The sequence below is a fragment of the Podarcis vaucheri genome (assembly GCF_965113315.1).
Source record: "Podarcis vaucheri genome assembly, chromosome: 10".
NCBI classification, from domain to species: Eukaryota; Metazoa; Chordata; class Lepidosauria; order Squamata; family Lacertidae; genus Podarcis; species Podarcis vaucheri.
This window is the reverse complement of record NC_138748.1, coordinates 3,169,450-3,284,831: the sequence shown is the minus strand read 5'-3', so window position 1 is coordinate 3,284,831 and position 115,382 is coordinate 3,169,450. Positions and strand designations below refer to the sequence as shown.

The 115,382-nt window shown below is 44.3% G+C and overlaps 4 protein-coding genes across 6 annotated transcripts; all 4 read left to right on the top strand.

Annotated features, from left to right (window-relative positions):
- The first annotated feature begins 1,946 nt into the window (after window positions 1-1,946).
- Window positions 1,947-32,119, top strand: SEPHS1 (selenophosphate synthetase 1). 2 transcript variants are annotated; one of them, XM_082240144.1, is made up of 9 exons: window positions 1,947-2,028; window positions 4,801-5,069; window positions 11,385-11,488; window positions 17,216-17,323; window positions 18,610-18,764; window positions 20,225-20,315; window positions 21,954-22,053; window positions 25,619-25,831; window positions 30,843-32,119. In XM_082240144.1, the coding sequence occupies exons 2-9, from the start codon at window positions 4,877-4,879 to the stop codon at window positions 31,055-31,057; spliced, it is 1,179 nt and encodes a 392-aa protein (XP_082096270.1). In that variant the 5' UTR covers window positions 1,947-2,028; window positions 4,801-4,876; the 3' UTR covers window positions 31,058-32,119. The 2 variants fall into 2 exon arrangements, with proteins under 2 accessions (XP_082096270.1, XP_082096271.1); XM_082240145.1 differs by lacking the exon at window positions 1,947-2,028 and adding an exon at window positions 2,857-3,118.
- Window positions 32,120-36,516: 4,397 nt separating this feature from the next.
- Window positions 36,517-58,123, top strand: LOC309541898 (phytanoyl-CoA dioxygenase, peroxisomal-like). The gene is made up of 9 exons (XM_082240155.1): window positions 36,517-36,661; window positions 47,342-47,397; window positions 48,168-48,278; window positions 49,212-49,380; window positions 50,541-50,622; window positions 54,160-54,341; window positions 55,330-55,479; window positions 55,713-55,847; window positions 56,931-58,123. The coding sequence occupies exons 1-9, from the start codon at window positions 36,560-36,562 to the stop codon at window positions 56,982-56,984; spliced, it is 1,041 nt and encodes a 346-aa protein (XP_082096281.1). The 5' UTR covers window positions 36,517-36,559; the 3' UTR covers window positions 56,985-58,123.
- Window positions 58,124-68,943: 10,820 nt separating this feature from the next.
- On the top strand, window positions 68,944-94,167 carry PHYH (phytanoyl-CoA 2-hydroxylase). 2 transcript variants are annotated; one of them, XM_082240159.1, is made up of 9 exons: window positions 68,944-69,068; window positions 73,161-73,271; window positions 73,891-74,059; window positions 76,577-76,658; window positions 78,654-78,835; window positions 80,570-80,719; window positions 80,963-81,097; window positions 91,923-92,148; window positions 93,108-94,167. In XM_082240159.1, the coding sequence occupies exons 1-8, from the start codon at window positions 68,947-68,949 to the stop codon at window positions 91,974-91,976; spliced, it is 1,005 nt and encodes a 334-aa protein (XP_082096285.1). In that variant the 5' UTR covers window positions 68,944-68,946; the 3' UTR covers window positions 91,977-92,148; window positions 93,108-94,167. The 2 variants fall into 2 exon arrangements, with proteins under 2 accessions (XP_082096285.1, XP_082096286.1); XM_082240160.1 differs by lacking the exon at window positions 68,944-69,068 and adding an exon at window positions 72,199-72,240.
- Window positions 94,168-97,680: 3,513 nt separating this feature from the next.
- Window positions 97,681-113,022, top strand: UCMA (upper zone of growth plate and cartilage matrix associated). The gene is made up of 5 exons (XM_082240190.1): window positions 97,681-99,211; window positions 99,577-99,645; window positions 99,801-99,896; window positions 108,313-108,411; window positions 111,688-113,022. The coding sequence occupies exons 1-5, from the start codon at window positions 99,154-99,156 to the stop codon at window positions 111,783-111,785; spliced, it is 420 nt and encodes a 139-aa protein (XP_082096316.1). The 5' UTR covers window positions 97,681-99,153; the 3' UTR covers window positions 111,786-113,022.
- Window positions 113,023-115,382: the final 2,360 nt, after the last annotated feature.

The following is a 115,382-nucleotide window of genomic DNA, read 5'->3' as shown; positions in this document are numbered from 1 at the left end:
TTGGAGATGGGCCTCTGATGATGAACTAAGCAAGCACAGGCTGCTTTGGAGGCAGGCATTCCTTCAGGCATTCTGATCCCAAGCTAAGAACATGTTCAAAAAGAGAATAGCAACTAGTGCCACTACAGTGGTACCTCTGGTTACGTACTTAATTCGTTCCGGAGGTCCGTTCTCAACCTGAAACTGCACAATTTCTCTTCTCATCCTGAAGCAAAGTTCTTAACCCGAGGTACTACTTCTGGGCTAGTGGAGTCTGTAACCCGAGATACCACTGTACTTAAGATTCAGTGAGATGTGTTCCCACCTATTGATCCCAATCAACAGCTGAAGCTTCTGAGCAGCATTCAAAGGAAAACCCATAGTCTAACCTGGAGCATTTAGGCAGCCGGAACATAAGCCTTAGCCAAGGGAGACCCTGTCACCACTTGCACCTCGAGGGCCAAAGGTGGATCTAAATGCACCTTGATCCCTCAAGGCCAGTGCCATCTCATCCACAACAGATTGAACTCCACCTTCTTGTCTAGACCAGCCACCTGCCCACAGTGGCGTAGCGTGGGTTGTCAGCACCCGGGGCAAGGCAAGTAATTTGCGCCCCCTAACCCGTGGATTTGCGCCCCCTAACCCGTGGATTTGCGCCCCCTAACCCGTGGATTTGCCCTAACCCCAGATGTTGCGCCCGGTGCGGCCGGCCCCCCCTGCACCCCCCACGCTACGCCACTGCCTGCCCACAGTTCTTACAAAGTAATACTTCAGTTTGTGTTGACAAGACTAAAGTTTCCCTTATATAAAAGTTAAAGGGCAAATTTGGACTTTCATTAAATAAAAAAACCAACAGCCTAAGGAAAGAGACAAAGTAAAATATGTCTTTAGACCTTTTCCAACATTTCCATAATTTTATTTTATATAAACTGGTTTCTCTTGTGAGTAAAATATCTTAAATTAAGTTTCTTGTTGTTATGCAACTGGGATAAAACATTGTAAAAGGAATTTTGAAGCAGTTTGTGAGGAAAGTAAAACAGTAGTCACTCCAAGTTATTGCTCAATAAATCCACAACTGAAAGGGGGAAAAAATCAGTCCCACTAGCAGCAACTCATCTTAAGTGGCGTCCATGCTTTGCGGGTCCTCATGCAAAATACATTTTACATGCACACACCCCATACATTTGCATCTAATGGAGATGAAACATTATTTCAATATCTTCTAGTAATACAAAGAACATCTCTTCAGAATGGATAAAAATTATACATGCATTTTTTTTAGAGATTGTAGTATATATTGTATATTATACACTTTGCCCATGTTCAGAGGCGATTTAAAAGCTTTGCCCACATTCCAAGACACACCTGGTCTGCAGTGCTAAAAGAGAACAAATGGCATCCCTACCTCTCCAGACACACCTCACAGACGAACAGCCCTTGCTCTCTGGGGGTCTCTGGAGAATAGACAGGACTGTGAGGCTGGAGAGAGGCATCCTGGGGGGGAAGACAGGGGCAAAGACGCCCCCGGCCCCCAAAGCCCTTCCTCCCCACAGCCCCTCGCCCTCTTGGCGCACTTTGGGGGGGAACTCGGGGGGGGGGCAGCCCCTCCAGTTCCCCTCAGCCACGGGGGGGGGCTCCGAGGGGCGGGGCCTGCCTCCGGCTTCTCCCCGCCCCCTTCCCCCCTCCCCCCGGCGCAGGCGGAGCGCCCGGCTCCCTCCTCCCCTTAAAGGCAGGTAGCGGCGCGGGCTGCGGGCCCCTCCCTCCCGGGTCCCTGGCGGGCGGGGCCGGAGCGGCCGTTGCAGGAGCCGAGAGGAAACGCGGGAAAAGGGGGGTGGCTTAACCCTCTCGCTGCCGCGGCCGAGTCGCCTGCCCTGCCAGAGAGAGAGAGCGAGCGAGCGCGCGAGCCGGGCCGGCCAGACGCCCGGTGCATTGTGGGAGTGGCTGGCTGGGCTGGGGGGCCAGGAGGCGGCGGCGGCGGCGGCGGCGGAGGGGAGTCCCGTTCGCGGGCGGCGGGCGGGCGGGCGAGCGAGGAGCAGCCGGGGAGACGCGGTAAGAGGGCGGCCTGGGCGGGCTTAAAGGGGAACGCGGCCCTGCCCTCAGCCGCCGCTGCTGCTGCTGCAGGGGCTGCGCAGGAAGGAGAGGCCGCTCCGCCGGCCGGAGGGGCGCGGCGGCGGCCGAGGCAGAGAGGGCCGGGCGGGCGGGCGGCGGCGGAGGCTGGCTTGGGGCCGCCGCTGTGGGCCAGAGCGGAGTCTGCGGCGGCGGAGGGGAGCTGCGCGAGGGCGGCGAAGGGGTTAAACTTTCCACCCGCCGACATTTTTCCCTGAGAGGAGAAAGAGGGGGCCGCGTGGAGCCCGCGTCGCCTCCCTTCCCTTCGGAGAAGCCCCCCCGGCGCCCCCCCCGCCCGCGGCCTCCCCCGCCTCCGAAATGCCTTTAAAGCCGCCCGCGAAAGGGTTAAGGCTCCTCTTCCTCGAGGTGCCCCCTCTCGAGGCGCGGCGCAGGGCGGGGGGGGGCCTCCCAGAGGACCCCCGGTTCTGCTCGCCCAGGGGCCGCTTCGGGCAGAGAGGGAGGCGGGAAGCGGGCGAGAGCCCGGGGGGGGGGGCAGAGTCGCCCTCTGGGCTCCCCGGGCCAGGCAGGGTTGCCAGCCCTTTCCGCACGTGGCCGGGTTTCCTTCCGGATAGGCGTGTCGGCCTACAATGTCTGTCCCCGCGCGGAACCTCGAAAGGGGGGAGAGTCCCCTGGCCCGAGCCCTGGCGGGGAAGGAGTCTCTTGCTCCACGTGGGGCTTGAACCCGCGACCCTCAGACTGAGTCCCGTGCTTTACCAGCTGCGCTCGTGTGCCAGATCCACGGTGAAGCAAAGGTTAAATTCGTGGAGCAGTCTTGATATTTGAACTAATGGAAACTGGGAGCTTGGTCTTTTCCGGTGCAACTCTGGACAGACTTCACGCAGCACTTTAATTCTAACTCGTGTGTTCTCAAAGTTACAAAACAAACTTGCAAGAAATGGTTCTAAAGTGGATAAATTATGGTGTTGTGAACACGGTAGTTGTTTGGGACAGCTCTGCAGTCTTCTTTCCTCATTTCAGAAAACAGAAAAAAGTTCAGTCAAGATTCAGAATGTGGCAGCTTTTAATTATATAGGTAGCTGCATTAAGTACTCCCGACTCTTTGTATGGCTTATAAGGCTTAGTTTTCCATGGGGAAAATAGGTGTCTGTCATTCAAACAATGGTTTATAGGATGGGTGGGAGCTCCCTATGCCTTCTCCCCCAGCATTGTTGGACTCCCAGCAACCCCAACTAGCGTAGCCAGGGATTGTGGAAGTTTGTTGTCCAACAACATCTGGAGGGCCACAGGCTCCCCAGCCCTGCTTCAGGAGATTGACACCTGTTTGGGGGAACAGCATGAGGAGGAAGCTATTGTTTTGTGTGTTAAAGTTCAATTGTTAATAGGAAATGTAGAGGAATCCGTAACTTTTTACTGCCTATTAAATACCGTGGGCACAGTTCCCACTGAAACTGATTTGTTGTTGTTACAGATAGGTAGCCGTGTTGGTCTGCCATAGTCAAAATAAAAAAATTCCTTCCAGTAGCACCTTAAAGACCAACTAAGTTAGTTCTTGGTATGAGCTTTCGTGTGCATGCACTGTGTATCTGAAGAAGTGTGCATGTGCATGAAAGCTCATACCAAGAACTAACTTAGTTGGTCTTTAAGGTGCTACTGGAAGGAATTTTTTTATTTTGATTTGTTGTTGTTACTGTTTCAGTTTCGTAGTGTCATAGGTGCTTAACTTTGCTTGGACTGTACTTCAGACATAATGAACTCAGCTACATTAGTAAAGAAAAAATGCTTTACATGCATTATAACACTATGACACTGTGGAGTCCCATCTTTCACTAGCACACTTTCCCTTTATGAAGTTTACAGCAGGTTTAACTGAATCACTTTTTGGATGTGTCTAGATCCAGCCAATGTTTATCTCCTCCATACCGCACAAATGTCCCATTTTTTTCCTGGGTGACCCAAAGAGCGCAGAATCAAAATATGTGTGTCTTTTTGTTTCATGCTCTCTTGGTTCCGCACCTTCGCTGGCCACCACTTGCCACACACATACGAGGTGGGCCACAGCTTCTGGAAGAATGGTGCCACTTCTGGAAGTATTGTCAGTGGCCCTTCTCTGTGTGGCAGCAGGTGGACGCTTAGGCAACAGTGGGGAGAGTGAGCAGGCAGCAGCAGCAGGATGGTGTGTGGGGATGTCCCAATTTCTTCTTGGGAAATGTTGGAGCGTATGCACCTAAGGGTGGAGCAAAGTGGGACATCTTGGGCTGCGTACACAGGTCAATTTGCTATAAACATAGCCGACCTTTAAAGACCTGGTTTTCTGTAAGCCTGTAGCAAGATCACATATATGCTACTATTATGCACTGAATTCAGTCCAGTTGGCTCAGCACAGCACTTCCAAACTCATGTTTGGCATGTCATTAGAGACATAAATTGAATTCAACCATGGTGGATGTTCCCTTGCTACTTGTCAAAGTGACCTAAGGGGGGGTGGGTAGTTTTAGATCCATCCCCTGCTACAGAACTTGCAAGAAAGTAATTGTGCAGGGGCTGTATATGCAAAAATGAATGTTGCCTATTTTTAAAAAAATGTCAAGAGCTGGTAGCCTTAGTGAAGGAGGCGTCTGTTCTTGCAATGTATGGTTGCAGCTCAGATTTTTAGATAGAAGGGAAAAGATAGATAGATAGATATAGATATACAACTATTCTGCATAACAAGCCTGGAAAGTCTATATTGTATTAATACTTCTTTCTGCAAACTAGGATAATTACCACGAAAGCATACCAACAAATATCCTGAAGAAGAGAAAAAGCTTCTGGTACTTACTGTGTGAGAATCATGTCTGTCCGGGAGTCCTTTAACCCAGAAAGTTATGAACTTGACAAGAGCTTTCGGCTAACAAGATTCACTGAACTTAAAGGCACTGGCTGTAAAGTGCCTCAGGACATTTTACAGAAATTGCTTGAATCTCTACAAGAAAATCACTTCCAGGAAGATGAACAGTTTTTGGGAGCTGTTATGCCTAGATTGGGTAAGCAGTAGTTCTTCAATGATATTTAATGGTTGTATCATGTGTTGGAGAATAAGGAAAAATATTGTACTCTGTGTGTGTGTGTGTGTGTGTGTGTGTGTACAAGGTTGTTTATTTCACCAACAACAAGGTTGGTTATTTCACCAATCAAAAATGTTGGGTCAATTCTGACCAGTCAGATATTAGTTAATGGTGTATTTACTTACTGCATCTGTATAGTCACCCCATCACAGTTGCCCCATGACAATTTTTCTGAGCTGCTCCCAATGCAAAACAACAGCAGCAACATTAAGATATAGTACAAAAGAATGAAAATTATAACACATTAATTAAAAAAACAGAAACACAAGTAAAACTTGAAGCAGAGATGCTCAAACTGTGAAATACAAGTTGTTTAAAGGGTTTTTACATTTATTCTTATTGTTTAAGTTTTGTATATAACTTCCCTTAGAGGTATGTGAGTGAAGGCAGAGCATAATTTTAAAAATAAAATCAAGACTATTACTGATTCTTATCCTGTAACTCCAGAATAATTATGGTGTTGTACCATTTATTTATTTAAAAAATATTTATTGAAAGTTCAAAAAGTACATAAATATGTGCACCAGACATGGTGAGACACAAACAAGAAAGAGAAACAACCTGTGTAGAAGGGAAAACAAAGGGGGGAAGGGGGACCCAAAACTATATACAGTGGTACCTCAGTTTCCGAACATCTCCATTGACGAACATTTCGGGAACTCGAATGCTGTAAACCCGGAAGTAAATGCTTTGGTTTTCAAATTCATCTCAGAAGTTGAACCGGAAATGTGGCTTCCATATTGAGTTTTCCATTTTGAGGCTTCTGTTTTTAGTTTTCGAATGTTTTGGAACTCATATGGCCTTCCAGAACGGATTATGTTCGAAAACCAAGGTACCACCACTGTATTTTACATAGGTTGTTATTGTACTTCACCAGATCTTAACCTATTACAGTACATTGGTACCTCTGGTTACGTACTTAATTCGTTCTGGAGGTCTGTTCTTAACCTGAAACTGTTCTTAACCTGAAGCACCACTTTAGCTAATGGGGCCTCCTGCTGCCGCTGCGCCACCGGAGCATGATTTCTGTTCTCATCCTGAAGCAAAGTTCTTAACCTGAAGCACTATTTCTGGGTTAGTGGAATCTGTAACCTGAAGCGTTTCAGGGCTGTCTTCCTGTGCTGCTTCAGACATGTGGTTTGTACATTTTTCTTGGTACATTTATGAACATTTATTACATATATAAGACCTTAAAATTCTTATTACAGTGGCAAGTCTGCGTTTATATGTTGCGAGTTTGTACAAGTCTTCAATCCACTCGTAGAAGGGAGCCACATTTCCCCCCATCAGTCTTTTTCTGTGGTAAGGGCATGGAGAGTCCACTCAAATAGTCCTTTTGTAAGGTTCCATGTGCTGGGTATATAATTCAATAGGATATTTTGCTCTGTTAATGTAAGGTTGTTCCATACATTTCTGTTGATGGTTTGTTACCTTCTGCTAAAAACTTTCAATGTAGGACAGTGAAAAAACATATGTTTTAGAGAAGCATTATCCCTATTGCATCTCTAACAGCCCTTCTTTTAAACAAATGTAATGGGCTCCAGTGTATTCTAAATATTATTTTTTGTTGTGTGAGCCTCAATTTAAGATCCAGAGACACCCTTGTTATACCAGTTAAAACAGTTTCCCACTGTGTGGTTGAAATGGATATCTCTAATTCTTTATTCCAACCCTCCCTCAATACCTGTATATCAAAATGGTTTGCTGATAACAAATATTTATATATGCTGATGGCCGTTTTTGTTGTTGTGTAAGAATTAATCAGCTGCTTCAATATTTCTGGGGTCTCTGAGGCTGTAAAAGCTCCTGGTCTGTAGATGGTGGTTAGCAAGTGTTTTGTCTGGAGATATTGCCAGTGAGAATTTGTAGGTAATCTGTATTTTTCTCTTAAGATGGAATATGTATAAAATTCATCCTCTTTGTTTATCAACTGGTCTAACGTTAATGTACCCAAATTCACCCACCTCTTCCACATGACCATTTCTTTCTTGATTTTTAAAGACTGGTTTCCCCACAAAGTCGACAAATGTGTTGTGCCATAATTACAAGCCTCAGACTACTACTACAGCTCCAGGATGAAAGGAAGCGGGTTGGCGGCTTATCAGCTTGGCTCACCATTTCTGAGGTGCTCAGAGTGCTTTGGAACTGCATGGCCAAAACAAGCCCTAGCCCCATTTTGCAGCTCAGATCTAGAGAGGGCCCTGTGACTTGTGTTTCATGCTTCACTTCCATGTAGCATGATCCCCTTCTGCAGCTCCTCATAATGCTTCTAAGTTGGTGAAAAAAGGATGTGTGCTTTTTCTGCCAAAGAGTACGTTTTATATTCTTTTTAATCTTTGGTTCCTGAGTATTTCACTTTTTAATTTTCAGAACATGGTCATGTTATGTGATAAATTCCAGAATGGGAGCACCAACATTTTCATTGTCTGAGATTTAAGTATACATGCAAAAGCAAATTTGGAAAGCTAATGATTTGAATCAACAAATATCACCATTGTCCTTTGGGTTAACTGGACTATAGCCATAATCCTGTTGTAGCAATGGCCAACTGGCAGCGTCTGGGGCACAACTGGCCCCTGCTCACTTCTTGATTCCCCCCCCCCGAACCCACCCTATCTGAGTGATGCTGAAAGGAAGGCCTACAAATAGTTCCATGTTGTACCAAGCCTGTACTATTCTTTCCTACTTCGCTGGTGCACTTACTACTGCTACCACCCCACAGAATGCTCAGAGGCCAGTTGTTGTTATTTATTAAATTTTTATAACACACTTCATCTGTAGATCTCAGGGTTGTTCACAGCATAAAATATAAGATTTTGTGTTTTTACACAAAATACATAATAAAAACAAAGCAAACCCCTTACCCCACCCCTCCCAAATAGGTTGGGGGGGCATTCAATACTTTACATGGCTGGATCACTCAGGCATTCCAAGCCTTGCTTCTTACTAAGAAAGCACTCATGTTTTAGAGTTCTTTGAGAGTGTCAACAGGTATGTGGATAAGAGTGATCCAGTAATCTATGTATACTTGAATGTTTGAAAAGCTATTGATAAAAGCCTTTGTTGAGGGAATGTAAGTAAATTTGGCACAATGGGATTAGAGGGCCGGCATCTTACGAATTTGTAGCTGGCTAAAAAAGAGAAAGTAGACCACAGGAATGAATATAGCTTTCACAAGGGGGGCACATAACTTGGTTCCCCAAGGATCTATATTGAAACTGATTCTTTTTCGCGTGTTCATAAATGATCTGGGGTTAGGCATGAGCAGTGAGGTGACCAAGGATGGACGAAATCAAAAGAGTGTCTCCAAATTGGGTGAAGGAGCAGCAAAATGGCAAATGCAGTTCAGTATAAATAACTGTAAAGTCTTGCACATTGGAACAAAAACTCCTAAATTCACATGCACACTGATGGGATATGAACTAGTAGTAACCAATCAGGAAAGAGATATTTGTATTGAGGTGGACAGCTCACTGAAAACCCTGACATAAAAATAGAATTTGGGGCCATTCGGTGAAACTGATCTTTAGGAGATTCAGGATAGAACAGGATAGAAGATACTTTACACAGTGCACAATTAATTTATGAAATTTGATGCTGCAAGATGTGATGATTACTAGAATAGTTAACTCTGAAAGGGGATAAGATAAACTCATGATTTTTAGTCATGGGTTATATAGTAATATATTAAAAAATAAAAAATTGTCCAGTAGCACCTTAGAGACCAACTAAGTTTGCTCTTGGTATGAGCGTTCGTGTGCATGCACACTTCTTCAGATACTATGAAGAAGTGTGCATGCACATGAAAACTCATACCAAGAACAAACTTAGTTGGTCTCTAAGGTGCTACTGGACAATTTTTTATTTTTTAATATATTACTATATAACCCATGACTAAAAATCATGATGCTGCATCAGACAAACACGGCTACCTACCTGAATCTATAGCAAGCATATATTGCATACCTTGGATTCCAAAGTATTGTACTTGTACATTACATTTTTGACATGAAGAAGAGTAACAAGAACCTGTTAACCCTCCCTAAACATATCAGGTAATCAACACAGACATATTGTTGTTTGTTGTTTTACTTTTTTGGTATCGTATCATTTCTTTTTCCAGTTCATAGGTAATGTTAGAAGGCCGTCCATGTGTGGCTGGTGGATTATTTGGATGGTCATGGTTTATGTGCTGAATAAAGGAATACCAAGTACAGTGGAACCTCGGGTTATGTACCGTACTCCTTATGAACGCTTCAGTTAACGAGCTCCGTTAGCCCGGAAGTAGATGCTCCTGCTTGCAAACTTTGCGAGCTGAAGTCACATGGCGGCAGCGGGAGGCTCCATTAGCGAAAGTGTGCCTCATGTTAAGAACAGTTTCAGGTTAAGAACGGACCTCCAGAACGCATTAAGTACGTAACCAGAGGTACCAATGTACTGTAATAGGTTAAGATCTGGTGAAGTACAGAGGTACCACTATATTCCTAAGGATTATGTTGCTTAATCTCAGTTTCAACAGCAGGAGAGAGTTATTACCTTCATGCTTGTGGGTTTTCTTCGAACGCCTGATTTCACTATTGCAGAAGCAGAATGCTTGGCTTGATGCACTTTGTTCTGTTACTCTGCTGCAAGCAGGGCATGATGAGGCAAGCCCAAGCGTGGTACTGGCCAGAAAAAAATAGCATAGTTCACAAATTTCCCTCCTAGCTATGAACTGGAATGGCCATAAGTCATTAGTAGAGATTCCTGCATTGCAGGGAGTCAGGCTTGATTACCCTGGGGACCCTTCCAACTCCTACAGTTCTATGTTTCTATGACTTGGGTGAGGAGTCAGGCATAATTCAACAAATTATAAATATAGTATAACAAAAATTACCCTGTTTTCCTTCTTCCCAGAACAGATGATCTCTTATCAAATCTTGCCATAAACTTATTCGTGAGCCCAGTGGATGGCAATCTGAAAAGACTCTTGCTCAGAACACTGCAAAAGTATCTCTAAGCTTTAAGAAAGATCAAGGGGGAAATGGAACATAGGGGTTAGAAAGAGGTCCCAAGTCCTGGTATCATTTGGTCTTTAAAGCTGAGAGATGTATGGAAAACCTTTCTGAACAGTGCAGGAGACTTGGTCTACTACCTCCCATTTCCGTTGCTTCAAAGTGGTCTTCTTATAAAACTATTTGCTAATCAAGGGTCTAATAAATGTATATTGAGAGTGCTTTATCTTGGAGGTCATGGGGGAATCTATAAGTTCTGTGGGAGATTCACCCTAAATTATATGGTTGAAGCCAAGGAAGTACCAGAGCACCCATGTCATTTGTTCCTGACTACAAGTTCAACTACAAGTTTCTATGAAAGCTCTTAATGTCTAAATTCAAAGGGCCAATCTCATGCAGCGCACATTGCTCTCTCGCTCTCTCCCTCCCTCCCTCCCTTTGTTAAATCAAAAGTATAGATGGCAGCTTTTCGTCTACCAGGTTCTTATCCGTCAGAGAAGGCCGCTGTATTTTTGCAAGAGAGATGGTAAAAAGCTCTTAGGTTCTGCAGCAATTGGATGGTCAGGCAGTTTTCATAAGGCTGCACACTACAGGAGGAGACTGAACCTCATGAATGGCTGCTGGCTAATGTGCAGATCTGCTGTCATTATTTTGTCCTAATCAGCTTGTGTGTCTGTCAGTTGTTTTCTGTAGGCAGACATGTTTTAAAGCAGAGTTCAGCAACCTAAGGCCCATGGGCTGGTTCTAGCCCATGAGCTTCCTGGAACCGGCCCACGGCTGTTCTGTGGATCGGCATGGGGATTCTATGCTTTTCCCCCCGCAGCACCATTTTTTTTCTCGCCACGGTGACCGACTTCCGGGTCGGAAGCGTGCTGGAAATAGCATATGCACACGGCCACTCCTCCACCCCAGAAGTGCACTGGAAATAGCTTGAGCGCACGCACGGGCGTGCATGCTCCGGCCCACCCGAGAGGTCTGCCAGTGAGTGGACTGGACCGGACCGGCCTCAAAAAACATTGCTGACCCCTGTTTTAAAGACTAGGGTTGTCGGACTGATGTTTAATGAGGAGAAACAGACTGATGTATCTCCCCAAACCTCGCTAGCTGTTGCTTCCTTTTGAATTTCATTGGTGTGTAAGGAGTCTTTGGGTGAGTGGGGTGGGCAAGGATAGAATATACTTTGAGAAATCCTAGGAAATGACTTTTATTAGTTGGTAATTAACTACCACTGTCTTTACAGGAATTGGAATGGACACTTGTGTTATTCCTTTAAGACATGGAGGCCTATCTTTGGTCCAGACAACAGATTACATTTATCCTATTGTGGATGATCCTTATATGATGGTGAGTTGCCTAAACATATGTATGGGGCGGGGGAAAGGTGCCTGTTAGCTACCTAAATTGTGATTGGCGAGCATTGTTTTGGGCTGTTCTAGACTTTCTCTGTTGTGATTGGACAGTTGACCTGCCAGTTTTGTGAAGTTTTTCTCCTGTTAGAGGCAGAGCTCTAGATCTGAGCTTTGTACTCCAGTTGTCTTGGGATACTTTGAATCAGAACTGTACTGTATTAGGATCACTCTTGGACTCTTAACTAAATACCTGCTCTCCATGAAATTTATTGCCCAAGGTACTCCAACCTACTGTATTGATACAAACACATTCAGAATAGCAAGTATGAAGTCTGCAACTGGGTGCTGCAATCCAAAGAATCAGTATATACATATGGAATATAACTGCAGGTACAATCACAAGCGTGTATGGTGTTTGTGCTACAGCTGTTCCTATTACTGAAAAGACGAGTTGCTTTTTAATTGAATATCATTATATGTCCTGTCTAGTCAAATTGCGTGGGATCAATTCCAATCTGTTACCTCCGAGGATATGGACAGGCTGCTTGGACGAGTGAAACCAACCACCTGTCTCCTTGATCCTTGCCCATCCTGGCTTATAAAAGCTAGCCGGGAAGGGCTGGGTGATGGGCTTCGTGGGGTAGTGAATGCTTCTGTCCGTGAGGGAGACTTCCCAGACCCGCTGAAAGAGGCAGTTATTAAACCGCTTCTTAAAAAACCATCTTTAGATGCGGCCACAATGGCCAACTATCGCCCAGTCTCAAATCTTTCATTCTTGGGCAAGGTGATTGAGCGAGTGGTTGCTGAACAACTCCAGGCACGCCTGGAAGAAGTGGACCATTTGGATCCCTTCCGGTCGGGATTCAGGCCTCATCACGGGACTGAAACTGCCTTGGTCGCACTGGTTGATGATCTCTGGCAGGCTAGGGACAAAGGTGAGAGCTGTTTCCTAGTTCTGCTGGATCTCTCAGCAGCGTTTGATACCATCGACCATAACATCCTTCTGGACCGTCTAGAGGGGCTGGGAGCTGGGGGCACTGTTATACAGTGGTTCCGCTCCTTCCTCCTGGGCCGTGTTCAGAAAGTGGTGGTGGGGGGAAGAGTGTTCAGACCCCTGGGCTCTCACTTGTGGGGTGCCTCAGGGTTCTGTCCTCTCCCCCATGCTTTTCAACATCTACATGCAGCCGCTGGGAGAGATCATCAGGGGGTTTGGGCTGGGTGTTCATCAGTATGCGGATGATACTCAGCTCTACCTCTCTTTCAAATCAGAACCAGTGAAGGCGGTGATGGTCCTGTGTGAGTGTCTGGAGGCGGTTGGAGGATGGATGGCGGCTAACAGATTGAGATTGAATCCTGACAAGACAGAAGTACTGTTTCTGGGGGACAGGAGGCAGGCAGGTGTGGAAGATTCCCTGGTCCTGAATGGGGTAACTGTGCCCCTGAAGGACCAGGTGCACAGCCTGGGAGTCACATTTTGGACTCACAGCTGTCCATGGAGGCACAGGTTAAATCCGTGTCCAGGGCAGCTATGTACCAGCTCCATCTGGTACGCAGGCTGAGACCCTATCTGCCTGCGGACTGCCTCGCCAGAGTGGTGCATGCTCTGGTTATCTCCCGCTTGGACTACTGCAATGCGCTCTACATGGGGCTACCTTTGAAGGTGACCCGGAAACTACAACTAATCCAGAACGCAGCAGCCAGACTGGTGACTGGGAGCGGCCGCTGAGACCATATACATTGGCTCCCAGTACGTTTCCGAGCACAATTCAAAGTGTTGGTGCTGACCTTTAAAGCCCTAAACGGCCTCGGTCCAGTATACCTGAAGGAGCGTCTCCACCCCCATCGTTCTACCCGGACACTGAGGTCCAGCACCGAGGGCCTTCTGGCGGTTCCCTCACTGCAAGAAGCCAAGTTACAGGGAACCAGGCAGAGGGCCTTCTCGGTAGTGGCGCCCTCCCTGTGGAACGCCCTCCCACCAGATGTCAAAGAGAACAACATCTACCAGACTTTTAGAAGACATCTGAAGGCAGTCCTGTTTAGGGATGCTTTTAATGTTTGATGTATCACAGTATTTTAATATTCTTTTGGAAGCCGCCCAGAGTGGCTGGGGAGGCCTAGCCAGATGGGCGGGGTATGAATAATAAATAATAATAATAATATTAATAATAATAATAATAATAATAATAATAATAATAATAACTATTATTATTATTATTATTATATCTTGCTGATAATGGAAACTGCTGGATGCTGACAAATGAAACTCCAGCTGTATGTGCAGTTATGTGTTACACATGCCTGTTGTTTCGTTATATTGCAGACAAGGTTTCATGTGTTCTGTTCTGCTTTGTGGGGGCTAGGTTTTTTGCAGATGTGTGTAACTTGAAAATTACCAGTAACAAGCAATTTGTGTCCAGCTATGCCTGGGACAATTTAAAATTCCTGGTTTGTGAGCAATTGCCATATTCTTTTAAAAGGGAGGAGGAGGGGACCACTGGACCACTGGCCACTTTCACTTAACTCTGATACATTGACAATTTTTTTTTAAAAAAAATAATATTTATTAAATTTCCAACAAATTAAACACAACACTACAAAAAAGCCAAAAAAGAAAAAAAAAACCATACAATACAATACAAAATAAAAAAAGCAAGAAAACAAACATAACAAAAGAAACAAACAAGACAAAATAAAAACCATTTAAAATTTCAATTTCAACATCTTATCTTTCTTTCCCTTATTTCCTCGACCTCCTCACACCTCCCTTTTTGTATTCCATTTCTGTTAATTGTTTCAGCAATTCCTTTCCATCTTCCTCTGTTTTCTATCCTATAATTGTCTTAACACATTCTAACCATATTTTCCCTTTAAAGCTCAATTAATCTATTTATACTTAATTCCAATTCCTATCCATCTTCCCCTGTTTTCTATCTTATAATTATCTTAACACATTTTAACCTTATTTTCCTTTGATACTCTATTAATCTATTTATACTTAATTCCTTATAACATTTCTACTGAAGCCATATAACTTCATTCCAACGTTCTTCTAACATTCATTAATTTTACAATATTTCTATAAATAATCTTTAAACTTTTCCCAGTCTTCTTCCACCGACTCTTCTCCCTGGTCTCGGATCTTGCCAGTCTTTTCCACCAATTCTATCTAGTCCATCAACTTCATCTGCCATTATCCAACACTTCTGTGCTTCCAGGAGACAACCATTCTCTCAGCCAGCAAAGAGCAGATGATTCACAACAAAGTTTAGGGGTCTGGCAGGGCAGGTCCACCTCCTTCTTTAGCATCTGTCAATATCTTACGTTTTACTCGAGGCTTCCTGCCCTGCCAAACAACTCCAAAAACATCCCTCTGCCACCTCCTGATACAATCCATCCCATCCAAAACTTGCACTATTTGAAACAAAAGCAACATCCCCGGCATCACAGCAACCTTCATCCCCACCACAACGACTCGGCCCAACAATAGCAACTTCAGATTTGTCCATATTTCCCAATCCCCCTTCTCTTCAATCCAACGTCCTTCACAGTTACCCTTAAATAGATTCACATTTTTGGAGGTCATAAAGGTAAAGGTAAAGGTACCCCTGCCCGAACGGGCCAGTCTTGACAGACTCTGGGGTTTGTGCGCCCATCTCACATCTATTGGCCGGGGGCCAGCGCTGTCCGAAGACACTTCCGGGTCACGTGGCCAGCGTGACAACGCTGCTCTGGCGAGCCAGAGCCGCACACGGAACGCCGTTTACCTTCCCGCTGGTAAGCGGTACCTATTTATCTACTTGCCCCCGGGGGTGCTTTCGAACTGCTAGGTTGGCAGGCGCTGGGACCGAGCAGCGGGAGCGCACCCCGCCGCGGGGATTTGAACCGCCGACCTTTCGATCGGCAAGCCCTAGGCGCTGAGGCTTTAGCCCACAGCGCCACCCGCGTCCCTACTTTGGAGGTCATACTGGCCCCCAAAAACCTCTCTTTCTCAACTGATGTTAGTCCTGTCTCCTCCTGAAGCTCTGTCAGGCTTTCCTTTCCCAATTCAGATAGGGCTCTTGTCCTCAAATTCTTCTGTTTTCCTTTAAGTTCCATCATAACAGATGTCACATCAAATTGCCTTTGAATGGATGGGGCTCTTTCACACTCCAGTTGTATTGTTTTACATTCAGCAGCAAGGGTTTTCTCCCTGACTTCATCCGCAGTTTGCCGTATCGATGTAAATTCCTGTATCGATCTCTGAATGGTTTATGTGTTGGTGTTCACCTTTTGTCCCAGATTGTCTATTTTCCTGTGAAGCTGTTCCAACGAATCGTTTATTTTCACTAAAGCGACCACTAAGGCCTCTTTCACCTGTTTTTTTCCTTTCCATTTACCATAACACTTGAGAAATTCAAGGTCAATTTCAGAGTCTCACAGTTCTTATCTTGCAGCTGGAAGTCCCCCTAGCCCAGCTCTTATAAAGTAACCAATTTCAGAGATTTCCACTAGAGGGAAACAATGTCCCCTTTAAACACAACTCATACAATCCAAAGTTAATTTCAGATTTCAGTTACTTTTTACTCCTTTTTAGAAGCAGCCAGAAACTATAGAAACAATGTATTTCTCTTCCTTTGCTAGCTGTCAAGGAACGTTCTAAGTGCTGTCAATGAACATTCCACAACGTCAGTCCACTAGCAGCCCATTTCCAGGGTCTATTTATTTTATCTCCCTTCACTCTCTCCTGCAGGCATACTCAGTCCACAACTCCCCCCCCTCTTCTCCTGCATCCAAGGGGGGTTTTGTGCTCTTTACCGATGGAAATTTAGGCTTTTACAAAAGGCTTTCCAAGACTTCAGCCTACAACCTCCTTGCCTCAGTCTGTTTACAAGTAGGGAAGGCGGACTTCCTGTTTTGAACCTCACCGTTTCGATGCCAAATTAAACTTTTAAAATCCGATTCTCCCGTCTCAGCTCTACTCACGGGTAATTACTTTGGAGTCAAATTGTCCACAGGAAAAAGTCAATGCTCTCCGGCAACAGCTATGCGGCTTTGCTCCATGGAAGAAGCAGACGATTCGAAGCACCGCGCCGCTCACCGCACATCGGTCCGGATCCCCGAAACCGGGTTTCCCCGCGAGTAGGGGAGGCGCAAAAGGTGCCCGCCAAATTCCACGTTCACAGGCTTCTCCCGCCTGTGATTTTTACGGGTCTCCGCCTTCGCTGCGGCGGTACAGACCCAAATTCCCACGGGGCAAGTTCCTCCCGATCAGAGGAACTCCGCCATTGCCGGAGGCACCATTGACAATTTGCCACTTCAGCCTAACTCTGAAATGTTGACACTGGTTAAATATCTTCCAGAGCTGTCTGCTGTGTCTCTTAAAGGAAGAAATAGATAATCATTCACCAATGCAATATTAAAATGCTTATTAAAACAAAGGAATTCTAATTGTAGTAGACCTGCCTGCAAATGTCTATTTCTGCCTGGAGGTGGTGCCACATATATTACAGAATTCTGGACATTATTGGCAATACAGTACACTAGAAGCATGTTTTAATATAGTTGTAAAAAAAAGTTCCCTTTGAAACAGAGTATAAAAATCATTAGTTCATTATCTCTGCCTTTCCATTGTTGAAAAGTTTGGGAGAAGGGTGTATCTTTTTCCCCTATCTTATTTTGTAAAGCAGCACATGAATTGATGATGCTTTGTAAATTCAATAAATTTTTTTGTGTGTGTTTTTAGGGACGTATAGCCTGTGCCAATGTTCTTAGTGATCTTTATGCTATGGGAGTCACTGAGTGTGACAACATGTTGATGCTGCTTGGAATAAGTAATAAAATGACAGATAGGGTAAGTACTGTAAATACTGCTATAGGAATGCCTCATGCTAACATATTGCCTTGTGTCCCTGAAAATGAACACCAGCTTTCATAGAGAACAATGCAACCTTTATTCCAAGCATCCACAAGAGAATCCCATGTTTGTTGTTGAACATCTATCAGTTATCCTAGGATAACAAAAACATTTTTTCCAGCTTCCGTTATGATTCATGCTCAAAGAAAAAAGAATTACATTTATATACCACCTTTTCCTCCAAGGAGTTCAAGGCAGGACACACGGTTCTCCCCTTCCCATTTTAAAATAGTTGTAAAAAGAGTAAGCAAGCCTAGGGGAGATCAGAGGTTGGCTGAGTGTTGTGTGAACTGGGCCAGTCTGCAATTACCAGGGCCAGGTGAGACCAGACTATTTTTGTAGTCAGACTAAAACATGCACACAGGCTTTTGCGGTTCATACCACTATTGGGGTACAGCAAGGTGCTTGAAGGTAGTTGGAATGTTTTTTCTCACACTTTAGCAAGTGCATAATATCAAGCAGCATATGACTTCTGTTTAATCTGGAACTCACAAATATGGGATATCTACTTGCCCCATCTTTGTTTTGCATTTTCATCTCATTATTGAATGGCACAATGTGTGAAAGGGGTGCTTTTTTGCTTGGCATGACTTGTACCATGCAGAAAAGTGTTCTGCTTTTCACAATGTACATTTGTATTGTTTTGTGTTCTCCTATACATACCTTGCTGTATGCTTTTTATTAAAAGTTTTGGATTCAGTGGTACAGAGAGGGGCTTCAGTTGAGTGGGGGCTTCCACAAACAAAAGGAGGAGGAGGAGGAGGAGCTTTTTTTGGTCATTTCCCCATATTCCCCTGTACCACCTCCCAAGCTGTCCTGAAAGGTCAAGCAGCTCCCAAGTGCAAACATTTTAGAGGTGGGGTAGAATGAGGGGAAAGAGAAAAGTTGCCGAAATCTCTTCCCCTCTCCATTAATGGCAGTTGAAAGCACCCACTTTCACGAGTTGAGTACTCACATCTCTACATCCAACCCATTTAAGCATAGGTTTTGAATCCAAGAAATTGTTCTTAATTGTACTTGTACTTTAAGTTTTTGGAAAATGTGTCTCAAAGACTTTCAAAGAAACTGTGAAACATTCTGCTCTGGTTTTGGTTTGACCAGTAGCTCCTATGGATGGTTTGCAAGTTAAAAATGGATTCAGCAGGTGCTGGTTTGCACCTCCAGACTGGATTTTTTTTCATTGATTATAGAGTTTATCTGCTTGTGTTGTTTCTGATCTCTAGGAAAGGGACAAAGTAATGCCTCTAATTATCCAAGGTTTCAAAGATGCCGCAGAAGAGGCAGGAACATCAGTGACTGGTGGTCAGACAGTATTAAACCCTTGGATTGTTCTAGGAGGAGTGGCCACAACAGTCTGCCAGCCTAATGAGTTTATAATGTGAGTTGAAGCATTTAATCCTATGCAAAAGGGGTTGTAAAATATTAAAAGGGGTAGGTACTGTTAAAATTCTGGATATTTCCTTTCTGTAATGTTATCTGTAAGAAAACTGATGATATTTTGGCCTTTGGGTTCTTGGATATTAATCATACATGTCTAACTGCAGAATCCTATAAATATTTTCTTGGACATAAGTCTTGCTGTGTTCAATGAGGCTTACTCTCTAGTAAGTGTGTTTAGAATGGCAGCCTCAGAAACCTTTAAAATGAGTTACCCTTTTCATTTGGAGAAGCATGTATCAAGAATGAAAGTTAAGCTTCTGTTCTTCTGGTGTCACATTCTAGGTTAGAATGTTAATTGAATGTGACCATTACCAATTTTTTTAAAGGTCCTTGAATAACATGTATAAACATACCCAGGAAATCATATTAATAGTTGCCACTGTATTCAGCATACAGCGGAACCTCGGGTTGTGAACATGATCCATGAATGAGGCACCCACAGCGCCGCGTCTGTGCATGCGCGTGACGCAATTCGGCAGTTATGCGCAAAGCGTGATTTAGCACTTATGCGCGAGCGCTGAAACCCGGAAGTAACACATTCTAGTACTTCTGGGTTCAGTGTGTCCGTAACCTGAAAACGTGCAACCTGCAGCGATCGCAACCCGACGTATGCCTGTACTAGCTACCTGTTACATTGTACCCTACAATGTAGAATGAACATCCTTGGCGCACTATGTGGCTGTAAATCCTTCCATGATTGCAGTTGGCTTTGAAGTCTGCTTACTTTGTTTCTCCTTGATACAATAACTTATGCTGAAATCCTAAGCTTTTGAAGTAGGAGGAATGAGATTTCCATCTACATACAGAACTGAGACCAGAATCCTGCTATGGAAGCTTGACATAAATAAGATCTATTATTATAGGTAGCGTGAGTGGCTATTTCTCATCATTAAGCACTTTAAAAACAATCCTCTGAAACACGAATAAACGTCAAACGAATTATTTAAGCCACCTAAACAAGCACATTTCATGGGATTTCAAAAAGTATTTTTGTTATTTAAAAATAAAATCTTTGACCTTTTCTTTTACTTTGTCTTTGTGATTATATTCTTTTTTTAAAAAAAAAACCCACACATGCACCAAAGGTCTAGTATCTGTGACTGATTCACAGTATAGTTCTGAAGATGTTGTTTTTTCATTGGTTACCTGTAGTATCTTTCCATAGCCTTCTGTAGCTGGACAGAAGCCTTCCATAGCCTTCTGTAGCTGGCTACTGTTACTCAGTTTGAGATGCAAAGTTCATAAAATTGTCCTCTGGCATTTCACTTCTCATAGTCCTCAGTTTTAGAGTAAGCTCTTTTGGTGGTTGAGCATTGTTGTATATATTCTGTGGAATGATGACTGGGAAATAGTCACATCATATGTGTCTTTTTACATATATGGGTGTCTTGTTTGCAGGCCAGACAATGCAGTGCCAGGAGACGTGCTTGTGTTAACTAAACCCTTGGGAACGCAGGTTGCTGTAGCTGTCCACCAGTGGCTAGATATTGTAAGTAAATGCGTCTGAATGGGGTCGGAGTAAAGGATCAGAGAAATAATCTGTGTAGCTCTTTATCTGAGGCAGTTATCTTAACCTTGAAAATATACACCTGTTTAATCAGTATTTGAACCAGTGAATAGGCATAGGCTTAAACCTATTTACATAAACTGCTAGCAATTTGCTATTGAAATCTTTGAAACTGGGGTTTTGCTCTGCAAGTATAGATCAGTTAATTATCTAGAAATTAAAAAAAATATATCTCTGAAATTCAGTATTAGTGGTAGTATTGAAACTTTTCACTGTAAAAGCACATCTCTATGTATGTTGATATAGGGCATCTATTTTGATAATATGCTTTTCATTGTGCTTGATGAATACTCAGATGGTGATGATGATGATGATGATGATTTTATGAATTTAAATTCATGCAAAGATTGCAGGGCAGTTCACAACATAAAAATACAAAATGAGAAGACAGAATACACAATAAACCAAAAAGAAACCAATAACCCCCTCCCACAAACACATTTAAAGGCCGTAGACTGTTCAGTCAGTCAATGGTTTAAAGATACATGATGAAGGCACTAGGTGAGCTTTCCTGGGGTGACCGTTCCACAATGGGGAGCCACTGCAGAAAGGCCCCATTCTCATGTTGTTGCCTCTTGTGGAGGTGCCACACAAAGAAGGGCCTTAGGTGGTAGTTGCAGGGTTAGTAAACCACTAGTAAACAGTATATATTGACAGTTTTTTAAAGCGTGTCATCATTTTAAGAAAGGTAAAGTATAAATAAAAGCAAGTTGGGCTATCATGTATGTTACATGCAAAGGCCAGGAGCTTTCTCGGCACACTTCCTACCATCTTAGGATGAGGAGACATGAAAGAACAATTCAGGAGATTCATAGTTTTTTGAATGTGGGATATTCCTTTTCAGATCTTGCAGTCCCATTTGAGTATTCAAGTACTCACAACCTAATTGAAAATGAATACTGATTGTTTAGATACCCTTTGCTTTGAGGTGGATTGGGGCATTCATCAGACAGATTTACTGTCCTCTGCCCCACACTGTTAGGCAGACTTGAAATGCTTCTTGATTCATTGTTGCACCTGGTTTCCCAGGTTGCGTCCGTAATTAAGTGTGAGTTCTGTGTGAATTATGTATTGTGTGTTCATATTTTTGACATTAAGGCTGCAACCCTACACACTTACCTGATAGTAAGCCCCATTGAATACAGCAGAACTTTCTTCTAAGTTAATATACACACTAGACCATTATTGAGGATGGTAGAAAGCCAAGCAAACTGTAAAGAGTTCCAAAAGCAGCTCTTTAATGTGGGTGAATGGATAACATTATTGCAAATGCAGTTCAGTGAAAGTAAATATAAAGTGATGCACATTGGGAGAAAAAATCCCATCTTCATCATCTCTACTAGCTTAGGTGACTTTAGAAAGGAATTTGCCTTGAGATATGTTTGGAAGGCAACAAATAAATGACAATAGTAATAATACTTGACTCCTGTTGGAAGCAAGATGCTGGACTATATAAGACCTTTAGTTTACTGCACTTTAAACAAAGTAATTGCATCACATGCAGAATTTATGTAGTTAAAACACAGATAGTTTGATCTTGTTTCTTCTTCAACATACTAGCCAGAAAAATGGAACAAAATCAAGTTGGTGGTTACACAAGAAGATGTGGAGCTAGCCTATCAAGAAGCAATGATGAATATGGCAAGACTCAACAGAACAGGTATGAGAATGGGGTATACATGCTTCATGATGAAACTTTTTGGAGTTAAATATGGCTAAATAAGTCACTAAGAGGCAAACAGTTTTTGAAAAGCATGTACACCGTTTGTATTAGAGCTGGAAAAATATTAGTGTTGCAATAAATCAGAAATAAATCAGATTTCCAAAGCCCTCAGAATATAGAGGCCTTTGCAATGTTCTGAAAATCAAAATGGAGGGTCTTGGCTTCCTTTTTAAAAGTAGGATCAGAGGACATCAGAACATTTTCTCTGCCTTTGATTGAAATGACAAGAATGGTTACTCTTGCTATCCTTGCCATGGCTTCATACCTAGTACTCCCTTTCTCTCTGGGCAGATAGTTTTTTAAATCAAACTTTGGTCGTAGAATTTCTGCATTCTTTGCAAATACAGTGGTACATCGGGTTACATACGCTTCAGGTTACAGACTCCGCTAACCCAGAAATATTTCTTCAGGTTAAGAACTTTGCTTCAGGATGAGAACAGAAATTGTGCTCCGGCAGCGTGGCAGCAGCAGGAGGCCCCATTAGCTAAAGTTCGTAAACCGAGGTACCACTGTATTTGGTCCTACAGAAGGGCTTTTCAAACATGTTAAAACTTTCTGCAATTGTGGGTGGCCCCAGGTCCATACAGACACTTTTTAGTATATCCTATAAAAACTGCTGCTAGTCAGTGATTAATGTTTCTTTCAATGTTTGTGGAAATAACCTATGATGCTCGTTTATTTTGTATGGTGCACAAATTGAGAAACTGCTTACCTGATAGTTTATAAAGCTGTTCTAACTATCTTTCCGCAGGAGCATCATCTAAATATAATTCCCCTAAAAGGAAAATATATTTTAAGTGGAGTGTGTGCGCGCGCATGTGTTTCAGGTCTGAATATCCCAAATCTATTCTACATAGAGAATGAAAGAAGCTTAGACTTCAGTTCATTTGAAATTAGGTTTTCCTACTCACTGGTCATGTAATTAAACTTATTAGTATGTAGGGAGTATATGTAGCCACTCAAATAAAACAAAGTTGAACTTAACCTGGAACTGTTCTTTCAAAGTTGTAAAATATATTTACATGACACTTCCTTCTTCTAACTAAGAACAATACTTCCCAAACTCCTCATGCTTTGAAAGCTACATTGAACAGCACCCTAGAATGTGTCATCTGTAATGTATACTAATCATTACTGCATTTGATGACTACCTGCTCACATTCTCTTACCTGCTTACCGCTTCTATTGCATCTGCAGAAAATAGCAGGAGACATTTTCAGGTGGTTCACAATTTAATGGAACCACCATTGGGGTTCCGCTAACCCCAAGATCTCCTGCAATGATTTTGCAAAGTTTTTTGCAGATAAAGTCACTCAGATTCGGGAAGAGGTAGACTCCACCGTGGGAGCAGGGCCGGAGCGGGAGAGTGCTAGAGTCCTGTCTAGTAGAGTTGCATGGAATCAATTCCAATCTGTTACCTCCGAGGATGTGGACAGGCTGCTTGGACGAGTGAAACCAACCACCTGTCTCCTTGATCCTTGCCCATCCTGGCTCATACATGCGAGCAAGGAAGGGCTGGGCGATGGGCTCTGCGGGGTGGTGAATGCTTCCCTCTGTGAGGGAGCATTCCCAGACCCATTGAAAGAGGCAGTCATTAAACCGCTTCTTAAAAAAACATCTTTGGACCTGGCCAATATGGCCAACTATCACCCAGCCTCAAATCTTCCATTTTTGTCAAGGTGATTGAGCAGGTGGTTGCTGAACAACTCCAGGCACTCCAGGAGGATGCGGACCATTTGGATCCCTTCCAGTCAGGATTCAGACCGCCCCATGGGACTGAAACTTTCTTGGTCATGCTGGTTGATGATCTCCAGCAGGCTAGGAACAAAGGTGAAAACTGTTTCCTAGTTCTGCTGGATTTCTGAGGCCTTTGATACCATCAATCATGACCGTCTAGAGGAGCTGGGGGCACTGTTATACAGTGGTTCCATTCCTCCCTCCTGGGTCGTGTCCAGAAAATGGTGGTGGAGGATGAGTGTTCAGACCCATGGGCTCTCACTTGTGTGGCCTCAGGGTTCTGTCATCTCCCCCATGCTTTTTAACATCTATACAAAGCTGCTGGGAGAGATTATCAGGGGGGTTGGGCTGGGTGTTCATCAGTATGCGGATACCCAGCTCTACCTCTCTTTCAAATCAGAACCAGTGAAGGCAGTGAGTGCCTGGAGGTGGTTAGAGGATGGATGGCGGCTAACAGATTGAGGCTGAATCCTGATAAGGCAGAAGTACTATTTTGGGGGGAAAGGGGGCAGGTGGGTGTGGAGGACCCCCTGGTCCTGAATGGGGTAACTGTGCCCCTGAAGGACCAGGAGCGCAGCCTGGAAGTCATTTTGGACTCACAGCTGTCCATGGAGGCGCAAGTCAATTCTGTGTCTGGGGCAGATGTCTACCAGCTTCATCTGGTACGCAGGCTGAGACCCTGTCTGCCCATGGACTGTCTCACTAGAGTGGTGCGTGCTCTAGTTATCTCCCGCTTGGACTACTGCAATGCACTCTACATGGGGCTACTTTTGAAGGTGACTCAGAAACTACAACTAATCCAGAATGTGACAGCTAGACTGGTGACTGGGAGCGGCCGTTGAGACCACATAACACTGGTCTTGAAAGACCTACATTGGCTCCCCGCACGTTTCCGAGCACAATTCAAAGTGTTGGTGCTGCCTTGAAAGCCCTAAATGGCCTCGTCCAGTATACCTGAAGGAGTGTCTCCACCCCCATCGCTCAGCCCAGACACTGAGGTCCAGCGCCAAGGGCCTTCTGGCAGTTCCCTCCCTGTGAGAAGCAAAGTTACAGGGAACCAGGCAGAGGGCCTTCTCGGTAGTGGCGCCCGCCCTGTGGAACACCCTCCCACCAGATGTCAAAGCGATAAACAACTACCTGACATTCAGAAGACATCTTAAGGCAGCCCTGTTCAGGGAAGTTTTTAATGGGTGACATTTTAGTGTATTTTTGGTCTCTATGGAAGCCGCCCAGAGTGGTTGGGGAAACCCAGCCAGATGGGCGGGGTACAAATAATAAATTATTATTATTATTATTATTATTATTATTATTATTATTATTATTAATGACTGATGTTTCAATGTATTTTTAGTCTCCTTCTGGAAGCAGCCTAGAGTGGCTGGGGAAACCCAGCTGGGTGGACAGTGTATAAGTAATAAATGATGGTGGTGATGATGCAACTTCATTTTTACTCTTTCTGCAACATTTCTGAGTATTTTAATAAAACCTAGTTCAGAATTACTGCTACTGCTACTGGTACTTATTCAGTTCACTATGTGGTCCATGGGTGAATTACAACAGTTTCAAATTCAATATGGAAAACAGTTCATATAAATTACAGTCACAGGAATAGGGTGGGTCCTGAAACCACATCTCTTGTGTTAAAGTTCAGAGTAAAGTGATGGGTCTTGAAACTTCACAGTACATAACTTAAACTGGTTCACAAAGTGGTGGAAAAGAAACTCCAGAATTCATCGTAATGTTTTCTCCTGTTTTCCATTTCCAGCTGCAGGACTGATGCACACATTCAATGCACATGCAGCCACAGACATCACAGGCTTTGGAATCCTGGGGCATGCACAAAATTTAGCCAAGCAGCAGCGCAATGAGGTTTCTTTTGTTATACACAATCTTCCTGTTCTTGCCAAAATGGCTGCAGTCAGCAAGGCGTGTGGCAACATGTTTGGCCTTATGCATGGGACGTGTCCTGAGACTTCAGGTAAATCTCCCTTTTTAAAATAAGGTTTTTCTCCTAAGAATATCATAACATACCATATCTATAGCAGGAAATTTAATATGAATCTGTGTCAGCAGTGTCTTGGCCAGGCAAATGCTTACTTCATGTGACTGGGCAAATTTCCAAACTTTGTGCACTGCATTTTTAACAATATTTGAATCATTTCATGGAGAGCAGGATGCATATTGCTGAGATTTATCTTTATAGAATTAAATGGCATTTGTATATTTGTGAAGTGCAGCCTGCATTAAAATTGGGACTGGGAATCAATTCTAGGTAGGTTGCAGTGCGTGAGATGTTGCATTTATGCAATTGCAAATAGCCTTCAGTGAGACAAGTAAAAAGGAAGGCTTGCCATATTGACTGGACAAAGCAGTAAGAACTTATTTGGGCAGACCAGTAAATTTAAGTAAATATTATGAACACTTCCTACATTGAAGGATGCACCACACATTCAAAAAGCAAATTATAAAGATGTCAACTCTTTTGCTAGCATGTAGCTTTCAAGAAACTCCCTTGGTTAGTCTAATGGACTAATAGCTAGAGAAGGCCAGTTAAGTGTTTGAGCTTGCTAATTCTCTTGGCCTACATAAGATACCATTGATCATGGCATCCTTCTGGAGAGGTTGGTTGGGTTGGTAGTAGGAGGCTTGGCTTTTGGTGGTTCTCTTCTTTGGAGCACTGATTCAGAAGGTGGACTACCTGAGGGATTACTACTTTGCCCGATAACCTTTATGTTGAGGTGTTCCACTATATTATTATCATCATCAATTGCTTTCCATGAGGCATCCTGAAGAGGTTTACAATATCATAACCTATATATAAAACATTTTTTAAAAATAAGAATTTTAAAACAGCAGCACATATGTAAAATTAATTCAAAACAAAGACAAATATCAATTGGGATAAAGATTCTGGATGGCTTGTTGACAGAGGAATGTTTTCCCCTGTTGTTGAAAGACAATGGAGAAGGTGCCTGTCTGATATGCAGTAGGGGGGAGTTCCAAAGAGACTTTAAGTAAAGAGAAAGGTAACCCTGACTGTTAGGTCCAGTCGCGAACGCCTCTGGGGTTGTGGCACTCATCTCGCTCTATAGGCTGAGGGAGCCGGTGTTCGTCCGCAGACAGTTTTTCCGGGTCATGTGGCTAGCATGACTAAGCCACTTCTGGCAAACCAGAACAGCACACAGAAAAGCCGTTTACCTTCCCGCTGGAGCGGTACCTATTTATCTCCTTGCAATTTGATGTGCTTTCGAACTGCTAGGTGGGCAGGAGCAGGGACCGAGCAACGGGAGCTCACCCCAACCTTCTGATCAGGAAGACGTAGGCTCTGTGGTTTAGATCACAGCACCACCCACGTCCTATAAAGAGACTTTAGTGCTACACTTCTGGTATGATTCTGACAGTGTGTGGAATGGTCCACCTGATAAAATGGTGCCTGCAAGATACCCTGTCCTGCATAGTTGGGTATATAGAATCATAGAGTTGGAAGAGACCACAAGGGCCATCGAGTCCAACCAAGCAGGAAACACCATCAGAGCACTCCTGACATTGTCAAGCCTCTGCTTAAAGACCTCCAAAGAAGGAGACTCCACCACACTCCTTGGCAGCAAATTCCACTATAAAGGAGGGAAAGACAGGATCCTGATCCCAAGCTTTTTAGGGTACACCAAGTCAAATCATTTTCTTATGATCAATGACCAGTATCAGGACAGACACCAATTATAAAATATCACCACCCTAATATGCAGCTGCTGAAAAATTGCATTAGCTGCCGCTTTGCTACTGATTACTGGTAATGTACACCAATACCAGCAATCAGTAGCAAACCAGCAACAAGTGCCATTCTTTCAGTGGCATATTAGGATGGTAATATTCTGCCTCATGGAGCTGTCCAGCTGTTGCATTTTGCACCAGCTTGCAGCTTCTGGGTCAGCCTTGAACAGTCGCACACAGTGCATTGCAGTCATCCAAACTTGTCTCCTGTGCATCTTGCCACCTGCAGAAAAATGCTGAGAGAAGTCACCTGGGAATTTAGAGTGGGTGCCATGAATACGGTGATTACACTCAGCGCTCTTGTGCTCTCTCTCTCTCTGTGGGTTGAGGTAGTGGAAGTGCAGAACCATTTTCCAGAATGCAGGCCAATAAACTGAATCAAACTCCTGACAAATGAGGTTCTATCACTACTTTAGTTGCTCAAGGACATGATGTTCAGTCTGCTCTAGACTGAGTTACACTCTCCCAAAGGATCGTGTTTGCAGTTTAGCGATACTGTTGTGCCAGAGGTGGGTCAAACTTGGCCTGCGAGGCTGTTTTCTTCAAACCCTGCCCACCTGCCATCATATGTGACATCAGGTGGAGCCTTGGGCACAGTGGGGCACTCCTGGTCATGCACTGGCAAGTGAAAGCAGCTATGGCTCTATTGCCCATAAGCTGATGGGCAATAGAGCCGAGACATGCTAGATTGGGTGTGGGAGCAGCTTCCCTGTGGAGAACACCCCTGCATGCCGCATGGATGGTGCTTGGAAGTCCAGACTTCAGAGCGCAAGATGCCCAGTCCCCCAAGGCTTAATTCTGCAGCAAAGAACCGTTGAGAAGAGCACGCCTGGCAGTACTGGGCAGCACAAGATGGCGCTACCCCGTTGGCATACAAACACTGCATTTTGCGCAAGCATTGCTTAAAGAACTTCTTCCAGAGGTCAGCAGATGGTGCTCTTTTCCCAGAGAGCCCAATTAGCCACTGCTGCTGTGTGTCTTTAGTGCAAGTTCTAGTCTGGAGTAGTCTCCCAATGTCCACAACATTGTGGCTCTAGACCAGATGTGTGTTTGGTAAATTACACAGAAGGGCAAGAAAGCAGTATTAAGTAGGGAGAAAAAAATCTTAATGGAGTAACACTTCTGAGTACGCACTCCTAAGGCTTGGTTTCTCATGTTGGCCTGGGTCACATGGTCACATTAAAGTAACGCTAATGCGAACACTCTTGTGAACAAGCAGCGTGTTGGTTTGCACTGCCGAAATTGTGCCTCACTGTTCCCCTGCTGCTGTTGCGCTTCCAGGAAAGAAGCCGTACTCAGGCTTGTTGTGCGGGCTGAACATGGTTTCTTTCCTCGTCAGGCTGGGCCGTTCAGACAACACAACAAGCCAGACTTGCCTTCTTGGCAGCCGGGGAGAAGCAAAGTGGCCAGAATTTCAGCAGTCTGCAAAGGTACACTGGGCATTCACATTAAACCATAGTTTATTTTAAGTATGGTTTGATGTAATATAATTCACGCATCAGAATAAGTTAAAGAGGGTAGCATGCACAATTAGGTACTATTTGTGTACATATTCATCAATATTAAACTTAGCCATTTACCTGGAATTCTTTTAGCTCATCTCTCTGTAGTGTGCAAATAACCTGCACAAATTAGCCTCCAATTTCCATGTTCAAAAGCAGCCGAGTTACTCAGATTAGGTTTTATTCAGAGACAGACTCCCAGCTTTGTAGTTCACATTTGAAAAGTTGGTACAAAAAACTGCAGTCTACTTTTCAAACACCGTCTAAGGAACTTTCTGAAGATCCTTTTGGAAACCGAACTGGATACCAGTTTGATACCATCAACCTTCTGGAGCGCCTGTCTGAGTTAGGGGTGGGTGGCATCACTTTGCGGTGGTTGCAGTCCTACCTGGATAGACATTGCTGGATGGGTGGTGCTTGGGGAGTGCCCTTCAATGTTGGGTTCCTCAGGGTTTAACAGCTACATGAAACTGCTCAGTGGGGTTATCTGGAGGTTGAGGGCGTTGTCAGCAATGCCCTTATGGCACACAGCTCTACTCCTTTACATCTGCACACAGTGAATGGCTTGACGGTTGTTATGCTTCACTAGTAGACTGGATTGTGGTTCTCTCCTCTCCATTTTCCTGGAATGGTGGGGGCAGAAGGGCAGGCAGGTGACCAAATAAAATATGATTACATGCTTGCAGTACATGTAGGCAAGAAAACCTGCATGTGGATGAATCCCCACGGAAAGCATCCTTGTAGAAATTTTAAGGCGTGCTCTGTCTCCAAGCACCATATTTGTTAGATCTTTATTTTCTTCACCAAAGAAGTTCATGCTAAGTCTTGGTAGGAAGAATGCTGATAAATATAAATAATTTTTAGTTCAAAAGGCTTTGCTGACTGATAACCATGTATTATATAGCAATGTCTGTTGATTTTGCATGCTACTCCAAAGAAGCTGTTTTTCATTCTGGAGTTAATGATACAGTATAAGGACCAGCATCTTTTGATGCCATTGTGTGTCCTTTATTCATTTATGTATTTTTAAAAATACATAATGTCACTGGTGGATATATATAACTATGTCTGATGAGAACTTGGTTGAAAAACTGTTACAGGAGTTCTCAAATGGTTTGCATGGTTATTGTTAGTCATTTAGTCGTGTCCGACTCTTCGTGAGCCCCTGGACCAGAGCATGCCAGGCACTCGCTTCTTCCACTGCCTCCCGCAGTTTGGTCAAACTCATGCTGGTAGCTTCGAGAACACTGTCCAACCATTTCGTCCTGTCGTCCCCTTCTCCTTGTACCCTCAATCTTTCCCAGCATCAGGGTCTTTTCCAGGGAGTCTTCTCATGAGGTGGCCAAAGTTTGCATGGTGAGCCTCCCCAAATAAAAATAAGATAAAATGCTGAGCTTCTCCTAACTTGATCCAGAGAAAAATTGCTGGTGGCTTAGGTCTGTTAGAAAGAATACTGAAATAAAAAGAAACAATCAGAATTACACGGAAGAGTGTTTAAAGATCCACAAGACATAGATGGAGGGAAGCAAAATCTCATGGAAAATGCAAGCCTATTCAATTGTACCTTAGCATCATCAGTCAACAAGGATGCCCAGACTTTGTAGCTGAAATAACTTTTACCAACTTCCATTTTAAGAATGGTGGGGTTTAGATTGGAGTAATTGAGAAGGTTTGTAGTGACTTCTGATCTGAACTGTCAACTCTTCTTCCTTTCAGGAGGACTCCTTATTTGTTTACCACGTGAACAGGCAGCACGTTTCTGTGCTGAAATCAAGTCTCCGAAATATGGTGAAGGTCACCAAGCATGGATTATTGGGATTGTAGAAAAGGGCAACCGCACTGCCAGAATTATAGACAAACCTCGAATCATTGAGGTAGCACCACAAGTGGCTACTCAGAACGTGAACCCAACGCCTGGAGCAACTTCTTAATCTAGATGAAATAGCTTTTTTTAAAATAGATCTATTCCTTTATCATTTTACAGCCTAAAGAACTGTAAAAAGAGAAAAAGAAACACGTTGTGTCTGCAAATCTGGTGGCCTTAGGTCAGTTTGAGTGGATGCGTTTAATAAAATAAAACCCATTGCCTTTTTTCCTGTTACATTAACTGAAGATGCACCTAATCTTGAGGCAGCTTCTGAGTTGAGAATTATATTGTTATCCAATACTGTTGATTCATTTTGAATCTTTAGACACTTATCTCTTGCCGCATAGGCTCTTTTTTAAAAGGGTGCTTTCACGTAGCACAGACATTACCAATAGTGGTGTCAAATAGCAGTTTATGTCCTTTTTCACTATGTGTATATTTATCATTAGGTCTAATTTCAGATGCCTTGAATGAAATTCCAGGAAGGCAATAAATTTGATAAAGTGATGCACAGTGCTTTTATCCATTAGCCAAGAGGGTTGCATGTCTACAGTCAATCTTTGATTTGTAAAAGTCTTATCTGTGAGCATCTAAAACCCTGGACATTGCTTGGTAATACATTCTGCTAAAAACAAGCAAGTGCTGACTTTGCATGGAAGCACTTCAGAGTTGAAGGGGAAAAATAATTTTCTTCTTTGTAGATCAGACAATATTTACTTGTATTATCAATAATTGTTTCTTTTATTGATAGCATAAATGATGATGCTCAGTTTTGCAATGTGATTGGGTGTGCTATAGAGCAACAAGGTATTGCCAGCCAAACAGGTTATTGTATAATCATTTACAATTCACTATATGATTAACTACACAAATAATTTTTAAATATAACCAATTTAAAAAACTGTTTTGTGGATGGTAGTGTTTAATACATTTTATATTTTGTATAGTGATTATTATAAATCTTTTTTGTTTTCTTAAATCAGCTGTCTAGTATAATGCCTAGTATTTTTGTTCTCTGCTCAAAATTCATTTTTGTGCACGCTTTTGTGATGTGTTTAATATCTGCATTGCCAACATTTCAGCCTGAACTTAAGCTTATTATTTGAATAAATATTTAATTTTTGTATTGCTCTTGTACAAATGGATGACTTTTTTAATTTTCTGCCTAAGCTTACTGTGGGTGAAAGGTGGCAAGTAGGTTACTATGCCATTTAGAATTATGGTATGGACATTTATAAACCGTGAAAAATGAAAGCAGTTATATCCAATGGCTATTTTGGGGTTAAATTACCTGTAAAAGTGCAATCCTATACTCGTTTACCTGGGAGCTCCAGTGAGCTCAATGGGACTTGCTGTATATTCAGAAATAGACATGCATTGGGTTATAAATTCTAGAATGCAGGCATCTAAGGGGGATTTGTTTCTTTTCAAGAGAATGAATGTGGAAGCCATAGGGCTGCATACAGTTATGGGTGAGTTGGCTAAATTGCATCTTGCCATTATAAAGAGGGAGGGTGGACAGTAAGTTCTATAGTTGGAAAAATGAACTGATTTCAAAGGAGAGATAAGTCTGAGGGTGATTTGTGCCTATGTGAAAATGCATGTGAGTGTAGTTTATCCCACTCACTACTGGCATGCAGCTCTTGTGCAAAGACAGGTAAGTAACCAATGTTTTAAAAATATTCTATATTAAATACCATATACAGAACAGCTAAAAGAAAAGCCACAAAATGGTGTTGGAAAGTATTTCCTAAGACCCAAGTCCCAGTGGAGGCTTTAATTTTATTGTTTTTCCTGTACTCTAGCACCCTCCCCCATTATATAGTTGCATGATTTTTATTTCCAAGATAGCCTATCCAAAGGTCACTCATGTATTGCAGCTGGCTTTAGTGAATTAGGTTGCAAAGGTCCTAGTTTGTTAGCCACATCAGCTTCTCATAAAAACATTTGCAAAATGCAAAACTTAATTCTGCTCCCCTTTCCTAACCACAGCCACCAAAGTGTTACAGTACTTACCTCATTGAGGAAAATTAAACATAAGTTCATTTACCATAACTGCAGCATGTTGGGCAACTGTTCATATGTGCATAACCATTGAGATGGAGAAACCTTGTATATTGCACGAACATGGGGTGGGAGTGCACCCCTTTTCAGGATCCCTGTCACTGAAGTTTGGGCCCACCCGTATCAGATATTTGTCTCAAAGTCTGGAGGTTCTTAACCTTTCTACCCCCAGCGCCCACTGGGAATGGCCAAAACTCACTGAGGCCTGTTGGGTTGAAAATGAATGACAGACGAGTAGATAGGTGTCATACGGGAGGCGTCTCTCGAGCAAGCCTCGGAGACTCCCTTTTATTGAATATTACTACGTTTGCCACGTGTGCTTGTTGCTGATTGGTTAACATAAGTTCAAAACAAGGGTTGCATACAAGATATTAATTATTGCATATAAGACATTAGTCATAGACAGGTTAAAGGTTGGGAAAAGGAACACGGAGTTTACACAGGCATGGGTTCGGACTGCCCGTACCAGAGTGGTACGAAAAAGGAATGTACAAGGAGGGGTAAGTACAGATTGAGATGGTGTGAACTCAAGGTGAACAGAACGTACCAGGGTGATGATGGAATGTCTTAGCATCAGCACAGTTTGTGCAGCGTGAGCAAAACAAAGCTTAGAAGCAAGACTTCCCAGAATGCAAGAGAAAAGAAGCAATACTTTCCCATAATGCGACAGTTATGTGCAGAGAGAGAACTTCCCTTTAGAGGCCCACCAGTCACAAAATGGCAGCAGATAGTGGCAGGGAGCTGGCAAATACTGACATTATTTTCTACTTGTATCTAATCCCAATTCTGGAAATGGTTCAGTGATTTGCTACAGTGTGGTAAAGCGTTCTGTTACCTAGCTTTTTTCAAGACAAGTGCAGTCATTTGCCCTGGAGGTATTGTGACTGCCTGCCCTGTGGCAGAGGCTCTAAGTCGGGTGCCCAAACATTGTTCAAAGAGGGCCAGATTTGATGAAGCGAACGTGCATGAGGGCTGACCAGAGTTCTTGACCTTTTCTTACGATTGAAGTTCTTGAGCTTTGGACATGCCTGCTCTAATTTTCTAGTTCCCACTCCTTTGTGCCCCCCAAAAGTATGTTTACCCATCTCCTGTAGCTTCTTCAATGCCCAACCTGTAGCTTATCCTCCCCAACTGACAGTTTCTTGCCCCTTGGGTTCCTTTAAGCTCACTTCCTCCTCTACCAGCTTTCCACTCTTACTCCTTCCAATTCCCAGTTTTCATTTGTTTATTAATAATGACACTAACCTTTCACTTTCTTTTTTTTTTACCAACCCCTCTGTCTCCTGCAGGACTGGTTACTGGTGCTGGCATTGGTCTGTCTGTGCTATGGCTGGCTAAGGGGCAGGGCAGGCAAGTGAGGGGGCCTCTGGGCAAGCTGTAGTCTTGAGGGGGCCACTGGTTTGAGAAATGCTGCCTAAGTGTGTTGGTTTACTTTTCCCCATAGGAACGAATGGCATGTGCTCTTGTTGTTGTTTAGTCGTTTAGTCGTGTCCGACTCTTCGTGACCCCATGGACCAGAGCACGCCAGGCACTTCTGTCCTCCACTGCCTCCCGCAGTTTGATCAAACTCATGCTAGTAGCTTCAAGAACACCATCCAACCATCTCATTCTCTGTCGTCCCCTTCTCCTTGCGCCCTCCATCTTTCCCAACATCAGGGTCTTTTCCAGGGAGTCCTCTCTTCTCATGAGGTGGCCAAAGTATTGGAGCCTCAGCTTCACGATCTGTCCTTCCAGTGAGCACTCAGGGCTGATTTCCTTCAGAATGGAGAGGTTTGATCTTCTTGCAGTCCATGGGACTCTCAAGAGTCTCCTCCAGCACCATAATTCAAAAGCATCAATTCTTCGGCGATCAGCCTTCTTTATGGTCCAGCTCTCACTTCCATACATCACTACTGGGAAAACCATGGCTTTTACTATACGGACCTTTGTTGGCAAGGTGATGTCTCTGCTTTTTAAGATGTTGTCTAGGTTTGCCATCGCCTTTCTCCCAAGGAGCAGGCGTCTTTTAATTTCGTGACTGCTGTCACCATCTGCACTGATCATGGAGCCCAAGAAAGTAAAATCTCTCACTGCCTCCATTTCTTCCCCATCTATTTGCCAGGAGGTGATGGGCCCAGTGGCCATGATCTTCGTTTTTTTGATGTTGAGCTTCAGACCATATTTTGTGCTCTCTTTCACCCTCATTAAAAGGTTCTTTAATTCCTCTTCACTTTCTGCCATCAAGGTTGTGTCATCTGCATATCTGAGGTTGTTGATATTTCTTCCGGCAATCTTAATTCCGGCTTGGGATTCATCCAGCCCAGCCTTTCGCATGATGAATTCTGCATATAAGTTAAATAAGCAGGGAGACAATATACAGCCTTGCCGTACTCCTTTCCCAATTTGGAACCAATCAGTTGTTCCATATCCAGTTCTAACTGTAGCTTCTTGTCCCACATAGAGATTTCGCAGGAGACAGATGAGGTGGTCAGGCACTCCCATTTCTTTAAGAACTTGCCATAGTTTGCTGTGGTCAACACAGTCAAAGGCTTTTGCATAGTCAATGAAGCAGAAGTAGATGTCTTTCTGGAACTCTCTAGCTTTCTCCATAATCCAGCGCATGTTTGCAATTTGGGGCATGTGCTCTACCACTGCTCATTTTCTGGTTACGGAAAAAGGAAATCCCACTGAGTTCAAGGCGAGCTGGTCCCAAATCCGCGGACCAACTTCCTCTTTGGCTAAGAGGAAGGCTACAAAAAGGTTACCAGACGTCCCCATTTCCCGGGGACAGTCCCCAGATTTACAAATCAGTCCCGACAAAATCCATCCCCTTCAAGTTGAAAAGTCCCTGGATTCATTGGAAAAAATCTGGTAACCTTAGGCTAGAAATGTTCTAATGCCGGGGAGCCTGTGGCCCTCCCAAAATGGGCTGGGCTCTGGCCTAGCCCGTGGCCTGGGATGATGGGCGCTGCAGTTCCCCAACATCTGAAGGGTCCCCGGCTCCCCATCCCTCTTAGCCCGCAAGCAGAATCTGCCAGTGACCTCTGAGCAATGTCACTTTGTCCACTGGCTCCTTATTCCAGCATGTTGTGGTGCGTGTCTGTGTTTCAGGACCAGCCACCAGTACTGTGAGCAGGTTTGAAAGCAGGCTTGTTGTCACATGATATTAATACTCCAAATAATGAAATTAATGGCTGATGAAGCAATCGACGGCCTTTTGCGTGTGTCTGTGGTAGGGCGGTTACCCTGCGAGATCTCTTGGTGGCCAAGCCGGTTCCAGCCGTCATGCCAGCCCGGGCCCTGCGCCCCAGAGATGCTGGCCGGTCCCCCTCGAGAAGAGGCCGCCCCGAGCTTTTCACACGGGACGCCCTCGAAGCTCCGCGGCCTGCTTCCTCGCGGAGAGGAGGGCGGAGAGGAGGGCGGCCCCGGCAGGAGGAGCCCCGCAGGGCCCGGCCTCTTTCCGGCCCTCGGCGGCGCTGCCTCAGAGGCGCCGAGGCCGAGGAGGAGTCCGCACCGGGGCGCCATGGCCGAGGGACCCAGCCACGCCGACAGCGCCGCCTCGCTCCGGCTGCGCGCCCTGCTGCGCCACGTCCTGCCCGGCCGGGGACCGGGGGCCGGGCGCCCCGTATCCTTTGGACCGAGCTGGCGGGCGGCAGGAGAAGCTCCTCCTTGGGGACGAGGGAGGACGAGGAGGGGAGGCCCGGCCCGTGGGATTCAAGGGTGGCGTCGGAAGGGGCCCCGAGGGCCATCGAGCGAGGCAGGGCGGGAAGCCGCGGCCCTCGGAGCCAGAGACTCGTCCTCGCCCTCCTCTTTCTCGGACAAGCTCTCCAACCCCCTCGGACCCTCCTCCGGTCGGGGGAGTTGGAAGGGGCCCCCCCTCCAGGCCCAGGCACCTGCCCATCTCTCCTTCGCCTTTCTGGGCTCAGCCCCTTCCAGGCAGCTTCACCTGCATCATGAAGTGGGAGCAGACTTGTAAGGAAGTCTGCAGAGAAGCAGAGCCTTTGAAACTGGGGCTGGACACGGTCTCTGGAAGAGGTCTTGAGCATGTTGGACCTGCATGGCAGCAGAACTTTCAAAAAATGCATCTTTTCCTAACATTCAAATTGGCAATGGGAAAAAGCTTCACCTGTCGAATTGCTGCTTTTCTGAGGCTCGTTAGAAGTGCATAACCCTTCTATGGGGAGAGGGCAGAGAGGACCTTGGCAACTGCCTCTCCCAGACATGGGACCTAATTCTAATTCCCAGACCAGGTCCCTTCTCAGGCTTCACCACTTCTTGGGTTTGGTTTGTATACTGACTAGAGAGCTATGTAATTCTTATAGAACTGGATGGGCCACTTGAATGGCTGTGTGTCTATTATGCTGGCCTCTTTAGTTTAAATGCAAAGCAGCCCTTTTAATTATAAATCAAATTATCTTGTATCTAGTCAAGATTGCATATGTCTGAGCAAGGGTTGTACAGATTTTGGCCCCAGTGAAGCTGAAACTAAACGTTTGAAGCATTGCAGGGGGTTGGACTAGATGACCCTCAGGATTCCTTCCAACTGTACAATTCTGTGTTTATATAATTCTGTCAGTGGGTGGCAAATAACTGCAAGTGTGTTTAAGCAAAATTATGCACAGCACAAAGAATTCTACAGGGCAGTGGCGTAGCGTGGGGGGTGCAGGGGGGGCCGGCCGCACCCGGCGCAACGTCTGGGGGTTAGGGTTAGGGGGTGCAAATCCACGGGTTAGGGGGCGCAAATTACTTGCCTTGCCCCGGGTGCTGACAACCCACGCTACGCCACTGCTGCAGGGATAGGAAAATACCTGCAGTGGCCTTTGCGCCCCCCCCCCCAATATCCTGATGATTTGGACATGTATCAATCCAATTTCTCTTGTCTCTCCATTGTTATTCACAGCTTTGTAGGGATATATTTTGATGGAAGAAACATTTCTATATATTGCATATCAGATCTACAGCTCTGATTGCTGCTAACCTTTTTATTTATTATTATTTTTGAACTAGCAATCTTGCTTTTGACCTTTGTACTTGGTACAGTTACATAAGGTATATGTGATTATCTAATACTTTTTCTAATACTTTTTCCTTGATTCTCTTCCCCTCTCCCCCACTATTTATTACTAATGTGTTTCAAGATGAGGAACAATAGAGAAGTCTGAGCATTTTCAAGGTTTCCTGAAATTTCCTCTCTGTTGAATACAGATTTAGCAACTCCCTTTAGGTCTGTCACTAGTTATGTGTACAGTATTATGCATCCAGTGGTTGGACATGCAAAATGCCATCCTAGATATTTTATGCATTGGGGAGATAAGTTGGAGGTGGGTTTGCAAGCAAGATTGGCAGTGGGGGAGTGCAGGTTGTAGTTATCTCTCCTCCTGCTTCTCTTCTCTCCCTCCTACTGCCAGCTCAGCATATAATAATAATAACAATAATAATAATAATAATAATAATAATAAATTTTATTTATATCCCGCCCTCCCCAGCCGAAGCTGGGCTCAGGGCGGCTAACAACAATAAAATAATACAACATTCTAAAATAATTTCATTATAAAATCAGTTCAAATCAGATTAATGGCAACCATTGGGCTAGAGTTCTGTGAGAATTGCCAAAGGAGGGAGTCAGGCTGTGCCCTGGCCAAAGGCCTGGTGGAACAGCTCTGTCTTGCAGGCCCTGCGGAAAGATGTCAAGTCCTGCAATGCCCTAGTCTCTTATGACAGAGCGTTCCACCACATTGGAGCCACAGCCGAAAAAGCCCTGGCTCTGGTTGAGGCCAGCCTAACCTCCCTGTGGCCTGGGACCTTCAAGATGTTTTCGTTTGAAGACCGTAAGTTCCTCTGTGGGACATACCAGGAGAGGCGGTCCCCTAGGTATGAGGGTCCTAGGCCATATAAGGCTTTAAAGGTTAAAACCAGCACCTTAAACCTGATCCTGTACTCCACCGGGAGCCAGTGCAGCTGGTATAGCACCGGGTGAATGTGATCTTGCAGCAAGGACCCCATAAGGAGTCTCGCCGCGGCATTCTGCACCCGCTGGAGTTTCTGGGTCAGTCTCAAGGGCAGCCCCACGTAGAGCGAGTTACAATAATCCAGTCTGGAGGTGACCGCCGCGTGGATCACAGTGGCTAGGTCAGGGCGAGAGAGGTAAGGAGCCAACTGCTTAGCTTGGCAGAGATGAAAAAATGCCGCCTTTGTTATAGCTGCAATCTGCGCCTCCATGGAAAGGGAGGCCTCAAAGATTACACCCAAACTCTTAACGGACGGTGCCGGTACTAATTGTGCCCCCACAAGAGATGGGAGTTGCCCCCCCAATCCCATATCGTCCCGACCCAGCCAAAGGACCTCTGTCTTCGAAGGATTTAACTTCAACCGGCTCCCACATAACCATCCAGCCACAGCTTCCAAATATCTGGTCAGTGTGTCTGGGGCCGAGTCAGGATGGCCTTCCATCAACAGATAGAGTTGGGTGTCATCAGCATACTGATGGCAGCCCAACCCAAAACTCCGGACAAGCTGGGCGAAGGGGCGCATAAAGATGTTAAAAAGCATCGGGGAGAGTATCGCACCCTGAGGCACTCCACACACCAAGGAGTGGCGCAATGACAATTCCCCGCCAAGCGCCACCCTCTGTCCCCGACCAGAGAGAAATGAGCGCAGCCATTGAAGGACTGTGCCCTGGATCCCCACGTTGGCAAGGTGGTCCAGGAGTTCGGGATCAACCATGTCGAAGGCTGCTGACAGGTCTAGAAGAATCAGCAGCCCCGACCCGCCTTGATCCAGCTGCCTGTGGAGGTCATCTGTTAGGGCGACCAGGGCCGTCTCGGTCCCATGACCAGTGCAGAAGCCAGACTGGAATGGATCCAGAGCCGATGTTTCATCCAGAAACCCACCAACTGCTCTCTCAATCACCTTACCCAGAAATGGAAGATTCGAAACTGGGAGGTAATTGGATAGATCTAATAATGTTTTCTTTAAGAGCGGGCGCACCACTGCCTCCTTCAGTTCCCCTGGGAATGTCCCGGTGCCAAGGGACAAATTGATGATATCCCCCAGGGGGGCCCGCACCTCGTCTGGACACGCTCTAATCAGCCAAGACGGGCACGGGTCAAGAGGACAGGTGGTGGGCTTTCCAACTTGGAGGAGTCTGTCCACTTTGGCTGGGGATATCCGGTCAAAGTGGTCCAATACTGGACCCGAGGACACTCGAGGGGCCTCCAGTTCGTTTATTGTATCCAAATTGGCAGGGAGGTCATGGCGGCGTAACAAGGCCTTCTCCGCAAAAAAGCTCGCAAATGCCTCACATCTGTGTGTCAAATTGTTATTTAAATTTGGCTGTTCCTCGAGGGATGTTAAAGACCTAATTATACTAAATAATTGCGTCGGGCGAGAGCTAGCGGATGCAGTGGAGGCAGAGAAGTAAGACTTCTTAGCGGCCTTCACTGTCATCTTGTAGGTTTTCATAAAAACCCTATAAGATGTTCTTGAGGCTCCATACTGCCATACTCGCTCTAGCCGTCTGAGGTCCGGCTTCATTTTCGGTAAACCAGGGAGCCCGGCTTCTGCAAGGTCGCAGAGGGCGCTTAGGTGCGATCTCATCGGTGGCTGCCAGGAGCTGGGTATTCCAGCCCTCAACAAGCTCAGTCAATGAGTCGCCAGGGGGAGCAAGGTCCCGCAAGCCTTGGCGGAATCTATCAGGGTCCATCAGCCTCTGCGGGCAAGCCCAAATTGGCTCGCCACCTAAGCAGGGTGGGGGTGGAAAGTCAATCCTGGCTTTCAGAGCGTAGTGATCAGACCATGGCACCTTCATCGAAGGAGACATGATCACATCTATACCTACGCCAAAGATCAAATCCAGCATGTGGCCTGCTTGATGTGTGGGGCCCGAAACAAACTGGGAGAGCCCTAGTGTCGCCATGGAAGACACCAGGTCCAGAGCCTGTGAGGAGGGAGTAGCATCAGCGTGGAAGTTGAAGTCCCCCAATACCAATAGGTTAGGGAACTCCAAGGCCCAGCCGTCCACCGCCTCCAGTAGGCCTGACAGGGTGGCTGCTGGTGCGCTAGGTGGCCGGTACACCAGCCAGACAGCCAAGCTCTCCTCGAAGCCCCACACTAGGCCAACACATTCAATGCCGGGGATCAATGGCGATGGTAGAGCCCTGAAAGAACAATCTTCCCGGATTAATACTGCCACCCCTCCCCCCCGGCCCACAGTCCATGACTGGTGGAGGGCGGAGAAACCCGGGGGCGCCATCTCTCGTAAGGTAACTGTTTCCCCTTCGCGCACCCAGGTCTACGTCACACAAGCCAGGTCAACCCCCTGCGAGGTAAAGAAATCTCGCAGGGTGGCGGTTTTGTTGCCTGTACACCTGGCATTGCACAGCACCAGTGATGGAGGTGAGTAATCCTTGCTCACCCTACCCTCGTCCCTTGGGATGGGGCGCAGATTGGAAGGTGTACGAGCATATCCGTATCTCGATCCCCTTCGCCTATGACATCTGCCCCCACCGCCATACCTCCCTCGCCCCTCCACGGTAGCAATCCCAAGCCTCATACTCGCCTCCATTGACGGCAATTGATGTTATTCTTTCCCAGCCTAGTTGTTCTGCTTTATAGTATCAGCAACTCAATAACTCTAATTAGTCGAGTAGAACAAACCAGCTAAACATCAGCTACCTCTCTGATTATATGAAACTATTATATTCTTTGTCAGCCTACTATTATAATATTAGGCAAACCAATTAATTAAATTAAGAAATTGAAAAATAAACCCCAAAACATTCCATAGCTAAACAAAACTACCACATAACATACATTAAGGGGGGGGGGACACCTAAATAGCATCAAACACCTAACAGTAAGCAAGCAAAACTTAAATATTATCATGAAACAATGAACTATAAAAAACTAAAACAAATGGCAAAGGGAGGGGGGAAAGGAATGAAAAAAGTTATTGTAGCAGACGAAGTTCTTGTAGCATCACGCGCCAGCTCGAGTCTACTCGAATGATCTCTGAATCTGCCAACCTGAACCACCAGGCGACATCGGGGGGTGGGCAGAGGAAGGCGGGGCAGGCTCAGTAAATGCCCTGTTCGATGTCAATGCCGTCCCCGATGGTCTCAGGGGGCCCTCCTCTTGCTGTTGCGCTAGCACTTGTAGCGGCAGAGAAGGTGTTCCTCTTGGCATCAGGAGTCCTCTGGTTTCCCCCACTGCTGGTGTTCTCAGGGCCACAGAATCATACCTCTCCTCTGCTACATCCAGCTGCCAGCCCTGCGGCTTAAGAGTCTCTGGCGTCTTGAGGGTGGAGCCCCCCCCCCGGCTCCCTAGGTGCCTTTCAATTGAGTCTATCTTGACCCAGGCTCCATGCCGAGCACTCGACCAGTCTGTCTCCATCCAGGAGCACCGCTGGCATGCAGGGCAGCCGGACCCACAGCTGGGAAGACAGAGCAGGCGCACAGCAGAGTTGGACCCAAAGCCAGGAGGGCAGAGGCAAGCACAAACGGAACACTCCTGCAACACGGCTTCACCTCCCTTAGTTCATTTAAAACGCCGAGTCAAAGCCTGAGTCAGAGTCAGTTTGGAAAAAGTTCAGGAGATTAATTAAATTGTTTAGAGTTACGAGTCCTTGAAATAAGCTGGGCGGCGGCTGTTAAGCTGTTTGACTTCGTTAGATCTAATTTACAGCGCCAACTTCACAAGTTCTCTGAAATACCCCAGGTTGCCAAACTTTTGATAAGAAGAGGGTTAAAAGATTAAAAAGTTAAAATGTTGAAAAAGTTAAAAGGAGTAGGAGCCCCCAAAATCTAATTGAGGAGCTCTAACAGGAGCGTCTTACCTCAACACCATCTTGCAAGTACCAGGTATTCACCTCTCAAAGTACCAGGTATCCACCTCTCAAAGTTTACTGGAAAGTTTCTTTGCCCCTTCAGGTCATCAGAACGCCACTGTGACTGTATGAATAGCTGTATATCTATCATCTATCTCTCTGTTTTCTATTTTTCTATATATCAAATATCAGTCAATACAGTGCAGCCCAATACAAAGGAAAAAGGAGGAGAGGAGCTTTGGTCTGTTCTAATGAAACAATTACGTCAATTCTATCTTTGAAAAGTGTCATGTTAAAGCTTCCAGTGAGAGAAAGCCCATGTTTTTTAATTACTGCATAAGAAATAAAACTTGTCTAAATAGCATAAAGATTTTTCTGCCTCTTGAATTTTTCTACACAGTCAAAGGTTGACAGCTTTATTTGTCCATGACTGCCAAGTCCCGAAGTTTCTGATACCAGACTTCCATAAGGTTGGTGTCACAAGTTCTCCAGAATCTAGCTGCTGTGAACTTTTTTGCAATATTTAATTATGTGGTGACCCAAATCAAAAAGAGAGAGGGAGATAATTTTTGGATGACCTATTTGGTTATTCACTCAATTTTGCGAAAGACCTGTAACCAAACTTGTTTGACTAGGGCAGTACAACCAGAGGTGAAAAAATGAGCCAAAGCTGCTACCATATCTCCAGCAGTTTGTAGTGCGTAGTCGTTTTGTAATTTTATTCAAAGAGAAAGGATACATACACCAACGATATATGATTCTATGATAAAAGACCTTGGATGCAGTTTCACTGAAACTAATGTCTACTGAATTATCTTCACAAATAAGGTATCTCAGGCATACCCTTAGTATGTTTTTCTGCTCAATGTTTATGCACTGTGTTATGACTTCATGATATATACAAACCAGGGACAGTTGCATCAGCACCTGTCCTGGCCCCTTTCTTCTACTTTGGAAAAAATACTAAAAGTTATCAGAATATTGATAGCAACAACAATGGATGTTTCCCTGTTAGAAGTTTCTATTGATGATAATTCCAGACAGAATTCTCTGTGAAAGAAATGAACCATGATTGTCTTTTCATAAGGTAAAGGTAAAGGGACCCCTGACCGTTGGGTCCAGTTGTGACCGACTCTGGGGTTGCAGTGCTCATCTCGCTTTATTGGCCGAGGGAGCCGGCGTACAGCTTCCGGGTCATGTGGCCAGTATGGCGAACCAGAGCATCACACGGAAACGCTGTTTACCTTCCCGCTGGAAGGTACTTACACTTTGATGTGCTTTCGAAGTGCTAGGTGGGCAGGAGCAGGGACTGAGCAATGGGAGCTCACCCCGTCGCGGGGATTTGAACCGCCAACCTTCTGACCGGCAAGTCCTAGGCTCTGTGGTTTAACCCACAGCGCCACCCGCGTTCCTTTGTCTTTTCATACTGGGCACCAATTATGGAAAAAAATAGATTGAAAGAGTAGCATGTATGCTTTGGTCTTTTGACTCGTATTTTTGTAATTTTTGTGGATTGGAATGTGTGGCACAAAGCTTTTAATGTTGTTGCAAAAATACTTTTAAAAACTGAATAGAGTTAATATCACAAATGGGTTTATCAGTAAGCTATGGTTGTCCACAGTTACCAAAATATACATACTAGCAAAACTGCCTGTGCGTAATGTGTGAAATGCCCTATTGGATAAATGAGCTTACTTGTATTAATCTAAAACATTTTACAGTGGTACCTCAGGTTACATACGCTTCAGGTTACAGACTCCGCTAACCCAGAAATAGTGCTTCAGGTTAAGAACTTTGCTTCAGGATGAGAACAGAAATCGTGCTCCAGCGGCGCGGCGGCCCCATTAGCTAAAGTGGTGCTTCAGGTTAAGAACAGTTTCAGGTTAAGTACGGACCTCCGGAATGAATTAAGTACTTAACCTGAGGTACCACTGTATTCATTTTTTTCAAAAAAAGAATAAAAAAAGAATGTCAAAGTCAAAAGGCATATTTACAATATTACATTCATGAGCATCATAGTCTTGGAATTGATTAATAATTTAACAAAGTTTAAAGAAAAGGGGGGAGGGGGAAACCCCAGTGTTCTTCTCCTGCTATTACGGCATTTGCAACAAATATATTTTCGGAATTACATAAATTGCATTTCCATTCTAAAATATATCTCCAGTTGCCATGAAAGACTTATTTGCTTTTATTTGCCTTCAATGAAACTAATTGCACTACTTGAATATGGAAGAAGTCTGATATCCATTTGGAAACCATTGGAATCTTGCTCTTAAGGGAATACTTCCTGCTGTTCTTTGCTGTTTCCAACTATAATTGCTCTATGATTTAGTGGAAATGCATATCCAGTTCAACTTATTTCTTCATTGAATTATTTCTTATTTCTATATTTCCATCCAACAAACCTTCATTTTGGAACAGTGTTATTCCTACAGTTGTTTCCAGCAGTTTCCTTTTTTTATTTTGTAGATTTTTCTGACAAAATGTTATATCACTGGTATTTTTTCTTAATTTTCTTGGAAGACACCACTTTATGTTTGGCAATTGCTTTCCATCTGGTGTTTTTGTTAATATTTAGAAAGTACAAATATAGAAGACACTATTGTAAAAAAAAAAATGCTTTCCCCGAATAGTTTTCCATTTGTCATTAGAAGTTGCCACCAAGGTGACAAATAAAAACTTAAAACAATCAATGTTTATTATCCAAACTCTGTGAACTGTAATATTCATTATGCTGTCTATGGGTTACATTAAAATGTCCCCTTCCTAGGCAGTTAACTTGCATCAGGGAACGGAACCTTTGGCTCCAATCCTGTGCATTGCACAAGATGATAGATTGTATAACTCAGTTTAAAAAGAGTGAAAACAGTGGGGAGTGTGTATGTGAGGAGAATCACTTCTTTTGTTACGATTTGTTGAGTGGATCCATACATGCGTTCTGTTGTATCTTCCTATATCCATACTGTGTCCCAGGCTTAATAATTTGCAAAATGTATTCAAACTGTAATTCTTATTTCAACAGAAGGAGCCATATCCAATGCTACTATTATTCTGCTATCACAGCAGATTTCTACTGGAAGTAAACTTTCCCTCTTCTCCTCTCTTTCTGGCAGTGCCCCATGAACACTCAAAATCTGCTCCAAAGGGTTGGAGAACCCTCCACAGTAGATTGAAGGTGTGCAGGGAGCCCCTGTTACGTCACTGCAACATTGGAATGTATCATATAATCCAAATATTCCTTATTTGCCCTCCCCTCCTTTTTAATATCATAGTAAATATTTCAATAGGATTGCTCATCTTCTTTTCTGTTTTTAACCAGTGGGGTTTTTTCGTTTCTGTTTTAATCAGGCTATACACTGTTTAATTGAAGGGGCATAATAATCCAAAACTATTTGTGAGAGAAGACACAAAGATCATAAACTTTTAAATAGATGCATATTGTTTCAAATTAAAGTTGTTTGTAGAATCCTTTCCTCAGGTTTCTTTAGAAAAGAGAACTGGTGTATTTTTTTGGGTGGGAGAGGGAATATTCATAAAACATTCATTTTCAAAACTGCAGTCTTTCCGGGAAACTTGTGAGAATGGCAGTGTGCCAGGAAACAGGGAATTATATTCACGTATAAATATGTACATTTTTTTTGGCAAAGGGTGTTTAAGGAGATAACAGAAATCACTGGATTAAAGCTGACCAAAAGTCCAGAGGTGGCTTTATTATCAATTTACGATGGGGTGGAAGGTTCGCAGGTTAGGAAGGGCTTGCTCACAAATTTATGGCAGCTGCACGAGTTTTTATAGCTAGGAAGTGGAAGGGGTAAGCAGAATATAAAATGGAAGAAGTGGGATATTAATGATAAATTAATGTGTCATTAAGGTAAGACAGAGAATATGCAGGAGAAATGATTTTGAGGAGATATGAATGGTGTTTGTAGAATTTGTACTGTTAAACCGGAAAGGGGTCAAACCATCGCAAGAGGTGCTGAAATTCTGGGAGGTTGGATAGTTACAGTGGAATGGTCTCGGTGATGGGGTGCATATTTTTATTCTATTTTATTTATGATTATTACTTTGTCAAAAAGAAAAAAGTGGCAGTTTTCATAATTGTCTTATGATTAACTTGGAATGTTTTTGTTTTATGTCAGGAGGGGAGATAAATGCTTAGGTGTTTGATTTTGGGTTGCATGAAAATCCCCATGTCTTACTATTTATTTATTTATTTAATCTACCTTCTTTAACTGTAGCTTAAAATAAATAATTATAATGTCGAATGGCTATCTTCCAGTTCTGCTGCATGCGGCTTTAAATTATTAGGAAAACTTGGGAGATTAGTGGTGTACATCAGAATAAAACTAATGTACATTATATTTCCTCCTCCATGTTAATAGTTCCTATGATTCAAAATGAGTTCTGAGTTTTTATTTCACCCCATAAGATATAAGATATATTCAAAACCGTATTTAGATTCCTTAACTTCTGCTCAAGACACAAATTCCAACTTCAGCCCAAGTAACTACGGTGAAATATCCAATTCAGTACCGGTAGGTAATTTTTCTTTTTCTGTATAAAAATTAGATCTGTTGTGGTGATCATGGCAATGAAAGGAAACCATATATTTATTTTTTGGCTAGAATTCCAAGCTTGAATTTGGTGAGGTTTTGATAATTTGGGGTGGATTAACCATCACATTGCTCTGAATTCCTGCAGATTTTGCAGTTCTGAAATAGTAGAGTAGCAAATGTTGGGATGCAGGATGCAGCAACCATTGCCCTCTGTTTACCAGCATTTTGCTGTCTAATTTTTGTTCTTTAGCTCCTGCTCTCCCAATAGCTCCCTGCAGCATCTCTGTGTGAAGTAAAGATAGGGCACATAGTATAAACTAAATAACCCAATAGCACAGTTCAGTCTTGTAGCAAGTCCCTTTGCATTCATTATCTCTTAATCCATGCTAAGTATATTTGGATTGCAACCGAAATAGTTTATTTCATGCAAAGACCCACTTTTTGTTTATATGCCAAATTCTATCTCAGCAGCACTCAAAAGCGGCATATAACATGAAATACAAACGTATTTTGCTGATGTGGTTGTTTCTTACCTACTGGGGGGGACAGGTTACAGCTAGCAATTGCAACACCTGAAACTTCAGGGACTCCCTCCCACATGGACCTGCCTGTTTTCCCTAGAGCTCCTCTGTGCTGCAGGAGACTCCGGGGTGTGTTGGAGGCTGCAGAAGAGTTCCCAGGGAGCGCTTATCTCCTAGACTTCATCCTTGCCCTGTGAACTTATCCAGTGTGTGTTCCTATCTCCGCAGTTACACCTTAGATAATAATGTTCTAAGCCCAGAGCAAAGGGATTTCTATGAGGAGAACGGCTATCTCGTCATAAAAAATCTGGTCTCGGATGAGGATGTTGAACATTTCAGGTAAACTGTTGCCATGTGTCCTAATCACATATACTGTAGTGAGATTGTCTAAAACAAGTATCTTCAACCTTTTCAGACCCAGAACTCACTTTTCACCCAAACATGCATTCAGGACCCATTTCTTCATCTCTTTTTCCATAGCTTTGCAGGGTGGTAGTGATCCTGTTTCAACCCCCCTTGGGTCAGTCTTGACCCCCCCCCCGTGGTACTTGACCCCACCCCCCGTGGTTTAAAACACACTGGTTGCAGTCCAGAAGTCTCTCTTGAGGTGTGCCCAAGAGCTTGTGTTTGCCAAGCAAGACCTGAAGGCCGCAGGAAGGGCCCCACTCCAAATGAAAATTCCCCCTGGATTTACAAGAACATCCAGCCAGTTGATACGAGGCATAATTCACTTATAAATATACACTCAAAGCCTCACAGAGAATGAGTTATGTGGATCTCTAGTTTCGAGTTCTTACCCATAATTTTGCACCAAGGTGTCCCAACTTCATACCAAGTCGGCTGCAAGAGTACCCTCTGCCCACACACTGCTTTGTCATGGGGGGCAGGGAAGCAAGCCCAAAATTTCACACACACTCACACACCCCAGAGAAGCTAGGTGCTGGACTTCAGGAAGGAGGCACAAGGTATAGAGCTTTCCCACCTCTTTTCCCAAGCTGGGAATGTGCTAACTAGGCTTTGGGAATGAGGTGGGAGGACTTTAGGACCCTGTCTGAATCCTTACACCTTCTTCCCACAGCCCAAGGCCTCTCTTCCATGAGTTGGGAAAGGCAGTCCAAGGTCTGCCCAAAAGACTGCATGTGGCCCTCAGGCTATGCTTTGAACAGCCTTGTTTTGCCCAGTAGAAGTATCCAGTTCATTTAGCAAGGGCAATAACATGGTAAATAGCCTAGTAAACTTTGCCGAAGTAAATTTTTAAAATTCCCTCTTCAGAAATGAGTTCATGAAGATCTGCAGACAGGAAGTGATCGTCCCTGGACTGGTGGTCATGAGAGATGTGTCAATTGCCAAGTCTGAATTTATTCCTGATCAAAGAGCAGTTTCAAAACTACAGGATTTCCAGCACCATGAAGAGCTGTTCAGATATTGCACATTGTCTCAGGTTAATTTTTTTAAAAAAAGAATATCCTGAAGACCACAAATACCGTATTTTGCGCCCCATAGGACGCTCCGGCCCATAAGACGCACCTAGTTTTTTTGGGGGGAAATAAAGAAAAATTTTTTTATTCCCCCCCCCCCAGGTGCGGGGCTGGAAGAACCAGGTCGGGGAACAGTGGGAAGGCACGCTCTGCCTCCCCGCTGTCCCCCGAGCTTGTGGGGCTGGCGATGGGGAGAAGTGCACCAGTCCCGGGAGGGCAGGCAGCTCTGTGCCGCCATCCCGAGCGGGGCGGGACTTAGCGCCCCGCTCGGGATGGCGGCGCAGAGCTGCGCTGGTCCCAGGACCACAGGCAGCTCTGCAGGGCCACCGGGAGCGGGCGGAGCTTCTCCCCCGGCTCCCGGTGGCCGGGCAGAGCTGCGCTGGTCCCGGGATTGCAGGCAGCTCTGCGCAACCCTCGGAGCCGGTCTCCGGAGGGTTGCGCAGAGCTTCCTGAAGCCTGGAGAGCGAGAGGCATCAGTGCGCACCGACCCCCCTCGCTCTCCAGGCTTCAGCGAAAGCCTGCATTCGCCCCATAAGACGCAGGCACATTTCCCCTTCATTTTTGGAGGGGGAAAAGTGCGTCTTATGGGGCGAAAAATACGGTAATCTGCATTTTTTTTATATGTGGTCCTTCACATTATATTAATTCGGAAGAAACTTGTAATCTCTGTATACAGTCTCCACAGCCTGATCTAAGGATGTTGCCCTTTGCTGCTCTAGAAAATCGCTGCCCAGCTCTTTAGCCACAGGCAAAGTCTGCACTGAATAGACACCTTCGTTATTTAGGTTACTAGCATAGTATGGCATGGAATAGCACCATCTATCAAAAGTTAAGAGACCCTGAGGATGAAATGACACATGATGCCAGAGGCCCGTGACTTTTTCATAATGATTGCTTAGTTCCTGTCCATTTCAATGGGATATGCATAGGGAGACATTGCTGGTGGATTCTGTCAGTAACTTGGATGATGGCAGTTTTTGCACAGGGCAGCGATTTTGCATAAAACTGTTTGCTTCTTCAACACTGGTGTATTGATCATGCATATTCACTTGAGTCTTGCCTGTGAAATATAAGGGGTAATATATTTTTAGCATGTTTAAATATGCATCTCTCTTCACCTTAGATATTGAAATATGTCGAATGCTTCACAGGACCAAACATCATGGCTATGCACACCATGTTGATAAATAAGCCTCCGGATTCTGGTAAGAAATAATTGAACAGAGGAGAAATAAAATACTCTGTTCAAGAATGCAAGCGTGTATTTAAATATTAGCAGACTTGTCCTTTTTTCTTTTTCTTCTGCAAGGTCCTGTAGGTATCATTAGTGAGTTAGCTGCTGTGATGCAAGTCTAAATGAAAATATATACCACTAACATGGTTAATATACATCAGGTTTGGTATTGATACACTCTAAACAATGGGACCTTTTTCCTGTTTATGGCTTTGTTGCCTCAAGATAATCTGTGAGCAGGGACAAACGTAAAAGTGGAAGTGGCATGGTTTTCTCTCTTGCTGCCATCTTCCTCTTCCCCATGTCTCTCCCCATAGCTTGATTTCATTAAATGGCATGTTGCATATCCTTCTCTAAGTCATTGGTTTGCAGTCCTTTGGTGCCTTAGGGACTTGTCAGCCATTTCAGTTCAGTGCCAAGGATTCTGGTGTCTTTGTTTTCTCAAAGTGTATGCAGAAGCATACTCTGTAGGCAATAAACACTAGTTCTCAAAATTTAGCGATATGGAGGGCCAAGGAGGGTGCATCATCATCATCATCATCATCATGGGTATTATTTATACCCTGCCCATCTGGATGGGTTTCCCCAGCTGCTCTGGGCGGCTCCCAGCAAATCTTTAAAATACAATAATTCATCAAACATTAAAAGCTTCCCTATACAGGGCTGCCTTCAGATGTCTTCTAAAAGTCAGATAGTTGTTTATTTCTTTGACATCTGGTGGGTGGGCGTTCCACAGGGCAGGCGCCACTACATTAGGGGTTTGTGGGGGGAGGAAGAGCCCCACTGAAATGGGCTGTAGATCTTTTGAAGGAAAGAACGAAAATAAGTTGGACACTATTGGGAGGATCTACTTGCAGAAGGAGAAAATGTATATATTGTATATTTTTGTCATTGTGAGCTGCTTTGAGGCCTGGTGAAAAGTGGGATATAAACATTTGTAAATAAAATATTAAAGGACCTAGAAGCTGGTAAGGAGCCCCTGGATGCAATCTCATCTGGGTCACTTTCAGGGCTGCTGTCAGGAGGGAACCTCTTGGCTTTCAGATGTCCCAGTCGCCCACAAAATGTGCTCCTGGGTTTTAGCTCTAAGCAGTGGCAACTTATGCTAGTAAGGCGACTTAGGTAAAGAGGGGTAGATTAACTGGATGAGGAAATCTATGCATCGCTCTTACCATGCCATCACTACGATATATGGACATGTATAGCCATTGCCAGCTTAAATCCAGAAATACCAGTCCTGGTTTGAGTCTTTGAATGCCACTGGAGGTGTAGCCGAAACTGCATGAGAGGTATTGGTAGACTCTGGAGAACAGAGGGTTTCAGAGACTTTAAAAGAAATTGGTGGAAGGTGGGATGAGGGGGGCAAAACTAAAAAATAATTCAGTGGCAAGGAATGTTGGCTGCCTGAATGGGAGAAAAAATGAGAACCAGGTGGGAGCGGAACAGTTGGACTCAGGTATACAGATAATCTCATTCTGTATTGGTCACTTCTGCATCACACTGAGAATCTATTTTTAAATGTCCTGAGGGATGGAAGTTAGAGCCACCCATGGACATTGTGGAGAAAGTACAAGGTGTGACCGGAAAGTTTGGTGAATGATCGCAGAAATCCGACAGCAAGAAATACTCGAACATACATACCTTACAGGCCTTCAAAGTAGGCCCCTCTGATACAATGCACCATTGACAACATTCATAGAACTGTTGGAAACTTCTGGAGAAGTCCTCTTTTCGTACCACTTTCAGTTCCCTCGTCACAACAGCTTGGACGTATGAAATGTTGGAAAATCGGTGCCCTTTCAGTGCAGATTTCAGTTTTGGAAAAAGAAAGAAATTCGGTAGGGTCAGATTGGGAGAATATGGAGGGTGGGACAACTCAGTAACCTTAGTAACGATTTCACACGAAATATGCAGTCATTCCACCATCATTTGGACACACACACGCTGATCCCGCATCTGCTGCTAAACCAAGGGTCATCTTTGATGGTTTGCCGCCCTTCACGGAAAGGCTTAAACTACTCATGCACTGTCTTTCGAGTTACAGCTTCATCTCTGCACACAATTGTGACCATTTTGTGGGTTTCCAATGCCGATTGTATGTTCGAATATTTCTCGCTGTCCAATTTCTGTGACCATTCACCGAACTTTCTAGTCACATCTTGTAAATAATTTAATGTAGCTTATTCCACACCTGCCCGCAAAAACAAGCCAAAATGTAGCAATCGTCTAATTGAGTGTGGTTTAAAACATGCCCACACACAACAGTGCTATTGTAAATCCCAAACAGATGTAGTTCACTTTTCCCATATTGCTGGTTGGATGGATAATGCATTATAGCAGCTTTGTGGTGTAGCCAGTTGAGCATCTTACAACAATCCTGCCATGTTAATCCATTGTTTTTTCCTCCACTTTGTGGATTAAGCGAAGAGAGTTGCGCACAGCTGCACTGCAGTGTAGTTCACTGTTAGAACCCTATTGCAGACATGAGGACTGTGCTGTGAGTAGTTTAACAGCAGTCCTGCCACATAGTCCACTGTTAATATTGAAGGCCGGAGGCAGGGCTACTTTAGTCTGATCCGAGGCAAAATCCAGAACTCAGCTGCGAGCATCAACTTCACATTTCACTGACTTGCAGGTAGACTAGATGTTTGTTTTTTTGTTTTTAAATAGCACACAAAGAAAAACAAGTTAGTGCAGCAAGTCCTGTTTTGGGTGCTAACTTTTGTTCTGTAAACCCCCAGCTACAGACTCAGGTAAAACACACACAGCAACGCCACACGGTGACATCTTGTTCTCTCATTGTGCTTGTATTTACTTACCATATTTTTTGCTCTATAGGACGCGCTGGACCATAGGACACACAGGACCATAGGAGGGGGAGAACAGGGGAAAAAATTCTCCCCCTCTCTGCTCAGTGCCCCTTCAGCGAAGTGGCAGGAGAAACGGAGCCCCTTCCATTTCTCCTCCCACTTCACTGAAGGGGCGCTGCGCAGAGAGGGAAAACTGCAGCGCCTCTCCAGTGAAGCGAAGCCTGGAGAGCAAGAGGGATCGGTGTACACCAACTCCTCCCGCTCTTCAGGCGGTTATCCGCAAGCCTTCTGAGCGCAGCGAGAACTCCCGCTGCTCTCCGAAGGCTTGCGGATAGCTGCCTGAAACCCCCAGAGTGCAGCGGCAGTTTGCGCTGCGCTCCAGGAGCTTCAGCTTCTTCTTTTAGCCGCGGGGCTGGGGCAGGGGAAGCCCAAGCTTCCCCCGACCCCAGCCCCCAGAACAGGTCGGGGAGCGGCGGTCCCTTCTCCCTCTTGGGGAAAAAGCCCGCAAGAGCCGCGCGAAGCTTTTGTGCGGCTCTTGGGGGCTTTTCCTGCCTGCTTCCCCCCTGCATTCACTCCATAGGACGCATAGACTTTCCCCCTTAGTTTTTAAGAGGGAAGAAGTGCGTCCTATGGAGCGAAAAATACGATACCTAATTCTGCATCTGTACTATGAAAGCTAATACAAACAATTGTTGCAGGAAAGAAGACCTCTCGCCATCCAATGCACCAGGATTTGCACTATTTCCCATTCCGGCCTGCAGATCGCATTGTTTGTGCCTGGACTGCCATGGAGAAGATTGATCGCAGAAATGGATGCCTGGTAGTTTTGCCAGGAAGTCATAAGGGGTCTCTGAAACAGCATGATTATCCTGAGTGGGAGGTAATTTCTTTATGACTTCATCACAGGGAGGGATGGAGGATGGAGGTATCTGCAAATTTGGAGGTAGCCAATAGCAGTTTTGCTAACTGAGTAGTATTTTCAGTGTCCTTATAATTAAAAGGTAAGGCAAAGGTACCCCTGCCCGTGCGGGCCAGTCGTGTCCGACTCTAGGGTTGTGTGCCCATCTCACTTAAGAGGCCGGGGGCCAGCGCTGTCTGAAGACACTTCCGGGTCACGTGGCCAGCGTGACGAAGGTGCAACTGGCAAGCCAGACCAGCGCAGCACACGGAAACGCCGTTTACCTTCCCGCTATAAAGCGGTCCCTATTTATCTACTTGCACTTAGGAGTGCTTTTGAACTGCTAGGTGGGCAGGCGCTGGGACCGAAAGACGGAAGCTCACCCCACCGCGGGGATTCGAACCGCCGACCGTACGATTGGCAAGTCCTAGGCGCTGAGGTTTTACCCACAGCGCCACCCGCATCCCAGGCTATAATTCAAAAGAGGGCATTAAATTGAGATGAATGGGGAGCCAGTGGATTTGAGTTACATTCTGGACATCAGGAGTAGGAAAAGCAAAGGCAAGAAAAATTAACTTCCATGTTTGGGAAAACCAGCAAGGTTTGGAATGTCCCACCAGTTGTGGGGAGGGCCAGAGCTCAAAGGGCTTCGACAAAACGAATTAGACAGGCTTCTCAAATGCTGTGATAGGAAGGTAGAACATCCATCTTTGGTTGCAGGATGCATCTCCCAGATGCAAGGGAGAAAAGAGGCAGGAGGGCCATCGGCTTCACATTCAGCTTGTGAATTTCTCAAGGACCACCCTGTCCTGTGTTGGAAATTGAATCCTGGGCTACATAGGCCTTGCTCTCATCTAGCTATATAAACCTTTTGTATGAAAATAAGTTCTAAAAGTTTTTGAAGCTTGGATGATTGAAAACATTAAGCTTTTTAGGAAAAATAAGTTAATTTCATACATTGAACTTCCAGGGTGGTGTAAACAAGATGTACCATGGAGTGCGTGATTATGATAAAACTATTCCAAGGGTTCACCTTGCTATGGAGAAAGGAGACACAGTGTTCTTCCATCCCTTGCTAATCCATGGCTCTGGAATGAACAGGACTGAAGGGTTTCGTAAGGTAAGATGCTATTTGAGGTTGCAGGTGTTGGAACACCTGGATTATGCTGCTCAAGCAAAGTCAAGTCATAGCTTCCCCATTTTCTTAATTAACATTTGATGTTTCTTAATCCTCCTGTTTAATTTGTTTTCAAGAGTGACTTAGACCTACATATTTTTAGTTTAAAGCTGGTATAAAAAAGTAGTGAAGTGCTTACAAAGAGAAAAAAGTAAATAATGTGGGTCTTTTTACAGGCAATTTCTTGTCATTACGCAAGTTCTGACTGCCACTATATTGATGTGAAAGGTACAATTCAAGAGAACATTGAGAAAGAAGTTGTGGAAATTGCAAGAACAAAGTATGGTATAGACTCGCCTATTCCCCTGAAGGTATTGTTTGTGAACGTCCTTCATCAAAAACTTTTCACGTCATACGTCTGACATAATGGTATTGGGAATAATTATTCCATTGGTTCCAGTTACAGATAGGTAGCCGTGTTGGTCTGCCATAGTCAAAATAAAAAAATTCCTTCCAGTAGCACCTTAAAGACTTAGTTAGTCTTTAAGGTGCTACTGGAAGGAATTTTTTTATTCCATTGGTGGTAGCCTACTCAGTCATGTACTTTGGTGTTGAGCAGGTCAACATGTTACAATTCTCACTACCACACCACACCATTGGGGGACAAGCACTCGGCATGCTGTGTGATTTGTGTTGCTGGCAGCGAACTTATTGGATGAGTACAGAGGCCTGTAGCTAGAGCGCAAGATGTTCCTCCTCTCAATAACTTCTGCTGCACTCCGTGCCAAGAATAGACGTTTATTGTTCTGCATGAAGGTTCCTACTGGATCCATAATCAGGACGGTGGAAAACATGCTTTAAAATCGCATTCTGAAATGAATATTGCTACTCTCTAGTTCTCTTTGCAACTGCCCTAATATATATTTACTGGTGGCTGGCATAGAAATTTCTGCAGTCGTATCAACCTGTAATACTGGTTGTACATGGAATTACATAGTAACTGAAGAAAGCCGTGTAGGGGATTAAATCACCACAACCCCCCAATATGGAAAATTTTATTCAGCTGCCTCTTTGGCTTCTAAGTTTTGAGCATGCATTGCTCACCTTCTTTGAAACCATATCTCAGCCACGGTACAGAAAGTAGGAAATTGCAATGTAACCAAAATACTCTGGTTCTCTCTTCGCTGAAGCTCTCTTTTCCCCTGTTGAACAGAGGATCAGCAGCTTGGGCAGAGCAGAAGGCTCCAGCCGTGCCATAGGCAGCCTCTTTGCTGCTGCTGCTGCTGCTTTTCACTGAGATCTTGCAAAGCCTTGTACAGAACCAGAACTACTGGGTGTAGTGGGGGGTTTCTTCCATATACAGCTGTTTCTTTGTACAACAGGAATAATCTTGTGCACAAAACAAGGTTTTTCCTGTCCCACACCATAACTTTGTTTCATTTTTTGATCCTTAGGATGTTTGGATGGTGCGAAGTCGTCTCGTTAAAGGAGAGAGGAGAAGTCTGTAGAATGTTATCTTGATGCCAAGGCTTAGTTCATGAACCCAGCATATCATTTTCTAACTGGGAGAAACCATGATCCTTTGGTTGGATGTGTTCAGAATTTTTCTTGCACTGATTTTGCACAGTAATTTTTCAATTACTATGAAGTAAAACAGTTCTGAGGTATATATATATTTGATAATGATGCTTAATTGAGAATTCTAGGCACACCTCCTTGGACACGCCTGCTGTTCTGAGTAAACAATATTCTTAAGTTCAAGAACAGTTTTGACTATTTTAATTGATGGACTTCATGATCGACTTTATCCAGTATAGAATGGTAGGCAGCTGTATGATTCAACAAGGCACTGAAACAGCTGCCTTTATGCAGTGATTCAGAATGTTCAAGCCATATCCTGTATTCTTAGTAGCGTAGCATTATTTTCTCCAAACTGGGTGAATAAATGAACAAAACGGCAAATACAGTTCCTTGTAAGTTAAAGGAATATATTTTGGGGCAAAAATAACTAAATAGGAACTTCACATATGCTGGTAGACTTCTGACTAATCAGGAAAGGGCTCTCCATTTCCGATTGCCCCATCTCGAAAGGCTGCGGCAGAGTTGGGAGCAGTGTAGAAAAGCCCCCCCCCCAATGGCCAGAAGGCCGTCTTGTGTGGTCTCCTCTCATGTTGTCCTCTGAACAGAGCTTGGCTCAGCCTCCAGCAGCATATTGAACCAGTCAAGAAAACAGGCTTCTGCACCAATGGAATGCACCAATGACATGCACAGGTTCTCCATAGGGGCTACATTTGTTACCTAAGCTATACAAAGCTCTAACTAAAAGCTGTGTATTAGACTGTCAAAAGCCTATTGCAGTCAGCTTCATCAGCTTTTTAAAGAAATGACCAGTGGATTTAATCTCATTTGGAAAGTGCAATGTTACCCATATGACAGGCACGTTTTAAAAAATCAACTAAAAAGAGATTCAACTTAAATAGAAAATTAAGAAAGACAAATGACTAAACTAGAAAGTAATTACAATAATGAAAAAGAAAACCACCCTTATCATTTGGAGTTATGTGTGAAAATAATATATAAGATTGCATGCTTCCTTTGGGTTTTTTGTGTTCTCAGAGTTAATAAATAAACGTCGTGCTTCAATTAATATTTCTAGTGCTTCTCCTTTCCTTCATTTATAATACGTAAGCTTAGTTAAATACACTACTACCCAGACATGTTCATACCAGTTCAAGGGAAATAGACTTTGAAGTTTTCCATTGGAAAGCTATTTGTCTTACTGCTCTGAGTTAAAGAGTAGTCAATTCCAGTTCTAAATCTTTCTTATTAGCAATCTTTTTCAAGTACACAAGAAGAGTTGGAGGGATATTGGTTCTACAGTGGTGCCTTGCAAGACGAAATTAATTCGTTCCGCGAGTTTTTTCGTCTAGCGAATTTTTCATCTTGCGAAGCACGAAATCCCATAGGAATGCATTGAAATTCAATTAATGCGTTCCTATGGTCAAAAAAAGTCCAAACAAAGCCACATTTGGTACAGCAAGAGTTTATTAAGTGCTCTTTAAAGTCACACATACTGTAAAGAGCATTTCAAAAATTGAAGGAACAATAAATTAAGTTTCTAAACATGACAGAAAAACATTTAAAAATCAACAAAGTGTACAGTACATTTTCTAAGACTCTGGGGGACAACTCGAAGAAGGTTCCTCTTCCACTCTTTGCTTCTTGCTGAAGAACCCCCTCCTCAACTGTTCCCCCAGCCACCCACCACACAGAAATTCAAATCCAGATTTTTTTAAAAAAAACAGCAGAGTGGCCCAATGGTCACAGAAAATCATAAAAATGCAGGAAAAAACCACACAAGCTTCCAGATTCTTGCAAACCCCTCCCCAACACCAAGTCCTTGAATTCCAAACACCCCAACCCAAAATCCAAAAACCCCCCAAAAAGTTTTAAAAGTTTAACTTACCAAATGGCTGCATAAGAAGTTTTGGAAAAGCTTCAAAAATCACCAAAGTCTTCAAAAACCTCAAAAAAGGCTACCACACCGCGTTCTATGAGTTGCTCCTCGAAATCAAGTCGCAACTGTATTAACGGTGTTAAGAAAAAGGAAACAAACTTGCAAGACGTTTCCGTCTTGCGAAGCAAGCCTATGGGGAAATCGTCTTGCGAAGCAGCTCCAAAAACAAAAAACCCTTTCGTCTAGCGAGTTTTCCGTCTTGCGAGGCATTCGTCTTGCGGGGCACCACTGTATATCACATTGATCCACTCTTTATCAGCTGTAAAGGGAGGACTGCATGTTTATTAATGGATTAGAAATTGCACCCCTCTAAGCTGCTAAACCGTTAATAGCACTAATCCGCTAAGCCGCTAATAGGGTTGCTTCGCAAGACGAAAAAACCGCTAGACGAAGAGACTCGCGGAACGGATTATTTTCGTCTTGCGAGGCACCACTGTATAATGTTTAAACCAAATTAAGTTCACCCAAACATCCTTTCTCAAGCTGTTGTGATTTTGATTTAGGCTGTTGAGGCCATGATATCAACATCTACCTGCCTACAGAAGGCTATTTCTTATCGGCAAGCACTTTAAACATATTGTGAACACTGCTCAAACACAAATTAATGTCACAGGAATTATCTATATTACCTAAACAAGTGCATTTTATGGGATTACCCAAAAGTGGTTTTTTTTAAAATACGACCTCTGAGCATTGCTTTTAAAAAAAAAAGAATATCACCACAAAGAATCTAAATTTCAGGCAAACATCACAGGTCCAGTCTCTGTGGCTAATGCACATTATAGTTCTGATATATTTTTTCTCTCCTCTGCGGGTTGAGGTAGTGGAAGTGCAGAACCATTTTCCAGAATGCAGGCCAATAAACTGAATCAAACTCCTGACAAATGAGGTTCTGTCACTACTTTAGTTGCTCAAGGACATGATGTTCAGTCTGCTCTAGACTGAGTTACACTCTCCCAAAGGATCGTGTTTGCAGTTTAGCGATACTGTTGTGCCAGAGGTGGGTCAAACTTGGCCTGCGAGGCTGTTTTCTTCAAGCCCTGCCCACCTGCCATCATATGTGACATCAGGCGGAGCCTTGGGCACAGTGGGGCACTCCTGCTCATGCACTGGCAAGTGAAAGCAGCTTTGGCTCTATTGCCCATAAGCTGATGGGCAATAGAGCCGTGAATTGCTAGATTGGGTGTGGGAGCAGCTTCCCTGTGGAGAACACCCCTGCATGCCGCATGGATGGTGCTTGGAAGTCCAGACTTCAGAGCGCAAGATGCCCAGTCCCCCAAGGCTTAATTCTGCAGCAAAGAACCGTTGAGAAGAGCACGCCTGGCAGTACTGGGCAGCACAAGATGGCGCTACCCCGTTGGCATACAAACACTGCATTTTGCGCAAGCATTGCTTAAAGAACTTCTTCCAGAGGTCAGCAGATGGTGCTCTTTTCCCAGAGAGCCCAATTAGCCACTGCTGCTGTGTGTCTTTAGTGCAAGTTCTAGTCTGGAGTAGTCTCCCAATGTCCACAACATTGTGGCTCTAGACCAGATGTGTGTTTGGTAAATTACACAGAAGGGCAAGAAAGCAGTATTAAGTAGGGAGAAAAAAATCTTAATGGAGTAACACTTCTGAGTACGCACTCCTAAGGCTTGGTTTCTCATGTTGGCCTGGGTCACATGGTCACATTAAAGTAACGCTAATGCGAACACTCTTGTGAACAAGCAGCGTGTTGGTTTGCACTGCCGAAATTGTGCCTCACTGTTCCCCTGCTGCTGTTGCGCTTCCAGGAAAGAAGCCGTACTCAGGCTTGTTGTGCGGGCTGAACATGGTTTCTTTCCTCGTCAGGCTGGGCCGTTCAGACAACACAACAAGCCAGACTTGCCTTCTTGGCAGCCGGGGAGAAGCAAAGTGGCCAGAATTTCAGCAGTCTGCAAAGGTACACTGGGCATTCACATTAAACCATAGTTTATTTTAAGTATGGTTTGATGTAATATAATTCACGCATCAGAATAAGTTAAAGAGGGTAGCATGCACAATTAGGTACTATTTGTGTACATATTCATCAATATTAAACTTAGCCATTTACCTGGAATTCTTTTAGCTCATCTCTCTGTAGTGTGCAAATAACCTGCACAAATTAGCCTCCAATTTCCATGTTCAAAAGCAGCCGAGTTACTCAGATTAGGTTTTATTCAGAGACAGACTCCCAGCTTTGTAGTTCACATTTGAAAAGTTGGTACAAAAAACTGCAGTCTACTTTTCAAACACCGTCTAAGGAACTTTCTGAAGATCCTTTTGGAAACCGAACTGGATACCAGTTTGATACCATCAACCTTCTGGAGCGCCTGTCTGAGTTAGGGGTGGGTGGCATCACTTTGCGGTGGTTGCAGTCCTACCTGGATAGACATTGCTGGATGGGTGGTGCTTGGGGAGTGCCCTTCAATGTTGGGTTCCTCAGGGTTTAACAGCTACATGAAACTGCTCAGTGGGGTTATCTGGAGGTTGAGGGCGTTGTCAGCAATGCCCTTATGGCACACAGCTCTACTCCTTTACATCTGCACACAGTGAATGGCTTGACGGTTGTTATGCTTCAGTAGTAGACTGGATTTTTGCAGATATTAATAGTGTGCCGTTTGAAGCGACGGGATGCTTAAAAAACTGTTCCTTTTGGAATGAAGCATTGTCCAGACCCATAAGTTATTATTCAAAATTTTACTTGCAGAACTTTCTTTAAAAATAATTAAAACATCAAATGTACCTCAAAAATATGTCCAGCACAGGCTTAGCTTCTTAGAAAATATGAAATAATCCAAACAGACCTATAAGCAAAGGTCTCTCTTATTCAGAATCCATTTTTTCCAGAGCTGCTTTCCTCCCCCCCCCCATAATATTCTTTATTGGTTTTCATTTGCACACTCCACATACACATACTGTATTACTTTTCACACCTGACTTCCCTCCTTCCCTCTTCTGGCCTTTTATATCACATCTAACTTTTTCACATTCTCTTCATCCATTTTGTATATTATTTTTCTTATTTCATATTTGTTCATAGTCAAATAAATCCTCCTGTATATACAATTCTTATTGTGCAGGTTTTGGTGTCTTCGGGTGTCTTCCCGTGTAAGAGTCGGGGTGTCTGTGCGACGTTTCGACGAGGTCTCACTCGTCATCTTCAGGCTGGTGCTTTCGGCTTCTTGTTACTGGAACAGAGCAGAGTCTGGTGTTTGAGTTCTTATAAATACTGTTGAGGGGTGTGGTGTATAGCCTCCAACGTTCTGGGCAGAGAGGAAGTTCCTAGATTAGTGTGCCTTTTCTTCTTTTGTTCCTTAATTACTTGAGGGATATCTTGGGTGATTTCATGAGTGATATTCTGAATATCACTGGGTGGGTCATTAAGTGTAGATTAGTTGCTAAAGCTTTCGTGTCTTGACCTCTTGAGCTTGTGAAGAGTTTTTCTGAGAAGATGGCTGTGCTGCATTTAGTTGTGCTCTGGCTTGGCTTCGTGTATAGGGGCGAGCTATGGTTTTGTGCCTTGTGTCAGCCATCGAGATAGAGAAACACCCTCACAACATGAACAAGCGTGACGACACGTCCCGCCTGCCAGACATCTGGAAATTAGCCCTCCCCACAAAAACCGACACCAGAACCAGAGGCACACAGAACGCCGTCACCAATCAACCACACCAGACCCAAACCCAGACCCTCTCCACAGACATATTACAGACTCCATCCAGTAACCAAACTATAGTGGCACCTCCTGATGCTGCACCCCCCTGCAATCCCTACACAGATCTGGCTGGCACAAGGCACAAAACCATAGCTCGCCCCTATACACGAAGCCAAGCCAGAGCACAACTAAATGCAGCACAGCCATCTTCTCAGAAAAACTCTTCACAAGCTCAAGAGGTCAAGACACGAAAGCTTTAGCAACTAATCTACACTTAATGACCCACCCAGTGATATTCAGAATATCACTCATGAAATCACCCAAGATATCCCTCAAGTAATTAAGGAACAAAAGAAGAAAAGGCACACTAATCTAGGAACTTCCTCTCTGCCCAGAACGTTGGAGGCTATACACCACACCCCTCAACAGTATTTATAAGAACTCAAACACCAGACTCTGCTCTGTTCCAGTAACAAGAAGCCGAAAGCACCAGCCTGAAGATGACGAGTGAGACCTCGTCGAAACGTCGCACAGACACCCCGACTCTTACACGGGAAGACACCCGAAGACACCAAAACCTGCATTCCTATACCCGTGAAAATCTACGAAAGCAAATTCTTATTGTCTGTCTATATCCATTTACAACTACCATTGGTTACATTAATCACATTGTACATTTTACTTTTTGTTATTTTCTTTATCCATAAATTTTCCATAAATTTCCTTTACCCTGCTTCTGACACCCCTCAGGAAACAAGGCCAGATACGAACACGGATGGTTACGGTGTGGCCTGAGGGAGCCTCTCAGCAACTGCAGGACTGTTTCCAGGAGACCGACTGGAATATCTTCGACCATCAAGATCTAGAAACTTATACATCAACGGTCCTGGATTATGTTAGATTCTGCACAGCAAATGTCACCAGGGAAAAGTATGTTAAGTTGTATCCGAATAGGAAGCCCTGGATGACAGGAGAGGTTAGGAGATTATTGAAGGCCAGAAATTCTGCTTTTAGAACTGGGGATCGGGTGCCGTATGGCATAGAAAGAGCGAACTTGAAGAGGGCTATCAGGAAAGCAAAAGCGGAGTACAGAGGAAAACTTGAGGACCACCTGTGAAATCATGATCCTAGACAAATGTGGCAGGAAGTCCCACATCTGACTGGTTATAAATCAAGGATTTCATCAGTGGTAGAGAGTACTGCTTCCTTGGTGGGAGAGCTGAATACCTTCTTTGCCCGATTTGAGGTGACACCAACAGTGACTCCAACAGGGATGGCAGAGCTATTGGCGTCACTACCTACAGGAAATGCTGCCAGGGTGGAAGAGGGAGAAGTGAGGCGAATATTAAAGGAGGTAAACACGAGGAAGGCTATGGGCCCAGATGGGGTAGCTGGCAGGGTGCTAAGAGATTGTTTGGACCAACTGGCAGGAATCTTTACGAAGATTTTTAACCAGTCTCTGGCCCAAGCCACTGTTCCACCCTGTCTGAAATCCGCTACCATTATACCCCTGCCAAAAACACCAAAGATCGACAGTCTGAATGATTTTCGCCCTGTGGCGCTGACACCCATTATAATGAAATGTTTCGAAAAACTGGTGAGGAACCGCAGCATATCTTGTCTGCCAGTGGGACTTGACCCTTACCAGTTTGCGTACAAGGCAAAGAGATCCACAGCTGTGGCAATGGCTTTACATGCTGCCTGACTCATTTGGAGAAGCAAGGGAACTATGCGAGACTGTTACTTGTAGACTTTAGTTCTGCATTTAATACTATTCTGCCGCATAGATTGGTGCCCAAATTATTAGACCTGGGACTTCCACCATGTTTGTGCAGGTGGATATTGGACTTTCTATCAAACCGTTCCCAAAGGGTCAGGTTGGGTTCCCACATCTCTGAGGATCTCATCATGAATACGGGGACGCCGCAGGGGTGCGTGTTGAGCCCGCTTTTATATACGCTCTATACAGCTGACTGTGCCCCCAAATACTCCAGTAATAAGATCATTAAGTTCGCAGATGATACAAAGGTGGTTGGTTTAATTACGGCTGGAGAGGGGGAGGCGGCCTATAGGAAGGAAGTTGAGCAGTTGGGGGAGTGGTGCAGGAAAAACAACTTACTCCTTAACTTAAAGAAAACAAAAGAGATCATTGTGGACTTTAGGAAATGTAAATTGAATATTCAGCCACTTATTATTGAGGGGAAGTGCGTGGAACAGGTCTCGGTGTTTCAATTTCTGGGAATGGAGTTGAGAGACGACCTAACCTGGGGAGAGAACAGCAAAGACCTGGTGAAGAGAGCACAGCAGAGGTTATATTTTCTGAGAATCCTCCGGAAAAACAATCTCTCAAAGGACCTGTTGATGGCATTTTACCATTGCACTGTGGAGAGCGTACTAACTTATGGTCTGTGCGTGTGGTTTGGGAGCTGCACGGCCAGGGGAAAACCAATGCAGTCCAGGGTTGTAAAGACTGCAGAGAGAATTATTGGGTGCACTCTTCCTACTTTAGATCAAATCTATGCTGCCAGGTGCCATAAGAAAGCAGCGGAGATAGCACATGATAGTGTGCACCCCAGAAATGATCTCTTTCAGCTTCTGCCTTCTGGAAGAAGGTATAGGGTTATAAAGGCCAGGACTAGCTGCCTGAAAAACAGTTTCTACGCTAATGCAATTCTGGTTCTAAACGCAGCATAAGGGGTCTCTGTAGCATAGTGTATTTTAAAATGGGGTTTTAGAGTTTTTAGGGATTTTGAATGTTTTATGTGGTTTTTATGTAGTTTTATGTAGTTTTGTGGTAGTCTTATGTAGTTTTTATGTAGTTTTTCAATTTCATTGTTCCGCAAGGGACAATGACAATAAAGATATCGTTATTGTTATCCATAAATATTTCACATTATGAGGTTTATTTCAGTTCTACTGGTTTCACTATTTCACCTTATCCTTCCTATGTATGACATAAAACTTCCCCATTCTTTTTGAAATGTTTCATCACCCTGTGGTTGAATTTTCCCTGTTAATCTAGCTGTTTCTGCATATTCCATTACATTCTGTTGCCATTCTTCTACTGTTGGTACTTGCTGTTGCTGTGGGCTAACAATAACCTTGCCACTGTTAGTGCATATGAGAACAATTTCTGGTCATTCTTAGTAATGTCTTCTCCTACCATTCCCAACAAGAATGCCTCTGGCTTTTTCAAAAACGTGTATCTAAATATCTTCTTTAATTCATTATATATATTTTACCTTATCACAAGACCACCACATGTGAAAGAAACTACCTACTTTCACCCCACATTTACAGCAATTCTTGTTTTCTGTTTTATACATCCTTGTCAATTTAACTGGCATGAGGTACCATCTGTACATAATTTTTAACAGATTTTCTTCTAACAAGGTACATGCTGTAAATTTTAGCCCTGTGTTACATAATTTTATCCACTTCTCATATTCAATGTTATGGCCAACATCCATTGCCCATTTAATCATAACACTCTTGATTTCCTCATCTTTTGTGTGCCATTCTATTAAAAACTCATAAACTTTGGACAGTATTTTGTATTATTCTGTAATACTGCAATTTCCAATATTGATCTTGTTTGTTCAAAACCTCTTGCTTTTTGTCTTTTGAGAAAATGTCATTCATTTGGTGGTACTCCATCCAGCTTGATAGTTTATCTTTTAGTTCCTCATAAGGCCTGATCTTAATTACGTTATTTTCTTCCAACAGTATGTCTCTATACGTTAGCCATTCTCCTTTCATGTTTATTTTTTTCACTGAGAAGGCTTATTGGGGTGACAGCCACCATGGTGTTTTCCTTTCAAACCACTCTTTATATCTCTTCCAAACTTCATAAAGTGATCAAATGCCACCCGTATCTGTTTCCAAACCCCTCCAGATCTAATATATCTGTGTTGTTCAAGCTAAACCATTCTTTTAACCATGTTACGCAAGCAGCTTCGTAATGTATTTTAAGATCCGGTAGTGAAAAGCCGCCCCTTTCCCTTTTATCCATTAGAAGTTTAAATTTTATTCTAGGCTTCTTCCCCTGCCATACAAACCTAGAAATGGTTTTTTGCCACTCCTTGAATTGACCTAATCCAGTAATAATCGGGATAGTTTGGAATAAAAAGAGCAACTTAGGTAGGACACTCATCTTTATAACTGCTATCCTTCCCCAGAAGGATAGTTTCAGTCTATCCCAAATTTCCAAATTTGTTTTTACTTCTTTCCATGTTGTTTTATAATTGTCCTTAAATAGGTTTGTATTTTTTGGGGAGAGCCAGACACCCAAATATTTTATTTTCTTTACCACTGTTGTTTCCGTTTTGCTTTGATCTATTTGTTCCCCATTCATATTTTTTACCATCATTTTTGTTTTACCCTTGTTAATTTTCAGTCCTGCCAACAAACCAAATTCTTCAATTACTTTTAATGCTTCTGCTGTCAAGATTTGTGATTTGTCAGAACTATATCGTCAGCAAAGGCTTTGACCTTGTACTATTTTTCTTCACACTTCATCCCTGTAATTCTTTCTGTCTCTCTTATATTTTGAAGTAATACTTCCAGTACTGATTTAAATAGTAGAGGTGACAGTGGGCAGCCTTGTCTTGTGCCCTTTGTGATTTGAAGACTCTCTGTCAGTCCGCTATTTATTATGAGTTTCGCAATTTGTTCTTTGTAAATTGCCTCTATACTCCTTAGAAAATTTGTACCCAGGCCCATTATTTCTAGATTCTTTTTCATAAAGGACCAAGACACATTATCAAACACCTTTTCCATGTCTATAAAAATCAATGTGGCTTGTTTATTTATTTTAGTTTCTAAGTATTCAATTATATTTACTATGTTTTGTAAATTATCTTTTAAATGCCATCTTGGTAAAAAGTCCGCTTGGTCTGGATGTATTTGTGGTCCCATAATCTTTTTCAGCCTCTGTGCTAATACATTTGCGAACAATTTATAATCGTTATTAAGCAGTGATATTGGTCTAAAAAAATTTACATTTGTAAGATCCGTTCCTTGTTTAGGTATTAATGTAATAAACGCTTCTTCCCATGTCATTGGAATCTGCCCTTTCTTCGTTATACTTATTCATTACTTCCTTTAATGAATGAATTAGTTGTTGGCTTAATTTCTTATAATATTTAATTGGTATACCATCAGGCCCTGGTGCCTTTCCATTTTCCCTTGTGTAATTGTTTCCATAATTTCTTCCTCTGAAATCAGTCTTTCTAGTTGTTCTCTTCTTTCTTGCAAGATTGCCTTTAATTTATGTTCCTCTAGGTAAGTTCTTATTTTTTCCTCATTTTCTTTGGGTGTTTTGTATAATTCTTTATAAAATTTATAGAAAACTTTCATTATTTCTTTGGGATTATCTATTATTTCATTACTATCTTTCATTGTATTTATGAAGTTCTGCCCTTGTTTTTTCTTTAATTGCCAGGCCAGCCATTTTCCTGTTTTGTTTGCTGATTCAAAATTTTGTTGTTTTAATCGTTTAATTTTCCATTCCACTTCTTGATTTATAATCATAGATAGTTGCGTTTGCAACAATTTAAGTGCTTGTTTTAATTTTGGGTCTTCTGGCTCCCTAACCATCTGTTTTTTCTATGTCTTTTATTTTATTTAATATTTCTTCTTTGTTCTTTTCCTTTTTCCTCTTAAGAATAGAGTTTTCATTTTCATTTTGTAGTGTAATATCTTAAAAATATCTTAATAAATATCTTATAAAATAAATAAATAAAGAATAGAGTTTTGTTGCAGGAAGAATCCTCGCATAACAGCTTCGCTTGCATCCCAAACTACATTAATATCAGTACCTTTATTTAAATTTAATTCAAAATATGTGTTTGTTCTTTATCTAGTTTCTCTGTATTGTCTAGCAAGCTGTCATTCATTCTCCACCTTCGCGTTGTTAAATTTTTACTTTTCCATTCCATTACAGTGGCATTATGATCTGACAGTGTCTTTGGTAAAATTTCAGCTTTCACCACTCTTGTGGTTAATTCTCGAAACTCTTAGCAAACTTTCCCCAGGCCTTTTTATAACATAAGCCATTTCAGTATTTTTCACTGTACAAAGAGAGAAGCAGAACAACATACAAGCAACAAGCAACAAGCTGGGCAGGGGCAAAAGTAGATTAGAAGATTAATTAAATAAACATTTGACATTGATAATGTTAGAATGAAGCAGGGGCGGAGCTTTGCCGCATGTAATGCATATAATGAATATATAATGAATCTCATTCTGACAATATAGCCAGGAAGTGTGTGTGGGGTGTGTGTGTGTGTCATGTCTTATGATTCGACTTATGAAAGGCGGCTCAGTTCCTCATAGGCTCTTCAGGAGGCAAGATCTCAGTGAGGCTTCTGGACGGGGACCAGGCTTCGTCGGATCAAGGCCTCCAATCGAAACACTCAGGTATTTTGATATTATTATTACTATTACTACTTGGATTGTGCTCTCAACCTTCTTCTAGGCAGACACTATTGTAAATTCATAAACAGTTCCTTATTATAGAGAACAACTATGCATGCAGAACACATTTTTGAGCAGCCATTTTGTGTAGAGACTCGATTAGCCTCCAATATATGTATCGTAACAGAAGATACTAAAAAGAACTTTAAAATTGGCCATGACCGTTTTGTCATGGAGGACAAATCCGAATCGCCACTATGATAATGGGGATGTGCTCAGCCCCTTCAGTTATGCTTTCTGTGATGGAGAGAGAGAAGGAGAAATCAAAAATAAGACACTGCAGACTTTTAAGGCAGAGCTTTCTAAACTTTTCATTTTGGTGACACACTTTTTAGACATGCATCGTTTCGCAACACAGTAATTCAGTTTTACTAGCAAGCAGGAGGCTCAACTAACCCCTTTCCAGCCCCAGGATCAGCGCAAGGAGCATTCGAGTGACACACCTGCACACTGCGACCAACACACCAACACGTCTGACACACAGTCTGGAAAGCTCTGCTTTAAGGTGCGGACTCTTCAGCATCTTCATCAGAGTTGGGTTCTTTATTTTTCACTTAACACTTAACTTAATTAGACATAAGATAAATTGCATGTAGCCTCATCTCCACCAAATCCCATGCCTTTCACTTCCTGGCGTGTTGCAGCTTGAGAGAAGCCGGACTTTGCACATGTTCATGGGAGCCAACGGGGGAGGCTGAGCCCCCTAATAACATCTTTGAGGGGGCTGCGGCCTCCCAAGTGGATGGGCATTGCCCTTCCAATGGTGTGCATCATGTGCCGCATCTTGTGGCTGGTGATGCGGGGCGGGGCCCACCTGCCCCCCCCCTTTATTCGTTGGCCCCTGGCGTGTTAAACCCAGAGGTTTTTTAACAGTATTTTAGTTCCTTGTGGAGCAGTAATAATTCAGCAGGGTCAGTACTGGTCTGGAACCCATTTGGCGGGATGCCGCCGCCGCCGCCCCCTGACCGGGGGGGGGGGTCTTGCGCTAGACTGGCTCAGCCCCCCAGGCCGCCGCGGGATCCTCTCTCCGATGCTGCTTCTTCTGGCGCCCCGGCGCCGCTCTCCTTTCGCCCGGCGACGCCTCTCTTCTCTCCCGCAGAGGAGCCGCTCCCCTCGCCATGGCCGGCGCCCCCGCCGCGCTCCGCCTGCGCGCCCTGCTGCGCCCCGTCCTGCGCCCCGGCGCCGCCTCGCCGCGCCCCGTATCCTTTGGGCCGAGCTCCGCGTCCAGGCCGGGAGGGAGGGCGGGCGGCGATGGGGGCTGAAATGGCTTCCCGCTGGAATCCAGGTTGAGCAGCTCCCTTTAGCTTTCTGTATAGCATGATGCCTTCAGTGGTTGGACATGCAGAATGCCATCCTAGATTGGGGAGAGAAGTTGGAAGCGGGTTTGCAAGCCAGAGAGGCGGCGGGGGAGCCAAGGGCGAGTCTGCCTCGGGGGGCGGCGAGTGGTTCTGTGCTTGTCCTGCACTCTCTAGCCAAGGGTCTGAGCGGTTTTGCCTTTGCCTCACTGCTTTCCCCGGAAAAGTTGCTCTTTGGCAACAAATGGGAACAGACGGCAATCTGCAGAAAACCAAATTCAGCCCAAAATAACAAGTTTCCTGGTGAAAAGTGGCAGAGGTGTGGATAAGCCCTCAGACTTGCCTTTGCCCCACAGCTTCCCCCCAGGAAAACCTGATCTTTACAGCTGAATTGGAGCAAACAGCAATCAGGTGTGCTCTGATTTATCACTAGAAAGTGGCTTTTCCTAATGAAAGTGACAGGACAAGGGCAAACTGCTCAAAAAGCTTGGAACAAGCAGAAAACTGCTCAGCCCCATGATTTCTCGCTCTTCTCTTCTTGCACTGCCATTTCCACATGCGTTAATAAGCACCAGGTTCCCAGCTCTCCAGGTTGCGTTTACTGGATAGTTTCTTTGCCCCAGAAAGTCCTCAGACACCATTGTGGCCGTATATCTATATATCTATATATTTATATTTCAAGTATCAAATAATGCAGTACAACCCAATACAAGGGAAAAAAGAAGAGCAGAGCTTTGGTCTGTTCCAGTAAAACAATTACATCAGCCATGTCTGTCTTTGAAAAGTGTCCTGTCAAAGGTTTCCATGAAGCACAGTGGTCTATATCTGGTTCTGTCGTTGCTGTATAAGAAATAAAACCTGTCTAAATAGCTTAAAGAATTGTCTGCGTCTTTCTACAAGCTCAAAGCTTACAGGTTCCATGACTGCCAAGTCCCAAAGTTGCCAATGCCAGACTTCCATAAGGTCAGAGTCCCAAGTTCTCCAGAATCTAGTTGTTGTGAGTTTTGTTGAAATAATTAATGATGTGATTAAGCCCTGGTGGTCCATTCCAAGGCTATGATGCTCTTGACTGTAATATTGTAAACATGCCATTTGACTTTGACATTCTTTTTAAAAAAGTTTTTTATATTAATACAAATAAACTCATTTATACAGAAGGGTATTTAATGCATCACACAGAGGCAGTTTTGCCAGTATTTGTGGCTTCCAGCAGTTTCCATTTTTGTTTTGTAGATTTTTCATTTTGGTGTTTTATCAACGGTATTTTTTCTTAATTTTCTTGGAAGACATCACTTTGTGTTTGGCAATTGTTTTCCATCTGGTGTTTTTGCTGGTATTTAGAAAGTGCCAATATGGAAGGCACTATTGTAAAAATATTTGCTTTCCCCAAATAGTTTTCCATTTGCCATTATAAGTTGCTGCCTGGGTGACCTTTGAAGTTTAGTAAAAACTTAACAGAGTTTTGATAACAAACATTGATAGTTTTAACTCTAATATTCATTATACAGAGTTTAGAATGCAGTTTATGAGTTACATTAAAATGCCCCCTTCCTATGCAGTTAACTTGCATCAGGGAAGGGAACCAGTGATACAAAAGCTTGGATATAAATATGGATAATAATTTAAACTTAATATAGTATATTATATTTCCTCTACCATATCAATAGTTATTATGATGCAGAATCAATTCTGATTTTTTATATCACACAATAATATATAATAATCTAAATAAAACAAATGTAAGTTCCTTAACATGTGCTCCAGACACGATTTCCAACTTCAGCCCAATTTACTACAGTGAAATACCCAATTCAATACCAGTAAGTGACGACTTAAATTATTTCTTCTATTAAAAAATAGATATGTTATGTTGATGGTGGCAATGAAAGGAAACCATGTTTAATGTCCTTAGAATTCCATCCTTGGATGTGGTGAACCTTTGATAATTTGGGGTGCATTAACCATCAAATTGCTGCCTCACCTGAGTCCTGTGGAATTTGCTATTCTGAAGCAGTAAGCTTATGGGCATGGTTGCATCAGTGTATTTGTGGATTAGCTAGAATTCCAAGCTTGAATTTGGTGAGGTTTTGATAATTTGGGGTGGATTAACCATCACATTGCTCTGAATTCCTGCAGATTTTGCAGTTCTGAAATAGTAGAGTAGCAAATGTTGGGATGCAGGATGCAGCAACCATTGCCCTCTGTTTACCAGCATTTTGCTGTCTAATTTTTGTTCTTTAGCTCCTGCTCTCCCAATAGCTCCCTGCAGCATCTCTGTGTGAAGTAAAGATAGGGCACATAGTATAAACTAAATAACCCAATAGCACAGTTCAGTCTTGTAGCAAGTCCCTTTGCATTCATTATCTCTTAATCCATGCTAAGTATATTTGGATTGCAACCGAAATAGTTTATTTCATGCAAAGACCCCCTTTTTGTTTATATGCCAAATTCTATCTCAGCAGCACTCAAAAGCGGCATATAACATGAAATACAAACGTATTTTGCTGATGTGGTTGTTTCTTACCTACTGGGGGGGACAGGTTACAGCTAGCAATTGCAACACCTGAAACTTCAGGGACTCCCTCCCACATGGACCTGCCTGTTTTCCCTAGAGCTCCTCTGTGCTGCAGGAGACTCCGGGGTGTGTTGGAGGCTGCAGAAGAGTTCCCAGGGAGCGCTTATCTCCTAGACTTCATCCTTGCCCTGTGAACTTATCCAGTGTGTGTTCCTATCTCCGCAGTTACACCTTAGATAATAATGTTCTAAGCCCAGAGCAAAGGGATTTCTATGAGGAGAACGGCTATCTCGTCATAAAAAATCTGGTCTCGGATGAGGATGTTGAACATTTCAGGTAAACTGTTGCCATGTGTCCTAATCACATATACTGTAGTGAGATTGTCTAAAACAAGTATCTTCAACCTTTTCAGACCCAGGACTCACTTTTCACCCAAACATGCATTCAGGACCCATTTCTTCATCTCTTTTTCCATAGCTTTGCAGGGTGGTAGTGATCCTGTTTCAACCCCCCTTGGGTCAGTCTTGACCCCCCCCCCGTGGTACTTGACCCCCCCCCGTGGTTTAAAACACACTGGTTGCAGTCCAGAGGTCTCTCTTGAGGTGTGCCCAGGAGCTTGTGTTTGCCAAGCAAGACCTGAAGGCCGCAGGAAGGGCCCCACTCCAAATGAAAATTCCCCCTGGATTTACAAGAACATCCAGCCAGTTGATATGAGGCATAATTCACTTATAAATATACACTCAAAGCCTCACAGAGAATGAGTTATGTGGATTTCTAAAACTATGGATGATGGGTGGTATACAAATTTAATAAATTAAAAAAATTATTACCCATGATTTTGCACAATAGAAGTATCCAGTTTGATTTGATTTAATTTAATTTACAAAGGCAATAACATGGTTAAACAGCATAGCAAACTTTGCCATGAATAACTTTTTTTGAATTCTCTCCTCAGAAATGAGTTCATGAAGATCTGCAGACAGGAAGTGATTGTCCCTGGACTGGTGGTCATGAGAGATGTTTCAGCTTCCAAGTCGGAGTTTGTTCTAGATCATAAAACAGTTTCCAAAATACAGGATTTCCAGCAACATGAGAAGCTCTTCAGATATTGTAGATTGCCTCAGGTTAAAAAAGGGGGCAGCCACCGGGGAAGACCTGTACAAAATAGGAAACTTCATTAATTAACTTGCTGGCATAGTAAGGCAGTCATTTTCTATCAGGAACAGCACAATATAACAAAAGCCAAGTGACACCAACGGTGAAATGATGCCAGAGATGTGGGAACAGGATGTCCCATGGCTCCATATTTTTTTTATAAAAGTTGAAAGCAGCCAGAGGTGTGAATTGAAAAAAGCAAGCAACTTCCTCCTGGTACCAGAGTCTTTCCGTATTTCCCTCACCTCCTTAAACTGAATAAGAGATTTACACTGGGAATATGGCCTGGGAAGGAGCAAAGTATGACATCCATCACATGGTGCTGCAGTCCTATTCAAAATACGTCTTCCTCACTTCCATATGGCTGCTTTTAAATTAAGGAAGCAATACAGCAGTAGATTTGATCTGCTATTTTGTCTCGTTCAATAGATGCTTTAAGCAGAGCTTAACTTTTGCAGATTGTACCCAGTCTAGTGTACCCAGTCTAGTGAAATCAGGCATCTCTGCAGTGGTGATCACTGTGTGTGATATTTAACCAACTCAATCTAGCTCAAGCATTAGCATTAGCCCAAGGGAATCCCCCCCCCCCCCGCATGTATCCTTTCCACCTCCAAATCTGGGGGGAAACCCAGAACACATTTTGGGGAAGTGCAGAGGGCACTTCCTGATCAAGGAAAAACCCTTGCTCTAATGAAACATTCACCTTAGCTCTATGGTGACATGCTATTAATTGTCATGTTAAGTATAACTCAACATAAAGTGATTTAATTTTTTTAAATGAATCTCTGTGCCATAGGAATAGGTAGCTCCAGACAGTTTACTGCTGGATGGGAGTTTAATTCCTGTTAGTTTCAATGGGATATCTATTTTTTTTTATAATGATTTTTATTGCATTTTTTCCAAATTACAGAAAGAACAGAAGAAAGAAGTAACATAAAGAATAGAAAGAAATAAAAAAAAAACAGAAAATCACAACCATTTCAACAACTTGTTTCAAATTTCCTTTGGACTTCCCCACATCTCCCACATAGTGCATTCTTGACAATAAAGTTATCAGCAAATTATACCCTTATTTCGTATGTTTCTTTGTATTTTCAATTGCAGTTTAGGTTTAAATCTCTTATTTTCCATTTACTCTAAAAATATAACATGTTGTCATTTTTACCCATTTAAACTTTGATTCTTTCATAAATGTTATCCAATTTCATAAATAATTAAATTTTCGTTGCTGGGGCTAACATTCCAAGTCATACGGCATCTTAAGATTCATATAACTTATAATACTTTTGCAAATAGTCTTTAAATTTTTTCCAGTCCTCCTCCATTGCCTCTTCTCCCAAGTCTCGGATCCTTGCAGTCATCTCGGCTAGTTCCATGTAGTTCATGAATTGCGTCTGCCAGTCCTCCAGTGTGGGCAAATCTTGGGTCTTCCAATGCTTAGCGATAAGGATTCTTGCTGCTGTTGTAGCATACATAAAAAAGGTTCTATCCTTTTTTAACACCTTCTGGCCGACAATGCCCAGAAGGAAGGCCTCCGTTTTCTTGGGGAAGGTGTACTTGAACACCTTTTTTAACTCGTTATAAATCATTTCCCAGAAGGCCTTCAATCTTGGACAAGTCCACCAAAGGTGAAAGAATGTCCCCTCAGCTTCCTTACATTTCCAGCATTTATTATCGGACAAATGGTATATCTTAGCCAGCTTGACCGGGGTCATGTACCACCTGTATACCATTTTCATAATATTTTCTTTCAGAGCATTACATGCAGTAAACTTCATACCGGTGGTCCATAACCTCTCCCAGTCTTCAGACATGATATTATAACCAATGTCCTGAGCCCATTTTATCATCGCTGATTTAACTGTCTCATCCTGAGTGTTCCATTTAAGCAGCAAGTTATACATTCTCGATAATAACTTGGTCTTAGGTTCTAACAACTCTGTCTCAAGTTTCGATTTTTCCACCTGGAATCCTGTTTTTTTGTCTAGCTTAAAGACCTCATTAATTTGGGCATAGTGTAACCAATTTTGCACCTTATCCTTTAATTTTTCAAAGCTCTGCAACCTCCAATTACCTCCAATGTTTTCTATTATTTCCCAATATTTCGGCCAGTATGCCTCTGCATACCTCCAATTACCTCCAATGTTTTCTATTATTTCCCAATATTTCGGCCAGTATGCCTCTGCATACCTCCAATTACCTCCAATGTTTTCTATTATTTCCCAATATTTCGGCCAGTATGCCTCTGCATACCTCCAATTACCTCCAATGTTTTCTATTATTTCCCAGTATTTCGGCCAGTATGCCTCCATATTGGGTTTTTTCCGAGCCTTGGTGTCTCTCAGCAGTGCATAGCACTGTTTGCTGTTTCAACACTGGTGTATTGATCATGCGTATTCACTTGAATTTTGCCCATGAAATATAAGGGGTAATATATTTTTAGCATGTTTAAATAAGCATCTCATGAGAAACTTTCTTCACCTTAGATATTGAAATATGTCGAATGCTTCACGGGACCAAACATCATGGCTATGCACGCCATGTTGATAAATAAGCCTCCGGATTCTGGTAAGAAATAATTGAACGGATGAAAAATAAAATACTCTGTTCAAGAATGCTAGCATGTATGTAAATATTGTTGGACTTGCCCTTTTTTCTTTTGCAAGGTCCTGTACGTATACTTAGAGAGTTAGCTACTGTGATGCAAGTCTAAACGAAGATGTATAGTTGTATACAACATGGTTCATTCTGATACAAGTCTTGATTTAACTTCTCTCAGATTTTGTACTGGTACTCTCTAAATCAGAGGTGGGACCTTTATTTTTCCTGTTTCCTGTTTTATTCCTTCTTGGTATAATCTGTGAGCATGGACAGAGCCAAACGTGACTGTGGCACACTTTTCTCCCTTGCCATCCTCTCTTCCTCATTCCCCCCCCTTTCTTGCAGTCCTCTGCCTGATTTCATTCTTTAAAAGGTTTTATTCATTTTCCACTGAATATCACATGTACAGCACATGTCGCAACATACCAACCACAGTATCACAGAAGATCAGATCTTATTCCTGAGAGTTAGTCCAAATAGTCTCTCTACTATTTGGATTGTGGTGGGTTCCTGTTACAATGTTGTTGCATATATTCAAGAAACATTTGCCAAGTATTGTAGAAAAGGTAAGGACTCAGTTTTTCTTTATTTGCATGAATTTGGTAGGTTAGTTTTTCAGCAAAGGCTATTGTCCATATCCGGGAATACCAGGCTTCAATGTTTACAGAAACTGCAGAAAGCTATAGCATAGCAATTTGAAATTTCTATACACACCACTAATAGGACAAATGCTAACTGTTCCTTTTGAGAGTTAGAAGTGTCCAGAATCCCAAGTAATGCAAGTTTGAGAGAGATTTGTAGGTCCACTTTGAACATTAAACTCAGTTCTCCAAAAACTGAAGACCAAAAAGGTTAAACCTCTTTACAAAACCACGTATAGGAAGGACCCTGCAGCTCTTTTTGCTTCAGGCCCCCGTCAGCCGTTCCAGGGATTTTGGTTCAGTTCCAGGGATTTTGGTGTCATTCCTCTCCATAGTAGAGGTTTGTGTGGGGAGGAAGAACTCCCTGAAGTGGGATATAGATCTTTTGAAGTCAGGGCATCAAGATAAGGGGGACACTCTCATGGGGCACTTGCGTTACCTGGCAGGTGGAAACTTGAAGAATGAGAAAATGTGTGTTTTTATCATTGTGGGCTGCTTTGAGGCCTAGACGGTGAAAAGTGGGTTATCAAATTTAAATTAAATTATTAAGATAGTAAAGTACCGGTATATGGAAAAGTAAGGAATCCCTGGGTCCCATCTCATCTGGGTCACTTTCAGGGCTGCTATTAGGAATATAACTCTTCAGTTGTTGTTACCAGGTGTTCCAGATTCTAAACTTTTTTCAAAGAGGGGCAGATTTGATGAGGTGAACATGCATGAGGGCCGACCAACCTTTTTTTAGGATTGAAGTTGTTGAGCTTTTTTATGATTATAGCCCTGGAAATAAACTGCCACAGGGCCCGGATTAAGCCAACCGGCGGGCTGGATTAGGCCCCCCAAAACAGACTTTGGACATGCCTGGGCTAGAGTAACTCTGGTAAAGAGAGCAGAGGGAGGGTGGAACATGGTTGGGACTAGGTACTGCATGTAGCTATTTGAAACCCAACCCTTATGATGGCTGACTCCTACATAGGGTTTCAGTGGAATTATGCTCCTGGCAAAACATTCTGCATTGTCACTCTAATGTAATTTCACCAGTATGAATTCCTAGGTATTTGTGGTACATTGTATTGTCCACTTGAAATTAAATCCAAAATTTATAGGTCATTCCTGCCATGCCATCACTACAATAGATGGGTGTGTACAGCCATTGCCAGCTTAAATCCAGAACTACTAGTCCTGGTTTGAGTCTCTGAGTGCCAGTGAAGGTGTAGCCAAAACTGCACCACCTCTACATGAGAAGTATTGGAAGATGGTGCTTGTATTTACTTAACTAATTCTGCATCTGTACTATGAAAGCTAATACAAATAATTTTTGCAGGAAAGAAGACCTCTCGCCAACCGATGCACCAAGATTTGCACTACTTCTCATTCCGGCCTGCAGATCGCATTGTTTGTGCCTGGACTGCCATGGAGAAGATTGATCGCAGAAATGGATGCCTGGCAGTTTGGCCAGGAAGTCATAAGGGGTCTCTGAAACAGCATGATTATCCTGAGTGGGAGGTAATTTCTTTATGACTTCATCACAGGGAGGGACGGAGGATGGAAGTATCTGCAAATTTGGAGGTAGCCAATAGCAGTTTTGCTAACTGAGTGGTATGATCCTTACAATCAAAAAGAGGGCTTTAAATTGAGATGAATAGGCAGCCAGGGCAACTGATATGGAACTGATGTCATATGATCAGAACACACACACCTCCAAGCTCTTGGTGACTGCATTCTGCACCAGTAGGAAGTTTCCAAACTCTCTTTGAAGGCAGCCTCACAGATGACATTTTGTTGTTACTGGGATCCACCCATCCAGGAGACATCCACAAGTCCAACCAAAGTTATTGAATGTCCATCATGACACAGAGTTAACTATGAAAAGTCTCAGCTGGAGATCAGTGCACTTACAGGCAATTGTATCGTGCCCTCTCCACAAGTTGCATTTTCTAGAAATGTATTTTTATTGATCCCCCCCCATATAACCAAAATAAGAAGAAGAAAAATTATGAGACAGACACATTAAAGCTAAACCAAATCAAATCAGGGCTAGCACTGGATGTTACATTCACAAGAAAAAAATGATAAAGCTGGTTAGCTAGATTTTTGTGACAAATAAGTGGAGAGTACCAGCAGGTGGCGCTGTAGTCTTAACCACAGAGTCTAGGGCTTGCTGATCAGAAGGTCGGCGGTTCAAATCCCCGCAATGGGTGAGCTCCTGGTGCTCAGTCCCTGCTCCTGCCCACCTAGAAGTTTGAAAGCATGTTAAAGTGCAAGTAGATATATAGGTACCACTCTGGCGGGAAGGTAAACGGCGTTTCCCTGTGCTGCTCTGGTTTGCCAGAAGCGGCTTAGTCCTGCTGGCCACATGACCTGGAAGCTGTCTGCAGACAAACACCAGCTCCCTCGGCCTATAGAGCGAGATGAGCACTGCAACCCCAGAGTCGTCTGCGACTGGACCCAATAGTCAGGGGTCCCTTTACCTTTACCCTCATAAGAAATCAGAACAAGAACAGACCAGCCCACCCATGAGGTGAGATGAAGCAGTTCCTCAGCTGGTAGATCTCCAGCCTCCTTTTACTTCCCTGCCACCTTCAAGATGGGGAGCAGGGGCCTGTGGAGAAGGAGGTGGAGCAGCAGCAGCAGCAGGGGGCAGGGGGCTGCAGATAAGATTTTCATGTAATGCAATTTCCCATATACTACTCCATCATAGAGACAGTGTTCTCCATCTTTGGGCAGTCAATATACATGCAACAATAAGAAGGTAATGTAGCAAATCTTTTCATTTTATCTTTTTATTCTCTCCCTTAGAAAAAGATACCAACGTGGGGGAGAATACAATATTTTCTTTTAGCATCTTATTTATTTCACCAAATAAACGTTCTCTATTTCAGTGCCACCAGTTGTGGGGAGGGCCATGGACTCAAATGGCTTAGACAAAACTAAATAGACCGGATCCTGGGCAATAGGCTTCTCAAATGCAAGCCAGAGCATCCATGTTTGGTGGCAGCAGGCATCTCCATACAAGACGCAAGGGGGGAAGGAGGCAGGAGGGCCTTCAGCTTCACATTCAGCATGTCAGCTTCTGAAGGGACATCACTGTTCACTGTTCAGCTGGATCAGGCCTTGGTCTCATCCAACTAAATAGACCTAATATTTATAAATCAGTTCTAAAAGTTTTTGAAGTGTGGAGGTTTCAAAAGATTAAGTTCTTTAGGATAAAGAAGATAATTCAATGCATTGAACTTCCAGGGTGGTGTAAACAAGATGTACCACGGAGTGCGTGATTATGATAAAACTATTTCAAGGGTTCACGTTGCTGTGGAGAAAGGAGACACAGTGTTCTTCCATCCCTTGCTAATCCATGGCTCTGGAATGAACAGGACTGAAGGGTTTCGTAAGGTAAGATGCCATTTAAGGTTGCAGGTATTAAACACCTAACCCCCCCCCTTCAGTTCAAGTCAAGGCTTTCCCATGTTTGAGCTATTAATATCAAAACCTGAAGTTGCACCTTATTATTTCTATGTTTCTTTGTTGGAGGGCTGGAGGTGAGGGGTAAAAGCTATCCTCCATATGGGATGCATGCCTTTGCAGAAATGCATTTACAAATGAAAATAAATAAGTTATATTGGTCTTTTTATGCAGACAATTTCGTGTCATTATGCAAGTTCTGACTGCCACTATATTGACATGAAAGGTACAATTCAAGAGAACATGGAGAAAGAAGCAGTAGATGCTGCAAGAGCAAAGTATGGTACAGACTCACCTATCACCTTGATGGTATGTATTCTTGTTTCCCCTGCCCCATTAAAGTTTGGGGAAAGATATATAAAGTTAATGTCAGGGTTACTTCCAGATCCTAGCTCACAGAGGATCACGCTAGCCAGCGGTTGTTGATTAAAAGTCTTTATTGAGTTACAGTCTCCATTCTTGAGCTGCTGCGTGCAACCCTACGCCTTATGCTTAGGTCGGCGAAGCTCCTTCTGAGTCTCCGCCCCTTGCGCACCAACTTAATATCCTAGCCCTGCTCCACCTTTTCCGCCTGACAGTTCTCCTCTGGGTCCCTCTGCCCCCCTGGGTCTCTCCCTTCCGGGATTCTTCTGACGCTGACCCCCCTGACTCCCCTGTCTCCTTGCGCCGGGCTTTAGGACCTGGCTCTCTTTCCGGGCTGCCTACTGCGCCACCTTCCTGTGCATTTGAACTTGGCGCGCGCGCCCAACCTTCCACTTTCCGTCTAACCGTCACTTCGCTCCCCGATGAAGGTGTGGCCACTCCTGACTCGTGCCCTCCCTCATGTTGTGAGCTGCCAGCGCTAGTTCCCAGGCGCTCTTCCTCTTCCCTACTCTCTGGCGGTGACGTAGGTCCCGATCTCCAACTGCTCCCCTCTGAGTCCCCTCTGGCTCTTTCTTCCTGGGGTGTCCCCCTAGTCTCCCCCCTTGCCCTTGCCACTGGTGCTCCTCTTTGTGAATCTTCTGATTCACTGGACAGACTCGGAGATCTCGGGTCGTCGTCGTCACTCATCCTTTCTTCTGCCTCCTCCCCCTCGCTCTCTGTTTCCTCCCTTGCCCTCGCCTCTGCTCCTGAACCCCTGACATCCATCCCCCCCTCAAAGCCCCCCCTTCCCCCCTCCCCTCCCTCCGGTGCGGGAACTGGGTGCTGCAGTGTCAAAGGGACGAATGTCGGGTACAGTTCGCTTCCCGTGGCCGGCCTCCATCCGCAGACTCCCGGTTCTTCCTCCCTGCTCTCGTCAACGACGGTCACCTCTGCTTCCATCTCCGTGCCGCCGTGCTCGAGACCCTGGTTGTCCCCGAAAAAGTCCATGTCGGTCTCTCCCTCGCTTCCTTCTGTAGGCGTAGCTCGTCCTGGACCCTCCAGCCACTTCCTGCGCCACTGCTCCTCTGGTCGATCATCCCACCAATACGAGGGTTCTGAGGCAGATCCCGAGGGTGACCCCTCCGGGGAACGGGCGTCTCGTGTCGGTTCCTCATCCGAGTCGAACCCCCGGAACGTGCTGGCTGAAAGCGTGGGTGTGAAAAGCCAGTCGTCGAAAAAGTCCGCCGGCATTGGCCTATGGGGAAAGAGGGCATGAAACTCTTCCTTGAGCAGAGGTTCATCTAGAGCGTAGCCCGGCACCCAGCTGTTGGCATTGGCCGGGGTGCCCTCCTTAGCGAGAAGGTATTCTACCCCCTCTTCCCCCCATCTGGAGTCCAAAATCTCCGTGACTTCGTTGAGGCGCACCTCCTGTGCCACTCCCCGTTGCCTGGTTCCCTCTCGGAGCGGACTCGGCGCCGTGCCGGATTCCTGAAACCTGTGCGGTGCCTTGTAGGGAGTGAGCACCGATCTGTGGAACACCGGATGCATTCTGGAACCCTCCGGAAGCGCCAGCCTGAAAGCCACCGGGTTGACCTGCTCTTCGACTTGGTAGGGCCCCAGTTGCTTATGCCCTAGTTTCTTCTTGGCCAACGACCTGGCCGGCACTGCGTGGGCTGCTAACCAGACCCAGTCTCCCACCTGGATCTCTTCGCCAACCCTTCTGTGTTTGTCTGCCTGCACCTTGTATGCGTGTTTGGCCAGCTCCAGGTGCCGCCGCAGCTGATCGTGAACCTCTTGCAACTCCGACGCGAACGCATCTGCTGTCTGCGGCTCCCCCTCCACCAGTCTTTCCAGTCCCGGGAAGGTTCTGGGGTGCCTCCCGTTGTTGGCGAAGAACGGCGTGACCCCCGTGGACACGTGCTTCGTGTTGTTGTAGGCGAACTCGGCGAGCGGCAGGTAATCCACCCACGTCGCAGGCTGTTGATTCGCATAGCATCTCAGGTACTGCTGCATGATGGCATTGACCCGCTCCGCTTGCCCGTTGGTCTGCGGGTGTCTCGCCGACGCCAGGTTGATCTTGACGTTTAGGAAGCCCATCAGCTTCTGCCAGAAGTTCGAGATGAACTGCCGCCCGCGGTCGGACAGAATAGACCGTGGCAGACCGTGAACCTTGAACACGTGGTCTATGAACAGTTTGGCGGTTTGTTCCGCCGTGGCCACCTTCGCACACGGGATGAAATGCACCATCTTGGAGAACAAGTCCACCACCACCAGCACGGCCGTCTTGCCCCTCGAGCTGGGCAGATCCGTGACGAAGTCCAGGGCGACTCTCTCCCATGGCTCGACCGGAGTTTGCAGTGGTTCCAACAGTCCAGCCGGCGGTCTGTGCACTGGTTTGGCCCTCTGGCAGGTGTCGCACCTCGCCACGTAGTCCGCGACCTCCCCTCTCATTCCGGGCCACCAGAAATCCCTGGCGACTAATTCCACCGTCTTCTCCTTGCCAAAGTGCCCGGCAGTGGGCGCGTCGTGCAGCTGATGCAGTACCTTGGCGCGAAGTTCGTCTCCCGGCACGTAGATGGCCCCTTTGCGGATGAGCAATCCATCTCTCAGCTGGAACCCGTTGGTCGCTGCCGTGCCCCTTCGCATCTCAGCCATCTTTGCTTGCGCGAAAGAGTCATTCTGCAACGCTTGTCGCACCGCCTCCAGGTCCACTGTCGCCGCAGCGCACGCCCACACTGTTGGCGCGAAGATGTGCATGGCGGCCGCTGGCGTGGCGTCCTCCAGATACTGTGGCTTACGGGATAGCGCGTCTGCCATGATGTTGGTGTCCCCCGGGACATACTCTATTCGGAAGTCGAAATTCGCAAAGAACTCAGCCCAACGTATCTGCCTCTGGTTCAGGAACTGTGCCGTGCGCCAGTGCTCCAGATTCTTGTGGTCCGTGCAGACCTGCACCGTGTGCTTGGCTCCAATCAGGAAGTGCCTCCATGCTTTGAACGCTGCATGAATAGCCAGCAACTCCCTGTCCCAGATGGTGTAATTCTGTTCGGACTTGCTGAGCTTCCTGGAGTAAAATGCTCCGGGCCTCCAAACCCCCTGCGGGTCCTTCTGCAGCAGGACTGCTCCGACGGCCCTGTCCGAGGCGTCTGTTTCAACTCTCATCGGCCTGCTAGGATCGACATGAAGCAGCTGTTTCTCCGAGGCGAAAAGACGCTTGAGTGCCTGAAAGGACTGCTCCGCCTGCGCTGTCCAGATGAACTTCTTTTTCTTGGAACTGAGCGTGTCTGTAATGGCTGCAGTCTGCATAGCGAAGCCTTTGATGAACTTGCGATAGAAGTTCGCGAAGCCGACAAATCGTTGGACCTCCTTCCGGTTGCGTGGGCTTTTCCAATCCAACACCGCTCGAACCTTGGCGCTGTCCATGGCGAGCCCCTTGTCAGACAACCTGTATCCCAGGAAATCCACCTCCGTCACGTCGAATTGGCACTTCTCCAGCTTGGCGTAAAGCCTATGTTGCTGGAGCCTGCTCAGCACTTCCCTGACGTGTCTGTCATGCTCCTGCTGCGATTCCGAAAAGATCAGGATGTCATCCAAGAAACAGACGCACGTCTTGTAGAGGAGCCCCGCCAACACGTGATGCATGAAAGCTTGAAAAACGTGGGAGCCATTTTGCAATCCAAAAGGCATAACTCTATATTCGTAGGTGCCCAGGGGTGTGAACATGGCTGTCTTCCACTCATCTCCTTCCCGCATGCGAATCAGGTTGTACGCCCCTCGCAGGTCCAACTTGGTGAACACGCTGCCCTTGCGTACTTTCGCGAGGAGGTCGTCGATTCGGGGCATGGGGAAGTCCGACGGCTTGGTGACACTGTTCAAAATGCGGTAGTCCACCACGAGCCTTTTCTGGGGCGTGTCTCGCTTCTTCACAAAGAATACAGGACTGCCCCCCGCTGCCTGGGACTCTCGGATGAAACCGCGTTTCAAATTATGATCAATGAACTCCTTGAGTTCCTGCAGTTCGTCTTCAGACATGGAATACAGCTTCCCTTTGGGCAGCGCCGCCCCCGGCAGCAGGTCAATCTTGCAGTCATATGGTCTGTGGGGGGGTAGCTTGTCTGCCTCTTTCTCGCAGAAAACCTCCAAAAATTCTGCGTACTTGTGGGGAATCGCTTGCAGCGTGCCGAGCAGCAGCTGTGACTCCTCTTGCTCCCCTTCTTGCTGGGGCATGATGCAGTGTTCAGCACAAAAGGAAGAGCCGAAGGTCAGCTGCCTCTGGTACCAAGCCAGCGTCGGGCTGTGCTTGTCCAGCCAACTCATGCCCAATACAATAGGCGTGTCCGAGAGTTGAGTGACGTTGAAGCTGATGATTTCCCTGTGATTTCCAAGCCGCAGCACCATAGGTGGCGTCTGCTTCACCACTTGCCCCCCTAACAGCTCCCTGCCATCCACCGTGACAACCTGCAGTGGCAGCGCGGCAGGCAGCAACTGTATAGCGTGCCGGTCGACAAAGTCCTGCCCTATGAAGTCTGCATTGCTTCCCGAGTCGACGGTGATTGGCACGTCCATGGTGATTCCATTGGGTAGCTGGAGCGATGCGGTGAGCCTCACTACTGGCTTGGGCGGGAGGGGGTCCATGGGCGGTAAAATCTCTGGGGACTGCTTCACTGACACGTCTGGCTGGGCCCCAGTGCCTCCTCTTCCAGCCAGACATCGTCGTTTCCCTGCTGTGGTTCTCCTTGCTGCGTTGCTGCAGTCACCATTGCTGAGGCTGCAGTGTGCTTGTGGAGCCTCCGGGGACACTCTTTCGCCAAATGGCCTGGATCCTCGCAGATGTAACACTTCCTGTTCCCTCTAGGAGGCTTCGCTTTCACTGCTGCCGGTGCTAGGGCTCTGGCTGCTGACTGAGCCCTTGCACTCCCAACCTCCATCGGTTCCACCCCTCCCCCTGTTGGGGGCGTGGATTGCGCACGCGCTGCTTCTCTGGGAAGGAAGGAGGAGCCCCTGGCTGGTTCGCGCCCGCTGCGCCCTTCGTCCCTGCTCCACGGACGTTCTTCCAGCCGCACTCCCACCGCCAGCGCCCTCTGAACGATCTCCTGCGTGGTCCGGGGTCTCTCCCCCCTCGCAATCTCATCTTTCACCGAGCTGTTCAAGCCCTCCCAAAAAAGGTCTCTGACGGGAGCCGAATCTCTGTCCCATTCCAGGGCACTGACCAAAGCGAAAAAGCGGGCATGATATTGCCGTACGCTGGCCCTCCCTTGTCTTAGTCCGTGCACCTCCCTTCGGGCAAGATCCACGTCAATGCTTGATAAAAAACAGCCATCCATCGCTTTAATAAAGGCGTCCGCATTTTGGAGCGCAGGATCCTTATCCCTCCACAAATTGCGCAGCCATGCTTTAGCGTCTCCATGCAAATGGGACATGATGAACCCCACTTTCTCTTGTTCATCTCTAAAGTCTTTGTGCAGTAGTTGTAGTGCACACATTACGTCTGCTCTAAAATTGGGGTACTGTTGCAAATTCCCATCGAAGTGCGAGACCAGACTGCCTGTGCGTCTCCCCAACCCAATCCCCTCTGATTTGGGTGTCTGTTGCCCCTGCTTCGTAAGCACGTCCAACCTGACCTGGAGATCCCTGTAGGCGGCCGCTGCGTCCTCCTCTCTCTTCCTGGACGCCACCGCCTCGGCAGTCAGTCGTGAAACCGCGTCTCTGAGTTCCGTTATTTGCTGTTCGGCCGTCATATTGTCTACCGTTCGTGAGCTTTCTTGTAGGCACCCGCTTTCCCTCCTCTCCGCGAGGTCGTGGATGTCCACAATTTGATGAGAAGGAGCTTACTGTCAGGGTTACTTCCAGATCCTAGCTCACAGAGGATCACGCTAGCCAGCGGTTGTTGATTAAAAGTCTTTATTGAGTTACAGTCTCCATTCTTGAGCTGCTGCGTGCAACCCTACGCCTTATGCTTAGGTCGGCGAAGCTCCTTCTGAGTCTCCGCCCCTTGCGCACCAACTTAATATCCTAGCCCTGCTCCACCTTTTCCGCCTGACAGTTCTCCTCTGGGTCCCTCTGCCCCCCTGGGTCTCTCCCTTCCGGGATTCTTCTGACGCTGACCCCCCTGACTCCCCTGTCTCCTTGCGCCGGGCTTTAGGACCTGGCTCTCTTTCCGGGCTGCCTACTGCGCCACCTTCCTGTGCATTTGAACTTGGCGCGCGCGCCCAACCTTCCACTTTCCGTCTAACCGTCACTTCGCTCCCCGATGAAGGTGTGGCCACTCCTGACTCGTGCCCTCCCTCATGTTGTGAGCTGCCAGCGCTAGTTCCCAGGCGCTCTTCCTCTTCCCTACTCTCTGGCGGTGACGTAGGTCCCGATCTCCAACTGCTCCCCTCTGAGTCCCCTCTGGCTCTTTCTTCCTGGGGTGTCCCCCTAGTCTCCCCCCTTGCCCTTGCCACTGGTGCTCCTCTTTGTGAATCTTCTGATTCACTGGACAGACTCGGAGATCTCGGGTCGTCGTCGTCACTCATCCTTTCTTCTGCCTCCTCCCCCTCGCTCTCTGTTTCCTCCCTTGCCCTCGCCTCTGCTCCTGAACCCCTGACAGTTAATATCAAATACCCAATATATTTTTGGAATATAAAAGATAAACTAAAAACACAAAGAAAAAGAGGAAAAGAAAAATGAGAGAAAGAGAAAGAAAAAAGAGGAAAGAAAAAATAAACAAAGGAAAAACTTTCAGGGGAGCGATGGTGGCCGATGGACTATCTCCATCAGCTCATCTGTCTGTGGTGGTTGTGTGGTGTTTGATGATAGACAGACACCAATATTGGCTTTCAGCTTCCCTTCAGAAAAGGAGCTGGTGAGATTGGTGGAGAGAAGTCTTCTTGGAGACCCTGACTTTGAGGAAATTTCACCTTGCCCAAATGATACAACAGCCAATATGGACACTGGATCCACAAAACACCTCTCTTTCTTAATTATTTTTAGAATAAAATAATTTACAACTTAAGTGAGTTTCTTCATCTGCCAGTGAAAACTTACATCCAGTGAGCCATCTACTTTCTACAACTTAGAAGGGAGGAGGACTGCTGTTTAAGCTGCTGAATGAAGACAAAAGGCTTGATTTATGATCTGAGATAAGAAAGATTTAAACAAAGGAGTTTCTGTGTTAAGTTCTAAGTGGATTATTTTTATTTATTTATTTATTTATTTTCTTGACAAAAGTGTGCCTAAGAATATAAAAGCTATTTTGCCAGTTGAAATTTCCTCTGTGAAAATGGAATCGGTTTATTTTAAATGGGCTACATTTATTGATGCTGCAGCCAGAACAAGATATCTAGGGAAGCTGTCCTGTTGCTGACGTTTTTATGAGAGCAGTAAAGAGACAGAAAGGGCTGACATTCTTAATAAGCGAAGCAGAAACAGCTGGTAAAAATAGAAGTTGGCTTTAAAAGAAAGACGGTTTGTTTTTATACTCCGAATACTCAGCACGCCAGGCAGAAAGAAAAAGGCAGCAGAGGAAATAAAAACATATTTTGATACCTTTTGACCCTTTTGACATTTTTCAGCAGATGATGGCAGAGCAAACAAAATCTCTTAAATTAGAGATGAATGAAATCAAAAACAATATGAACCATTTGGATACAAATAGATGAAAAGTTGGCAAGATTTAGAAGGAACACTTAATAAAATAGAAGACTCCTATGCACAGTTGTCTGTAGAAATGAAGCAATTAAATAAAAAGTGTAGGCTTTGGTGTCAGGGGCTGGTCTGACTCATATGCCAGAGACTGCTCTGACTCTGAAGATGAAGGAATGCAGACACAGACAGAGCAGCCTCTGACAGAAGAAGAAGGGGAGAGTTTGCCCCCCTCTTCCTTCAACTTTCCCAGCAGCCGATTGAGAGACGGCACAGTCGGGGGAAGAGCTAGATAACTCTGAGTCAGAAGCTAGGCAACCAGGAGGGAGCCACTGCTTGGGAGAGGTCCCCTTTGAGAGCGGTGGGGACCTCCTTCCCTCCCCTTGCACTAGGAGGTCTGAAAGGGTGAAGTCTCAACAGAAGCACCAGGGTGGGAGAGCGGGGCAGTGGAAGGGGCGGGGATGCAGAGGGACCAACTGAGATGCTGAAGGAGGGTGGCTCCATGCCTCTGTGTAAATAAAATAGACTATAAACCTGTCAGAGGCTCGTTGATTCTTATCGGAGGCTTCCAGAGAGAAAGGGAAACTCCTGTACCTGCCAGCATATCTCACATCTGGAAAGTAGAAGTGAAGCTACAAACAGATGGAAAGATTTGGAGAATTTGGCATTAATGGAGTTGAGAGAAAAAGAGATCTGCCTACAATTCAGAGAGATTCCAGAAGAGGAGGGTGAAGATATTAGGGATAAAGTCATTAATTCCCTGGCATACTTTTTGAAAAAGGATGTGCTTGATATGGAGGCAGAAATGGACAAAATCTACAAAATTAATACAGTGGTACCTCAAGTTAAGAACTTAATTCATTCTGGAGGTCCGTTCTTAACCTGAAACTGTTCTTAACCTGAAGCACCACTTTAACTAATGGGGCCTCCCATTGCTGCCGCGCCGCTGGAGCACGATTTCTGTTCTCATCCTGAAGCAAAGTTCTTAACCTGAAGCACTATTTCTGGGTTAGCGGAGCCTGTAACATGAAGCGTCTGTAACCTGAAGCGTCTGTAACCTGAAGCGTATGTAACCCAAGGTACCACTGTACACGTTTTGCAAATTTAAGAAAGGTTCCAAGAGATGTTTCGGTCCAATTTGCTAGAAGGAAAACCAGAGACGAAGTCTTACAGTAATATTTTGAGACTAAGTTGAAAATTGATGATATAGATGTGATTGAATTGAAAGAAATTCCACTGAGGGTACTGCAAAAAAGAAAAGGCTACTATTTTTTGACAAATAACTTTAGCAGAAAAGAATTCAATCAAGATGGGGCACACAGGAGGGAGTGATTAACAAAGATTTCAACTTGATTCAGTACAGAAAGCAAGAGACTTTGTGGAGAAATTTAAATTTGAAATGGAAGAAATACAAATGGATTAGACTGAAGAAACATAAATGGGAGCTGTAGATATGACAAAATAACCTTCTCAGCTATGGATTACAAGTACTTAACATGGAATATAAATGGAGCAAATATTCCTCAAAAGAGAAAAAAATATATTTCTTTTTTAAAAAATCTAATTTGTTTACAAGAAACATATATTAGGGAAAAGGATATAAAATATTTGACAAAAAAAAAAAGAATTTGGTGAGGAATTGATCTCTGCAGGATTGGGGGGGGGGGAATGGAGTTCTTTTGCCCAAAACTGATAATCTCTGATGAACAATGTAGATATGTTGGGGTGGAAGTGACTATCCAAGGCTGTAAAAAAAGTAATCAACATTTTATATAGGACTTGTGGGCTTGTGGTTGATGGACTTTTCATATGAAAACTGACTGGGATGGAGTGGTCTTTCCAATGCAGGACAGAACTTCAAAGAAAAATATTAAAACTTCCCAGGATAAAGTACCTAAGGTTTTCTTTGAAATGAAGGATAATTTGGAACTTGTTGACATCTGGAAATATAAATATTTCTCTGAAAGACACAGATGCTTCTCAAGAAAAATATGATTTGGTTAACTAAGACACTGGCAACTCCATAGACATATTACCAAAGACTTTCTTAGATCACAATTCAGTAATTATTACTTTTAAAAAGAAAAATGGTTTCTTTAGCTAGAGGCTTAATGAAACACTACCACAAGAAGAAACAGTTGTGGAAGGCTGCAAGCATAAGCTGAAACAATTGTTTGAGAATAACTTAGACAAGGACAGGAATATAAATGGTTTGGGATGCCAATAAAGCTTTCATCAGAGGTTATTTCATACAACATATTTTTTTAATCCTAAGAAAGAGACTGGGCAGAGAAAACTACAGAAAACTGTCCAAGATTAGACTAAAAGAAAAATAGTTCGAATGATCTCCAACTGAGATAAATACAACTAGGCAAATCAAGATGCTGCAAAGACAGTTGCCTATGTTAACAATGCAGAAGAAGGAAATGAAACTGAATTATGCTAAACCAAAAATAAATTGAATTTACTTACAAACTGGGGAAATGTTTGGTGTATAAACTGTGGAAAGAGAAAGAGAAGAAAGTGATATTAAAGTGGCAAAAAGGAAATGCTGTAATAACAGATAAGACAAATTTTTTTTTTTGGGGGGGGAGTATTTCATCAATATTATTCTAAGTTGTATAAAGGTCAAGCAGTTTCCTAAAAATTTTTTTTTTGTGAACATCCTGCATCAAAAACTTTTCACGTCATACGTCTGACATAGTGGTATTGGGAATAATTATTCCATTGGTGGTAGCCTACTCAGTCATGTACGTGGGTGTTGAGCAGGTCTGATCCTGATCTCTCTCCCAGCTTCTACATAGCACATTACAATTTTCACTACCACACCACACCATTCGGGACAAGCACTAGGCATGCGGTGTGATTTGTGTTGCTGGCAGTGAACTGAGGGTTTTCTGCGCATTGCCATTTCCTTCAGTTCAGCAGTAAAGAGTGTGTTTTCATAGGGAAAGTGGTAAGAAAATGGGGGGAAAGTTGTCAGACCTGGAATGCTCAGGCCTCTGGCTAGAAATCTGGAGCAAAAGTGTGGATGAGCCCTCAGTTCAGAAGCAAAGCTTCATGCAGAACCAAAACATCTGGGTGTGGTGGGCTTCCTTCCATATGCAACTTCTTGTATGTGCAGCGGGAATGAACTTGCGCACAAAACAAGGTTCTTTTCTGTCCTTAGGATATTTGGATCATGCGAAGTCGTCTTGTTAAAGGAGAGCGAATAAATCTATAGAATCTTATCCAGATGCCACAGACTTAGAAAATGATGTGCTGGCTTCCTGAACTGAGAGCGACCATGATCCTTTGGTTGGATGTGTTCAGAATTTTTCTTGCACTGAATATTTTTCAATTACTATGCAGTAAAACAGTTCTGAGGTATGTTTATATTTGATAATGATGCTTAAGTGAGAATTCTAGTAGTAGTAGTAGTAGTAGTAGTCTCTTAAGATTAAGCCAAGAAATAGTATTCTCTATGAAATTGAATGTAGGGACGCGGGTGGCGCTGTGGGTAAAACCTCAGCGCCTAGGGCTTGCCGATCGCATGGTTGGCGGTTCGAATCCCCGCGGCAGGGTGCGCTCCCGTCGTTCAGTCCCAGCGCCTGCCAACCTAGCAGTTCGAAAGCACTCTTAAGTGCAAGTAGATAAATAGGGACCGCTTTATAGTGGGAAGGTAAACGGCGTTTCCGTGTGCTGCGCTGGCTCGCCAGATGCAGCTTGTCACACTGGCCACGTGACCCGGAAGTGTCTGCGGACAGCGCTGGCTCCCGGCCTATAGAGTGAGATGAGCGCACAACCCTAGAGTCTGGCAAGACTGGCCTGTACGGGCAGGGGTACCTTTACCTTTACTTTATGAAATTGAATATCAATATACGTATCAAGGCTTTGAGATTAGACCACTGAAGAAGCCCGGAAAACTACCTTGGGAGTGTGCTACCTGCAAGCCCCAGTAAAAGGGCCCCATCAGGGGCGAACAACGGCCTCTTGATCACTTGGACTGCCAGGGCGAAACAGGTGCAAAACGCCAGCATCCTGTCTACAACTTCATTAACATCCATCTACAACTCCAGTAGCATCTCTCAGTATTGTGAACAACACCGAACTTACCTTTTGTTGGTCTCTTCATGAACTTACCTAAAGACTGAGTTAAGCACCTGAAAAATCCATTGAAATCAGACATTGAGTTTATCTTAGGTTGGGTAGTTGGCAAGTCTCTGTGGCTTTGTACAAGGTTTTGTATTTTTCTCAGACGATTGATAAAGACTGTATAATCATTTTATTAATTATTGTGTGTATATGAGTCGCCAACATGTGCATGAGTCGTACTATTTCTATCAGCAGCACAGGTTGCAGTTTTCTAGCATAGGTGAGAATTCTAGGCACACCTCCTTGGACACGCCTGCTGTTCTGAGTAAACAATATTCTGAAGTTCAAGAACAGTTTTAACTATTTTAATTGATGCACTTAATGATCTACTTTATCCAGTATAGAATGGTAGACAGCTGTATGATTCAACAAGGCACTGAAACAGCTGCCTTTATACAGTGATTCAGAATGTTCAAGCCATATCCTGTATTCTTAGTAGCGTAGCATTATTTTCTCCAAACTGGGTGAATAAGTGAACAAAATTGCAAATGCAGTTCCATGTAAGTTAAAGGAATATACTTTGGGGCAAAAAAAACTAAATAGGAACTTCACGTATGCTGGTAGACTTCTGACTAATCAGGAAAGGGCTCTCCATTTCTGATTGCCCCATCTCGAAAGGCTGCGGCAGAGTTGGGAGCAGTGTAGAAAAGGCCCCCCCCCCCAATGGCCAGAAGGCCGTCTTGTGTGGTCTCCTCTCATGTTCTCCTCTGAACAGAGCTTGGCTCAGCCTCCAGCAGCATATTGAACCAGTCAAGAAAACAGGCTTCTGCACCAATGGAATGCACCAATGACATACACAGGGGCTACATTCAACAGTGGAATGGACCCCCTTGGGAGGTGGTGGACTCTCCTTCCACGGAGGTTTTTAAGCAGAGGTGGGATAGCCTTCTCTCATGGATTCCTTAGCTGAGATTCCTGCCTTGCAGGGGGCTGGACTAGATGACCCTTGAGGTTCCTTCCGATTCTACAGTTCTATGATTCTGTGCTTTGGTATTCAGCCTTATAAAACTCGACCTAAAAGTGTTGTACTTGACTGTCAAGAGCCTATTGCAGTCAGCTTTGTAAGCTTTGTAAGAAATGACTGGTGGATGTAATCTCATTTGGAAACTGCAGTGAAATTTAAAAGAAGTTCAACTTACATAGATGATTAAGAAAGAGAAATGACCAAACAAGAATGTAATTACTATCATGCAAAAAGCCTTATGAACTGTGTCATTTGAAACTGTATGTGAAAGTATATATTATTGAAGAACACGCAATTAAATATCTGTTCCAAAGAGTGTCCTGCTCCCAGACCCTCCATAACAACAGAGTCCATGTAAGGTGCCATCTACATAAGAATTTTCATTGAAATTAAGAGGATGTAATATTTTTGAGGAATTGCTATACTCCAGTTCCAATCCCCACTAGAAATCAATTCTAGAACAGCCCCTGGCCTCTCAGGCTGCTCTTCAGACCTCTCCGCAAGGAGGAACCTTGGCAAGACAGGGCTCTCTAGGGAGGAAAGCTCCCGAGTGCCTTCAGCAGAAGGTCCTGAGGAGCCCTCACCAGACAGGCATGCTAAAGCCACCATGAGGAGACGCCAGCATGGCTGGTGCAAGTCTTGCTTGTGTATCCGTGCCTCTGCCACCTCCAGAGTTTTAGGGTTAATCCTTTGGGTGCTCAGACTGAAGCCTGAACCTTAGTGGTTTCTTATGGCAGAAAAATGTGTTTATAAATTTATATGGAACAGTTTCCTTCCCTGTGTCCAATATACCTCTGTCATGTTTTAGTGGCAAAGTTAAGAGAATGAACAACTTCATTTTGAACGTGCCAATTTTACTTAGCCAGGAAAAGGGCAAATTTGCCCAGTGATTCAGCTTTCCTAAAATTCGTAGCTGCTCCCAAATAATAAATTTGGATTATTCCCTGTACTATGAGATCTAAATTATTATGGAGCTGAATCCCAAGTTATTGAGTTGGTTTACAGTGCAATTCTATACACGTTCACTCAGAAATAAGCTCCACTGGATTCAGTAGGGCTCCTTTTCAGGAAAGATGATATAAAATTACAGCCTAAAGATTATTTGGGGCAGAGTATGTGGGTAAAACCTCAGTGCCTAGGACTTGCCGATCGCATGGTCGGCGGTTCGAATCCCCGTGGCGGGGTGAGCTCCCGTCGTTCGGTCCCAGCTCCTGCCCACCTAGCAGTTCGAAAGCACTCTTAAGTGCAAGTAGATAAATAGGGACCGCTTTATAGTGGGAAGGTATACGGCGTTTCCGTGTGCTGCGCTGGTGCTAGCTCGCCAGCTGCAGCTTCGTCACGCTGGCCACGTGACCGGGAAGTGTCTTCGGACAGTGCCGGCTCACGGCCTCTTAAGCGAGATGAGCGCGCAACCCTAGAGTCGGACACGACTGGCCCGTACGGGCAGGGGTACCTTTACCTTTACCTTTTTTTTCTTTAAAAATACTATTTACCATAGGTTATTCTATATTAACACTCATCCATTCAAAATGGTTTTGTCTTGTCTTGTAACTGGAAATTAAGCTGAATTGAGAGAGAAAATTTGAAAAAGTATTGAAAATGATTTTTTCAGGTGGGTTAATGCAAGTGTCACATTATCAACAAACAGACAGATCTTCATATCCTGTTTTACCAATAGAACCCCAGTAACTTCCTATTTGTTCCAATTTAAATTACTATTAGTTCAAAAACTAGAATAAATAATGAGGCCATCAAGTTTAATTGCACAACCAAGTAAATAAACACCATAAGATCTACAGAGGAAGGGTGGTATACTACTACTAATGATGATAAAAATAATAAGTCCTAACTGAATGGTCTGTTGGTTGCTGCTTCATTTCCTCTTGCCATGTGGCTGAAGCAATGGAGCTGCTCCATGTGAGGGAATAATTAATATATGAACTTTGGCTAAGATCATGAGAAAAGGTTGCAAAAGCATTCTTAGGTTGCAAAAGCATTCTTCCATTGTGTCCTGCCACTCACTCTATAAAATCTTCCTTCAGAATCCTTCACTGAAGAGAGGTGTAGCTCCTGCTAAAGTAAGATACATAGCATTGGATGCTTGGTCACTTGTGTTCTCCCAATTCTTCACAGGTTTGTAAGTGTATAATAATTTGGAAGCTGACACACATTACAGCATAAACTCTGTAAACTCTGGTTTGGGAATCACCAGGGGACCCATGTGCACTTTAAGATGACACAACAGACCACAGCAAAAATAACAGAGAAAAATAGTGACGAGGCAGAAGAGCCTTTGAAATCTCCATCACAGGGTGAGAAAGCAATGCTGTTTAGCATTTTAAATTAAAGCTTAAAATGAAGAGTTGCTTTCCTCTTCAAGTGGGACAAGCAGCTGCAATGAAAACCTTGGTGCGGTGTGTGGTTCTCCCTCATGCATGAATACAGTGTGTGGTTGCAACACAGCCGCTAAGACAACTTCAGCTTTAATCAGAAGCCTCTCAAATGCTCTTCCACTTAGTGGCCATATGGTATGAAAACATGATGAATAGCTTCCTTATTTGTTCCGAGGAAAGCAAAACCATCCTGATCCACACAGTCAACATAGTTCCAAGAGCCACTCAAGTAGAGGAGGAACAAGGTTAATGACTAGATGATCCCCAGAGTCCCTTCCAACTCGACAATGCTGTGAAGGTGTGTCAATTTTTGTTCAGTGTGGGGGAAATATCCTTAGACACATTCAGTAGCTTAATGGTATCCTGTGTGGTACATGAAGGAACATCATGTGCTGTTTGTAGTAGAAGCATCAGAAGTGGCAAAGACATATGCAGGGCATAAACCCCCATTCATCCGCTTCACAGGCTGCTCTGCCAGGAGAACAAACTCAGTGTTTACTTTCAAGCACTCCTGTACATTCCATAACTTGGGTGCTGCCAATGCGGCATTTCAGGACTGAAGTGGTAGTTTTGAACATGAATGTTTACACCTCAGTTCTGCAGCATTCAGATACATCTTCTCTTTTAGACTGCCTTGCCATTCTAGTCCTTCTCCAATCTCTGTCCCCTAGTTTTTGGTTATTTTCTGTTAAAACAGTAAACTTGAATGGATGACACTGAATTAGACTCTCATCTTCACTGGAATTACTTTATGGATAAAAAGCCTCATCAAATCCAGCATTCTTTTTTGTTATGTGTCCCAGTTATTGGATGCTCCCCCAGGGGACCTGCATGGAACACTGTTTTTGGCACCAGGTGAAGATATTTTTTATTTCCTTAGATCTCTCTCTGTCTCTCCCCCCCCCGCCCCAGTTTGGCTTCTCTGCTACTTTATCATTGATTGATTAGTTTATTTCATTGCTTAATGTTGCTCATTCCACAGCTTGCATGGAGGGAATATCTATCTATCTATCTATCTATATCTATCATCATCTGTCTGTCTGTCTGTCTGTCTATCATCTTTTATTCTCATCTTTTACTCTCTATCATATTTTACTCTCACCACCACAGATGTGATTTGAACACATATTTGTTGCTTTGTTTTCAGGGCACCGAAAATGGAGCTTAGGTCTTCCCCCTCAAGTTGTCTGAGAGCAAAGTGTCCAAGTGGACACACGTTTCTCTAGTCCAAGTGAAACATCATCAACCTCACTTGTTCCTGTTAAGATACTTAACTGTTAGCTCGACATTCATTTTTGGCAAAGAAACTGTTAGCTATAAATGCAGCCCATCGTGTGGGCTTTCTGGTATTTAAAGCATAGGAGCCAATTCCTAGGGGTCAAGGTCCCTTTGCGCCCCCCCCAAATATTTGAGGGGTCCCCCAGGGTTGATGGGCATTGCCATTCAAATGGTGTGTGTGTATGCTGTGTCATGGGATTAATTATGTGAGGCAGGGCATACCTGCCACCCAAATCATTTATTCAAGTTGGCAGCCCTGATTCAAGAGCCTGCTACCCTGGACACCAGTAAGTCAGCTGTTGAGGAGATTTTAATAAGAAACATTCAATAAATGGCATTGGTAGAGTGCACTAACATCACAATGTGATTTTGTTGCTGTTGTTTAGTCATTTAGTTGTTTCCGACTCTTTGTGACCCCAAGGACCAGAACACGCCAGGCACTCCTGTCTTCCACTGCCTCCTGCAGTTTGGTCAAACTCATATTAGTAGCTGTGAGAACACTGTCCAGACATCTTGTCCTCTGTCGTCCCCTCAATCTTTCCCAACATCAGGGTCTTTTCCAGGGAGTCTTCTCTTCTCATGAGGTAGCCAAAGTACTGGAGCCTAAGCTTCAGAATCTGTCCTTCCAGTGAGCACTCAGGGCTGATTTCCTTAAGAATGGAGAGGTTTGATCTTCTTGCAGTCTATGGGACTCTCAAGAGTCTCCTCCAGCACCATCTACATTACTCCATCAAAAAAGGAATCAGGTCTTCATAAAGACTCATTAGCAAAGCATCATCAGCATCATCATCCATATGGGACAGACATTTACACCCAGCCTCTGTTGTTTGCCTCCTCCAAGAAAGTGTATCCTGATTGTACTAAACTGTGGTAAGGCTCTATCCCGTCCACCTTCTTCCTGAAAATAGTGAGCTCATGAAACTCAATAACTTACTTTTCCATTCACCAGATGTGTTTTTTTCAGCAACTGTGCCTAGTACCTACTTTTTGCCTTAGGCACAAGTTCAGAGATGTGATGGGGTGGGGGAGAGGGAAAGATGTTACCTTCATGCCCTGCTGGTCACTACTGGAAACAGTTGGAAGCAGAGTACTGGATTTGGTGGTCCTTTGGTCTGATGCACAAGGTTCCTCACATAGTGAATTCAGTTGCAACTGAAACCTAGATGCAATCAGACACATATATTAGCTCTGCCACCACCCTGAAGTTGCAGCTGCTACTACCCTTGCCACCCAGGTGCTCTTCAGCAGTCAGACTGTTTCTTGCTTAAATCTCTACTTCCTCGTCACCATTTTTGCAAATAATATGTCTGGTTTCCATGAGTCTCCCCACTTTGCCTGGCTGTTCACAACTCATTCCCCGCTGGGTGTGTGTCTCAGAGCCAGCATGTTTGCTTCACACTTGTTCCTATGCTGAGTTTTCCATGCTCCCTTGAACCTGTCTCTGCAGCCAAGGCAGGAGCTCCCACGTCAGGCGCCATCCCAGGTTCCTCCTCTCTCTCTCCCCCCCCTCAGGGAAGAGCATCACTTTCTGCTTCATTTCCTAGAAAGAGAACAGGACTCTTTTTATTCTTTTTTCTGTGTGCAAAAGTCGCTGTGACATTCATTACTGTGCCGGCTGGAACACAGCAAAGATGAAGTGGAAGCAAGTGCTTTTCCGTTCCTGCCTCATGGCTTTAGTGCTTCTGATTGGTATGTATTATTTGCAATAATAACTACAAGGAAAGGCTGAATTTCAGCAAGGAATAATAGGGCAACAAATGGCAGTATTTGTCGGTTTAATGGGATGAGACTGTAGTTTTCCCATCAAATCACCAAATGCTAAAAGATATTCAGTTTCTAGCTACTACATCAGCAATACTGCTTTTAAGCTATGTCCAGGATATAGACTAAACCTTAGTGCATTTGCTATCCAAGGCATGTTAAGAAGAACAATTATCTTTGCCATGTTATAATATAGCAGGTAACAGTTTTAAAAAATCATCTGTGATTTTCTCCAAGATTCTGTACTTACTCTCACTAAATCCAAAACTGGGTTTATACTTCACCTTCTCTAGTTCTTGAAGAAGGTGGTGCCGTGGCTGTGGAGTCCAAGAAAGCAGCAGCTGGAGAACTCAGCAAGGAAAGTAAGTGGGGAGATTCAATTTTATTAATTAACTGGCTTTGGAAAGGGATAAGACAATATAAACAAGACACATATTTACTTTAAACATTTTTGAAAATGAATAACCCCCACCCATTTCTCACCAGTGGTCAGGCTCCCTTATTTTTCTACTTCCAGGTGTTAAAAAGGGAGTCTTCATGAAGGAATCAGATGCCTCTAACTTTTTCAAGAAAAGAGGCAAAAGATCTACCAAGTCCAGAGACGAGCTCAATGGTGAGACTGTTTGGAAGCTGTTTACGGAAAGCTGTGATTTATTTAATGTTCCTTTAATCTCTTGTTTTTTGGGCACATTCCTAAATTGTCTGCCACGCTGTGAAATATTTATTAACTGATCAGTGAAGATTAGAACAGGCTCCTTACTCTTCGATTTTCATATCGAAACACACATGTATGCAGTGGTCACCACTATCCATTTATCTGATTGAATACGACTACTCTAGAGTAATAGGCAGTGGGATGTCAAAGACTGGCACATGGGTGCGGAGGAGTGATAGTAGAAGGCAGCAGGAAGAAAAAATAAGAAAGTTTGCTTGTGTAAGTCAGTACTTGAAAAACTCTTTGTAGCTGGGGATTTTCATTTAATTTCTTAATACGCATATTTATTGGCTGCATTTCTAAATTAGCTAAGTTGTTGTTTGGAAACTGAAATGTATTTGAAAGTATGAGATGTTTCTTAATTAGTTTAAACCACATGGTGGTCCATTGGGGGACAGAGTGGGAGGTGCAGGGCATCCTGGTGAACTCAAGATACCTGAGTGCAATGCAGAGACCTGCTCTGTCTCCTTCTGCACTTTAGGGAAGAAGCTGAACAAGCACAGGCTTGGCCACATTCAGACGTTATTTGGCTGTTAATTCTCTTTGCCCTCATTGGAATTAGACCAGAGTAGTCCACAGATAAAAGTATTTGAATTTGTCTTTGTATATGGGGAGCAACTTTGGCCTTTTTGTGTTTGTCCCTGCCTTTTAATCTGTTGCCTTCTAATCTGTTACGCCAGTTGAGTACTGACAGGGTGTGCGCAGACAGCTTTGCGTGTCCCTTGCATTCTTAAGAAAAAATCTGACCCAAGTCGTATGCAAAAGCATGCAGCCAGGCAATTGAAAAGTTGCTTGTGCACTTTACTGGTTCTGCAAAAATGTGCAGAACCAATATGTCTATAACTAGACTCCATAATTCAAGAGTGTGCAGGAAATAGTTACACGCACATATTCAGAAGTAGTGGGTGTGGAAAGGGGAGTGACAGGAAATGATGACTGATCACCCCAATTTACTAGATTATCTCTGTTTTGGGAAAACCTGATTTTACAGAGGGGGAAAAGCACTGAGATTGGTGCTGTTTGATAGTCATGTGGACTATGCAGATTAAATGGGAAGACAGCTGCAAGCACACCAGAAATCTGGGGTGGGCAGGCCCTGCAAGACCAGATTCAGCCCCCCTTGGTAGAACCCTAAACAGCATTCATAGAAATGCACACCTGACTTCATTTAAAGTAATTATTTAAAAAGTACTGTCAGCGATTGATCTTGCCTTCTAGAAACCAGGGCTGGCTCAAACTGATTTGTCACCCCTGGGCAGGCAGCATTTTGCATCCCTGACTCCTGCAGTTTTTGTCATTAGCTTAACAACACAAAGGGAGTTGTGTGCAGCACTTTCCCAGGGCTAGCAGGCAAAAACATGCCTGGAGCGTTTGGGGCAAGCAGCCAGACTTGCACACAAAGGATAGAGTTGGCACCCACTCTGAGGACGGCCCCTCCTGCATTTCATTTTCTCACCACTCCCAGGACATTTAACAGCTGGAAGTGACCACCAAACATGACCCCTCTCAACATAGAACTTGACTGAGACAATAATAAAGACATCACATTGTGATCACATTGTGCATCACATTGATGGAGCACTTAAAATGCAGGAAACAAAAGCCAAACGTGGTTGATCCAATGTGTCGCATGCCTTTCCAAAGTCAGAATTCCTTTATTGGCATCCCTCCGCCACTGCTTGCTACCCTCAACTCAACAACCCATAATACTTAAACTGAACAACAAAAAATACACAGGATCCTTGCTTCTTGGCACCCATCAAGAGTTAATGGAGCGTGCCTCCAGGGCTGAAACCAAACTGCTGGAGAATCACAGCACCCTCTGTGGCTGCAGAGACAGATAACTTGTACCTGCTGCCTCCCGCATTCTTTTTGCTGCATTTGCAAGACCCAAGTGACCTTTCTGGGGCGCAAGCCTGGGCTGTATGGAGGTCCTGGGCTGCCCATGTCCCGGCTAAAATGGCCGCTGTTTCTTTAATGCGAATAAAGCTGGGTCAGCATGACTCAGCGGTCTGCACCAAGTTGCATATATAAGTGAGAAATGTTAGTTTGGGCTGTGGCTGGTGTTTGGGTTGGTTGGTGCTGGTGTGTATAGTTATTCAGTCGTGTTTTGCACAAGGACTTTTAAGAATAAAACTCTGCAAGGATATTCTCGTGGACTCTTTTTGTGCCGACAAGGAGGCTGAGAAGATAAAGGGAGGTCAGAACCCTTTCCTTCTTTTTTTGCTTTTTACAAACACTGACAGGTTATGGGCCCAGTGTTTCTGAGCATGTGCAGAGTGCAAAACGACTAACAGCATTTCAGCAAGGAGCTGGTGAGTCCTGGTGGTGTACGGAGACAGTGGCTGTGCGTTGGAGCAGTTGGTGGCAAGCTGTAACTGTCTGCAGTGACGCTGGAGCGGCTAGGATCTGAGGATCAGGAAAGCACTCAGCGTCGGCTACTGGAACAGTTTGAACTGCTAGAGGACCACAGTAGGCGACTCACAGAGCGGCTACACCAGTTGCAGAGCCAGGCGGGACCTGAGGGTCAACAGAGGCAGCAGCTAGAAGCCGGTGAGTGCCAGCCAGGACTGTCCAGTCGGACTCTAAAGAGAGAGTCAGGAGAGATTGCTGGAGGCCCTACAGAAGGGGCTCAGCAAGCACCAGCAGAGATGGCAGATTTCCAGTCTTCCCAAGTTGTAAATATTGGGGGAGGCATCCCTTTTGAACTTCTCTCAGAAAACAACTGGCTGAGTTGGTCAATTAAAATGCAGCAGTTGTTAAGGAGAGATGGACTATGGGACTGTGTTGAAACTGAGGTTTTGAGACGGGACTCTGCTGAGAAAAAACAGCTGGATGAAAGGGCCCGTGCCCAAATTATGCTGTGTTTGAGCAACTCTCAGTTATTGCATGTAGCAAATGCCAGCACAGCGTTTGAGTGCTGGAATTTATTAAGGGCAATGCATGTCAGAGAAACTGCTGGAACTATAATTTCTCTGACCAGAAGGCTGTTCAGGACTGTTATGAAAGAAGGTGAGAGTTTGGCAACTCATCTTCAAACGCTGAAATCTCTGTTTCTTCAACTACAACAGAGAGGTAAGCGTTATGATGAGACTGACCAAACCTACATTATCCTTTCAAGTTTGCCTGAAAGCTGGTTGCCTGTGATTAACAGCATGGAGAGTATGCATCCCCGAAATCTGACCCTTGAGTATGTGGTTGGCAGATTGACCGAAGAAGCAGAAAGAAGGTCAGATAGACAGGCTAAACTCCAAGAGCGGAGGAGTTACAGCAAAGGGGGCCAGCAGCAGAATCTGCCAATGGAGCAACGCCAAGGTTTGGACTTGGCCATGGCGGTGAGGAGGTGCTATAGATGCAACCAACCTGGGCATCTCCAACGTCAATGCAGGGCAAGACTTCCAGGAGACGACGTGGAGCAGAGACAGCAATCGACGCAGAAACATAAGCAGAAGGGGTTCTCTTCAGGAAAGAAGAACACGCGTTCTGCTCAGTTTGTGTCTGCATTTTCTCGAGAGGAGAGGAAGATACCTCGAGGAACATGGTTGCTGGACTCTGGCAGCAGCAGGATTATCTGCAACAGTCGGGAGGACTTTAAGACCCTGGAGAAGCCAGCTGATGGAAAAGACTCAATTTATCTTGCTGATGGTCGTAGAAGCAAGACTGATGGCCAGGGAACATGTTTCCTGCAGTGCTTGAACACTAATCTACCAGAGACTCTGTTTGTCAGCAGTTTGGACTATTGTTTACTGTCTATAAGCTGTTTGATTAAAGCAGGGTATAGTGTTAAGTTCATGCAGGATGGCTGTCTGATAAAGAATGGAACTCAGGTATGTGGCCATGCAAAGATGGAAAATGGGTTATATGTAATGCAGGACAAGCCTGTTAAAGCAGCCCAGGTGGTTCAGGATAATTTGCCAGTTCATAAGGGGTGTGTACATGAACTGCACAGAAAACTGGGTCACGCCAATTTCCGTGTGCTTTCAGAAATGCAAAAGGTGTGCAAGAACCTAAAAGTAAATAGCTGTAACTGTTTCCTAGATTGCAATGTATGTAAAATGGCCAAATCTAAGAGGAAGCCTGTGGCTTCTAAAAGCGACAGAGTATCTAAAGAGGTTTTAGAACTTGTCCATTGTGACGTGATAGGCCCTTTTCCACAGAAGACTGAAGGGGGCGCCAGATATGCTTTTCTGGTAATAGATGACAAATCACGTTTTAGTTGGCTGTTTTTGTTAAAGCAGAAATCTGAGTGTTTCCCCACATTCAGAGAATGGGTTGCCCAAGCTGAAAAGCTCTTCGCTCGGCCTGTTGTGCAGCTGCAAACAGATAGGGGCGGAGAATTTCTGAACAAACAATTTGGGGCATGGTTGCGACGTAAGGGGATCACCCATCGTTTGACTAACCCTTATAGCCCTGCTGAAAATGGTCTGTGTGAAAGACGTGGGGCTGTGATACAGTCAGTAAAGGACTGCCTGCTAATGGATGCAGGATTAGGTCACAACCATAGGCTGTGGGGTGAGGCTTTTCTGACCGCGAACTTTTTGATTAATAGAACCTGGTCTAGCTCCATAAAAGATATTCCATATCGTGTGTTGTTTGGTAAAGAACCAGAGTGGACAATGCTCCATAATTGGGGTTCTTGGGCACATGTAAACATTCCCAAAGCTCAGCGCCAGAAAGGGGGCGCTAGAGCGCAGAAACTGCGGTTTGTGGGATACCAGTCTTATGGCAAAGGGTGGCGTTTCAATTTACGCCCAGGACGCGTGGTTCTGTCACGAAGTGCAGACTTCGCTGACCAGGACAGATGGACTGCGATCCATGCCAACCCTGACTGCCTACTGCCCCTGCAAGTAAGAGAAGAGGCTCCTCCTCAGCCATTGGCAACACAGGAGCAGAATGAGGAGGAGGAGGAACAGATTTCCCCAAAAGATGTGGCAATAGATAATACTTCTCCAGAGGAAGAGGAAGAAGAGCCAGAGATAAGGGGGGAAGAAGAAGTAGTTGTGCCTAGACGCTCCCAGCGTTCAAACAAGGGTGTACCTCCTCAACGTTTGACCATAGGAGGAGTGAGAGTATGCAATGTGAGTTGTGTGGAACCACAAAGTTATAATGAAGTCTTAGACTTACCCCCTGGGGAACGTGCTTTGTGGGAACAAGCTATGAAAGAAGAAATGGACTCTTTTAAACGTAACAAAGTGTTTGAGGTCATAATGCCGCCACCTGGTGGCAGAGTGGTGTCATGCAAGTGGGTTTACAAAAGGAAGACCCTTGCATCTGGGGAACCACGTTTTCGAGCCAGACTAGTAGCCAGAGGGTTCACTCAGATTAAAGGGGAGAGTTATGATGAAGTGTTTTCTCCCACGGTAAAGAGTGAAACTTTTCGTTTAATGCTTTCCATTGCTGCTGTAAGACAACTAGCAGTGCACCATTTTGATGTTGATGCTGCATATCTGCATGCAAATTTAGACCATGAAGTGTTAATGAGACAACCCCCTGGGTTTGAAGAGGAGAATGGTGCAGTCTGGCGTTTGAAAAAGGCTGTTTACGGTCTCAAACAAAGTGGAAGGTGTTGGAACCAGTGTTTAAATGAAGTCCTTGTAAAACTTGGTTTTAAAAGGAGTGTGGCTGATCCATGCTTGTACACCAAGGGGACAGGCAACAAATATCTAATGCTCTTAGTCTTTGTTGATGATTTGCTTGTGGCAGGGAGTTCCACAGATGAGATCCAGAAGCTCACAAGCCAACTGGAAAAGAGGTTTAAGCTTAAAGCCTTAGGGCCTGTAAGCAATTACTTGGGAGTAGAAGTAAGGCAGGAAGCTGATGGAAGCTTCCTATTGAGCCAGAAAGAGAAAATTCTTCATTTAATAGAGCAGTTTGGCATGGAAAACTGCAAGCCAGTTCAGACTCCCATGACACCAGATTTCCCAAAGACAGTGTGTGATGATGAATTTGATCAGCCTGAGTTGTATCACTCAAAAATAGGATCACTGTTGTATTTAAGCCAGTGGTCAAGGCCAGACATTGCATGTGCTACAAATGTTCTGAGCCAATGTGTATCTAAACCCAGTACTGCTGATTGGTGTGCTTTGAAAAGGCTTATCAGATATCTAAAGGGGACATTAAATGTATGTTTAAAGATATCTAGTACACAAGATTAAAAACTAGAAGTATTTGTTGATGCGGACTGGGGAAGCTGTGTAGCTACTAGAAAATCTACAAGTGGAATGGTTATGATGTTTGCCAATTCCATAATTGGGTGGAGGTCAAAGAAACAAGGATTTGTTGCGACCTCATCCTGTGAGGCAGAATATGGGAGCCTGTCGCTAGCATGCAATGAAATCATGTGGTTTATACAGATACTAAAAGATCTAGATTGTAAAGTAGATTTGCCTATCCAAGTGTATGAAGATAGCCAATCGTGCATTGCATTAGCGGGCTCGGAAATAATGAAATCCGCATCAAAACATATTGCTATCCGTCATGCGAATGTGAGAGATTGTGTACAGAATGAGGTAATCAAACTGGAGTATTGTCAGTCACAAGATAATATTGCTGATTTGTTTACCAAGCCTTTGCCAGCAACATGCCATAATGAATTGATGACAAAACTGGGTTTATGTATATAATGTATTGTTGTATTGTTGTAATGTATTGTTTCTGTTGGGGTTTTTCACATTTAAGAAACAGAAGGGGTGTCCCGGCTAAAATGGCCGCTGTTTCTTTAATGCGAATAAAGCTGGGTCAGCATGACTCAGCGGTCTGCACCAAGTTGTATATATAAGTGAGAAATGTTAGTTTGGGCTGTGGCTGGTGTTTGGGTTGGTTGGTGCTGGTGTGTATAGTTATTCAGTCGTGTTTTGCACAAGGACTTTTAAGAATAAAACTCTGCAAAGATATTCCCGTGGACTCTTTTTGTGCCGACAAGGAGGCTGAGAAGATAAAGGGAGGTCAGAACCCTTCCCTTCTTTTTTTGCTTTTTACAAACACTGACAGCCCAGTCGACAAAACCCCCCTTTCAGCCTCTCTGGTGGGGTCCAAAGGAAAACAGAGCAAGTCTTCTGGCACCAGCTGGGCTGCAGGAGTTGCTGGAAGGAGGCACACCAGGCGCCATCCAGCCGTCTTACACAGGATCCCTGAAACAGTGTTCGTTCTCCTTTTGAATACTTTTGACTTCCTTGATTAAGAGCAGCTGAGTGGTGCAGCTGGGTGCAGTGCCTTGGACAGGTCAGAAATCCTCACCCTCATCTAGTAGGATCTTCCTACAAGATAGTGCAGGCTAGCAAGAGAGGAAAGTTTCCATTCCCTCTTCTGAGAACCTCACTCAGAGCAGAGGTGTGTCTCTCCGTTGGGCATCTTATGCAATCTATAGAATCCAGTGGTAAAGCTTTTTCTGGACTGTACTACTGCAGAATGCAGTTATGGGTTTGTGGGTTTATTATTCCCCACTCTTTTTACTTAAAAGCACAACAGCACCCAGCATTATCAGGGACTTGGGGAGGTTAGGCTGAACTTTTCTCCCTGAGATGCTACTTTTCTACACATGGGGTGTTTTCTGTGGGGCAGCAGGCAGCCAAAGAAACAAAGACCTTAGAATATCGAACAGCAGTGAACTTTTCTGTTGTTAATTGCACTTTCTGTTAATGATGGGGAGATGAAGGGCATGGGTAGATTTCCTCAAGTGCAGGTATTCCAAACTCACAGAATCACCACCAGAGGCACCAAAAGGCCACCCAGTGCTAAGTCCCTGACTCAGAGTGGAACCACTCACACCCCGGACTCACTCAGATTACCCCCCCCCCCACAGCCCAGAGCAAATTATGTTGATAACAGAGCACAAGGGTACAGAAGATTTTGCAGACCAAGAACCTCATGAAGATGAAAGTGAATAATGCAGACTAGCTGCTTGCTGCAAGCAAAATAAAGTGACTAATTTTGAGGCTACAAAACATCACCAGTTTGGATTCTTTTTGCCTATTTAGTCTAAAAAACACGTTAATTCTTGCTACTTCAAGGGGTGGGCTTTTGCACTCCTTTTTAGCTGGATTAACTCTTAAATAGTTGGGGTTAATCCAATAATTGGATAGCATTAATAAATGTTATTTTTCTGTTTTAAAATAGAAAAGCATTTCGAGACTTGCAGGTGGCATGTGAGCTGCAGGCTTTCCATTCTTGCTCTATAGTTAAGCACTCGAAGGCTTACAGTTAAGGGAGATTTATAGGACATTTATATTGAAGTGGCTCAGTGCAACAAGAGCAAAGCATCCCCCAGTCCCTTTTCAGGCCTGCTGGCTAATACTCTGCTCATCTTCCAATACAGCCGAGACCCGCCAGATGCTGGCTGCTGACGAACAAAGGAGGGAATACTATGAGGAGCAGAGGAACGAGTTTGAGAACTTTGTTGAGGAAGAGCGTGATGGTAAGACCTCAGGGTTTAGCCACAGAAGCAAAAGGGGTGTCATGTGTTTTCCATGCTTTGGGTGCACACTTGATCACTGCAAGCGCCACACGCCACAATGTAGAAAAATGCATGTGCTGATATCCTCGCAATCTGCGGGGGACAATGGAGAACAGCAAGGTTTGGGGAAGTGCCACTGTACCCTTTAAAGCAGAGGTGATGAACCTCTGGCCAAGTCTGGATGGCTGCAGTTGAACCACCTGTGCCCTAAATAAAAACCTCATGGAGTCTTCCTTAGCTTGTGAATTCTGGCTTGCAGTGACGACAGAAGGTTTCTTGTGAAATGCAAGTGATGTTAAGAAAGAGAACTTTCTTTGCTTTCAGGATACTGTTGCAAAAGTCTCCATTTCATGAGATCCTATCTGTAGTTTTGAAGAGAATTGTTCTTAACATGTGAGTTACTTAATACCACTAGGACACACACAACAAACTCCTTCTTGTCTCAGGTTGCCAATTGTTCTGATTTTGTGAGCGTCGTTCAGCAGAGGACAAGCATGTATTGAATATTTTTTTAAAAAAGCAAACCCTGAAAGCATATTCAGAGGGAGGCAGAAACAGTTTGGGAAACGTGTACTAAATATGGAAATGATCTTTCTAAACTGTGGCACACGCTGCTCAAGAGCCGTTGGGTCCCCGGATCCTGTGCAGAGGCTGGTAGCCACTTTGTCAGCCAGGCAGGTGTGGCAGCTCTGATCCAATTCCCTTTCAAAACAAGTATTTGGATGGAATTTTCCAATACTGTCATCTGAACGTAGCCCTTTTTCAGGCCCCATAACAAAATGCTTTGCATTTCCTGCCCCAGCATAGCACAAGCCCTCCAACATTCCCCTGATGAAAATAAGTACATTCAATTCTACATCAGTACAACTGCTAGTTAGTTGGATTTATTGATTTGGGGTTTCCTTTCCCCCCCTCTGGCTTCCCTAAATGCACTTCATAAGTTCAAAGATTTCTGTGCTTAAAATACTGCAGTCTTGTGTGTTTCTTCTAATAACTTTTGTACTTGACCAGGAGAAAATGCTCAGGCAGTGGTTCTGATGTAGAATAGAATGTCCCTATTTTCATCTGAGAAACGTTGGAGGGTATGATAAAAATCATGCTATCAGTTCCATCTTGGTTGGTGCTCAGCACTGACTGAAGGCCTCACAGTTGTTTTTAAATGCATAGGAAACCTAGTGGGAAAGCAAAACCCCCAAACGTGAGGTACTCAACAAGCCAGAGATGCCTGTGTAGCTAAAACAAATCCTGGTGAAATCCCCAACGCACCATCTAGTTCCACCTTTTGAGATGGATTTGAGGATGTGGACAGGACACAGCTTAACCACAGTCCTCTTGACCGGAGTTTAGCTGTGAGAGGGGATCCCCACTTCTTTGAAGGAGGCAAGCCCCCTCTGAGCCCAGGGGGGTATTAGATAACTAGCTCTCAATTGGGGGGGGGCGCAGTAAGTTGATTGAGAGGGTGGTGGGTGGACAACTGCCACTTGGATGAAGCTGAGTAGCCAGATACATTTAAGCTTCTTGTTAAAATGGGAGAATTAAATTCAGCCGACTCACTCTTTTTAACACAAGTCCAACATATCATTCCCAAGGGTGATTTTTGGCTGACTTCCTTTAAACGACCCGGTCCCATTATCTGCTTTGGAAACTTCCCTCCGTTTCAAAAGTACGGTAATATGTTGTGCAGCATGTTGAGGAACTTAGTCCAAACCTTCTTCATTGCAAAGAACTAAGCAGGGCTGTGTGGTTTTTTGGATTCTGATTTAATTTAATGTAGTAACAGTTCCTCAAGAAATACAAGTTACATCATGGTTTCTAGCATAACACGGAGGGGCTTCAGAAACCCCAAAGAGAGTAAAAAAATCCGTCTGAATTGTTGCCTTGTGCTTTGCTTGCTCCTCAGCCACAAATGAAAGTACTTCTTCCTATACATATTTTCCCCTACCTAGTAAATCATGTTGCTTTTAACCACCACATCATTTCCTACCATTTCCACATTTGGCAGGAAATGCAAATATGGGAGGAAGTTTTCCATCAAATTTTGTTCTCTGGAATTCCAAGTGCAGCCCCAGCTGAATGCTGCTCTTTGCATCAAGCGTGCCTGCCTGGTGTGTCAGTACATCCAGATATTTTTCCAGAGCTGCCCTTTCCCTGTAATGGTGGATACTCTTGACATACGCTGATACTGCCAGATTTCTAGATATTCTGAAGCTGGAAAAGGGGAGATTCATCTTACCCTCAGTTTTTACTTCTTAAGCGGCACATTCCTCTGCTTGTCTCCTCAGATGTAAGCAGGGCAGGAATTGGATATGCAAACCTTAGAAGATGAGAGCATGCACATCAAATTGTAATGTCTGCTGTCCTTATTGAAAAGGGTAGTTTTAACTTGGTATACAATAGTTAAAGATAATTAATGTAAAATCTCAAAATTGGAAGACCAGGAAATCATAAATAATGAAGAGCCTCGTTGGTTTGAAGACCTACAAATAATGTATGTTTAAAAGCTGCAAGATTTCATTTAGAAAAAACAAAACAAAACATACCACTGGCAATATTTTGTATCTTTTTTCTTTTCCAATTAATATATTTTCTTTTCCAATTAATATATTTCTGTAAGGAGTAAGAAATAACTTTTAATCTTCTATTGTGACCCTACCCAGTCATACAGAAATATTGAAAATATTAGATATTTAATTTATAGACTCACAAATATTAATAGATTCGGAACCTATGACACTTTAATTGACCTACAAAATGTCTTAGGCCCTATTAGGAGTTATTTTCTTACATGATGAGTACTGCAAGGATGCTAAATATCAGAGATCAGAAATTCCATTTCAGTTAGAATAAAGATTAGGTCTATCTCTGTTGGAAAACAAAGTACATCTTTGTAGACCCTGTATGGGGATTTACTATAAAAAGGTCCTAGATAAAATCCAGACAATGTCTGCTAAGAGAAGAGGCACCATTAGCATAGGAGGCAGCAGGCTTTGTGACCTCCACTCTGCCGGAAATTTTCACGGATCCCCAACTGTTCCACCCCCCCACCGACTCCTAACTTCCCCTCTCTACAACCCCCCCCCCATTGAATTGTCATGGATCCTCTCTTGTAGACAGTTTTATAAATATACAAAAGGAGTTTCCCCCTGAGGTGAACAAGCAACAAGCAAACCTAACCAAACCAGAACGTGGGTCATGTTCACCACCAATGATTTAATTTTACTTCTCTTCCCTCTACAGAGCAGGATGAGAGAAGCCGAGAGCAGATTGAGCAATGGCGCCAGTACCATTATGACGGTCTCTACCCACCGTACCTATATAACCGGCACATTGTCTAGGGCAGAAAGGAAGAGCGGGGAACACAAAACAATGAAAATGGGAAATCCCTGCTGAGCGTGCGAGTGGCAGGACTGCCAGCAAGGCAAGATAGATGAAGTCATGGAAGCATGACTGATCCCCTCTCCATGGAACCTGTTTCACCAGGGCTTCAGCTAGTATCGAGTTGGCTCATAGGTGCTGCTTTGCTTTGTATCATGAAGCGCTGGTACGCCACCACCTCCAGTCCTTGGAGCAAAGGCCAAATCGCTGCGGGCAAAAGGGGATCTTTTAGACCTGTGCCTATCTGAACAAGGGAGCAAAGGGAAGCGAAACCCCTGCTTAGTCCAGCCCCCTGGCAGGAAGACTAACCACCTCCTCAGTCACCAGCCTGACGCTAACCCCTCCGCCCCTGCTGATCTGCTTTGGGTGTGTGTCCTGCAAGTGTGTGCCTGGAATGTGGAGGGGCCACTGTTGCTTGCAGCCCTGGGCTGGTCAAGGCTGCATGTGGTCTTGGGCCAAAAAAGGTCGACCAAACTTTATATTAGAGCAAATGCATAAAATAAGCACTGTATTTTGATAGGGGCATTGGAAAAAAAAACCCCAATGCCAGCTTGTGCTGTATCTGTTTCAAATGATTTTAGAATATGTAGCAAAGAACATTGTATTTGTTTATTAAAAATATATTAGCCTCTTGCAATCACTTTTCTTAGTTTATATATTTACTATTACATTTATTTCCTGCCTTTCCTCAAGGTGGCCTGTATGGTTCTTCCCCTCTTATCTTCACAGGCTAGGCTGAATTCCATGGTTCCCCAGGATTTTCCCAGGTCCAGCACTCCAACTACACCACTAGAGTTGCGGCCAGTTAAAGATTTTACGATTCAGGGTGTGAGGTATCTTTAGTTTTGCACTTCACATACTGGTGGCAAGATTAACTTAGGATTCAAATGAAATATTGAAAGTGACTTATCACTTCTCCTAGAGGACGTGGGTGCCGCTTGGGCTTGCCGATCAAAAGGTCGAATCCCCGCGACGGGGTGAGCTCCCGTTGCTCGGTCCCTGCTCCTGCCTGCCTAGCAGTTCAAAAGCACCTCAAAGTGCAAGTAGATAAATAGGTACCGCTTTGGCGGGAAGGTAAACGGCGTTTCCGTGCACTGCTCTGGTTTCACTTAGTCATGCTGGCCACATGACCCGAAAAAACTGTCTGCGGACAAACGCCGGCTCCCTCGGCCTTTAAATCGAGATGAGTGCCACAACCTCAGGGGTCCCTTTACCTTTATTACTTCTCCTACAAACTCTAGCCTAGCCTTCTCCCTGACATCCTCATTTTCTATATGCAGCGAGGTTCTCTGGACGGAGGTGCATTCTTTAACCTGCATCGTGGTTCTGCAGAAAGAAAAATGTAAAAGCCGTTATCTTTCTGTTATGCAAAATAGACACAGATTTGTTTTCAGGTGCATAATTTATGTCCTCCTTCTTTGCAAGTCCCTGCAGTCCCACACCCCACCAGATGAGCTCGAGGGCAGCTTTGAAGTTTTCGCAGGGCACATGGGAAAGCCTGTGTTTGCTGTCCTAAGGGCTGGAAATGTCATTTATACCAAATCAAACACACAAACTCTCAGCTTCACGACTTTCTGCAGCTAATAACAATCCACTTCTGTGGCTTTTGGGGAGCATTGCAGAGTACACCAATGTCTACCTAGGCCTGGGCACAGCCTGCTCAGGCCCCCAACAAAAGTTGCTCCCAGCTATCCCACCCCGTCTTCAGCCAGGGCTCTTTGAAAAACGGGAACCAAAAAAACAGCTGACTTTAAGATGGCTGCACCATTTCAAGCAAGCAGACACAGCAGCATTTCCATTTATTTATGAAGGCAGCCTTTGATTAAGCAAACTGCTGTAGTGGAATTGCTGACAACATCCATGCGTGGGGCCCAACGTGAGTGGCTTCGCAGTGTCTCCTGCCAAACGTCCCATCAACATGACTCACCAACAACAGCGCCAGCCAAGCACACAGAATTAGGCACTATTCACTGGGATAGAGAAGTGTCCTATGAAAATGTCCACCATTATCAAGGCTTGAATGCTTCAGTAGCTGCACCACGAAGGTCCCACTTCAGTTAGTAATCAAAGCTGGCAGGGTTTTCACACACAGTGTTAGTTTTGCTACAGGTGCTTTTAGATGCTGTCTATGCACATACCTACATTTTCAAGAGACTTTTTATTATTATTTAACACTTAATGAGACAAAGCAAGTGTGTGAAAAGTTAAGACTGTTAGGTGTTCCAAGAGCAACAGAAAGTAATCCTCAAATCCAGGGCAACTGTGGAGCACCAAATGACAACAAAGTTGTTAATGGAAGGGTTAGGATTCATCTTTGAATATGGGAGCTTGGCAGTTGGCGTCTGGAAAATAACCCAGTGGATAAGCAAACATTTCTTACCTAGGAATTCCATTAGTAGCTGGCCTGCTACTTCTTCCAGCAAGAAAACAACGCAGCCCCTTACAAAGCACATTTTTAACATACTGCATCAAAGTCCAGTCACGTTTATCCTAATGGTTTGAAAGAAATGCCAAGCCAGAAACTTCAAAGGCCTTTATATTACTCTCCAAAGCAGGCACATTGCTCTTCCTTCACTAGAACAATTCCCCCAGGCTTGAGGATCTCCACCTGCAATTCATCTCAGCACCTTGTTTTTCATGATCTCCACTCACAATCCTCTTAATCCCAGTGTCTTCTGCAGCAACATCCCTCAGGCAATTGCAAACACAAGAAGAAAATCAGAATCAATGGCTAGTGCTGAATATCCTGCAAAGTGCATGACTAGACAGGCTGGAGAGCGATTTTAAAATCAGCCATCTCCCAGGGCTAATTCAGGAGGTTTTTAAAAAATGGGTTTGTCAAGTATAGGAAGAGGCTCTTTTTCATCTCTGTACCTTAGGTGTGTGCATGAAAGGGAATGCCTTTCTTCGTTCCTCCTCCTGAGGTTAGACACAAACCAGCAGTTGCCTTAATGCCTCCTCATTGTAAGATGATGTTGTATCTTGGAGAAAGCCCTTTTAAATGACGGTGTTGCAGATTTCAGCAGATTTGCTCAGATTCCACCAAAAGAGATCTGACATAGTCAATAAAATGATGCTAGTGGGAAACTTCTCAGCTGAAATCATTCAGCTGTGGTATCACATCTAAACAGTGAATGAATTATGACTGCTGATGTACATTGCCCATAAAACAATATAAAACCAGGGCCATTCCTCCTTTCGCCTCTTCACGTTTGCTGAAGACTTGCTGCATTTTTTAAGCATGTTAAGAAGGATGATGTTATTAAATTCTTGGACAGTTAAATGTCAAACTATCAGCCATAGACAAAAAAACCACCCCAGTCTTCAGCCAATTATGGTAAAGGTAAAGGGACCCTGACCATTAAGTCCAGTCGTGGCTGACTCTGGGGTTGCAGCGCTTATCTCAATTTACTGGCTGACGGAGCCGGCATACAACTTCCGGGTCATGTGGCCAGCATGACTAAGCCACTTCTGGCGAACCAGAGCATGGAAACACCGTTTACCTTCCCGCCGGAGTGGTATCTATTTATCTACTTGCACTTTGACGTGCTTTCAAA

Excerpts from the sequence above, each read along its gene's own strand:
- PHYH (XM_082240159.1), top strand. The coding sequence starts at position 68,947 with ATGATTCGACTTATGAAAGGCGGCTCAGTTCCTCATAGGCTCTTCAGG. Across the intron at positions 74,060-76,576 it reads GATATTGTAGATTGCCTCAG|ATATTGAAATATGTCGAATG; the intron begins GTTAAAAAAGGG and ends TCTTCACCTTAG. Across the intron at positions 76,659-78,653 it reads AAATAAGCCTCCGGATTCTG|GAAAGAAGACCTCTCGCCAA; the intron begins GTAAGAAATAAT and ends TAATTTTTGCAG.
- SEPHS1 (XM_082240144.1), top strand. The coding sequence starts at position 4,877 with ATGTCTGTCCGGGAGTCCTTTAACCCAGAAAGTTATGAACTTGACAAG. Across the intron at positions 11,489-17,215 it reads TGGATGATCCTTATATGATG|GGACGTATAGCCTGTGCCAA; the intron begins GTGAGTTGCCTA and ends GTGTGTTTTTAG. Across the intron at positions 18,765-20,224 it reads CAGCCTAATGAGTTTATAAT|GCCAGACAATGCAGTGCCAG; the intron begins GTGAGTTGAAGC and ends TCTTGTTTGCAG.
- UCMA (XM_082240190.1), top strand. The coding sequence starts at position 99,154 with ATGAAGTGGAAGCAAGTGCTTTTCCGTTCCTGCCTCATGGCTTTAGTG. Across the intron at positions 99,646-99,800 it reads TGGAGAACTCAGCAAGGAAA|GTGTTAAAAAGGGAGTCTTC; the intron begins GTAAGTGGGGAG and ends TTCTACTTCCAG. Across the intron at positions 108,412-111,687 it reads TGTTGAGGAAGAGCGTGATG|AGCAGGATGAGAGAAGCCGA; the intron begins GTAAGACCTCAG and ends TTCCCTCTACAG.
- LOC309541898 (XM_082240155.1), top strand. The coding sequence starts at position 36,560 with ATGGCCGAGGGACCCAGCCACGCCGACAGCGCCGCCTCGCTCCGGCTG. Across the intron at positions 36,662-47,341 it reads GACCGGGGGCCGGGCGCCCC|ACACAAATTCCAACTTCAGC; the intron begins GTATCCTTTGGA and ends CTTCTGCTCAAG. Across the intron at positions 47,398-48,167 it reads AAATATCCAATTCAGTACCG|TTACACCTTAGATAATAATG; the intron begins GTAGGTAATTTT and ends CTATCTCCGCAG.